Source organism: Topomyia yanbarensis, chromosome 3 (genome assembly GCF_030247195.1).
Source record: "Topomyia yanbarensis strain Yona2022 chromosome 3, ASM3024719v1, whole genome shotgun sequence".
NCBI lineage: Eukaryota > Metazoa > Arthropoda > Insecta > Diptera > Culicidae > Topomyia > Topomyia yanbarensis.
The window spans coordinates 165,875,747-166,006,962 of record NC_080672.1 but is presented as its reverse complement, the minus strand read 5'-3'; the positions used below and the strand labels follow the sequence as shown (position 1 = coordinate 166,006,962).

At 35.8% G+C, this 131,216-nt stretch overlaps 1 protein-coding gene across 3 annotated transcripts; it reads left to right on the top strand.

Annotated features, from left to right (window-relative positions):
* Positions 1-30,624: 30,624 nt before the first annotated feature.
* LOC131689056 (synaptic vesicle glycoprotein 2C-like) lies at positions 30,625-130,252 on the top strand. Of its 3 annotated transcripts, none has more exons than XM_058973821.1 (6): positions 30,625-31,345; positions 125,058-125,195; positions 127,995-128,535; positions 128,602-128,750; positions 128,817-129,636; positions 129,692-130,252. In XM_058973821.1, the coding sequence occupies exons 2-6, from the start codon at positions 125,159-125,161 to the stop codon at positions 129,873-129,875; spliced, it is 1,731 nt and encodes a 576-aa protein (XP_058829804.1). In that variant the 5' UTR covers positions 30,625-31,345; positions 125,058-125,158; the 3' UTR covers positions 129,876-130,252. The 3 variants fall into 3 exon arrangements, with proteins under 3 accessions (XP_058829804.1, XP_058829802.1, XP_058829803.1); XM_058973819.1 differs by lacking the exon at positions 30,625-31,345 and adding an exon at positions 62,098-62,244; XM_058973820.1 differs by lacking the exon at positions 30,625-31,345 and adding an exon at positions 89,454-90,207.
* Positions 130,253-131,216: the final 964 nt, after the last annotated feature.

The window sequence follows — 131,216 nt, the reverse complement described above, 5'->3', positions numbered from 1 at the left end:
CCATTTTTGGCTGAGATCTCAGTAAAAGTGACGTTTCATAGCTGATACTCGGAAAATATTTCACCGAAAATCAGCTAACAAATCTCACTTTACTGAGATATCAGTTTTTAATTTTGCTGATAACACAGCTGTTGGGAAATTACCGAGCCGAATTGAGTGTGCAGTCTAGAAATCTTTATGCTTAGAGATTTGTATAGCGATCTCCATGATTCTGGCAGTCCCTAGAATCTAGTAGCCCAACGGCGCGTGCTTCAGGTAGCCGATAGAAGCTAAGAGATACCCTGACGTCTGGCAGATTGAATTATTTTGTTTTCGATATTCAACTAGACCCAGACCGATGCAGTATCCTATGGATATTAAAGTGGGACATGGTTATATGAAAAAATAAAATTTGGCTCCGAGTAACTTTTTGGGTCCCATTTAGCTCCCAGAACATCTCTGCAAATTTTTAGCTTGATCGGTGAAACTGTTTTTGCGCCCACGGTTTAAAGTTTACATGGGATTTCGTATGGAAAAATCGTCTTTTGCAAAATAATTCTTCCAAGAGTCGCCCGTTACCTCCTAAAAAATAAATAGAAGTCTGATGTTTATAGCAAATTTGTCAAGGAAACAAAGCCTAGAAGACTGCGAAACGATCTGATGCTTGTGGAAAAAGTTATTAGGCAAAAACCGATTGATGAAATTTTTCACTTTTCATAGCATCACTGCTGCTGACGGTCGAATTATATGAATTTTTTTTTTCAATTTTTTCTTATGTACAAAAGAAGCCTCAATTTATCCCTCAGAACTCTTGTGAAGTGACCAAACAGTATAGATAAATAATTTAGACACATTAAGAGAAGATTAAAACAGAATTGCGTATAATTGGACAACCAACAGCAGTGGTGTTAGAAAAAATGAATATTTTATCAATCGTCAGAGCATCTATTGGTTTCTGCTTAATAACATTTGTCTCAAGCGTCAGATCGTTTCGTGGTTTTCGAGAGATTGTTTCTTTGTTAAATTTCCTATAAAAGCCACATAACGATTTATTTTTAGGAAGCAATGGGCGACTCCTGGAGGAATTATATTGTGAAAGCTAATTTTCCCATGCAAAATCCTATGTAAACTTTAAGGTTGCACAGAGAAAGCGCAAAATTCGCAAACGAAAAAAGCAGTTTTTTTCCACACCGTATGTCAGATCTTCATAAAAATCAATCAGCAGTACTGTAACAACATTCTACATACGCTGATTGATTTTTATGAAGATCTGACATACGGTGTGGAAAAAACTGCTTTTTTCGTTTGCGAATTTTGCGCTTTCTCTGTGCACCCTTAAACAGTGGGCGCAAAAATATAGTTTCAGGGATCGAGCTAAGAATTTGCACAGTTGTTCTAGGGCCCAAATGGTACCCAAAAAGTTGCTCGGAGATGGAATCTAATTTTTGTCCCACCCTAATGGATATAGGTTCATTGTATTTAATCTAAAGCTGTCATCTATTTTGCACAACATATTCAAGTAGATTTTTCAAATTATTGAGACCATAGCAATGCAGATATTCAAAATTTGCCGTTTTGTTGTTTTGAAGAACCATCATCCACGCGGACCAGACCGGGCCAAGTGCCCAAAAATAAGCAACTGCGTACTCTCAATTGGTGAATGAAAGTTGCCGAGTCGAGTAAGTGCTGAGTTTTTTGATCTTCGAACTTCATGATCACCAGACTTTGGGTGTTAAGTTTTTGAAGAAATCCAACCCACGTGAACTACAGCACCATACACCAAGTAGTTTAGATGCATGCAATATCTATCTCTTTATGGCGCTAATATATTTTCATTTACTCAATAGTATAGAAAATCTCTATATTCTGCCACTTTATAGATCAATTTACTCTGCTTTAACATTATGCATGCATACTAAAACAATCTATATTTATGTTCTACTCCTACTATTTTTGCTTGTCTCTACTACTCTTCCTTACCATAAATGAAAATTAAATCAACACTCAATAACAAAATAAACTCTCCATAACTTTCTAATTTTACTTTTGGCTGTGAGAAGAGGTTATATTCCGTGGCCTTGGCGGTTAGCTTCAACTACAATTTTAAGCTTAGAGATTGATAGTGCGATGCTCCGTGGGCTAGTCTACAGATTTTTATGCTTAGGAACTGATAGATTGATGATCTAGGATAACGGTAGATCCCGCTTTCTAGTAGCCCAACGGCGCGTGCATCTAGTAGCGGATTGATGCTAAGGGATATCCTGACATCTGTCCTAAACTCTTATTTACATATTCAAATAGTGCCAGATGCAGTATCCTGTGGATAAAGGTATTTACAATAAAATTAGACTAGTTGGAAGTCACTCGGTACTTCACCTGAGTTTCGCGTGATCAGGAATATGTCAATAAATAAATTTCAATAATTTTTTTACGTTCCTAGTTTTTTTGGAAGAACCTTCACCCACTTTGACCAAACCGACAATTAATGTGAATAATTTCCCAATATAAGCAAAGATAAATCCGGGTACTCAAAAACGGTAACAAAACAACATTTAAAAGAGCTAACATAGCATAACGTCTAGTCAAAATATTACTATTTTTGTATTTAACACTCATTATATCAAAATATGAGCAATCTTTTTTTTTCATCTAATGTAGGTAGGTTAGTTACGTCCTGAAGACCATGAAGCTCATTTAAAGCTGAGCAGGAATACACAATGGGGCACAGGTAAACATCAAAATACCAGCACAAATCTCGAGATAAGAAAATGGTATCCTAAAGTGAATAGTGAACTCGGGTGATTCGTAGTTATTCTGCCTTAGCTCGACCCTCATTATCAGAAGGCAAAAATTAAGCCCGCACGATATTAAGCCTGTTCTAATGACCCTGCCACTTCTAGCTTTCCGATCTGTTTACTTCACATTAGGGCATTGCAAAAAAATTTTTTTTTTGAATTCTCAAAGGCCCCCCCTCTCATATTGTGACAAATGTTAAAGTAAGCTCAGATGCCAAATTTCACATCATTTGGACAATTTTAGACCCCCGCCCACTTCGCTTGAAATTTTTTTAAATTGGTACTATGGGAAAATATGGAGGAAAAATACATTAAATGCTATAACTTTTGAAGTAGCAATCAGAAAATAACAATTTATACCTCTTTTGAAAGGAAATAATCTTAGAATTTGAATAGAGTTATTTTTGTTTCTATAAAAATAGGGGAAAGTGGGGTACTGGGTCATTTTGGCCTCAAAATCCCATATTTTTAATGATTTTTCTGCTCCGTGGTGCAAATCATACATATTTTGTATTTTTTCTAATGTGAAAAAATCTCAGAAATCGAACGGAATCCTTTTGATCCTAGTCCGAATACGAGAAGTTGGGGTTATAGGGCTTTTTGTCATTCATATTACATTTAATCATTTTCTCATGCTTATATCTCTATTATTCTTCAATCAATTTTCATAAAATGGAACTTGTTGAACGTGTAAAATTCTGAGGAAAAAAACAAAAATAAAAACGTTAGAGGTAAAATTAAGAAACATCAACTTTTCGATATTTACTCTACAAATCTCATTTTTTTCATTATTGGCCCTAATACCTCAACTTCCCCTATTATTCTAGGAATGAAACTTTTCTCATGTGATCCCTAATCATATTTTACACTGAAAGTAGTAATTTAAATAAGAATTTTGTTGTTAAATGGAGTTAATATGTGCGATTTTATGATAAAAATGTGAAATCGACGTTATATGTCAGATAATTTGATATTCCTCAATTTTACCGGTAACGAATCTATTTTTGTTATAATCCTTAGGATTTTCCACGTTCAACAAGGTATAGTGTATGAAAATTGAGTGAAGAATTATAGAGATATATGCACGAGAAAATGATGTAGTTTAATATGAATGACAAAACGCCATTTAACCCCAACTTCTCGTATTCGGACAAAAATCAAAAAGGTTCCGATCGATTTTTGAGATTTTTTCACATTAGAAAAACTACAAAATATGTAGAATTTGCATCACGGAGCAGAAAAATCATTGAATATATGGGATTTTGGGGCCAAAATGACCCAATACCCCACATTCCTCTATTTTCATAGAAACAAAAATATCTCCATTCAAATACTAAGATTATTTCCTTTCAAAAGAGGTATAAATTGTAATTTTCTGATTGCTACTTCAAAAGTTATAGCATTTAATGTATTTTTCTTCCATAATTTCCCATAGTACCAATTTAAAAAAAAATCAAGCGAAGTGGGCGGGGGTCTAAAATTGTCCAAATGATGTGAAATTTGGCATCTGAGCTTACTTTGACATTTGTCACAATATGAGAGGGGGGGCCTTCGAGAATTCAATAAAAAAAATTTTTTGCAATGCCCTACTTCACATCCTTGCTCTCACTTGAGTACTATGGCTCTAAGTTTCATAACTTTCCCTACCCAGTAATCTCTAGCTAATTGAATGTCGTTAAAACGTAAAAAAGAAAATTTGACTAACATAGTCGAAATAAAAAAAAAGGAAAAAAGGTATCCTAAAGCTTTTATTGCTCTAGATAGATCAAGAAAAGTCGGGTATAATACTGACAATGTACTGACTTATGGACGGACATACCTAATGATTTAACATTACGCTCAACAAACATTTCATACCCTTCCCCTCCCATCATTCCTTCTTCTCCTATGGAGTGCATGTCGTCCGCATGGACCAGCTCAGCCATTACCCAAACTATCCCCTGACCCGTACCAGGACTGACTTAACTATAACTATTCCACCTGCTTTCGAAGAAAAAAAAATAACATGCTGTAATTTTTCTATGCAAAAATATCGACTAACGAAGCTGTTTGTAGAACGTCTCTGAAAAAAACATGATTTGCGGTGTTACCTGCTATTCCAAAACTACTTAACCGATTTCTTTCTAACTTTGCATACACATTCAATGTTAAAAATACCTAACCCCTACGTTATTTCAATGTAATCAATGATGTCTCAAGGTTGCAAATGTTTTTTTCTGATTTTCAAAATTTAAATTTAAGAGTCAAAACATGTAGCTTCGAAATAAAAAATTAAAATTCAAAGCTTATTCAGTAGATATTTTGCAATCTATTCACCAAAACCAGCTCAATTTCGGGCCTCGAGCGTAGAGGACATTATACATTACATTTACACCCTTAAATAAATATGGGTGCGTGATTTTGTTGCCATTACACGACTAACAATAATAAATGTTTTTTACTGAACAATTCATAATTACCTGTTGCGAGATCGAAATTATTTTGCAATTTACACTGATTTTCTCAAATACAGCAATCAAAAAGGCATCACAAGTAACTATAGTGGTCTGGCTTCCTGTTATGATACTGTAATTATTGGAAGGTATACGTTTTTCTATTCAGGTATTTTGAACAACAAATCATCAGCCAACCATCACCCTATTATTGGATTGCTATTTAGAGAATTATAACATCGTATTTTTATCGATAGATGTCTGAGTTAACAAGCCAGAATGATCGTTATGAGATGTTTTTTAAACCGATGCAGACAATGCAGTACATTAAATTCGTAGTCAATCCATAAAAGATTAATATATTTGAGCTTAAACATGTCTACTGTTAAGACAATTCCATAACAATCCACATTGTCTGAAAGGAACGATCGAGTTTTTAACATCCCACTGAAACGGTCTGCAAAATGATTTATTTTAATCATTTTTGTTTCGCGAATAAATAAGTTGTCAAAAAACCGATTTAATCTGCCTATCAGTGAGATGAAACGTTTCTTACACATATCACTGTTACATCATTCATTAGTTTGCCGAACTCACGCGAAGTTGGTAAGCAACTAGATGTGAGATAAGCTAAGTTTCGAGTCCTGCACAAAAACACTTCGAATAAACTGAATAAATTATAGAAAATAAAAAAAAACAAATAAAAATAAAATGATTAAGGAGCAAAAAAGTTATTCATAAAATGGGTAGAATGATTAATAGAAATCAAATTAATAAAATAAATATCTCAAATTAGCTCAAATGAAAATTAGACAATATTAAAAGTTAAGAGAGTGAAAATTGTTTCAAGCTGTCATTCAATAATAAAAAGAACTGACTTAACCGAATTAATAAAATGAAGAAGTTGAATAAAATATATGAACTAGGAAAAATTAACCATTTAATAAAATTTTTAAAATAAATAAAATACATAATATGAATAAAGCAAAAAAAGAATTAATAAGACAAACAATATGAATAATATGGAAAATTAACCCTTTCATAACTTATATTTTTCTAGTACATATAGGGCTCCAAAACCGTTAGAGTAACCTGTTTTGATCACGATAGATGCTCCTCTGGCAATGTTTGAAGCTGCTTAATTTTTACATATCGATCCTTTACACACATCTCCTGCAAAGTCTAAATTGATAAGATTTATTAAAATGAGTTTTTAGCATTTCGTAACTGGCACCAACTTGGATGATAAGTTTAAACTAGCACCAAAATTAGTATTCGTTTATTAGACACTCAATCCTAAACCCAAAACGTCATATGTCTTGCATGAACTAAGCAACTAGCATTTTCCGAGTGATGTCTCCGGAGACAAGCACAGAAGCTCTGGTTTGCTGATGAGAATGCGGATTTTTTTTGCAAAAGATTTGTCAGTTTTCAAAAATATTTGAAGGCAACGAAGACATACCAAATACAATTTGTCACCAATAAATGAAAATGTCTCTGGCAGCACTGCTCCAGTGGAATCCAATCAGAACAATTGCAATAGCTTCAGTTCTACATATATTTCTTGACTCTATTAGCGCTCAAATAGCCACAGTTATTAGTTTTACTTGGAGGAAATCTTGTCTAACCCCAAAGTTATAGCTGTTTGAAAACGTTGTTGTTCATAAATACCTGGGGAAGTAGGGGGTTAATAAAATCAACATAACGAATAAAATAAATAAAATAAACAAAATGAAAAAATGAAAAAAAAACGAATAAAAAAGTTTTCTTTATACTCATTTTATCATTTTTTTCATTTTGTTTATTTTTAAACAATAAAATGATTAAAATGAAAAAAAAAATCAAAGATAATAAAAAGTGATACATTCAATAGAATAAGTTAAATCGTGTCTAATTAATGTTCAGGATGAAATGAATAAAATGAATGACTGAACAAAATTAGTCAGATTATTAAAATGAATTAAATGTTCACACACCACAAAAAAAGGATTAAATTGCATAAATCATGAATGATGAATAAATAAATTAAATGAATGATACGAATAAGTTGCATGAGATAATACATTGATCAGAATGCATACAAAGAATGAAATGTACACAATAGATAAAATGAGCTCAAATGAACAAAAAGAATAACATCATGATGATTTTTTTTTCCGTACGTTTATTTGACACGGCATTTGCAAAAGCTTTTTACGCCAGTTTCTTTTTTTTACATAGCACGTTACAAAAATCCTTAAGACTAATTTTAACTATACTAGTAATTTGTCTAAAACTAATACTGAAATCACTTTATTGTTTGCTTTTTACCTTTCATTGTTGTATTTCATAATGATCTAGTATTTTCGGGTGTATTTATTTACTTTTTTTTCTGTTATTGTCTAAATTTAAAAACTGAATATTCTAGGACACTTTAATTGGTGAATGATTAGCCTTGGATGAGAGTATGAGGAGATTAATTTAATTAAATTTTGACAGACGCTGTTTTTAGAAAATGATAGATAAGTTCCATGTATAGAGGATCGCGATACGCCAGGATGTCTCTAACAGGAACATGGATTGGTCTTCCTCGGACTTGTAAAGAATCTACTAATTGTGATCTGGCTTCACGATATTCAGTGCTGGACCAAACAACATGCTCAATGTCGTGGTAACCCTCTCCACAAGCACAATGATTACCTTCAGCGAGCCCAATACGACGGAGATGCGCATCTAAAGTATAATGATTGGTCATGAGCCTAGACATCACACGGATGAAGTCCCGACTTACATCCAATCCTTTGAACCATGCCTTCGTTGATACTTTAGGGATAATTGAGTGTAGCCATCGTCCCATATCTCCATTGTCCCAAAATGTTTGCCAACTAGCAAGTGTCCTCTGTCGAGAAGCGCTATAAAATTCATTGTAAGCGATGGGTCTTTCATATATTTCACCATCTAGTGCACCAATCTTGGCTAAATCATCAGCTTTCTCATTGCCCGCAATAGAGCAATGGGCGGGGAGCCACACTAGGGTAACTTTATAACATTTTCTTGTTAGGTTACTCAGAGATTCTCGTATCTTCCCCAAAAAGAATGGATCGTGATTATCAATCCTCTTTGAGCGTAGAGCTGCAATTGTGCTGAGATTATCAGTGAGGATAAAGTAATGGTTCGGGGGTAAAGTATTAATTATTTGCAAACTATAGTGACCTGCTGCTAGCTCCGCTATATAAACAGAAGCGGGTTCTGCAAGTTTGAGAGAAATTGAAAAATTATTGTTGAAAATACCGAAACCAGTGGCCTCACTGATTCGTGACCCATCAGTGTAAAACATTTTAAGGCAGTCTATGTGTTGATATTTACTTGTGAATAGTTTAGGGATCTCCCGCGAGCGTAGATGATCCGGAATTCCACGAATCTCTGCTTGCATGGACGTGTCGAAGAATAAAGTGGATTCAGGAGTATCTAGTATATTGACGTATGTGGGAACATACCTAGCAGGCGTTATTTCTTGTGACATGTGATTGAAATACACCGTCATGAATCTGGTTTGGGGTTGAAGCTCGACAAGTCTTTCAAAATTTTCAATTACCAGTGGGTTCATAACCTCACATCGAATAAGTAAACGAGAGGAGAGATCCCAGAATCGGTCTTTTAAAGGAAGAACTAGTACTTCAAGACTCATCGTATGGGTCGACTGCATGCAACCTAAGGCAATTCGTAAACAACGATACTGTATCCGTTTCAGTTTAATAATGTGAGTGTTCGCAGCTGAACGGAAACAGATGCACCCATATTCCATTACTGAAAGTATTGTTGTTTGATACAATCTTATCATGTCACTTGGATGAGAACACCACCATGATCCAGTTATTGTTCGCAGAAAATTTATCCTTTGTTGGCATTTCGTTATTAGATACCTAATGTGGCCTCCCCATGTGCCTTTAGAATCGAACCAAATTCCAAGGTATTTAAAAGTCAGGACTTGGGCTATCGTTCTACCAACCAACTGAAGCTGAAGCTGAGCTGGATCACGCTTCCTTGAGAAAACGACCAACTCTGTTTTCTCCGTAGAGAAATCGATGCCCAGCTTTAAAGCCCAAATTGATAAATTATCCAAGCTATCTTGCAATGGTTGTTGTAAATTTTTTAGCTTTAGGTCCTGTGGCAGAAACCACCCCATCATCTGCAAGTTGTCTTAGAGTGCATGGGCTGACAATACAATTATCAATGTCATTCACGTAAAAATTATAGAGAAGGGGGCTTAGACAAGAGCCTTGTGGGAGGCCCATGTAACTTATTCTGAGTGTCGCCAAATCGCCATATGAAAAATGCATGTGCTTTTCTGACAATAAATTGTATAAATAATTATTTAATATCGGTGAAACACCACATTGATGTAGCTTCTCCGAGAGAATACCAATGGAGACTGAGTCGAATGCTCCTTTTATGTCTAAGAACACAGACGCCATTTGTTCTTTTTTTGCGTAAGCGAGTTGTATTTCTGACGAAAGTAGCGCCAGGCAATCATTTGTTCCCTTTCCTCTCCGAAAACCAAACTGGGTATCTGAGAGCAAACCGTTCGCCTCAACCCAATTGTCGAGACGTTGTAGGATAATTTTTTCCAACAATTTCCTGATGCAGGATAGCATTGCAATCGGTCGATACGAGTTATGGTCGGAGGCTGGTTTTCCCGGTTTTGGAATGGCGATAACTCTCACTTGTGTCCAGTCACGCGGGACAATATTCTGCTCAAGAAACTTATTGAATAAATTCAACAAGCGTCTTTTTGCTAGGTCAGGCAGATTCTTCACCAAGTTGAATTTAATTCTGCATTATTGTTGCATGAGAGGAGTGCAATTGAAAATTCCATAATTGTCAAAGGGGAATCTATGAAATCGTTACTTGTGGGAGCATCACGAATGATTTTCTGCACAGGAGCAGAATCTGCACAAATTTTCTTGGCAAAATTAAATATCCAACGATTCGAAAAATCTTCGCTTTCATTAGTCACGTTTCGATTCCTCATTCTTCTGGCTGTGTTCCAAAGAGTACTCATTGATGTTTCTCTTGACAAGCCATCAACGAAGCGTCTCCAATAACTAGACTTTTTGGCACGACGTATACTGTCAAATTTGTTTTGCAAAATGAAATAATTTTCAAAGTTCTCACGTATACCCCCTTTCTGTTTCATAATTTCTTTGTAGGTAACTTTTTTAGCTTCATATGCATCAGAGCACTCTTTGTCCCACCAAGGATTAGGGGGCCGTCTATTTATTGTCATTCCAGGATTGCATTTCGTTTGGGCTTGTTCTGCTGCTTCAATAATTAAACCCGCTAGGAATTCATATTCTTCGATAGGGGGTAGCTCTTCTGTCGAAGCAAGAGAAGTGGAAATTAATGTATCGTATGTTTTCCAATCAATATTTCGTGTTAAGTCATAAGGAACATTGATTGAATTCGTAAGGCCTAATTCACTGTTAATTGAAACAACGATTGGCAAATGATCGCTACCGTGAGGATCAGGTACAACCTTCCACGTGCAATCTAACCGAAGTGATGTCGAGCACAGAGATAGATCTAATGCACTTGGACATGCAGGAGGTCTGGGGATGCGTGTTGTTTCGCCAGTATTTAAAACTGTCATATTAAATTCGTCACAAACATTGTATATCAAAGAGGATCGATTATCATTGTAGAGGGAACCCCACAATACTCCGTGCGAGTTGAAGTCTCCCAGTATCAGACGCGGAGCAGCCATGGATTCCACTACCTCAAAAATTTGACGTTGTCCAATTTGAACTTTGGGAGGTATATATATAGAAGCGATTGACATGTCTTTGCCTTTAATATTCGTTTGGACTGCTACAGCCTCAATGCCAGCAATCATGGGGATGGTAATTCTATAGAAAGAATAGCACTTTTTAATTCCTAGAAGCACTCCTCCATACGGGGTGCTTCGGTCTAGGCAAATAATGTTGAAATCATTTAAGTTGAAATTAATGTTTGAGGTAAACCATGTTTCACATAGAGCAAAAGCATCGCATTTTAAATTATACAGTAAAATTTTTAAGGAATCAATTTTTGGTATGATACTTCTGCAATTCCACTGTAAAACAGTGATGGAGTCTTTCACCTTAGGAGTTGAATTAACCATTGAAAGATATAATTGCTGCAAGGATAGGCCATTGAGCAATCAGCTGCTCTAAAAATGTTCTAATTGTTGGGAGGAAAGCTAAAAGTATACTCTTTAGTGGTTCAGAAATATTGAATGCTTTAAAAATCCAATCAACAATTTCAGAAAATTTCAATAATCCTACCCCCGGCTTAGGCTCAGAGGAAGTCGAAATTTTATTATTTCCAGTAATGGTGTTCTGTTTGGATTGTACGTTCCCAAAACCAGACGGAATTGATTTCGGTTTTGAATCGGAATTTTTCGGTTTTGGGCGCAGTTTATCTATTGGTGGAGAAATTTTAAGGCCCTTTCTTGGCAGCTTGGGAAAAGAAGACTGTTTTCTTTTTCTGGAATTTCCGGGTAAAACAAATGATGTACCTTCGCACGCTCCGTCAGAGTCAGACTGTTCCGACAATAGAGATGTGTAAGTGTTTTCTAAGAAGATGGGTTTAGGGGTAGCATTTTTCAACATTTTTGCATAGGAGCGCTTAGACCTCTCCTTCAAGGATCGTTTAATTTTATCCTCGTGCAATTTATAAATGGGGCATGCAGGGAGCTCATGCGAGTTTTCTCCGCACATTAAACATTTTTCTGAATTTTCATTGCATGTATCCTCTTGATGAGAACCCCACATTTGCCACACCGTGCCTTATTGGAACAGTAAGTGGCTGTGTGGCCAAGCTGTTTACAATTAAGGCAATTCATTACACGAGAGATAAAAAGGCGAACAGGGAGACGAATCTTATCGATAATGACATAGTTGGGCAGAGCAGACCCAGCGAAAGTCACTCGAAACGAGTCAGACAGTCGATAAACTTTTTTATCTCCTTCGTGTGATACTGAATGCAATTGCTTGCATTCAAGTATCTTTACGTCTTTAAGTATGGTGTCTTTGAAACGACTAACCCCATGCTTAATTAAGTCATCAACAGTCAAACTCGATTCTGTGATGATCCCATTAATTTCAATTTCCTTTGAAGGAATATACGCTCTATATTCACGCGTAAAAAGCTCGCAAGAAGCAATTGCATTGGCTTGTTTGAGACTACCAACGACAATGCGTATTTTATCTTTATTAACTTTGACGATCTCTTTTACATCCGAGAATCGCGAAGTCAAATCTTTCGAAATTTGAATGATATTTAGCGCCTTTACTTTACGCCTAATAAAAACAATCCATGGTCCCGTTGACGACTCTGGGTAAATTTTAATTCTAATCGAGTTTACGTTTTCAGCAGAAGGCTTAGGGGGAGGGTATGTTACTCGTTCTCCCATCTCGTCATCCATTTTACCTAGCAAGAAAAACTATCACAAAAAGGAATGAAAAATATACCTGTTATCTGCTATCTCTTAGGTGACGATGACACCGGTAGAACACACCTCATGTGTTACGTTGTAAACTCGGTGCCCGTTGTTTGACAATGTGACATTTGCTGTCCTTCTTCGTCGCGTTGCTTCTTCAGTAGAGAAATAGGCCTACCTGCAACACTTCAAAACTCTCTCCGGTTAAGCTGCTCGTCGGTATCACCACCACAAGCGCGCTCTCTCCGTTTCCACCACTGCGGTAGACAAATGTGGCTACCTGTGGCTTGCTGCGAAAATCCCACTGTCGATGCGGCACTTTTCGGTGCCACTTGTTTTCCTTATTCGTCGTACCACTTCTGCGGTAGACAAATAAAGCGAATGGGTCTACCTGTGACGCTCCCCCTCTCGTCGTGTACAGGCACGATCACTGTCGATCTCTGCCACCGCGGTAGGCAAATTCGTCTACCCGCGGTTTGCTGTCAAAACACCACCTGTCGAGGATGCCGTTGACCACGCCTCCGACGTATAAACTGTCGACTCACACTTAACAAACTGGTCTCGCACTCCGTCACTCTCTCGAGAACAAAACCTTCCACCTGGAGGCACAACCGTCTCGGCCGGTTGCAAAAACTGTTATATGGTCATGATGATGATGATCATGATATTAAAATATATTCAAAATTAAAATTTTAAATATATTTAAAATTAAATTAAATTTCAAAGATGAATTTAAAAACTTGATTTTCGATGACTTAACAAAATTTGTAGCTCATTTGGTTTGAACAAATTCTCGAGAAACAGTTGAAGGCTTTTTTCAACCATCAAAAACAATGGTCACGACATTAAGTGTGCTTTATGCTTTTGCTCGAGCCAGTGCGAAGCAAACGACAAAAATAATTACTTTCAGATTGTGTGCTTTGCCTGAAGAGCAAATGAATCTGTTACTATAATTCTTGCTTTAGTAATCTGTAGAGATGAGTGAGTAGCAGAAGCAAGAAGTGGTGCTCCGGCCAAATATAGTGATTATAAAATTATTGATGACTCGCATAGGACCGAGCAATCATAATAAAGAACGTTTCCTGGAGGTGTAAATAGAGGTTAAACTTTTGGAAGCCACCTTTATCGAATTCTATCATGTCAGGTATTCAGTGCTCATAGCGCTCAACAAATTAGCCCAGACGAAACCATTCATTTCGAAAACGCATGTTGGTGTGACAATCCTATTTAAGATCCTCCTATATAAGGACGATGAGAAAGTTCCGCTACAAGATCGGACATGTCACATTTGGGGGAAACGAATCCATTCCGAAGTAGTTCCGTGTAGGAACTACTTCCCGGTATTTAAAATAGTGTTTATGTGGTGAGAATGTCGGTGGGCTGATCCATTTGCTCCTACCAAAAAAAACATAATGCGTTAATATCGTTACACAGAGAATTCTTTGCACGTATCGACGTCAAATTAATACGTGCCAGTTCTGTGAATAAAACGTCACATAACGGTCTACCCTGCTGAAAAACTGCCGAAAGGCAATTGCAAAATTTGTGGCAGCTGCTCAGGTAATAATGCACACTTGAAATGGCAAGAAGCAAGAAAGAAATCAGATATTCGCGAACATAAAGGCAGCAATTGTGATGATGACACGGACATGAACAATAGAGAGAGAGAGAGAGAGAGAGAGAGAGAGAGAGCAATGTAAACCCCCTCGCGCAGTTGGGAGGTATAAATATTCCCTCGCCTTGAACAGGTTTCCACGTGCAATAACTAAGCGCTTGCACGAGATGTACCGGACAAGTATTCAAACTCGTTCTATTATTTTTATTGTTTATATAATGGAAATATATAAAAGACCCACGGTTTTATGAATTGCACACAATTTGTAATCTCTGTATAAAGTCAGTTCACACTGTGCACTCTGTTCTCTTGTTATCAATATCATTTTTATTGAAACATTTCATTTTACAAGGAATTCGTTCGTATTAATAAACTCTTAATCCGCAAAACCGTGATATCTTCAACAAACGTGTAAAAGCAAAATTCGTTTAAAAGTGGAGGGGACAAAATGTGGTAAAACATAAAACACAATACACTCGCGTATGATTATTTTTGCTAATATGAAGAAAACTACACAGTAGCAATAGAACTAAAGGCCATGATTGCGGTTTTCTCTTTCAATCGGATACCGATTGCTGCTATATCACATATTAGTCAATCAATCAGAGAATTGATAGATACCTAATGTTTACTTTCAATTTTTGCTTTTAGGATAAGTTCACACGATTCACTTAATGTTGCAATCAGCAGCAGAATTTTAGTCGTTTTCTATGGTTTCTAATTAATGTCCATGTAAGTTTGAAAATGACGTGACAATACAGCGAACAGACACCATAGGCAATCACGAAAAGCGACTAAAATGTTGTGACTGAAAAGCGAGAAAAAAAGAATCGACCAATCGAAATCGACTCAAGAGCACCTCTTCTATCTTTTCTATATACTTAACACGAATACTTTCAGAATTGTGCTCTAATCTTCTTATTTCATTTGGAATACAGCGACGTTTTCGTCTTCGTAATCCGTGCAACTTTGATACGTTAGGTACGGAAACTTTAATTGAAACTATTTCTAGAATAGTGATAAAGCAAACCCGTAATCAGACAAACATTACAACTTTCTTCAAGAAGTCATACATATCTCTTCCAATCTTGATTGTAAAAAAATCAAGATCTAATTATTTTTTTATCATATTTGTTTACCGAATTAACAAAAGTTTTATCAAAGTTTCACAGGAAACGGATAATTTGCTGTAATTTAAAAACAAACAAAAGCAAAAGAAATCCTCTTCTGCAAAGGCGAAGTAAGTGCGATGTGTTCTCTTCCATATGTCGTAAGCAAGAGATGCTGAAATTATTAAGCTTATATCTATAGTTTCTAGTTATTTTGGTGGAGTCATTAATGTTACATTTAACAAATTTTACGTAAATTAGAAGTGTTCAGTAATCAGTGCTAAGTAATTTTCCTTCAGTAGATTAAATTCTGGATAGTTTCCTTTAGTAGATTAAATCATTGAAATATTAAATTCCGCAATAAAAACCCATGAATTCCGAAATAAAACCTTCAAATACAGTCGTGATTCGCTGGCCACACCATCTGTCCAACGAACGAATTTGATTCGCTAGTTGGACCGAAAATGCTTCTGCTACATCTCTAATTATTGTCAGTTCGATTGTCAAAGTGAATTTGACATGAGATTTTGACATTCAGATGCTTTTTAGTTGGACAATGGTCGCTTATGGTTTTTTAAACCATACACTCCATAGTCTTCAGAAAAATAGTTTTTCAATTTACAATTTAAATAGATGGGGCTATTAAGACTGTGGGGGTAATTCAGACTCCATCGATTTCTCAGAAAATTGTAAGACCTTCTGACTATCGTACACATTTGTGAAACCGCTATTCTAAAACATTAATTGTGATAGTTGAATCTCATTTTTAAGTTTTCTTAGAAAGGAGATACAACGTGTTTCAGCTTATTGCCATCCTCGAAACGTAAAACCGTGATTAAAGTAACAAGTAAATATGAAAAAGTACCTGGTTAGTGTTTTGGATATAATGAAAACAGCACGGTTTTCCGGATAAGCTAATACGATTAGTCAAAGCGACGGTGGATCGAGTGATGTGCGTTGTTCGAGTATCAGGGACACTTTCGAGTCCCTTTGAATCTCGAAGAGGGTTACGGCAAGATGATGGTCTATCGTGCCTGCTGTTCAACGTTGCGTTAGAAGGTGTAATAAGGAGAACGGGGATAGAAACTTCAGGAAGTCCGTCCAGCTTCTTGGCTTCGCCGACGACATTGACATAAGGGCAAGGAACTTTGAGGCGATGTCGGAAACGTACATCAGGCTGAAAGCTGAAAGCCAGCAGGATTGGACTTTCCATCAACGTTTCGAAGATATAATACATGAGGAAGAAGTTATAGAGACGACAATGTGAACCTTTCATCCCGAGTTCGGATTGACGGTGACGAAATCGAGATGGTCGACGAATTCGTGTATTTGGGCTCACTGGTAACCGCCAACAATGATACCAGCAGATAAATTCAAAGACGAATCTTGGCGGGAAATCGTGCCTACTTTGGACTCCGGAGGACGCTCCGGTCGAACAAAATTTGCCGCCGCACGAAGTTGATTATTTACAAGACGCTGATAAGACCGGTGGTTCCCTACGAGCACGAGATCTGGACTATGCTCGTGGAGGACCAACGCGCTCTTGGAGTTTTCGAACGAAGGTGTTGCGTACCATCTATGGCGGCGTGCAGATGGAAGACGGAACGTGGCGCAGGCGAATGAACAATGAGTTGCATCAGCTACTGGAAGAACCATCCATCGTGCATACCGCAAAAATAGGACGTTTTCGGTGGGCTGGACACGTCGTAGAATGCCGGACGACGACCCGGTGAAGATGGTTATTGAGGGCGACCCTACAGGAACAAGAAGACGGGACACACAGCAAGCACGGTGGATCGACCAGACAGAGGACGACCTGCGGACCCTTCGAAGACTGCGAGGCTGGCGATAAGCAGCAATGGACCGAGTGGAGCGGAGACGGTTTTTGCATACAGCAAGAGACAACAAGGCTCTAGCCTGAACGGTAAGGTAAGTAAGTCTTTGGGGAAGCTTGACGCTCCTAATTTCGGACTCTCTATACTATCAATAACCGTCCAGCGACTTGCGTCTGCGCAGACGACTGCACACACCACAGCAAAGAAAATGCATGATGTGACGCCAATCGACGGATGTGTACCTAAACTGATTTTTCTCACTATTTTTGTTGCTTCTGAAGGAGTTTCTTCAATAAAGATTTCAAAGGTAAACATAATTCCATTGTAAAAAAATTACCGTCTGAATTGCTCCGTAGGGAAGTCCGAACTACCCCTACATTTAAAAGGATGGAAAAACGTAGAGTTTTGCAAAGCGTCGCCTAGCGCTGCCATGGAGTGGTGCAAATGAATGTTTATGGCTCCAAAATGCAGCTGAGGCTTCAAACTAACACTTAGGACCTTTGAGCTTGATCTTGTGCGACCACCACTGGCTACCACTCCGTTATCGATATGGACAAGCTGAAGTTGCACAGGGAATCAGTAGATAATTATGCTTAGGAGTAGTGAAACATCGTGGAAGGAAAGGGAAGGAATGTTAGTCCGACACTTGCTTTTGCTATAGGCCGTATATACTACTGCGTACTCCACAAGTATCACGGGAGGAGGATTTTTGTTCCTTTGTTGGGTTGTTGTGGATTTGTGTTAGTAAGTATAGAAGTGGAATTCCACTTCTTCATGATCGATGCCAGAGAGGTGACTCCACTATCTGGACTAGATATCGATCGATCACCTCATGGAGCGGGCACCAACGGTTTTACTTCCCTTCCGAAGGAAGACGTGACCACAGATTTTTTCACCTCAGAAAAATCTCAACGACTTCGGCAGGCATTGAACCCAGACCAACTGGAATGAGTGACGGTCACGCTTACTATTCAACCACCAGCGCCATCGCAAACTAACAATTAGGGCCTTTGACCGAAAAATTCTTTCACATCTATCTACGTAAAAAGCGATTTGTTTAGGTAGGTTCGAATTGCCCCGGGGTTCCCTTATGTAAGTATTTGAAAATGGTGTGTTTTAAATAGATTTTTAACTTTTAAGTACATTACTCCTTGATTAGCCTCCTTGATATTGCCCAAAAACGAAGATACAAAGTCAATATCTGGTACAAAATCGTTATTGATTTGAGTCCAAAATGTGTCGATTTTATTCTTATTAAAAATTCGGTAGTGGAAATATCATGTCCGACATTGTCGGGCAGTTCCGTTCCGTTTTTTCTAGTGCATGTAGGGTTTCAAAACTATTTTTCCTTTAAAACGGTGGGGTCAAGAAACTCGATAAACCTTTTTTTCATAAAGATAGGTGCTTTCCTTGCAGTGCCAGAAGCTGCTAAATTTTTACCTTCCAATGCTCACTACAATTCTCCTAGAATATTTACAATAGTCCAACTGCGTGGAAAACGTAGCCAAAATAGTCTAAATTGATAAGTTTTATCAGTTTTCACTAATATTACAACATAATGAAGTTATATGAAAAATTCATTTTCCGTTGTCAACGTAAACGGTCCCTGGCAGCACTGCTCCATCGGAGTTCAATCAGACTAACTGCAATAACTTCAGTTCTAGAGCTGATCCTTGTAAACGTTAATACTCAAATGAAAGCCAATAGTCACATTTATTAGCCTTACTTGTTTTTGTGAGCAAATCTTGCCTTAATCAAAAGTTGTAGCTGTTTAAAAACGTTGTTGTCCACAAACAACATGGGCATGAATGGGTTAAAGGATACGTTCATTTGGGCTCTCTTCTCCCAGTTCCACGAACAAAATATTCTCAATTAATCCCATTACCGCTTTTACAGCAGTTTGAAAATGGTATGTTTTTATTGGAATATTGGCTAAATAAGTAACAAAGCCTTTGTTGAGGCTATACAAAACATTTCAAGTAACTGGAAGAATTTGATTGGGTCGTGTTTGAAGGTATGCAATTATTTATTTATTGCCTCCGTTAAGTATGTGATGTGCACAGAAACCCCGCAATCACAAAATTACAATATTGCAATTGTTGTTTTTGTCTTAGCTGTTTCAACTTTTGTTATTGAAAAGAAAAGTAAAAATTGCATTGCAAATTTAACAATTTCTTTAGTTGAAAGGGTTACGTCGGTTTGTTGGCAATGTTTATTTTCAAAAAATGTTGAAGCTAATATAATATTAATAAAGCAGTTTTACAACCTTAAAGTGCATTTTCAAACACTACTTTGAACCAGTTAATTTGGTGAGGTGTGTATATATAAAAATTTGTTTAAGCATATGTGATTAATTAATTCGTCATATAATACATTAACATTTGTGAAGAACTATGCATTAAACGATAGTATATTTTGAATCCAATAGTAACTAATTATGGTTGTTTTTCTACATATTGGATGTTTGCTACACATATTTCTAACTCGGAAAAAGTAATCGCACTTATATCCAATATAGTCCAATGTATCCGAATTTGTTTTTTAACCCTTGTGGATACTTTTTATAATCAAGTTATTTAAAAATTAAGTCCTTTTGTCCATTATCCATCATGACAATTATAGTTATAATTGCATGCATGTTCTACTTATTGAAGCATATGAAATATAACTAACACAAATTTTACTATATACATAGTCACACACACAACTTGCCTTCTAAACGTAGGTGACTTGTCATTCGTTTAGGTTGTATCTGTTGTGAAGTTGAATAGGGGAGACTGAGGAGACTTGATCCCCTTTTTTATTTTTCAGTCCAACTCCGTGGAATGATAAAAAACTATGTATTTTTTGTAGTTTTTTTTGTTTCTAGGGATGACTAATAATCATAAAAAAATTACATGGAAATATTATACTGGATATGAGCTATGAGCATTTCTGGAAAACAACAAAAAAATAGAAAATTCTTAGATTAGTGGAGACTCGATCCCTAATTTGGGGACACTTGATTCCTTTATGAAAACGTGTTTAAAAGAGCATGTAGGGTAATAAGCCTATTTTTGCCCTGTTTCTACTATCATCCTACCCATCTGAAGCCTTTGGTTAGAGCAGCGTCTGCCATCTTTGCTCAACGCATTGACTCAAATGGTATTGCGATAATGGGGGTACTCAATTAGAGATTTTGCTGCGCTCAAACAGAAGATTTTCACCATTCTCAAGACAATTTTGTTATTATATTGGCTCTTAATAAGAGGCGAATGACCTTAACGTTAAAACCTCTATAATCGAAACAAAAAAATGCACCTTAATAACAAATCAAAGAAGCTGAAATATTAAAATTATCGTAGTAATAATGTGGTACCCTTCTTAATAGGGCAAAAACGGGTACATTACCCCATTCAATTTTATAAATGGATTGTAGTATTGATTAAATTGTTATGATTAGATATTGTTATTTTTGTTACTACATATTACGCATCTCTCACCTGATTTTTTTACGAATTCCCCAAATTTCCGTGCAATTATTTGAAAGCTGTCTTTATTATGGTTGAGGAACGTCAAATGTAGGATGAATGGTTGCTACGTATACTGTAGTAAACAATTACAGTTATGTTTCTTTACGATGAAGCGTTCATTTTTGACATTTTTTTATGACAACAATGACTTTAATTGTTCTGGTGTGAATTTGGTTATTTTCAGTGGTGTGTATGAAGTATGGCGAAGGGGATCAAATCTCCACGAATTTGAAGGGATCAAGTGAACCCATAGCATCTATTTCAGCAAACTTTAGTAAAAATATAGTTGAACAAAAGAATCAGCTCAATCATAACGTATTCATATAATTGACTTTCTCCTGTAATTCTGTATGCAAAAGTAGAGTATGTAGTGGGTGATTTTATCAATTTTATAAAAGTTTGAAAATTTGAAAAATAAATCTTCTTCAGTTCTTCTGAGATTTTTTTTAAATCGGTAAAAATTCGGTTACACAAAAGTCCAATTTCTTTTTTCTGTGTTAATGAAATTTATGTTTAGATAAAACTACGCAACTTTATAATATATTCGATTAATGTATTCTGATCCGCCTTTGAGTTACAATGATGGGATCAAGTCTCCCTGGGGATCAAGTCTCCCCTACTGTTCAATATTTTTTTGGTTTTTGGTAATTAGAAAGTTTATTTAGATTTTTATGAAGATCACTCACAAACATCTGGCTAACGATATTAGGAAATTTTGTTCACAATGTGAATCTTTTTTTTAATTGTTCATTATTGTTATATCATAATTATTATTTTTTTTCATTCAAATAGGTATGCTATTTTTTAATCATTCACAACGTTGGTATTTTCTAGATACTGATAGAAGCATAAAGAGGCTAACAAGAAGATATCGTTTTTAAATGCTGGAACAATTTCGTGCTGTGTTTATCTAAGATAAGTTTTGCAACTTAGAAAATGAGCTAGCGGAAGAACTTAATTGCACTACATTGAAGTGTATGGAGAGGAGTGTCAGGTGTCTAGGTTGTGTTGGTAGTTGTATTATTGTCGCAGGTACAAAAGCTGTACATTCAGTCGATTGCAGTGCGGTCTCTTTCCACCCGTTCTTGTCACTTGAGAGTTGATTCGTTCGAGGTTTTCGTTCTGGAGATAAGGGTTTGTGAGTCCTACACAAGACAATACCATGACAAAGGAATGGTTCAAATTACCGGAATAAGTATTGGAGTTTATCGAAGGACCGGTGGCCGTTGGGGGTGTCCCTGGGCTGCTTTTGAGACGCGAGCATTCTTGAAATTATAAGTCGTAGGGGAGACCGGGGCTAGTTTGCGATGTTTTCATTTTTTCAATTTTTATCGCTTTGATGTAGGTAGATCTTGCAAAATAGATCACGCGACATGAAAGAGCAGAATGTTAACACATCTCTGATTTTTTTTAAAGTGTTTGATGCATTGTCTCCATTTTTAGAGACAAAAATATGTGACGCGGAAAACCCGCCAACTTACCCCGACCCCGGGGTAAGTTGGTGGTATGTGAGTATACGCCAAAAACTAAGCAATCAAATGGAGATTCTATTACTTTAAGGGTTCTTTTGGAACGTGCTGAATGTCATTTCGAGAAAACTGTATATTAACCGACATTTGCTGTTATATTTCAGTTTCAATACCCCGGCATTTTGACATTGAGAAAAAGATTTTCTTACTTTAGAGTGAATCCCAGAAATAAAAGTTTTTGATGTCTTTTTTGCACTGTAAATAGTACCGTCAACTTGCCCCGCGTGCAGCACCGCCAACTTACCCCAACCGGCTATTTTATTAAAAACTATTTAAAAAAAAACTTTTATTTGTGGACAGATGAAATATCTATACGGATAAGAGTGGCAACACTGCCAAACCGCTCGGACGTGTCTTTCTGTTCGTGCAAAAATTTCCAAAGTTTTCCAATAGTATATAATGTGTTTGACGGAAAATCGAAGTCAATCTTTCACATAGTCATTTCTTCTATAGAGTTACGTGTTAATCGGTGTCAATAGCGTGAAAATAGAGAGACTTTAAGTAGTGGTTTTATCGTCACATTCACATTTTATCGTCACACACACGTTGCCTAAACGTAGGTGACTCACCATTCGTTTATAAGAAGAATAAGCATAAAAAGGCTAACAAGAAGATATCCTTTTCAAAATTCTGGAACAATTTTCTGCTGTGTTTATCTAAGATAAGTTATGCAATTTAGAAAATGAGCTTTCCTGATGTGTTTATCTAAGATAAGTTTTGCAATTTAGAAAATGAGCTTGCGGAAGAACTTAATTGCACTAAAAATAAACTAGCCTTATTCGTTCGCAAAAATTAAGCAATTTTAAGACCAAACAAATGCTTTAATTTGTGGTGTTACGTTCATAAAATCGAAACCTCCAAGTGCCTTCTATCTGACACGCATCAACCCCAATAACATCCTTAGATTTGAAGAAATCTAAATTATAGCGGAATTTATTTTTTTTATTTTGGCTCCGCATTTCACTGCTAAAGGATTAATACGATAATCATTTATTCGTATATTGTCGAAAAGTCCAAACAACACAAACGCACCCATTCTAATTTCTTCCACTGTTCAAATTGAAATGGCTAACCAAAGAAACTTAACCCTCAGATCAAATTAGCTATTGTGTTCTAAATAGGAAATTCTATCACGAAACTATTTGGAATTATGCAATATTTCCCCCTAAGGAGGAAAATTGAATAAACACCAAAATTTCTCACTAGGGCTAAAATCTTTGGTGAAACCAGTCTTTGTACGTAAAGGGCACAAATCATAACTTAATACAGTCATGGGTTCGACTTCGTCTCATCAAAAACCGACACTAACTTTTCGCCGGCTTGACGCTAAGTCCCTAAAACGAAAACACACTTTTAGCTGTAAGCTCAAACGCGTACTAACTATTTTTAAACCGGACTAACTTTTAAACCGGCCTAAACTATGTGGTAAGCTTTAACCAAACGATGCTGTCATTTATATGGCTGCGTTCTGATCAGCGATACACGATAATGTTAAAAAACAACAAATTTATGTTAAAGAAAATGAGTGAATTAGACAACATGGAGAATTGTTTTTCATTCCGATATTTTCTTGCAGTAAATAGCTTTTCTTCGTCATATGTCTTCTTCCATAGCGTGTGAGAACAATTTTGTCAACATGTAACCGATATGTTTCTGAACTTGGAACTTTAACTTGGTGGATAGTTAATAGTTGGCCGATGATGTACAGCATTTTGTAGTGACATAATATTCAATGCACAACAGAAAATAAGTTTAAGGTGGTTGAACCATCGTTTGTAACTCATGGCACCGATAGTTATTTTAAACTTTGATTAAAAAATTGGTTGAAATATTTCAATTTGAATTCACAATGAACTGTGAGTGTCATTCTAATTGAACACGATACCTGTCGACACGGGGGGGAGAATATTTACATTCGTTTCAAGCGAATTTTCACAAGTTTGGAATAAATATCAATTATAAATAAAAGTTAGATCACACTCTATGAATTAAAATTGTACACACTTTTTTCAGCGAAGTTTAAATAATAAGTAAACAAAGGTCAAACAAAAAATTAAACTTTAACAAAATGATCATTTTAAATTCACAAGTGTTATATTTCATATTTTTGTTTGCACTGTGGCAGACAGAGAATATAGGTATATTTCTGTAATGCATCAATGCAGATTGGAACGATTTTATTTGCTAACAAAATTTCCAATTTCCAATTATAAATAAAATAATAAGTACACTAAAACAGAAATGAAAGTTTAGAGCATCCTAGTAATATATTTTAACGAACAAATATATTGATCACCGCAATTAATTTTAAAATATTTTTGTTTGGATTTTTTATGTGAGTTTATTCAAATAGGAAAAAAGCGTATGATAACATGTTATTGATTTATATTAAGGAATTAAATGATCCCACTTATTCTCATGGCGATATGTAAAAGAAAAGAATCAAAAGAATTCTTATTGCAGTTTTGATTCTAATTCGCAAAAACAACTTTGATCTGAATATGCGATAATCGATTCGATTTATCCAAATGTGCTCTCCTGTATCTCTTCGATGAGCAATTGGAATCAAGCGTGTAGAGAGAAGGAAAGAACAGAGAAATAAAAAATACAGGTAAATATAGTTCGACGTTGCTTGTCTTTCCTACCTGATAAAACTGGCTTTTTTATTGCCATCTTTATTGCGTGCAAAGATATTTATCCAGAAGAAAGCCGAAGAGACGATTGAAAATAACGAAGTATGCGCAAGAGGAGCATGACATATTTTTGTCTTTTTTCGGCAACATGATGCTGCCATTTGCATTACTGCGTTTTGATCGGCAATACACGGCAATATTAAAAATCGTACAATGAGGTTAATTGAAAATTCACTGTTTATGCCATTTAATAGCCTGATGTATTTATATTTTTAAAACAATTTTGGAATCCTCAATTTATCTTAAACAAAGTAACATTAGAATTGTTTAAGATTTAAGTGGTTAATACTACGTTCACACAACGAGTTAAAATGTGTTTTAACGCTATCTTGATGACATTTTTCTTGTTGCTAATTATTATAACATGTCTTAACTCTGTAGTGTGAACATGGTATAAATCGTTATCTCGCTATTTTGCTAATAATGGTGCATACTATCATGAACGTTATAGAGTTGTATTGTTAGTCGCTAGCCACTCCAAGGATTGAAAGAGCTTCTCTAACATTATATTTAGTAGTCAGACAGTTCCGCCAAATCTGACTATTTCAAATTAAATCAAATGCTTACAGAACAATAATGGAAGCTTACCTTTTTTGGAAACGTTTGTATTAGTTGCTGTTTTGCAGCACATGAAAAAGACAAAAACAATAATTTATTTTCTTCAGATAATTATGTGGTCCTTAGAAAAGAAATCTGACATTTTAGCCTGGTGGGGCTTACCATCCTACCCAACTACTCCACTAACCATGCATATAGAATTCGGCAGACCTACTTTTCTGAAAATGAAGTAATTCAAATTATCAGCACGCTTACCCAATCAATCCTGAAACACCAAAAGTTCAGTAATTGAGCTGAGAATTTGACAATTTCAAAAGCTGATTTTCAGCGAAGTAAATCTGTCAAATAGGTTAAATCCAAATTTCTGTGCTTTCAACATCTTGGACTGCTAAAACGTTCAGTTTAATGAAATTTTGCTGATATTTTGCTGAAATTTTGCGACGTCATGCGAAAATTGAGAAAGCTTCAAATCCCGGTTACAAAATAATAAATAAAGGTTCGATATTATTTAAATAACGATCAAAATGAGAATATTTATAGCAGATTGTTTGCCGTCATATTTAAAAGTGTTACTTAGGTTGGCTTTATTAACAATCTTTTATTTAATCATAGTTTGGACTCTTTCGAAAGCAGTAAAAATGTAAGTAAACTTCCACTTGCTTATTGTGTTTTTTGTGAGAAAATATAACTAGAAAAGGGTACAAATTGTGATTATATATTCTTTTCTTTCATTCTTGTTAAACTAAATAAAATATTGTGGTCAAATTAAACAGCTTCACTCGTTTTGATAGCCATTAGTAAACTAACAAACGAAATTAATTTTTATTTAATGCATCTCTGCAGCCAATTATAAAATTTCGTTCTACAGTTTGTTTTAAAATGATTCGACTTCTGCTAACCTGCAATATAACTCTTCGACGTGGCGTTTTGAAATGAGCGTGTAGCACCTTATAGATAGAACAATAAAGAATATCAAAAAAGTAGCATTTAAAACTCGATTATACCTGTTTTTCATACGGGATAAAACTTGCTTACTTGCCCTCATATGGTTTGTGTGCAACGTGGGCCATAATATTGCACAAAAAGGTCGAAAAGTTGATTCAAATTATTGAGATGTATGCAAGAGGAACATGGCGACCTTTTACACTGTTTTCATTTGGCTTCAGGATGCAGCCGTTTGCAATGACAGGTACTAAGGGCATGTTCAGGAGCGTTTTATTTTGTATAGGTGTTTCAAAGTAGAACTGGAACTGAAACATTCATATCCCCAGCAGAGCGTTTTGTTTTGTAATTTCGAACAGTATTGTTTCAAAATTTAAAACTGTTATACGACGCCGTTCTACTTGTTGCTGATTTTAAAACACGTTTAGAACTGTGTTTTAAATACTTGCAAAGTTTTCAGCACAGACACTAAGACCCGATAGACTGAGGAAAAATAAATTTGAATGCAGTAACGCTGAAGGCATGGCGAGACATGAATTTTAAACTGAATAGAACATCCGCTAAAACTGCTGCTGGGGACAGTAAGTTCTAGTTTTAAAATTTTCAGTTTTATATAATAGAACTTTCAAAGTTATGAATCTAAAACTGAAACACTGCTGAACATGCTCTAAGACGTTAGAGCATTTTAAAAGCAGTTTAAAATTCATGTCACGCTATGCCTTCAGCGTCGCTGCATTCAAATTTATTTTCCCCCAGTCTATCGGGTCTAAGTGTCTGTGCTGAAAACTTTGCATGTATTTAAAACACAGTTCTAAACGTGTTTTAAAATCAGAAACACATAGAACGGCGTCGTATAACAGTTTTAAATTTTAAAACAAAACTGTTCGAAATTATAAAACAAAACGCTCTGCTGGGGGTGTGAATGTTTCAGTTCCAGTTCTACTTTGAAACTCCTATACAAGATAAAACGCTCCTGAACATGCCCTTAGACCGGACTAAACTCAGGCCTAAAATCAAAGATAGTACCGTGTGGCGGTACCAACTAGCTTCAAGCTTACCGCTATTTGTGTTTCAATTGAACGACTGGTCAAACGTGATATATATGAAATTGTTTGGAATATATCCACAACTCGCTTATAGAAAAAATATAGATTCTGAAAAAAAAAATAAGGTTTGAAGCTAAAATTTGCCCAATGCATTTCACATACGCATACACAGGCGCTGATAGTTTCATCAAAATCGGAGCACATCAATACGAGCAGTGACACACTTTTCAAAAACGAGCTCTTAGCATTATACAAATTTCAAGGTTTCGACTTCACGATTCGCAATAGCGAAATACAAAGTGAAAGACTAGCCTGAATCAAAACGAAACATAAACTCCAGTTCCAAACTGAGTCCATTCAGAAATTGGGTTTAACTGGGCATTAGATAATTACCTATTAAAGTTTAGCCGAAAAGACTAACTACTAGAGGTCGCATGTCGCTGCTAACACTGAAAATTTAACACCTCGCTCTCACATATGTTTGACACCTATTTCCCCGGGTACACACATGTCAAAGTAATGGGATACAACATGCTAGAACGAGACCCCATGTTTCAGTCCGTGAATACATGGAGACAGTAGCGCTTTGCTCTCTCTAGTAGTTATAATCTCTTTTTTCTAGATAGTATTCCTGCTCCAGTGACACAACCGATTCTAATTAGAATTTTTGCACAACAAACTTGACAACAAAACAACAATCATCGAGTCCTTTAAAAGGTTCTAAACGGACCGAAACATCAGTTAAAGGCGAATTAGTTTATGTTAATAAATATGTGCTGTAACTCCTGCTCGAATGGATTCAGATTTTTTTTTAATCCAAATTTTGCCGCGTTGAAAATTGCAAATTTTTTCATAGGAGTAAGAGTCTAATCACTTCTGAGAAAATTTGTAATTTTCAACTTTTCACGCTTCCTAAAACAAGTGTCTGGTTGCACAGTATATTGCATGGTAGTAAAAAAAGTTTTCTAAATCCAGCCTAAAAAGATCACGATCTCAACTTATCCGTTATATACAACAATCTCTTTCTGATTGATTCATTTCCCACAACTAACTGAAATTCGGATATATACTTTTACGGCATGTGTATGTACATTCATGGAATCGAATGAACGTAGAACTATTCGAATGCATTGCTACCAGTGTGAGAAGAAAGGAAATGAAACAAGTGTAGGTACATATTATAAAAAGCACAACAATAGCATAACGACCGCGAAATAGAATGCTGACTTTTTGAAGGATGCCCATTATCATTGTGTCCAAACTACCCATATAAGGTATTAAGCCAATTTTCATCATGTTCCTCAAGTCACTTGTCAAACTTGTGAAAACAGGGGCACTCGATAATAAAGCTCGCTTCGCCCAAGTAGGTTAATATTTCACGTCGTAACCCGACCGAAAGGAAAAGCATATCAACGCTTTTTTTGTGAAAAGGGCGATACTTACAAATGTAAACATAAGGCTTTTTTCATACATGCGAATGAGGGCTTTAAAACGCAACAAATTAACCTAAAAATTTGGATTCTACGATATTGCTTTCTTAAACTACAGCAAAAAATACATCGGGCGAAACTGTATTTTTGTTTGTTTATTTAAAGTTTCGCCCTCCACGCTCCATGCAAACAAACAGGGCGATACTTATTTTGCTAGCAGTTTAGAGGCGAAACTGTATTTTTCGTATTTTTTTAGGATTATCAAGCTGATACCAGCTGTAAATAGTAACAATGATCGCTATTGAAAAAACTCGGACGAAATCGGTGGTGTAAAACGGTAGTAATAGTAAAAAAACATAAGGGCGATACTTCAATGCTGATAGGTGGGACCGAAAAAGTAAACAATCGCCAAAGGGGCGATACTATCATTTTGTCGATTTAAATAGCAAAAAAAAATTTTAATTTAATGATTTCAAATACTTTATGAAGTTTTGGGTTTCGATCACTGAATCATGCAATCTAGAATGTGAAAAACACAATAGTTCTTCAATAGGAAATAAAACTAAGTCTGGAAATATTCACTGTTGATTTTCTTTGAATGGTGTCACTGCTAGTATCGCCCTTTTCAAGAAAAGAGCGTTGATATTATTACAGAATGCAATTATAGTAACATATGTAACTAGTTAAAATGAAAAAAGAATTGATATCAAATAATTTTTTTATATATTGTTTCGATTAGAGCCATTGGCCTCTTTTTTCGGGTTAGAAAAATCACTATTTAGAATGATCTCTAACTCTATCCGCGGGATTGGGAATCGAGCCCAGCCCGCCTGTACCAACCATTATATAAAGCGTTTAAAAACTATTTCTAATACGGTTCATTCAACAATAGAATAACCATTCCTAACATAATGCCGAACCTAACCATTGTCGTTTTTTCATACTCGACCACTCAAGAATCATATCGCGACATACATGTTTTAAAACTAGCGATGCCTAAAATATTATGGTGGAGAGAAACTACTATCCCATGCCCAAAACTTTACTCCATGCACATTATTACACGTTTTCTGAAAGAAAATTTGTTAATAATAAAGGTCTGACGCTTTATTCAATTTAGCTATCACCGTAATACTGTAAGATGACTTTTTGCTTCATGTTATTTTTTCATCATGTTGATCTACAGGGTTTTGGGAAAAGGTAAACAGGTTTTGGAACAGGTAACTTAAGCAAGTGTGGTAGTTTAATAGTTTATTTGAATATATCACTAGTATTTCCAATATGCATGAATGGTTTGTAAATTTTTACAAAGGTTTCTTAGAACGCTATTTATTTATACGGGAGGTAAGCCTCGTACAATACAATCAATTTGCCAACTACAGTATAATGCATGATGCCACTGAATTTAGTTGATTGTTGAGCGAAATAGTGCTTGAAATACTGAGGCACCTTTCCTAATAAGTTAAGAATAGGCTAACCACCGTAGCATTACACACTCGTACGTAGTCGCCGTCGTCGTCACTGTCCACCCAAATAAAGCTGATCTGTCCGGAAGAGGAAGGCGAGAGCAAGATACGATTCGAAGGTAGTGGCAGACAGGGTAATCATTCTCGATAGCTATGTGTGGATTAAAACGTTTTATGTGTATCACTCTGTGGGTCAGTTGATAGACCGATACTGCGCGATTAAGTCGATGGCTACTCCGATCTTCGTCAACACTACCAGGGTATTAAAATACATCTCGTCGGCTGCTGCAAGTTTCGATACAAAACCTGATCAGAATCAGCTAAACATTTCCCGCGCAAACCGATAACGGCCGGATTTTCAACAGTCATCTGGCTCTGTCACTTTCTGTGTCTCTTTCGCCAGGGTCAATCAATCGTGATGCCCGAATGACCATGTTAAATGCGTCACATCATATGTAAAATACAAGCTATAGTGTACCGTTGATTGGTGGAATCACATTACGTGTGTTTTCGGCAAAATAGCTGCGCTTCTTCCGCACGCGCATCCCCAATAACAAGTTTATCGTAAACACGTTTCATGCACCTCCCACCATCTGTCCCAAACAAGTCAGTAGCGCTCCGGCAGGGTGAATTGGAACGACCATCTATTACAGCTATTTGACTTGTAGGGTCCTATTAAACAACGGCAAAGTTTTGGTGAATAGTTTTATAGTTTATCACACAACGCGCTTACTGAGGTGTGTGATATGAACTATAGCGAATTACGCGTTTGATAAGAAATAGTGCTAACCGGTGAATAACAGTGTATTGTTGCTAAACGTGCCAAAGTGTAAATCAAGCCAAGTGGTGAAAAGTGCTTTCTACCGTAACGTCCCAGCAAAGGGACACACGTGCACCTTCGTGTATGCGGACTCCTAGCGAAATATCCGTCACGTTTTGTAACAGGTTAGTGTTGTGTTTGTATGTTAGATATGGGGTACTGTTGTGTTGAATAGGCAAGAACAACGTGCATATTAAGGAGACTTTAATTCCTTAGTGCTTCAAAAATGATTCACGCATATATGGCAAGGCAGCTTGTTCGGATAACTGTACCTGGGTCGGAGCTGCGAAATATTGCGAACCGGTGCGATATCTGGATGATCTAACATGCGCCAGAAAGAAACTGACTGTACTTGAGTATATGCATCAAACAACGGTGTTAACATGATGATGATTTGGTCATTAGGTACCGGTTACGTGTAGTCTCCGTTTATAATTACTAACAAATTTGAAGCTAATAATATTCTTGTTATAGAAAGATTTTGGAGTCTTGCAGTCTGCTATCCGTCAGTAACGACGGCTAATTGCACGTTGCTTATCGTAGGTGTTACTTCAAAATTATCTCAACAGTTTTACCATTTTCACTCCGCCACCTTCGGGCTGCCATTATTTGTCGCACAAGAAGGAGCGAACCCAGTTGTTTGTTCACCTTCGGTGACATTTTTAGGTTGTTAGAGAAAGCATAACTTTTTGGCGAATGATTATTTATGATCAATTAGTGCTGTTTTCACGCTTTTAGTAGATTGCTATACTAGCCCGAGCAGTTGTGAAGTGCTACCAACCCGACTTAACTGATACACGTTTGCTTTCTTGGGACAATCTATACCAGAACAAGCTTACTTGGGCAAAGGGAGATTTGGCAAAGGGAGATATTATGAACAAAATCGAGAACTTCAAGAAACAACCGACCCTAAGCGTCTTGGTCGCATTAATCCGGTGAGATAAGTAAATTATGAAAACTAATCGGTTCAGACCTTAAATCGTCTTTGTATCGTGCAAGCATCGCAAAACGGAGTATCTTCGATGATCATCTATCGACAAAGATTAGGTTAAACAGGTCTAATACACTCCCCTTAATCAAAAATAGCTATATTTCAACGTTAGACACCATGATCTCCGCATCAACTACTTTAATTTAATGCTATATTAGGTAGAAAGTGGCGCATGCTTAATTTTTTATTTAAAAAAGTCTAATACAATTATTATTACACAGTTTTCAAAGACGCCCGAGTTCTTCTTTCACCCAGGGCAAAATGCCCCAGTGAAAACCGGAGGTCAATCTGATAACAGCAGGCAAAGTTATAAGCGCGCTAAGTTGAGGGTGTCATGTGCTGCAGTTGGGGTGGCTCTGTCGAAAGTGCAAAAAATCCCTTGCTTATGAACGCACGAATTACATGAGGTAGAAACACTCGATTACATGGATTACAACTTCTAATAACTCAAAATGCGGGCTATTTGGAAGAGTGGTATCTTCGGCAAACTGGACAAGTATGTCAAGGGCTTTCCGGTAAAAACATGAATAATTCAGAATTCTCTCACTAGGTGGCGCTAGGGCGACGGAAAATGCCCTATAGTTTTTTTTTTAAATAATGCTATAGCTCGTGATCGGGAACAGTGCTACTTCAAAAGTTATTGCATTTAATGTATTTTTCCTCCATATTTTCCCATAGCACCAATTTCAAAAAATTTCAAGCGAAGTGGGCGGGGGTCTAAAATTGTCCAAATGATGTGAGATTTGGCATCTGAGCTTACTTTGACATTTGTCACAATATGAGAGGGGGGGCCTTCGAGAATTCAAAAAAAATTTTTTTTTGCGATGCCCTAACCCCGACACTATGTTAACCGTGTTTGCAAATCGAGCTAAAATATACAAGCGATTTTGTGAACGTATATACAAGCGATTTTATGTTCGAGATTGTACATAAAAGTGTGCTGGAAACAAGCACAATACGAAAGAAAGCATAGTGTTTGAACGGACAAGCTCAGTCACGTGTTGGACGCAACTGGGTAGCGTATCTTAACAACCAGTGTAACAGACTTCTCACTCAGCTACACTGGCTGTGAAAACGCACAGCGCAGTGATCTGCTCCGCCTGCCGTTTCACAGGCAACTGAGCTTGTCCAACCAAATCCGTACTTTAAATAGTCGATGATGATGTCATTCATAGAAGCGTAGCGCGCTAGGTACACAAATCTGTCGTGCCGGACTCGGGAGCGCTATCTTCTGTGTGTAAATGCGCGATATTTTGGCCAGGTGGTACATTATTTAAATTTCTTAATGCCATTATATAAAAAAATCATTGGGTTTACCTATTGGAATCTGTTCTTAGAAGTATTTCGAGGCGATATGTGAAACAAAATTGAAAATTCATCGTGAGATGACTGAATTATATGCGTTTAAAATTGAACAACTTTTCGTTACATACCATTTTCGTAGAATTCGCAAAGCGCACCCCCATTATCAAAAATAAAGACGTAGTCCTACGTCAAAAGTTGGACATGAAAGGGTTAAAAGGTACATGAGAGATATATATAGGTAGATCGCAACTTACACCATTGGTTTCCGAACCGAATCGTTAGGCGACTGACCTCAGAATGAGCAGGAATACAATAACTAAAACCTGTCACTACATTATTCTACGCACACCCAGATAACATGTTCGATATCGTAATGACCGACGTCCCAAGAGTATCAATAATCCTAATATACTGAATAGCAGCCAATGGGCTTGGGTGGAACACTAATAGTTTCACTATCCTACCATCCCGTCGAGATTCTTTTTCTTAATTCGTTTATTTGGCACAGCTCAATGCGTTAACTTCACGATGCCGTGGGTCTTTTAAAGTTCCTCCACGTGTCCTCCGTTATGTATTCCTCTTGTCCGAAATACGACATTCAACTTTTAGTAGCAAGTGGTGCCAAATCATGTAATTTGACTTCGTTGTTTCCATTAACTATTTATATAGGTATATGTATAGATTTTAGCGGTGTCACAAACAAGCACATGTTTTAAGTTGCTTTGCAAAATAAATCTTCTCGCCTTGGCGAATTTGTTGAACGTTATCAGCACCGCGTGCCTGACATGCTCGAGATGAATGAAGGTGACTTCCGAGAACCGGAGCTGCATTTTCATCTTCAGCAAATGTTGCACTTCACGAATGCTCGGTCTTATGCGAAAAGACCGAAAGTCATTGGCCACCGTATTAGGCCGAAGAACCACGTTTTGTTGATGAGATTCGGTCATCTTGATAAATCATCACGCAAGAATAAATATAACGGTTTCCTTTGTTCTTCAGACAATGCACACAAAATAAAACCAACCGTTTGCACGGCTTGGGTACCAATAGAGAGCACGCTGGTATCGTCACTTCAATGATAGAAAATAGATTACCCCATCGAGATTTGATCCGTCCGTTCATTGTAGACGACTTCTTGGATTCCAAGTGTTCCACTTTGTTTCATTAAGTCCAATCTGCAAATGAGAGCCCTCTTTTTTCACTTTCTCTTTCTATTATTACTGCGAAGCCATAATTTTTTTAAACATTTATCAGTATGTTTCGAAAGACCAAGCTTTTTCCTAGCTTATTATGCATACAATTGAAGGGAAATCAGAAAGGTGACCGAGTAATTCGTGGAAGAGAAAAGCGGCCCTTACACGTTCAATATTTTTGTCAATACGAGTATTGACGATATTGTTACAATATTTCAATCCCATTTGAAATCCACATCGTCAATACAACCTTCTTCCATTACATGTACAATATTCTTGTCAATACTCTCTAGTATTATCAAAAATATTGAACGTGTAAGGGCCACTAAAGTAAACAAAGGGAGGCTCTCTTTTGCAGATTGGACGTATTGAAAAAAAAGTCTTCAAATCATTTTCATTCAGCAGCTATTATGCGTTCAATATTTTTGTCAATACCAGTATTGACGATATTGTTACAATATTTCAATCCCATTTGAAATCCACATCGTCACTACAACTTTTTTCCACTACACGTACAATACTTTTGTCAATACTCTCTAGTATTTACAAAAATATTGAACGTGTAAGGCCCTTCGAGTTGTAATTTCCGTGAAACCCAACCGAAATATCAAATTAAATTCTAGATTAATTTGGCTGGAGCTTTTCTTATTAATTTTTATTTCTCTAAAAACACTAATAAAGGAACTGCAATAAGAGCTTTGAGATGAATTTAGAAGCACGATAGTGACAAGTTTAAAACAGTTTAGTACCGAAATTTTAGTGATTGAACTTTGCACGTTGAATATCTATGTTGTAGTATGCTAAGTTTGTTTGCAACATTTATTAGCCGTTTAGTATATATGAGAAAAATCAGGCTGTCTTCCGAAAACGTGCTACTAGTGAGATGGATAAGTGAGCGTCTACCCTAGTGATTTCACCGGACTGCTCGTCACGAATGCCCACATTGAGATTACGTATGTTGAGGTAGGATTCAGCGCAAAATACTATAACGCATTCCTTAGCGATAGCAACACAGTTGTTGACCTTATCCAATGAGGCGCAGATCGGTCTGTATAGTTTGCATCTGTTTACGGATGAAACTTGGTTAGTGAAATGCAAATATATGGCCCCGAAACGTTCAGACAGGAAATCATGGTGCTCAACAGCTAGAGTCGAGAATACAAGTTCCATGACAATCAGCTCGACATCCCAATCAAACCCAGCAGGAATTTGATTCAGAATTCTGGCTGATTTCTACCGAAATTCATGCTCAAACGATGGTGTTGTATTTGATTGAAATAGTTCATGAATCAATACAGAATTTGAAATAGGATGATGTGTCTATTTTGTTCCTATTAGGAAGAACGCAGTACTAATTTATGAAGTAAGCGTCCCACAATCGCTTCAATGCATCTAAATTGGTATGTATACAGCAAGACAACAGTCAGAAAACACCAAAATTAATACTGATTTATGGAAAAAATCGAATCATCGGCAATTGTTAAAATAATCTGATAGAAATTTATGAGATAATGGCGTTAAAGCATTCATGAATCACAGTAATATTTAGCTAACTGATTAACAGAATATTGTATACTGTTTCTAAAAAAGGCAAATGGCGCTTGAGATTAAAATCTTAATATATAAACTGTAACCTCTATTTACGAACCAAACCGGGGGTTCGTAAATTGAATTAGTTCGTAAAAAAGTGTTCGTTATTTGGGATTTAGTTCGTAAAAAAAGTTTGCTTCACATTCTTATTAAAATTCTTTGGTTGAGCAATATTCTCGATAACGCTAACAACATGAGTATTTTTGCAAAGGGTTTGACAAGTAGATGATGAAAATGGACAACTTGAACCTTTATGAAAACCAAGATGGCGACTTCCGGTTGACCAATATTCACGATAACTCTAACAATATAGGTATTTTTGGGACGCGCTTGACTTGTAGACGAATTGACAACTGAAACCTTTTTGAAATCCAACAAGGAGACTTTCGGTTGAGCAATATTCATGTTAACCCTAACAATATGAGTATTTTTTTGAGCGGGCTTGACGCGTAGATGATAAAAATTGACAATTGGAACTTGGAAATTTAAACCGGAATTTGCCATCTTGGGTTTCAATATAGCCACAGATAACGATTTACGTCATGTACTCCCTGCCGAAAATGCCCATATTGTTGAGGTTCTAGAAAATTTATCTAAACCGGAAGTCGTCATCTTGGATTACAAAATGGCTCAAGACATCGATTTCCATTATGAACTCGTCAACCCCATTCCAAAAATACACACATTGTTGTGGTAATTGAGAATTTATCTAAACCGGAAGTAAATATGTCAATAAGTCAATGGATTACAAAATGGCTCAATAAATCGATTTACGCCATGCACTCGTCAACCCTATTTTACAAACACCCATATTGTTGAGGTTATAAATATAGATTGATTAATTGCGAGTGAGTTGCTTAAAAAATTATCGGTATTTTACAGTGCTAAGTTATCTTTTCGGTAATAGCGGAATAAATACGGTGCAGTACAGGAAAAAATTAAAACAAAAACAACACAAATTAACGTGCAATATGAAGAAAACTGGAATTCACAATTAAATTTCTTGCAATTTAGATTCCGACATTTTCTAAGCGTCGTTACGGAGGTTTCATGCTAGATCAATAGTAAGTAAAATACTTACAATTAAATTGAATTAAAACTAAAAGGCTTAAAATTAGGTGTTTAGTACGGTCACGGTATCACGGTTCTGATTGAATTAAGGACAGAATCACAGCAGGAAGGAGTAAAAAACTGAATGTAAGATTTGGATTTCTATAACTTGAGATTATTTGTAACACTTTGAAAATATATTTCCAGGTTGATTTGTTAAAGTAAAAAGCAGAATTACAAAAGAGTTTTTAACGGCGATTCCGAACAATCTTTAACAATCATTTTTCAAAGTACGAGTCACTGAATCAATCAGTAGATTCATTTTAGTGAGTGAATCGGATACGGTATGATCTTGATTATGATGGTTGGTGCGATTTGGGGTTAGTATGGATGCTATAGAAATAAATTTTATACGATTTATTGATTTCAAAAACCGATCAAGATTAATGGTTATTTATGTCATGCAGCTTTCGCACAAGACGCTGGTGATCTCTCCTATATATTGATGCTGGCAAAATGCATAATTTTTTGAATATAAATTCAAAGTTCTTTATTGGTTCTTTTCAACTCCCTGTACAAATCAGGTTAAATATACGTACATTGGACGCCAATCAATACAGATTTCGTTCAAATCCAAAACGCTGAAATCCATATTAGATATGACCTCTCTTCGCAGCAAGGATATAGTCACTCTGTTCTTCATCAATAAAACCAACTTCCGAGTTATCTCTAACGGATTTTTAACATGCTTTCATGATGACTATTTTTAATTGTTTCTTCCTATAGTAATTGTATGCTCCCGAATTTTTCGCTTGAAATAGTCCCACAAATGCTCGACATAGTCCCAGGTATACTCAAATGGGTTCACAAAAAATATAATTATTAAAAATAAAAAAATCGTGAATCGTTTGTCCTATTTTCTGAGACGCAAGTGGATATAACAGCAGCTTAAGGATAAACTGAAGCGAAATTGGATCTGTTAAATTTTAAAGTAAGGTTGTCTCTGCAGCTATCATGTGCCTATTATCCCAATATAACTTGAAAGTTTGTTACGGAACCAGAACAAAGTACCATCTGGTAGCATACCGAATCAAGACTTAAGCATTTACTGTTCTCATCAAAGAATCATACATCTAATAAGTCTTAAATATGACAGAAGGCGTATAACTTTGGATAAATTAGCCCAGGTGTTTGCATTTTGACCTCGTCTCTTCAGAACCACGGCACTTGACCAATGCACCGGGCTTACGCTAAGTCCAAAATTGTAAACACTACTTGTGAACACACTAAACGACTTCTAACTTACGATGTCCCGTAATCGAAGAGGTTCTGTTTGCTGATGAGACATACTGAAATCGAACCTTGTTTTCAGCTACGCAGGCGAATGCAAGCAAAATGCTATATTACTCCCTAAGGAGAAAATCTGTTTAAAATCGTCTTTATGGTGCCCTTCATTTAGCTATAATTAGTCTTGGCGTTTGCGTTTTGACTACGTCTCTTCAGAACTACGGCCCTCGACCAATGCACCGATCAATTGAAATATCGCGCATCGCTATATCCAACAGGATCCGTGTCATACGAGGGCCAGTAAAAAACGACTATGTTTTCATCATCTCAAGTTTTCAGAAAAAAAGTCAGCAAATGTACGACAAAATTACGAGTTAAATGAATTTGTGCTTAATCAACTGTTTTTCACAAAAATAAACATGATGTGAAATTCTTGGTGGATTTTGAGATATGCATTCATCTGTTTTGGTACCGGTTTTACCCCGTCCTTCCCTATACTGAGTTCGGATTTCAGTAATACCACCAGAAAGCCAACAACATATAGGTTCACTTTTCGATAGCTCTTGCCATGATACCTATTCAACAGAATCAGTACATTGCCATCAGCACTGGACATGAAACCTGCGTCCAACACACGTTTCTAGGTCAAATAAATTATTGCACAAAATTTTTTGTCCTTCATCTGATAACAATTGCCGTTTGCTTTTTCGTTACAAGTTGATGACAAACACATAAAAACGGCTATGAAACATGTGAGTGTTTGTTTTTTATTCTGCAATTTCAGCAATTGTCGAATACTTATTGAAATGGTCCTATGTGCAAATGAGAGCTATTCTTTGTTTACTTGATTATTAGTGCACAACCATAAAGCTTTCTAATAATTCTCCAATGGATATTGGTAGACTATAATCTCCACTAGCTTATTATGCGTAGAGTTAAGCAGCAAACATAAATTCGACCGAGTTATTAGCGGAACAGAAAGTGAACAAAGATAGGCTCTCATTTACACATACGGACCGTTTACAAACCACGTAGACCGAAATTTGAGAATTTTTAAATCCCCCCTCCCCCCTAGTAGACCTTAGTAGACTTTTACCAACCCCCTCCCCCTCCCGGCAAAAGTCTACGTAGACCTTTAATTTTTTTTTATTCCAGGAAATGTGAATTTAGCAAGAAGCACATTATAATGTTCAATTAAAAATTAGCGTTCAGATTTATTTCAAGCTTTTTAAATATTAAAGAAAGATTTTTCACATTGGTTTTTTGTCTATGATTGATCAAATCAATTAATACCGATTCAAGGTGCTTTCCAACGTTTGTGTAGCGGAATACTTCTTTTCAAGGTTAGTAGCTCAAATATATGTAAAAAGATACATTGCTATAACTAGCGTAAATTTTTGCCGAAGTGCGACCTACACCAACAATGCAGAATTGCTAAAAACTTTTTGAGCCTTACTGGTGCATTCAAAATTGTTAAATTATAAGAAACAATTACAAATTAATACTGTCGATGCGTACTATCATCTAGACTAAAATAATAAACCAAACATGCACACAAATTTCACTTTTCGTGAACAAATTTCAATATTTCTAAGATAATAAGATAATCTAAATTGCCTTATTTGATTAATGGAACGAAGCTATTTAAATATTCCCAAAAATATTTATATTTCTTATGTAATTAATAGCCGTAGCACCTTAGAGTATTATCGCAAAGTACCAAAGTTTAACTCCGAATATTTTCGAATATAAATATAGTAGAGCCGGTTTGCACGGAGTTGCATAGGGTCAAGACGTAAAATTTACCGGGTGTTTAAAGATTTTGAAATCAGTGTAAATGATTGCAAGAGAAACTGATTAACTCGAGTAAACACTTTGTTGTTGAAGTTTAACTAGACTACTGCTTTAACCACCGAAATTATTAAATAAAAATAAAAAAATTAATCTACTTATTGTTAAAAAATCGGGTGTTTCGTTGTTACAATGCTTAACTTTGAACATTTTTTAACTTTTTATGGTTCATGCATTTAATGGTCCATGCATGTTTGCTAACAGTGGTACTTCAGATGATTTCACAGTCAAAATCTTCCGACGAGAGGAAATTTTGGCGATCGTCTTTGGAACTGTCATTTTGTATTATTCCCAGATCAAAACTATATCAAAATATACGCAAGAAACAAAAACGTGTGAGGTTGTCCAAAAAAAAAATCGTGGGTTCTGGGTTGAGTGGTCGCTTAACGAGTAGTTACCTCAATAGTGTACTAGCTCTGAAGTTTCTGGATAAATGAATAGACCGATATTTTGAATACAACTCTCTTTAAATCCCATTCATAATTAGTAATACGAGAATAACAAAAAATAAAAGTCTACGTAGACTTTTTCAAAGACCCCCCCTCCCCCCTCGTAGACAAACGTAGACTTTTGCCAGACCCCCCCCCCCCCCCCCGTCCCCCTATGAGTCTACGTGGTTTATGAACGGACCTTTCAAAATAAGTTTGCAAGAATTGAGAGTTCATATTTTTTTAAGAATTCGCTTTTCGTTGCGACGCAATCTTCCAATATCCTACATGGAGTACCGAACCTATTTTCGCCATGTTGCTATTAGCACCCTACTCATTTGAAGCCGTTGGTTAGAGTAGCGTTCCATCTTTGTTCAACGCCTTGTGTCAAATTACAATTAAGGCACTCGATTCCAATTTTCGTTTGGCTTAAACACGAGCCTTTCACCGTATTCAGAGCATTTTTGTTATTATATTTCTTCTTAGCAACGAAGCAATGCTGCTGATGGCAATTTATGCGCATTCCACCGATTATAGGGCGAGTAATTAATGGAATAATGAGGCACCCTTTCTAGTATGGTGAAAATAGGCACTTTACCCTACATACGAGTGTCAGAGAAGAGCGGTTATTTCCAAATCAGTAACTCGTGCGTAGGAGCTGACTCACGTCAATGATCACGAGACAACCATCTTCATTTTAGCCAGAAACGCATGTGAATCGTTTGAGTAAACAACTTTTGTGTGTGCAACTTGGACAAATCCAGCGTGATCTAGAATGTTCTAAGCTACCCTACCCTGGGCGTGAAACTCGGTGATATGTCGTCAGCAGATGCGTCTACCGTGTTATTTAAATAGCCATAACACGCGCGTTTACCGCAACGAGCCGTGTCAAATTAACGAATAGCAAATAACTCGAGAGTGAGCTAATTTTTAAGTTTTTGGTATCAAATAGATCATCAGCTACTAAACATTATTAATAACGAAAAAAACTATGCGCGTAATAATATCACGATGTAAAAGCACATACGCATGCACACAATGTGCTGCCTTGGGGAGAGCAGATTCAAATAAACTGCGATCCTTACAGTAATTGAAACAAATTGAATCAGAAATCACATGACAAATTTAGATGGCGCATACAAGCTTGATTGGATTAGGTGGATTTATGGAGATGATGAAATGTCCACACGTTTCCACAGAACATTGCGGAGTATAGATAAGCTTATTAAGGGATGTTGGGAATAAATGGACACCCGAAGAAAAGTTGCAGTGTTGTGTTATATTGTCTGTGATTCAAGAATGTTATTTATGTCGTTTAATACGTCGAGATAAAAATATTAAATAAATATATTTCAATAGTTTCGAAATACATACTTTTAGGTATATGTATTTAAACATTAATTTCGAATTATAGTACCGTGAAACGGGGCAAATAAATTAAGTTGTTGGAAAGTTTTAAATTTTTAAAACAATGACACCATTCCATTCAAATCCCCAAAATTTTACCGCTTTATTTAAAAAAACATCAAATTCTTAAAATATTTTTATTTTATTTAGCTATAATTTAGGAAATGTTTTGGGTCGAAAGCCAATAGCATGGTTTGACGCTTGAAAAACATAATAAACGCTGAAAAACAACTCCGAAGCTTCAGCTGTCCAACATTTAGAAACAGCAGAAGTTTTTGGAAAGAAGGAAACATTTGTAATCTGTACACCCCTGGTGGATGAAGCAGTCTGTATCATTACCTGTTGTTCAATTAGTTTCATTTCTGGTAGTTAGAAAATAGCATACACAACAAAAGTTGGATTTTAAAACATCCGACCGACCCTAGTTCATGATTGGTTACCTCTAATTTCATGTACTGAGCCGCAAATCTTGAACAGGAAGAATTTTTATTTTATTTCTTTTTCTATTAGTCAACTGACAAACTGTACTGACTGAAATGATTAGTTTGTACAGCTCTGTGCTAGTAACGAGGACCAATGGAACAAGAATCTCCCACCCAGAGAACATTTTCTTTGGAAAACACTGTCAGCACTGTCAACCCATTCACCCAAGAATTAAATTTGAAAATCTTTTCCTTCACTATTATTTTTATTTCCGACGGGTGGAAATTAGCATATACACACGAAAAAAACCCGATTTTAAATCATCTGACTGAAGTTCATTCCAAATTCCGCTAATTACATGCACCGAACTGCAAATATTGAACAGTTTTGGTTCGAAGCTCTTCCTTTTTGACGATGTAAGTAAACTGATTTCATTCAATGGCCAGCCCATTTGGCGTCGAACGCAAACTGAACCAAGTACGGGTAGTATGCGAGTGCGTCATAATTCGTGTGTTACACTCGTGGTGGCTACGCCAGCGTGTCCCACAGTGGCACCTCTCCATACAAAGTTGTGAAAAAATTATAAATATTAGTTTTTATTGCTAAAACTGGGTTTTTAACAAATTTTGGGTAGCTGAATCCATTTCACCCAGTTTTGAAATTCCATAATTCTTTATTTCGATTACATTTATGTAAACTCAATAAAAGGCGGTGGTAAAGTGTTAATATACACGTCAATAATAGTAAACAATCCCATCTGTTAACAGATATGGTTTCCAAAACTAGTAAAAACCATTTTTTTTTTCAACTATGTGAAGTTGTTTAGATAACAAATTTATAAGTAGATTTATAAGCTACAGTGCGTCTCCATAATGGTATTTTCAAAAGCTTACATATGAGTTCTTTGATGCACAAATGCCCAAGATGTGCTCCATATATTTTGAAACAACACTAAATTCTGAGTCCGATCCATGATAAGTGACCCATGCGATGCCATCCCAAAAATTATTAGGTATATAAAGACAAATTACTGAAATAAAGTTCAACTTGTCAATCGCATGTTCTTGATGCAGAACAAACGTAGATCATTTCTACACAAAACGCTTAACGCTATGGTTTAACCCTCTGGAAGTCGCTCATATGGCCCACTGAACTAGCAACCGCTGGTGTCTTAAAACGATTTTGCTAGATTTCCAGAGCAGCGCTCAGTGCGCTAGCGCATCTGTCGGAAGGTTGACACAATCAGTCTTCTTCCCAAAGAACTCAAAACTACTACAATCGGCCGTGTGGTTCTTGAGATATCGTTATTTGAAGTTCGAAAACAGGGAAAAATTCGTATAAATTTTTAAGTCATAACCCCCTGCCTTTAGCATACTTGAAGGAGGCTCTAGTTTTGGAAGGAAAATGTTTTCATTTGAACTACCGCTTCTATTTTTCCTATTATTAATTTCTATTAAAAATAAGTGAGGCAGTAATGGGTTAATATTATTTTCTGCTGCTAGCGTCTGGTAATTCGCTGGATGGCTTTCGTCAACAATTTTAGCACTATTGACATCATCTGTTCGGCACGGTCGCAGCGTTACAGATTTTTCGATAACCTGTTTTGAGTACTGTTTACTGTTTAAAACCATAACCGGAGCTTGTCAAAGCAAGATTTGCGCTGATATCTCTCACGTGATGCGAAATAGGGTACATTCCTATTACTGTACTTCTGCTTTGGTTTGACTTAATGCCATGGCTGATTCATTCAAATGAGTATAACTATATAAAAACTTTTAATTCACCTAGTGATGCGTTTGTACCTTTCTCAATAATCAATCTCTTATTCAATAGCTGGTTAGGTTAAATATAATTGGATATGTATACAGGCCAGATTCGATTATTCGTAGACTCGATCAGCTGTAACTCGATTATCGATAGCTCGATATTCTAGAATATTATTCGATTATCCGTTATCCGACTATTAAGGGGACGTCTTGTGTAGGAATGAACTCGATTTTTTATTCGCTTAAGGTGATCGGGGGTCAGGGTTTCAGCGTAATAACACTTTTTGGCGAATTTATTTTAGAAATTTGAATGAAGCGATTTGACCAAAACTTTTGTACATTATAACGTATCATCTCAATAACATTCTGTAATTTTTCCATGCAAAAATTTCGACAAGCGACTCGGTGACGAAACTTTTTGTAGAACGTCTAAGGAAAACACGAATTGCGGTGTTATTTGCCATTCAAAAGCTACTTAACCGATTTATTTCAAACTTTGCATACAAATTCTATGTAAAAAATACCTAACTCCTACGTTGAGTTTTCGAGTTTTAATTAAGGGGGGTTTTCACGCCGAAATTTCGTTTTATTTATTTTTTGAAACTATAAGCGGATGCCGTCATTTTGGTGAGAAGAGCATGGCGAGATTTTTTCAAAAATTGCTTTTTAAACCTTTTTGACCCAACCACATTTCATTAACCGAGGCCCGGAAGTCTGGGTCTCATATACCATATACCGACTCAGTTCGACCAGATCGGAAAAAGCCTGTGTGTGCGTGTGTGAGGGTATGTTTGTATGTGGCAAATAATGTCGCTTCTGATTCTCAGAGATGGCTAAACCGATTTGCCCAAACTTAGTGAAAGATACAATCTTCCCGTCGGCTGCCATTGATTTTTTCATCGATCGGATTTTCAGTTCCGGAGTTACGGGTTGAAGAGTGCAGTCACTCAGCAATTAACTGGTACCACCATGATGGCCAAATAATGTATTACATATTAACACATTACTTGGATTTACGGGTCTAAATCAGTAATGACCAATCGAAGTATCTTTGACAGCATTGGGCACCTATGAAGTCCCTAATGCTCCCGAGGAACTTGCCAAATTCCTAATTTAAAGTCACATCAATTTCACAGCGAATTCTTGACCGATTTTTGCAAACTTGATTTCAAATAAAAGATATGACACTTGTTACCATTTGGACCCTTGACCCCATACACCATTGATTTGTTTTATTTACGTGACTTTAAATAAAATTATTCATTCGTCACGTCCCATACACCAGCACAATCGATGAGAGCAAAACGCTAGCAAGAGAGTTTGTTATACTGCAGTTCTATACGAACATGCGAGGCTTATAATGGTGCCATAATTTATATATTGGTGTGTAACAGTTAGGAGGAACTATGCGTCTTGGATATTTTTTTTTTATAATTAATAAATTTATTTAGGCCCAAATGCGGTAGCTCAACGAGGCCGATTGTTTGTTTTTTTTACAATAAATAAAAAAACAGCTACGTTAAATTTTTGGTCTCGTTCAGGCGCAGCTTTCTGCTGCGTGTTGAGATCCTTTTTCTAGGGGGCGAAATATTGCCAGTGTTGTCCACTGCAAGTTGAGGTTCATTTCGTTTGTCTTCTTTCGCGTTATCGTTCACGTCCATGTCCTCATCCGTACTACTTTCCTGCTGCTCGCAGTCGGATGTTCCACTTTGTGTTTTACTCTTAAAGGTCGTTTTAGTATGTTCGTTATCGGCATTTGTTTTCGTTGTTGCTGGTTGTTGGTGCTTGATCCATAGATGTTGGTTTTGCAGCTGTTAGTGGTTTAGCGTAAGATGGTTGGGTGCTGATTTCAGTTGGATTTGAGTTTTCCTTAACAGTTTCTACGCAAGGTTTTTCGAGGTGCAGCTTCTTCGTGCAGAACTGGCACGTAGGAATTTGCCCTGGGTACGTGACTAGTGATGTCTGTTGAATGAGAGCATCGTCCCTTCCTAACACTGTGAAGCTTAAGTAAGAGGGAATTGGCTTGGTCACACGCATTCTCACCACACGAACACCGTTAGGGATGCCCGGGAAAAAATTCCTCCATGTATCATGTGTAACGGAGTCTACTTCTCCGTATTTTTGCAAGCATTTTTTAATCGCGCCGTCGGGGGTACGCGTAGCCAAATCATGGACCCGAACTTCTACAGCGCCTTCTCGATGTATACGGGAATGCTATATTTAACATTGCCGCATTCGGCGGTGTGCTGCATGTTGTTTCGCGAGGCGAATGACTCAGCTTGGTTAATGTTGTTGAACGAAATCAGCACGCAATGTTTGATATGATGCATTTGTAGGGTTTTCACTTCAGCCAGATTGAGTTCCATCTGCACTTTTAATAACTGTTCCACTTCCCGAATGGCTGGTCTTACGGGGCATTTTGAAAAATCAACAGCAACACAGTTCGGCCGCATCTGGGTTGCTTTTTGCTGGGCACCGTCACTCATCACTATATCGCACAGTAGGTATAGGTTATTGTTATATGGACTGCTTGTGTGATAGGCACCGATTGATTTTAAGGTAGAATTGACTGTTTCACTTGCGCGGGACAATTTTTTGCTTCTGCTCAGGGCGAGATGTGAAGACAAACTGATCTTGGATAATATGTATATATCACGATGTTTTTAATGTATAAATATTCTATGGAATAGTGAATATATTTAGGAAGAAAATTTAAAGCGAGCACAAGTAAATTATATCTAAACGGTCTCAATAAATAATTAAGCGGTCATATAGAACACACGAACTCAAAACACAATTTACACACACGTTAGGAAAATAGGAAACGCTCGGGACTAGGAAAGTAAGAAATAAAGACTAATGGAAGAGGAAAATTGCGAGTGAGAGGGAAGCTACTGGGTTAGGATAGACAGACTACGAATCACTTTTGCTTAACACGTCAAGAAAGGCAGACATCACAGTTTACAGTTAAAAGAAGATAAACCATTGGAAATATTGAAATAAAAGTGAATAGTAAAGTCAATAGAGGTGTGATACAAAATTAATTAAATAAACACCGAGATGGAATCAGGTATGAAATGAAAATAAGAGCTTTCCCAGTAGCAAGCCTATAAGATTCCCCTCCCTCGTCAATATTATCCGATTGTAGGACCCATTATATTAACTCCTAAAGCTATCGGAGTGGCTTATAGTCCGAGGCATGGTGTCCCTTGAACGATCCGTCGTCGATAGTGGCACCATCATCGCTAAAAGCACGTCAAAAGTGCCCATGAGCACACTGAACCAGTCACGAGGTTCCATCGAGAACTCCGAGTCATCAGCAGATAGCTGAGCCCAGCCACGAGATTCCAGAGTGCCCTTGAATCGCCGGCCTGTCGCCGAAGATCAACCATTAGAAACAGCAGTGATCGCCTATCGACCCAGCCACCCAACAGCCCACGTGTAGCATCGCCACACCAACAGCAGACCTTCGCAGCAGCATCCCGTCGTAGTAGCCATCGCACCAGTAGCCGACCGTTTCCCGCTTCGTCCCAGCGTTCACCGGCCGTGCTTGTATACACCCACACTCACACACAAAATTGTAAAATACAATAAATCATTGGAAATAGTGAAAAGACCGTGTTTGTTCTTCTAATTGGGACAGAGTGACATTGAGCCCTGAAGCCTCCGTGCTTCAAAATCCAGTTATCCAAAAAAAACAGGCGCCCATCCCAAACGGTCCCCGTGGCTAGACTAGGGACTAGGAACAATAGAAACCGCGACCCTCCGGTCCGGCAAGTAACACACTCCCATTGACTGCAGATTCAATTTTATTTAGATATGATTTTTGATTTCGGAGCGACGACTGGGTGCTATAGTTGATCAGAGATGTGAAAATTCGCCTCGTATGCAGTTATGAATGTACTTCCGTCATTGCTAACAAGCCCTTGCATCCGGTAATCAACAACTTTTAGTTCCCTTCAATAATTGCTATTATTGCTCGTATACGCGTATTTTACAAACAATCCGATGTGAACAAAAAAATCTTGATTTATAATATTTCATGCTATCATAACTATTAGTCTATATCTAGAATTATCACTTTATGATTTTCAACCCAATAAAAATATGGAAGAGCAGAAATAACGAAATCGGTTTGAATACTGTTGCCATAAATATAGTGACCCTATCAATTACGCAGAGAAGATTAACTTTTCTAGGCAATATTTCCACAGACGGCTGTTTGGAACCCATTTTTTTCGAGTGATCTTATACCAGAAGTCTAACTGAAAAACTACATCATAAATTGTGCCCTACAGGTCGCATCGTTTTTGCTTAGAGCGAATCCTAGACCTTATACTCTTTGAAACAACCAACTCCGTGACACCTATAGAAGAGTCTGATGAATCGTCATCTTTCCATTAAGTAGGTGAAGCATCAAAACTTCCCGTCTACCTTATCCTTTAACCTTCCCTGTGAACGATGGAGATGGGGGCGGCCAGCATTGGTGGCTATCATGCTATTGAGATTTTAGTATGGCTCGGTTTGGTATGAATTCCTACTCACCGTTTCCTAAGTAACTCTTATTAAATAATCAGAAATCAAACATGATAAAGTCAGTGTGCAATCCGCCAAAATCATCGTCACAACGCAACACAACGCAATATGAGGATACTTATAATAATAAATTGGTATTATTTTTGTAATATTTCATTCATTATTAAACAGAAAAAGTAATATTTTTAAATTTATTTTTGTGATTCGATTGTACGTATGTTTCGATCTTACGTAAGCTAAACGAAGCGAAGGTGTACGTACTATCGAGGTATGCTTGTACCCCTTAAGAAAAGTCACTGATGCAACATTGCTTTGACGACATTGGCCGCCTACGACGATTCTCAATTCCATATAAACAGGAACTGCAAAATGTTAGAAGGGGGAGTAGAGGAAAATTCAAAAATCGAATATGTAGTTTTGATGCCAAGTGTCTTAAAAGTTCATGTAGCATTGAGATTTCATGCAACTCCAAAAAAAAATTGATGAAAATTGATATTTAGGACTTGATTGATTGGCACAATTTTGCCTTCCATATAAAAAGGTAAGGTTACGCCATCACTCTGAAAATTACCAACCTAATTCAGGCTATATTTTTGACTATGCATTCTGGATTTTTACATATCGCACCACCATCTCCTCACCACCCCATCAAGACCCCCTCGGATCCCTTTCCATCACACCCTTCTCATGCCACAACCCCATCGCACCTCGTCACTGTTGTGTTATCTTATGACAAACGCCATTTAGCACATTTCGAGAAAATGATTTTTAAAGTTTGAGATTAAATATCTTGAAACTTATAAATGTTGGAAACAAATCAAAGAAGTAAATTGATGTTTCTATCTATTCTGTATTAGCCTCTCAAATATTATGAAGATCGGTTGACTATCTTGAGTGTTTTTACTAAAATATAAACAAAAACCGCACTAACACGTTTCATATCCCTAGTAACAATTGAGGTTTTATGGTAGTTTTTAACCCCTCATAAAACATAGATTGCACTTGTAGCATGCGATAAACCTTCAATTGTTACTTGGGAGGTGTGTATCGACCACAAAATTTGTATGACGTATCATATGGGTCTGAAAAATTTTCGACCCAAATAAAGCATCAATTATTAACTTTTATTGATATATTCTGCTTAATTGGGTCTAGAAACAATCGATGAGATGCATTTTAAAGGACATCATAGTATAGTATTTTTTGAATACAGTGTTGCCAAATATGTAATATTTCCAGTTTAAAACTAAATATGCGTTTCGTAATACATATATTATCATTTTGAAAATTATTATGACATTGTGTTCCCCAGATACTTTTACACATTATAAATCTAAAACTCCAATATAACTCTAGCCAGTTCCAAGATATAGTGATTTGAAGCAAAACACTGACAATTTCTTATCACTTTTCTTGCTATACCTCAGTCACCAAGCAAAAATTTCAAAATTTTGAGAGCACCCTTTTGTAGAGATTTAATAATGTGGTATACCTAACTCAGTTTACCCCAAAATGGCGTTTTTCATAAGATAGCGCACAGTGGCACGACGAGTGACAAAAACCCAATAATTAATGTCTTGTAAATCTTTTGCAAATATTTATATTTTCTCTCAGATTGAATAAAATTATCTCAAAATTATACGATAATCGGATGAAAATTGTATTTTTAACATATCGTTGAAGCAATTCATGAAAATTGTTCCTTCCTTCAAACTTCAAATGGCGATATCTCAAGAACTTGTGCTTTGGAAAGAAAAATGATTGAGTTAGACTATAGATTTGATTTTTTTTTGTGTAGAAATCATCTGCGTTTACTCTGTAAGCAATTGAGAAATTGAATGTCATTTCAGTAATGTATCTTTATACGTCTTACAATTTTTGAGATGGTCTCTCATGGATCACATATCATGAATCTGACTCAAAAAATAGTGTAGTTTCAAGATAAACAGGCCTCATCTTGCGCATTTTACGCCTAATATTTTATATCTATGTTTTTGAAAATACCCACATGGAGACGCCCTGTAACTCACAAATCTTCTTACAAATTGGTTGCCGAAACAACATCATATTACTGAATAAATAGTGATTTTTACTAGTTTTATCTACTTTTTCTACTATCCGATGCGATTGGTTACTATTATTAATGTGTATATTAGCTCTTTAACGACCGACGCCATCAAATGGGGTTACACAAAAACAGTCGAAAAAGAAAATATTGAATTTCAAAATTTTGGATTCAGCGATCCAAAATTAGTCAAAAACCCAATTTTTAATCACATGAACCAACTTTTATAATTTTGTCATAACTTTGTATGATGAGGTGCCACTGTGCAACGTTCAAGATATCGAAAAAACTGTAGTACATTTTGGTCCAAATCTTGGAAACAGCTTAAGATATCTCCCAGTAAAATTACTCAATATATCGTGCACGGTTTCCATGATTTTTAAAACAAAATATCCCCTGTTTTCAGTCAAGCCCTTTAAATGAAAATATTAACTCATCTTATCTCATTATTTTTGCCATGATTCTTGTTTATTGTTACATATTTAAAATAAACCAAACCAAACCTTTTATAATTTTGTCATAACTTTGTATGGAGAGGTGTCACTGTGCAACGTTCAAGATATCGAAAAAAACTGCAGTTTCTATGGTTTTTAAAACAAAATATCCCCTGTTTTCAGTCAAGCCCTTTAAATGAAAAGATTAATTCATCTCACCAACTCGAAATGTTATTTTTAATGGCAGAGAAATGAATTCGACGATACGCCAACGCAATTCTGAAAAAACGGGTATAATCGGGAACTCACAAATCTCTAGCAACACATGGTCATTGCTTCAAGTTTACAGTTTCAGACAGAGATGGTTTCATTACAAACAAGTTGCTATTCAATCCGTCCACCAAAAACTGTGGAAAGTTAGCTCATATGACCCTAATCACGCTATTCTAAACTTTCTCCCCTCATGTCATTGCTCGTCCTTTAGTACTATGACTCTTAATATTAAAATATTTCACACTTTCCAGTCCCTTGCTAATTGAGTGTAATTACAACACAAAAACTATTATCAACCACAAATGACACAATCTTTCATGACGTTACAACGATTTGACGAAACTTCATTCCACAAATATGTTACAACTTTATCAATTGAACGCCTACATCAAAACTTATTTCAGATTCAGAAAGTAGACAAAATTTCACGAAAGATTCAATCAACATTAACTGAACATACCGGAAGAGGATTGTTTTATGACCGATAATGTAACGTGACGTTACAACGCGTGACAAATTAAAACTTTCAACGTATTTCAATAAAAGTCGCATCATCAAATTCTAGTATATTCAGTTTATGTTGATTGAATCTTTCATGAAATTTTGTGTACTTTTCGAATCTGTAATAAGTTTTGATTTAGGCGTTCATTTGATAAAGTTATAACATATTTGTCGAATGAAGATTCGTCAAATCGTTGTAAACGTCACGAAAGAATGTCAAATTTGGTGTTATGTTCCTATTGGAGTTTCCCGTGCCCTGCTTTAGATATCTAACTGAACAGTCGTCCACTGGGACTGATTCCGATATATCAGAAGTGCGACTGTAATCCCATCCTTCGAGCACAGGTAAAAATGCTGGTTGCTTGCATGCTACGGATATCGTTTTTTTCTTGGACGGCGCACAGTGGAGTAACTTATTTATTGCTGATATTGCTGTTATTGTGCATTAATATGTACAAAAAATAGACAATAACTAGTTTTTGGAACAATTTGGCATCTACCCACCTATCAGTGCAGAGGTCAATTTTCTATATCCTTTCGAATACTAGTAATTTCGAGGATATATTTGTGAATACATTTGTTTTTCTAGTTGCATAAACAAATGATCAGTGGAAAAGAAAGAAGGAAAGGGACGCCTGTCGCGTATTCATAGAGATACATTTTTCCAAACATAGTATTTTCCCTTACAGCATTTCGGTGTACCTCAAATTAGCAAAAATTTCAAAATTTTCAAATCGCTTGGAATTTGTGGATCGGACAAGTCCGGAAGAGTTCTTATGTTTTTGGATAGCTGGAATCTTGTTTTATAATACTGCATCAGCAACTTTGCCTAGCCGTTTAATATAACTTTTTTTTCATTCAAGTTTGGAATAAAATGTTTCAAAAACGTGTTTTTTAAAGTTGGTCAAGTGCACAGCAACACTACTCTTTTCAGTTAGTTTTAGGCTGAAGTTATACGAATGTAATAATATTGTCTTATTTAATACAGTTATCATCACTAGAAAGCGATATTCCTGGATACACAATGAAAATGGTTAAAAAAAACTTTAAAGTATCACCATTTTGCATCAATGCCAAAACTCTTTAACAATTTTCGACATATTCATAATTTTGCCACGTTATACAGTACGCTTCTAGGTATGTAAAAAAATATAACGAAACAAAAAATCAAAAAAAATATTTTGGTTATTGGCCAGGAATTTGTTTTAGTTACTCCTCTGTGGCGGCGCGTGAATATTTCCTCAACTAGAAAGAAATTGGTGCGCAGTTTGTGGTTGTGGTGATCACTTACATGAACGATTTATATTATCCAGGCTCGACGGAAATGTTGTTTCAAAGATAACATTAGGCCAAGAATTCTACAGTTGCTGTTGTAAACACAATTCTCGGGCACGATTTAACGACCATATGATATACTGGTTCGTGCGACGCGGATGTGAGCCAGGTCGTTGGGTATAAGATTAACCCCCTTCGGCGCAGCGTCTCGATGCGGAAGAGCGTATTCATCATTCAGTCAGCTGAAATCAGAGGTTTTGAGGTACATGTGCGAACTAACTTACTTGGACAGACTAATTTGTAAATCAATGTTTCACTAGTAGTTTCTTTATCCTGACAAAAAGCTTATCAACTAGATTATATTGCTTTGATTAATAATTCCCAAATTATAAACAGATATTTTGTGACAAGCACAAACAAACAAAATGGACAGTGAATTAAATACGCGGCAAACATACTTGAATCATGTGGTCGGTGTTAAGTCAGACCGGACTAAGTGACAATTTATTGATTTCGAGAAAAATGAGTTTATCGCAGCATCCTTTACATACTCATTTCACCCTAGTGAGAAATTTTGGTTTTTACCAAATTTTCCTCCTTAGGGTGAAATATAGCATAATCCTTTACATTATAATTGAAAATAATTTTTTCCAATATTCTTGTTTATTGTTACATATTTCAAATCTAGTCGAATGTAGCTGATGACATTCTTTATCCAGTGCTATCATTGATGTTTTGCGACTTAGTCCGGTCAGACTTAACACCGACCAATGTAGTGATGCTGGTTAATTTTGTTTCAGAAACTTTAAGCTGATATGACAAAGCAGATGAATTTGGTAGCATATTGGATTGCGCGGTAAGCCAAAAAAAACAGGTATAGATAGGTATGTGACATTGGAGTATTTAATTTGTATTTGGTATAACTATACTGCCCATTAGAGTGGCTCGAAAATGATATTTTTCAGCACAGCACTTTTTGAGTTCCCTTTGTGGTCCCAAATGCTTGTGCAAAGTTTGGGAGCGATCGGTTGCTTCCCGGGTTTACGCATTGTGTTCAAAGTTTGTATGGGATTTTATATGGAGAAATCAATTATTTTGCATTTACGCTGATAAAGATAGCTATTTCACTCAATATGAAAAACCAGCTATATAAAACGATAATTCAGACCTTGGTTAACAACTTTGTCGAAGACGGTAACTAGCTACGAGTTTCCAAAAAAATGTTATAAAGATTTTAAAACTTATGGTTCAATCCAAATGCAGAAATTGATTATTTTTTCCAACACTGCCGGTGCACCACCGCCATCGACATTAAAAACTTAAATAAATGAGAATATATTCATCGCAGAGACTTGGTACCTTTGAATGAAATGTTCAGAATGAATTTCTGAATATCATAGACGTAGTCAGAAAATGAAAAGAAGAGGGGAGGGGCATGTGTACTACCCAGTCCCTTTTTAGATTGTTTTGTATAAGTGCCCGCTAGTTTAAATCATTTTGAAGTTTTCCCATACAACCACGAGCCACTCTACTGCCCATACAAGCATGTCCCATGTTGAAAAAAAGCAAGTCGAGAAAAACGCTGTTCATGATTTACATTTTCATTGACCTTATGGATGGGACAACCATGTTTTGGTATTTTTTCGATATTCTCTAAACAAACCTGGTAATCTTACTTGTGCATTGATTCGATGGTGATACAAAATGCAATCCAACAGATAACTCGTTTTCGACAAAAATCCATATGGGACTCTTAGGTTTTTATGGGCAGTATAGTAACTACAGGTAATAGTGTCAGAGAGACGAGATACAAAGTGTGTAAAAACAGTCAAACGGCAATACTACCTTTATTCCTATTCAACATTAAAACTTTGGCAACGATTTCTGCGGATAGCAGTTAGAATACTTCCAATTTTATTTTTTAATCGTATCGTATTGTGTTCGTTAGATTTGTTAATGAATTGATGTGAATTTCAAATTAAATAGACGGTGAAATTCCTAAACTTCTACCTAACCCTCAAAAAGGCAATCTAAAATTGTGACTTCAAGAAGTATCGCTTCTAAGACCCAAAGAAATCAAAAGCCTCTTTTTTGTCGTTTTATCAGTGAGAGAAACGCTAACCCGAAATCGCTCGATCATTTGTATTGCAAATTACAATGAAACTAGAGAACTGTAACTAGCTGGGCCTCTGAGACCCCTTTCCTTTTTAGAGGGTTAATAATAAATAGGTTGTATAATGTACCAAAATACCACGATTTGACAAAATACTAACGAAAATTTAAGTTTTTGCATGGATGATACTTCCCCTTCATCAACTGAGGCTTGAGCAATGTTTATTTACTTTCCTCGGTTGGTCTGTTTGAATATAGTTTTGGTTTCACACTATTTGTCGTTTTTCCTATTCTCTCTGGTAAGTGGATATAATCAGCTGTGGCAATGAAGTTGAATACTGTTCCAGCTGCATGGTGCGTTGGTTGGTATTAAAATTTGAGCGATGGAAATCTAGATAATTTGCTCTATGTGTTATGTTTGGTTTTGTATTGTAGGTAAGGAAGTTGTGCAAATTATCTGAATATGGTTTTCCAACCGATTTGATTTTCAAAAATCGTACAAATTTGCAAATTACAAATTTCAGTTTACAAGATAATCGCTGTTGATTAACTATCGCCAACCGATGATATATTGCAGATTCCTAGAATTCCATTTCCATAGCCTGATATTGAAGTAGAATACTTCTAACATTTCAATATAGGGGCCCGTTTCAAAGTATAACCCAGTTTTCAAACGCGAATAACTTCCGTTGTACTGATCGAAATCGCTATATTTTTGCTCTACCTGATCGTAAATATGTGCACGTATATTGTATTTGATTCTGTAAAATGTATGATTACTATAAATAACGGGAATAATGTATTTTGTGAAAGTCGTAAATATCTGCGATGATTGGTCCGTACAATTCAACCAAGCAGAGAGCGTCGCTAGGACTGCCCCTTTACCATCCAATGATCCGAGACGCACTATAAAAGCGGCACGTAAGAAAAAATCGTCAGTTTGCTTTCTGACCTCGTAGCAATTGCTACGTTTCGTCAGCTCGAAGCAATATATTCCATGACTGCCACCAGGCATCATTTCAATGATGTACAATGATCACAGACCACAGAAAAAACAGAACACTCTTTCGGAGCTAAATAAGCGAATTTCAAGTGTTTCCCGGCAGTGGGGTGGCTGGAAGAGAAAGATTCCGCTCTCTTGCTCTTTCAATTATGTGTGGCGCTCTCAAATAAATTCACCACGGCGCGCTCCAGAGTGCACTTCGGCGGGTGTATGTACTGGACTCCAGTGTATACAATACACTCACCGCACTGCACTCTGGAGCGTGCCGTGGTGAATTTATTTGAGAACGCCACACATAATTGAAAGACCAGTAACTGGAGTGTACATTGAAGTGTGCTTTTGGTTAGTTTTTTTCTGGCAAGCGGTAATGCGGGTGCGATTGACGATTTGATTAGTACTGGCTGTGTGAAGGAGATTATGTTGGTTTATTGAAGCTTAAGTTTCTGCTGATGATTCGATACTCGGGGCAAACGGGTTAAAGGTTTCACATATTATCGTATATGCTGCTATAAACACAGTTTTATAACGATCTGTAGAACTAGATTCATTGTACAACATGTGCATAACGGGGTTTCAATCTAACTTATTTTGTTTGCGAATTTCACTGCTCAACAAGTGAAATGCCCCGTTAAAAGTAATGTCATGGTACTGCATTCGTTGTCGGTTATTATCATACGTGACAATTGCAGGGTTATTGTGTAGAAACCTGGTTGGTTAAAGTTTGAACATATTATAATTTATTTTATTTTTGCATACCATGCTTTAAAGTGGCCTATTAATAATATGTAATTATAAATACCAGATACACCTGATAGCTGATTTTAATGTAACCATGCCGAAGATGGTAAAAATTTCGAATTATCAGCCTAAGTGTATTCTACTTCACTTCGGTTATGTCTCTGACATTACCTACCCATCTTTTTTATTAATTTTGAAGATGTTTTAGCCTGAAATTCGTTCGCTTCCTTTTCGGGTTGGAAAAATCTCTTTAGAAATATCTCTAACCCTATGTGCGGGATTGGGAATCGAACCCAGGTGAACTACGTACAAGACAATCGATTTACCAACTACGCTATGCCAGGCTCTAAATTGAAATAAAAATCAATAGGGAAATCTAGAAAGATATCGTCTACAGAATCCTGCGAGATATGACGATCGTTGTAAGGTTGTAGAACTTCTTACGTCTTATTCAGTTCAGATTTGATGCTACACTACGCAAATCGAGGGTTCCGATCTTTTCCTATTCGATGTGAGATATTTTTTCTTCGTTTACGGGCGCCTAGAACTAATTATGGTAGTAACCCAAGTAGCAATTAAAATGGCACAACACGCTACAAGTGCAATCAACATTTACAGTGTGACTTCAAAAAAGCCATAAAATAGGTGCCATAATTATCAATACATTTATTATTAGCATGTGTCGTGTCTCTAACAAATGTTTAACTGATAAAAATTTTAATTTGTTTTGAGGCGCGCTCATGAAACTATGTTCCCGTTCTATTTATCCACCTAATTTTGTTGATTTCTCTAATGTTTCACTATTGAAATAGCGTTACCGGGCTTTATATACCTTAGAATGGGATGAATCCACTTTAGATGAAGCCTTACTAAAATAAATGAAAAATGTTGTTTTCGAAATCGTAGTTTTTGCTCTCTGGTATAACTCCTTGTAAATATAAGAAAAAACAATGCAGTCTGATTTGAGGAATTCCACGAAGATCCGTTCGAAAATCTTCAAAATCGTGACCGACTATCCTATATTCCTATGAAACTTTACAGGTTTCGCCGGTATGGAAAACTAAACATTTTCCAAAGTCAATAAGAAGATTTTGACTCAAGCGCAATTTTTTAAAAGAGCGTAGACGTTTCTACGTGCATTAATTTCAAAATTTTGTTGTTCAGTTACTCCATAGGCCTATTTACACCCTCGGTGAAAATGAACGTGAACTCGATGCGCTCCAAATTGTCTTTTTTTCACTCACTTATTGGTGCATATAAATTGATGAAAATTGAACTAAACGATAGTACATTAATATACTTAGCGAATCCATGCATAATTATTCGATAGAATTGAATCAATGAAATAATATTCATATTCCCCGATCATTTTAAGTATTCCACGGTGAAATATGTTCGCAGTGGATATTCCCCTTTTGCACCTGGAGTGTGAACGCGACGATGGACAGAATTGATGCGGAGTGGTGAATATAAGTACCATCGCTGTTCACGGTGAACGTTTGCCTTCGAATACCAGATTGCATTATGACAAACTGTAAACTGTCAGTTGAGCGTGAAATCGCTATTCGCTGATGAAACTGTTTATTTTAAGGTATTGTGTTCGATTACTTTGGATTAATATTCTTATGTTCAATAATCAAGCCGGATAAAACTAAATTCTCTGCGTGAAAGTTCAGTCAACCTAATACTGGTTTCGGTAAATTCAGACAGTAATAATTTGAGATTACGCACCACTGATTTGTATACGACAATAAAACAAACCTCTAAGAGAAGCAACGCGCTAGATTCCACTGAGAATCCCAAAAAAATGTTTCGAAATCATCCAACACAGGTCCAATTACGGAAGCCTGCTGAACGGTCTGCTGGGCGTCGCCCAAAACGTTGGTCCAACAAAGAACCACCATGGGACGATTTTAAAGCATGGATTTCTAAGGGGGGTGAATTTTGCACACGTTGCAAGTAGCAAAAATGCACAACTTTTTATGCGCACGACACCAACCCAGTCAAACCATTCGGAATTTGATTCGGAATCCTGAATGGAGTCAGTATGGATTCCAGCTCAAATGTAACAACCGATTCCGAAACCGATTGAGTCGGAATCGGTTGTTGCATTTGAGTTGGAATCCATTCTGACTCCATTCAGAAATCCGAACCGGTTCCGGAATGGGTTTAACTGGGAAGGAGCGTGCATTGTTCAATCAGCAGCAGTATTATGATTGTCATCATGCGCTCTAGGTATATTGTTTAGCAAGCCAATCAGAAACTAGCTGAACCTTGTTTCATGCATATTGTTAAACTATAAATATGCTTATTCAAACGCATTAAGTGATTCAGTTTGTTATACATCACCGCACAGTAAACATTTTTCTCTTGTTTGCTTGGTGGAAACATCATTCAGGATCTTCATTGGGCTTCCTTGTTCGGAGTTCTTCTTAGCCGATTCGCTTAAAGGCTGTTCAGTGCAACTACTTTGTAAAGAATTATTAGCGCTGTTCTTTTCAGAGCGATGCAAAGTGCTGACTACAGTGAAGATCCTATTTTATTAGTCACCGTGTTTGTCTGCTTCCGAATTTTTCTACAACAGATTTTGTCGGGTCAAAACCGATTTTGTTGGCCACATTTAAGACAAAGTCTTTTGATTTAATTCCCCTATGTTACACGATGGACTTAAAGCGAAAGCCTTTGCATAAGTTTGTTAAGAATTCAAAATGTCAATGCTCTCAAAGTATTTAAAAAGTTTCGATTTTTTTAAACTTATGTGACAATAGACTGATTGCGAAGAGTAGTTTAGGGTTTTATATCATACCTTAGATAGTCCAAAACAATATGAAACAAATATGTTTAGATTTCGTCAGTCTTAAATAAATAATTGGATTGACAAAATCGGTCATTGTATTCATTCTAAAAATTACAGAGAGAATCACAGGCATCTACAGGAAAATGTAGTTTGTAGCTAATCGATTAGGTGCATCAAATTTTATAGCACCCCGCATTGAACTGAAATATTTGTTGATTAAATGAAATTTCTTCATTTTCCCAAATTATTGTAATTTTCAAGAGTTTAAAATTTTGCGCTTCCAGGAATTGTAGCTGATATCAATTTCTAACGATTTTTGTATTTAAATATTGGGATAGAACAAAAAGTTTTTTTTTGCAAAACATGCGAAATTTCTGTATTTCCACGTATTTTTGTGAATATGGTGTACGAAAATATGTAAGTCATCGCATCGAATTGAAAATTATATGGTAAATAAGCAAAGAAGTAAAAACAATATAGTTGTTTTCGCTGTCTAATTCACGACTGATAAGCCAAAAGATACCCTTTACAAAAAAAACTAAATAAGCAAAATTACTGCATTTCAATGAAATTTTCATTATTTTTTAGAAAATATTTATTCTTTCGGAAACTGTAGATGTGTAATGTAGCTTGAGAAAAAATAATGTGCGGATAATTAAAACAATTTCACCATGATGATTTACACCAAATCCTTTCTGTGGCGTATTCTCAGCTACATATAGATTGAAATATAAACAAAGAAAAAAAATCGATTTTTTGTGACCGTGCGATAATTTTTGAGATATTTGGAGTTTGACTCCAACATAAACAAATAATTCGTGTAATTATGCCCTTTTTAAAAGTTATTCGCGTTACCCCATCATAAAATGTCAACAACCTAATGTTTATCGTTTTAAAGATGTAAAAGAAACTTTTTCAGTGTATATGGATCATAGGGAAGCTTTCAATGAAAAAGTTTTCCTAACAGCATCTTTAGACATATTTTCTAATTCATACTATTTGCAGTCAAAAATACAATTTTATATTTGAATACGAAAATTCGTGCAAAATTCCGTTCGAAATTTCGTGCTAAATTCCGTGCGCATCTCCGTGCGAAATTCCGTGGAAAATACCGTGCGAAATTCCGTGCAAATTTCTGTGCGAAATAGCAATTTAGCACGGAATTTAACACGAAATTTCAAACGGAATTTCGCACGCAATTGCGATATTCCGTGCGAAATTCCGTGCGATATTTCCAAATTCCGTGCGAAATTAGATGCGAAATTCCATGCGAAACTCCGCGCTAAAGATCGTTCGAAATTTCGTGCGAAGTTTCGTGCGAATTTCCGTGCGAAAATCCGTGCGAGTTTCCTGTAACCCGCCAAAAGGCGGGGTTGGGCAGCAGTGGGTTAACTCTGGAAGGTCTTTCGCGAGATGAATACGGGCGACGGATTGGAAACAAGAGAAAAAATTAGGCAGGCCCATTATCATGGCAATTTTTGCTATGCTAGACACGTGCCAGTTATGCACCAAAGAAATGAGTTAAAGTTCCCTTCACAGAATTTCAAAAGATTTCATATCATGTCCACCCAATCCTTGACTCTAAAAATAGATTATCTCGTGCTGGTATCGTTGCGAGGGATTTTTTCTTCATCGAAAACATCTTGTTATTTCCAACTCGAACAATTAATCCAAATAAAGCTGCACGTTACGCTAAGTTGCTCATCCTCGCAGCCGGGCAGCATCCTACTGTCTACAGCGAATCTTTCAAAGATTTGAGAAGTTTACACGATGATAAGATGTTATCTATTTTTCGTTCACGATGATGGGAACGGCTCGTGAGAAGAACCATATAAAAGCAATTGACCATCATAGCTACCGTCTTACTTTTGCGGTTTGCTTGCAAACCTCGAACCCAGGTGGACCCAAGTTGCGAAACTATTTCTTTAGTGAATCTCTATCGGGAGTAGTGACAATCTGCCATAACCAGTGGACGGTGCCAAAGCGACAAATAAGTGAGGTAAGTCATTTCACAATTTACCGTAACGTGTATTTCATGGTGATGAATCAGCTGCGTTTATTGTACTCAATCATTTTATTAATGATTGAATAAATTTGTTGTCAATCCTGCTCAGTTAAACTAACCGGAAAGTGAGCCGGAATTTTGGTTGGTGGTGTTCAAATGGATCTGATGAGTAGCTGAATTGAGGCCCATGATTGTTGGTGTTTGATATGGATACTCTAGATAACTTTCACAGTACTAGATTAGATCGGAGACATGGTAGTATTTGGTGCATAGTTTTTCCCAGTTTGAATACATATTATCGAAAGATATACACTTGGATTTGTATTTGTTGGAATTGAAGGATCCATAGTGCCAAATTTTGGGGATGTCCAATGAAAATGATGATTGACAAAACTTCAATTCTCATAATATTTAATGTGTTCTTATCAAACGATTCAAGTCTAATATATTTCTGGAATTTGAATACTATGCGATCTGGAATATGAACAATATAAAATCTTATACCACCTAATAGTGTTATGATATAAAGCAACATGGCATACTTTTGTTTCTATGACTAGCGGTATCATAGGTTTTGACTCTCTCATGTAGACAGCTTATACAATCGCTCCGAAACACAACTATCTAATACAATGAATAAGTCTAGGGGAAAGTGAGGCAATGTCGCCACGTGGGGCGAGTTGAGCACCCTTGTTTTCCAAGAATCTATGAACAATTTTTGATTTTTTTTTTGCATTGCGCGAATGCTCCGTCAGTCATCATTAGATGATGTAATAATTCAATTGCGAAATAAATGAAATCTTTATCACGAAAAAATTCAAAATCTGACCTGATGTAAAATGACTGAAAACGTTATATGAATCAACCTGTATGAAAAAAGCATTCGCATGACGTATGTGTGCGGTAATTGTAAAATGCATAGATCTTCAGATTATTTAACCTCTTTCCAACTATTTCAAACATAAAAATCATTTAACAATGTCAATGTCAATGTCAACACTATCTACCTTGTCTGGGTGCCCGGACATTCCGGTATTACTGGAAATGAATGGGATGACGAATTGGCCAGGGCAGGTTCAGCGATTGACTTCGTTGGTCCTGAGGCCGCCCTGCCAATTTCGACAAGTTGGATAAGAGGAAAAATACGGTCATGGGTTTCGTCCGAGCACCGCAATTATTGAAGAAATCTACAAGCGTGTCGCCAAACAAAAGCGTTTCTAAAACAACCTTGCCCAGTGATTTCGAAAAATCTCCTACATTTTTCGAAGCTCCACTGTGGCATGCTGACCGGGGCTTTAACCGGCCACTGCAAACTTAATTATCACATGGCAACTATTCAGCGCGTTGAGTCTTTTTCATGTGATCTTTGTGAATCCGAGGTACATTTATTTGACCTATCACCACACAGGTAACTCTTTTTATGCCTAGCCATACCAGGAGATGCAAATGGTCTTTCGTCCTGGCTTTGGCATGTGCATTCTTCTATCTAGAATTTTTGATCAATTGATATTTTAATGATATATCATTGATCCTTGCTATATTATAGCCTAAAGAAATCGACGTGTAGCAATACAACAGAGGTAGTTCTACGTCAAAAAGAAAAAAAGTAAGACCTTATTAAATATTAGTCTAGATTGGTTTTGGAAAGACAAAATATGCTATGCTGCTTAATTACAGAGTGTCTCACAATAAGGGTCACCATTTTTTATATTCAATCGTTTCAGAAAGGTAGGTTTCACGGGAAAAAAAAAACAATTTTTAAGTGTGTCTTTTTCAAAATTGATCATTAAAATAATTAGCCATTGCATTTGTATTTACCAGTAGTCATTGACAACATACGGAAATGCATTTCAAAATTGCATTTGCGAAAGGTGATATCTTGTCAGAATTGTAAACGAATTCGAATGCTAGGGATGAGTTAGCGCATTGTCTACAGACTCGGAAACGGTTCTAAGATACTGCAAGAGTTTAAATTTTAGCACCATAGGTGCTAAACGGACAGTAAAGATAAAGATAGTGGTTAAAAGAGCGCTGCAGAAAATCGAAGGTTTTAAAAATCGATATTCTAAAAACAATGCAAATGGCTCGAACTAAATTATAATGATTTGATTTTTATTTTTCGAATGGCAAATTAATGGTTGAATACGGTTCCGGTTTTAAAGTACCCAACAACTGCGACCAGTGTTTTAATCTATTGTGGCAATTTCGGTTGTTTGGTTTTGCTACTATTCGTTTTTTGTTTTAGTCACATCTATTCTGAGACATCCTGTAGACAAACTTTTTACAACCACAAAATGGTACAGTAATCGTTGGGAATAAACTTTATGAGTCAAAAGCCCAAATAAAGACTGTCATTTATTTATATTGTCACGCGTTCTTAAGCCTAAAAATAAAAGGCAAATTAAATAAATTGAGATGATTCATATGTTTGAAATTTACAAACAGCGTTGGAAAGTTAAAAAACCAAATACTGGAGTCGATTCTTCAAAAAAAATTATTCTTATGTTGCTGTAATGTAAATCTGAGCATTTTCATGGACTGATTACATTCACATGTTCAATTATATAGCTTAAAATGTACAGGCTGTTGCCACTTCTGATGAGACCTTCACCCGGAGATTTTTAATAATTTTTAGTAAGGTTTTAAAAATATATACGCAGGAACTAAACAGAAATTTGAATCAAATTGCTTTTAGAACACTTTAAACGGTTTTTTTACCCACTGAGTTGAAGAAAGTACCGGAAAATTCGCGTGAAATGAATTCAGTACCATAGAAATTGTAATTATCTGTCGTCTTACCAGACCCGAAGAAGTTGAAGTTAAACCTGGATGCCTTGAGACCGCTTCCGAAAACCGGAATCTTCGGGTCAAACCCGGAGGAGTGGCAACACTAGGCAACACTGTTTGACGACTGGTTGACTAATTGTGACACGCACCAAAGATTCAGTGAACAAAATGGTTGATAACGGTTGCCAAATCAGTCATTTTTGTAATATCATCATTATTGACGTTTAAAATTGCAAACTGGTTTAGTGAAATTTTATTTAAAATTTTTATCGGTTATAAACTTTTCTTGAAAAATATGGCGTAGTCACGAAGTGACACCAATTTACCTCTATCAGTGCACAATGGGACCATTCATAAATTACGTAACGTTCCCAGAGCTCAAGTTTGAAGTTAATTCCAACTACATATTTAAGAAAAAGGCTGAGTGCGGCATATCAAAAGTAATATTTCTTATTTATAAAAACCCGAGAAATTTATTATAGATAGTTGAAATGACTGTACGAAACGCTTGAACCCGTTTTACCCCACTTCTTCTCGTATCTCGTGTCTTCAGTGAAACCTGACTACATTTTGGAAACAGGCTAAGCGCGATTTTTTATATATAAGAATTACTACTTTTCATCAACTGCATTCAGCCTTTTCCCGAGAAGCATAGCCAGGTTTATCTTCCTACTTGAGTTATGGTAAGAATTGGGTACACATGTTTCGTGCGGATATTCTTTGTAGTAAGTTTTATTGAACATTTGTATATAAGAAATATAGGGTTTAGATAGTCTCGCTGCAAAAGTGTTTGCTGACTATGCTGTACCATAGCAATGACAGCTACGCGGCGGTGCGTTTTTTTGTGGTTGTTTCGGTCGAGTGAAGAGGAGGCGGCCATAGATTAGAAAGTGACGAACCACGGCGTATTACAGACGTCCGTAAACAGTGCTGTTTCTTCGGGACAATTTTTACGCCACTATGGTCGGTGAATTGAAGTGCGCGTGTGACGGCCAGTTCAATCCGTCGAAGAGTGCCGGAACCTAGTTCGGGCACACATAAAAGTGGTGTTGGTTCGCCGAAGTGGGACAACTAACCGTAAAGGAGCATTCTCGCGTCCCCGGCTAAAAACCAAGGACCCAAACACCGACCTTTCTCGCTATAGAGGATAAGTCGAACGAGCCTAGCTCTCCTCTATAGCTAATAGCTAAGGAGAACGAAGCAGGGTGGACAAAGGTTCCCCCTGGGAAGTGCACTGCGGTGACTTCCGGGATCGCTTGCGGTGAGCAAGTCGATCCGGCGATAGTTCGCCATCGTCGCTAGGGAGGTTCCAACAAAGGAGCCAAGCTCGCCTCCCTAGCTAAACGCAAAGGACCGCTGCCGGAGCAGCCAACAACATTCCAGGAGAACGCGGTCGGTGTTGTCCCAGCCGGTCGGAAGAAACCGCCCGCCTTTCTGTCCGTAGCAGTAACTCACCAGCAGTAGCAGCAGTTTACAGTATAGAGGAGGAGAATAAAAGTCGGTAAATTTATTATAAATTAATTGTTTTGTTTATCTTTTTTTGTTTATATACGAAAATCCGAAATTTTGTAGAGGCACCTAGGCCGCCCTAATAAGATAAGGCCCGCCGAGCAATCAGAATCCGAGTAGTGGGCAACCGCTACTTACAATTGAATTGGGATAAAACGGATACAAACGTTTCGTGTGGTCATTTTTACTATCTTTTATCGATTACTCAGAAGTACAACCAGGTTTAACTTCATAGTTATGGGAGGGATTTGGGATAAAACTGGTACACATGTTTTGTCCGGTCTAACTACCTTCAATCGATTCCTTAGACTATTAACATAAAAAATAGTAGTGATGAACCGTATTCAGCCTCTTTCTGAAATGTTTGGTAAATATATATCCATACTTGTATTATGTAAAGAATTGGAGTAAAATGGATACAAACGTTTCATGTGGTCAACCTAACTATCTTGAAACGATTCACCATATTTTTTGCATAAGAAATACTACTTTTGATCAGCCGCATTCAGTTTCTTTCTGAAATGTAGAGCCAGGTTTAACTTTGTACTAGAGTTATGGGAGGGATTGGGGTAAAACGGCTACACACGTTTCGGGTAATCAGTCTAACTATATTCAAACGATAACCTGGACTTTTATGCATAAGAATTAGCATCAGCCACATATAGCCTTTTACCGAAATATAAAACAAGTATTAACCTCAAATTTTAATTTTGCGAAGAATTGGGGTAAAATAGGTTTCCCTTTCCCAAACCTGATAGTGTTAGCCAATTTTTTATGTTAATGTTAATACTTTACCTATGTAAGATAGAGTGTAAGAAGTGTTTATTTTAAGCAGTGTTTAGTGTTAGTCATTATATCATTTGGTTTGTTTGTTAACTGTTGATACCTAAAAGATAGAGGTTTTGTGCCTATGGGAGAAGGAGTTTTTGAAAATCCACTCCCGCGGGTTTTCCCTCTCAATAATAAACAATAAACAATAAAGATGTGAGATTATTCTTATTATCTTCAGCTGATTCTCTGAACTTTTTTACATAAGAAATACTAATTTAGGCCAGCCGATTTCAACTTTCTTCCGAGTTATATGTTGAGTCTGGAACATAAACATGAATTGTTCGTTAGGCAGCACTTCTTGACAGTTCGATTGGCGACATAGAACAATTTTTCACATATCTGTGAGTAAAGTGTCTGTAGTCAAGTTAAACTGCCGGACAATCTTGTTTGAAACCTGCAGAGATCACTTCTATAGATCGCCGTGCCTCGTGTCTACTCTGGCAACGGCTAGCTGAGCAACGAGGGATGTATTGAATACGCATTTAAGACGTGCGCAACGTAAGATTATGATTATTATAAGCGCAACAATATGGGATTTTTCCACAATATACAGGTCTGCTCAACTAAAATCCGACACTATACATAGGTACATAGTTCAGATATTGGATTCCGTTTGAATACGAGTTACTCCAGCGAAATGGGCGGGGCTAGCACAAAACCATGTCAAATAATAACATTTTAATCTTAATTACATGTTAACATTATTCGGTACTTCCCACACCAATAGAAACAATAAACTTTCCACTCCCTGTAAAATCGATCATGATCAACAACAATATGCATTAATGAAATAGAATTAATTTTAAACTATCACAACACGTACTTCTTTGATATGAAATCCACTTTCGTGGCGGTCAAATCTGGATCAGTCTTGAAAGGACCTGTTCGATGCTGTAGGATAAAATTGCGCCAAGCCCCTGTCCGTCGGTACCACAAACCGCTAGGGTAGATGCACCTGCGATCGGATTGTTTCTGCGTATAAGCATATACTACTATTCTGTGTCCAAAATCGTCTGAGATAAACATAGGGCCAATTATCAAAACCAGCAACTGTCATAAAAAATTTAAACCACAAAAGCTCAACAGCATACATATATGTATGTACACTCCAGCCTAATTTTGTTTGCATAAATATAGCAGAGCATGAGACAGCCAAATAAAATCATCTCCGCAGCATACACAAGTTCAACGTGTGGCTAAAGTATAAATGGGACTAATCCAAATACTTGCATTACTGCCGAACAAAAGATTGGGGGTGGCATTGTGCGAATAGATGCGAAGCAAGTCGTAGTGACGCAAACGTGTACATATCATATCAAGTAATGATTTAGTGTTAGCAATTATCAACAGCGCCAGTAATTTGAATACATACAACACGGTTCAGAATAGATTAAAAATTATAATCACTGATAGGAATGTTGCTGGGCTACTCTGCTGTAGGGTAATTTTGAAAGCTTACTGAGTACACCATAAGTTATAAAGTAATCTATGGAAATTTGTTAGGTGTTGTTTACACCAATTATAAGCAATCGAATAATTGATATGAATTCTGGTTTTTTTCTACCCAGTTCGATGAATATATTAAACGTTGTTTATTAAGGATGATTTGACCCTAAGGGTGAATCTCTTCCACAGCGATAAATAATGAGCATTCAATAGCAAAACTTATTTTAATAGTTAATAAAATTTATGATGATATAGGAATCAACCATCAGGGCTTGAAATACTTTGGTGGCTGCAGATGCTTTTAATGATAAAGATAAAATTAATCAACCGGCGTTCGCTATATCGCTGTATGAAAGGCCAAAATGGATCGGACCCATAAACAGAGCCGTTTATGTGCAATCCTAAGGAACAGAGAATCTTCTTCCAACGATGATATCCAGCCGGTTACATGACACACTTTCTAGAAGCTGGTGACCCACGACATCTAGTCCAAGCTGCAACTCGTACGATACCCTGATGCCCCTCCCAACCCAGTAGCGTTTAATTTTTATATAAAGAAATTCTGCATATTATTGTAATGGATATAAACCATATAATGAATATGCTATTGATACAGATAGTAAATTTAAAAATGTTAATTTAATGCAACACAATGAATACAATAAAAATAGAAAAACTGTAATTAATGCAACGCATATAGTGTAATTCCGCTATCAGACAGTAATTAATGAATATAATTTACCATTCCAACCACTCCTGTACCATATTACAGATTATTTGCAGCATATTTTCGATTAATCTTTTATAAGGTTTGAACTGCTTCAAGCCCCATCCGTTCAAAATACATATCACCAGTTGTTTCAGGCAGACCTAATCATTTAATCTTTATGATAAAAGTTGATTACGTTTTTGTGTGTTTCGCAAGTACAATGACTACTCCAAATGGATCAAGCTGCCATTCCACTTCGCATATATACTCCCTTATACATATATGCATACAAGTACATACACACTCGTACATACATACACACTTACATTACTGAAAACTGACATCCAAGTTTTCAATTTGTGTACGAAATAAAAAAATGCCATTAACAAGTAGCAACTTGCCACAAACCGACGTTACGATCGGCCAGCAATCGCTATGCGAGCCTTGCATACAAACTTGGATACAATAGAAAATCACACGTGCAAACCTGTGTACTATGATGATTTTTGTACTTTCAATTAAATAGATACTTACGCAGGTTTTTCGGAAACGTTTCTCCCCGCCTATATGTCTGTTCTCTGTGCTCATACAGTAATGCAATGACTAGATAACGCCCACAGATCCACGAATCTATGGACGTACATACAAAAATATGTACATAGGGCAATCCGGGGCAGTCGGAACTCGGTAACTTCTACGAAAATAAATATTTTCGGTTAGTTTCTATGAAAAAAGATAGCTTATTTGATTCCCTTCACCATTGGATGTTTAAACATGCTCAAAGAAGTTTCCCACTTACTCCTATAATATAATAAGATATGATAATATGATTTGATTATACAGCGCAGATTTATTAGTTGGATGGGCAGGCCAAAAAGGGGTACCACTAGTGTACAATACTATGACTTTTCAGTTTTGTGCCTCAATTCACGATTACGTCCCCATTAACGAGCTCATCTCGAATCTACACTGTATTGATGAATGTAGTAAAAGCAAAATCCCAGTGTGCATCATGTGGCAAAGATTTGCTCCACGTGCAAAGATGTGTTCCTGAGCATCAGACGCTAGCTTAATCCTTTCACTAAGTTAGTGTCGAATTCTGATGAGACGAAGTCGAAACTCAAATTCCATAACTGATTTAGTTTTGTGTTTTGTGGTCTTCGCGCGCAAAGATGGTTTTTAACAATATTCTTCTTTTTAGTTTTTATCTAAATTGTTCTCCGCTAAAGAGAAATATAGTATAGTACATATGTAAACATTATTTCATTCAATCAATAAACCGTAATATGCGTTTTGCACATCTCGGTTTTTATCTTAATAATTTTCATATCCTCCTCTATAGATCTATGGGCAATACTTATTTAAATAATGTATTACCAAACCTTCATATTCTTTAGATAGAGAGTAAACAAAATCTTCTATGCTCGATACTACGCGTCCATCAGTCTGAAGGCTCAATATACATAACATTACCTTCCAATCTTGTGCTGAATTTCGATGAATCACAAACTACCATCGAAGTTTACAAAAGAGTATATGTACAAACAGTTGAAAATAACCATGACCGACGGCAACAGGTCGACCTTCGAAGGTGCTAACACTTGTCGAGTATAGCTTTACCGCAAATAACAGAGCTTTCACGTAAAAAATTCTCACCTTTTTATGAAAGCCGACAGATCGGATTTATTTATTTATTACTTCCTTTTTTGATTTGACCAAAAATACGCCTGCATGAATCATAATATAATTTTAATTTGTTACTCGTTACTTTTCTTTTTGCTATGTCATGAGCATTCTTACAGAACGATTTTTGGAAAATTTCGCTGGCTAAAATGTCTACTCTCACTTGAATAATCTTAATGAATTGGATTTATTCTAGGCAACTGACATACCTATCCCTACATACAGAGTTAAACAATAGGCATCCTCGTTTTCACACCCAATCGAATGGGGTAGTTTTAACAGTTTGGCATTGTCAAAATAACTAACGACGCTGAATCCCTCTGGATAGAGGCTTGCCATCTCTACCGTTTGTTTGCCATTTATCTGTCAGTGTCATTACGATACCTTATTGAAAAGACAATTCAAGCATTTGAAGTAGGGAAATGGAACAGAGAACAGACATGTTAGCTAGAACGAAATTTTTTGAAAAACCTGTGTAAACATTTGAATGAAAATACGTTGAAAATCACCATTGCATACAGGTTCGCATGCGTGAACCACCATTGTATCCAAGTTTGCACGCAAGGTCCGTATATCGTTAAAGTTACATGATGAGTTCATGACATGATGACACATCATCAATACTATCACGCAGACATTCTTGCTTACTTCAAAGCGATATATTTATCTTATAAAAAAGATAATAAATTTTCCGAATTATGTGTACATGACAAAACATGGTTTTGTTGGGTACATTTGTACCCAAGACTTTAAGCGATGACTGTTGAGTTGGTCATGTGAAACAAATAGGCTACACATTAGAGTGACAAGAAAAAAATGACCCCTATCGACCTACCTCTGAGTGGACTCCTATACCCACCAGGAATACTTGCTCCAAACTTGAAGCAAATCGGACAAATCTAGCTACCGGACCAACGAGCCTAAAGTTTATATGGAATTTTTCAGCAATTTACATGGATAACACCCACTTGCTCACATTTTCACCGCTAAGTGGCACTGTATGCATCGTATTATCACTGTAAGTGAAAATAAGAAAGATAATTTAATTGTCTACAACTTTGTCGAAGACAGCTAGTCAATCCGGTTTTGTTAAAAGAAGATATTAAACTTTTAACGAAGTGATGTCTGAGTCAGTTTTGCAAGGGGCCTAGCAGAGCATGATTGTGTATCAGTACTAGATTCCAACAAACTAAACATTTTTGTGAAATAATTGGCGCCCTCTATGTAATCACAGTGGGAACTAAAATTTTCTAATCAAACCATAACTCATATTATTTACTACAATTATTTTTAACATACTATTCAGCTAAATGTAACCATTTATTCACAAAATCGTATAGTTCGTGAGCATCGAGTACTGAAACATAACCATTAGACCGGCAAAAATTTTGACTTTTTTTCGGAACACCATTAAATCCAACGGTAATTGGCTTCACATACCATTTATTAAATATGAGCTTTTTCCGAAAACACTACTTCACTCACAAGAGTTTTCAAGTTTATATGTAAAAATATATGAAAAATAGACATGTAGAAACTATAAATTCAGTAAAAAAAAAGCTAGTATCATCCTGTACATCCCAAAATCTGCAGATATATTGCTTAAGGTACAAGGATCAACATTGCCAAAGTCTGCAAATTGATCCGATTTTGCAGTTAGAAGTTATTCTCATATAATGTTATATGTTGCCTCTGTTTCTCGCACAGGCTTAGAATAGGAAATTTAAAAAAAAATCGGTTAGTCTTCAAAGTTAAATAACTTTGTCGGGGAATCTCCAATCAATATGCAACCTTCAACAAAGCTGTTCGTTATAAAATGAGCTGTGCGATTATAAGTTTTGAGATATATAGAATTAATGTTGAATTTTTTATTGGATTTTAAGTTTTTATTTTCTAGTTTCCATATATATTCCTATAGAAACTTGAAACCTCTTGTGAGTGAACTAAAGCTATCGGAAAAAGCTCATATTTTGCATATGATTTGTGCATTCAATTACCATTTGAATTGTCAGTGTTCCAAAAATAAGTTAAAATTGTTACCCGTCTAATAACCATACACTGCTAGGTCCCATGCAAATCTGACTCAGACATCACTTCGCTAAAAGTTTAATAACTTCTTTTAACAAAGTCGGATTGACCAGCAGTTTTCGGCAAAGTTGTAGACAATTAAATTATCTTTCACCTAGCGGTGAAAATGCGATTAAGTGGGTTTTCTCCATGTAAATTGTCGAAAAATTCAATATAAACTTCAGATTCGTTGGTCCGATAGCTAGACTTGTCCGATTTGCTTCAAATTTAGTGCAAGCACTTCTGGTCGGACTAGGAATCGACTCAGGGGTGGTTCGATTGTGTTTTCAAAAATTCATCATTTTTCTGGGCAGTCTACTAACTACTAGTCTACTAGTCTATGGGAATTTATTAGAAGAATGTTAAGTGCGCAGTGCGGCTGGAAACCATTTTTTATTGCCACTAGCAATATTACGTACATTCAGGTACGAAGAGACATGTTACTTTTGCTGTCAGTGGGCTATTTGACAGCTTTGTATGTTCCTCAGACCCGATTCAGTTGGCTCAATCAATCAAAAAATTATCACATTGCATGAAATTCACAAATTAATACAAGCTGCATTCTGCAGCAGTGGTATACAATTGATCACTGCGGCAATAAACAATGCAAGGACTGGATACTGGATGTTTCTGTTAAACCCGCCATGCGTTAATAGCCATCGAGTTCTGTAGTTTTTAATGTTTAATGTTTATGCTGCAATGCTACATGTAGGACTATTCCGTATGGCAAACTATCGATTAACACTCCCACCACCATGCCTCAAAAAAAGTCGGTACGGTATTTTCAAATCGCTATATCTCAGCAGTCGCTTGACCAATTTGGACAATTTTGGTATCAATGGATTTTTTGGACTACTTTGAATTAGTTTAAATTTAGGTTTGACCACAATTGTTCTTTTTGCAACAAAAAAAGTCGGAGCAAGTACTACAAAAAATTGGAAATTTTCAATATTTGTGAAGAACATAAAATCTAGCGCGATGACCTACGCATATTATTATGTTAAATTCTTTGGATTGATGTAGGCAACCAATTTCTAGCAGATTGTTCATAATTTCTAATGAAAGGAACTACAATATCTTCACAAAATTGCACACAATACAGAAAATGACAATTTTCGGAAATAATTCAAATTCCATAGCGATGACATGCATATATTATATTGTCAAAATGTTCGTATATATGCGAGTCACAATTTTCAAGAGCATTGTTCATAGTTTTTAATTCAATGAACTACAAAATCTTCACAAAATCACGTATTTTACAGAACATTTCTTTATTTTCCATTGTAACTTGAAATTTTGACAATAAATATCGCATTTTATAATGCTAAAATATTCTCATGTATTCAGTAGACAAGTTTCGAGAACATTGTTTATAGTTTTTAATTCAATGAACTACAATTTCTTCACAAAATCACGTATTCCATAGAACATTTCTTTATTTTCCATTGTAACTTGAAATTTTCACAATGAATATCGCATTTCATTATATCAAAATGTTCGCATTTATGTGTTAGACGTGTTTTCAGAACACTATTCATTGTTTGAAAATCACTGAACTACAATAGCTTCACAAAATCACGTATTCCATAGAACATTTCTTTATTTTCCATTGTAGCTTGAAATTTTCACAATGAATATCGCATTTTATGATGCTAAAATATTTGCATTTACGAAATAGACAAGTTTCGAGAAGATTGTTCATACGTTTTAATTCAATGAACTACAATATCTTCACAAAATCACGTATTTTACGGAACATTTCTATATTTTCTATTGTAACTTGCAATTTTCACAATAAATATCGCATTTTATTATGCCAAAATATTTGCATTTACGAAATAGACAAGTTTTTGGAACATTGTTTATAGTTTTAAATTCAATGAACAACAATATCTTCACAAAATCACGTATTTTACAGAACATTTCTGTATTTTCCATTGTAACTTGAAATTTTTACAATAATTATCTCATTTTATGATGCTTAAATATTCGCGTTTATGAAATAGACAAGTTTCTAGAACATTGTTTATAGTTTTTAATTCAATGAACTACAAAATCTTCAGAAAATCACGTATTTAAAGGGACCTTTTATATTTTCCTTTGTAACTTGAAATTTTCACAATGAATATCGTATATTATAACGCTTAAATATTCCCATTTACGAAATAGACAAATTTTAAGAGTATTGTTTATAGTTTTTAATTCAATGAACTACAATATCTTCACAAAATCACATATTTTACGGAACATTTCTTTATTTTTCATTGTAACTTGAAATTTTCACAATGAATATCGCATTTTATGATGCTAAAATATTTTCATTTACGAAATAGACAAATTTTTGAAACATTGTTTATAGTTTTAAATTCAATGAACAACAACATCTTCACAAAATCACGTATTTTACAGAACATTTCTTTATTTTTCATTGTAACTTGAAATTTTTACGATGAATATCGCATTTTATTATGCTAAAATATTTGCATTTACGAAATAGACTAGTTTTAAGAAGATTTTTCATAGTTTTTAATTCAATGAACTACAAAATCTTCACAAAATCACATATTTTACAGAACATTTCTTTATTTTTCATTGTAACTTGAAATTTTCACAATGAATATCGCATTTTATGATGCTAAAATAATCTCCTTTACGAAATAGACAAGTTTCCATAACATTGTTTTTAGTTTTAAATTCAATGAACTACAATATCTTCACAAAATCACGTATTTTACGGAACAATTCTTTATTTTCCATTGGAGCTTGAAATTTTCACAATAATTATCTCATTTTATGATGCTAAAATAATCTTATTTACGAAACAGATAAGTTTCCAAAACATTGTTCTTAGTTTTAAAATCAATGAACTACAATATCTTCACAAAATCACGTATTTTGCGGACCATTTCTTTATTTTCCATTGCAACTTGTTATTTTCATAATAATTATCTCATTTTATGATGCTAAAATATTCGCATTTACGAAATAGACAAGTTACGAGAAGATTGTTCATAGGTTTTAATTCAATGAACTACAATATCTTCACAAAATCAGGTATTTTACAGAACATTTCATTATTTTCCTTTGTAACTTGAAACTTTCACAATGAATATCGCATTGTATAATGCTAAAATATTCTCATGTATTAAGTAGACAAGTTTCGAGAACATTATTCATAGTTTTTAATTCAATAAACCACACAATCTTCACAAAATCACGTATTTTACAGAACATTTCCTTATTTTCCATTGTAACATGAAATTTTTACAATTTTATGATGCTAAAATATTCGCATTTTATTTATGAAGTAGACAAGTTTCTAGAACATTGATATTAGTTTTTATTTCAATGAACTACATTATCTTCAGAAAATCGTGTATTTCACAGAACATTTCTTTATTTTTCATTGCAACTTGAAATTTACGCCATGTATATGTTATCAAAATGTTCGAATTTATGTGATGGACAAGTTCCTAGAATATTATTCAGTTCTTTATTCAATTAACTACAATATCTTCACAAATTTGCGTATTATACAGAATTTTCCTTTATTTTTCAGTGTAACTTTTAATTTTCACAGGGAATATTGCAAACTCTAATACAAAACGTTCACATTTATCTAATAGATTAATTCGTGGAACATTTTTCCTAGGGTTTGATTCAATGAACTTAAATATCTTTACAAAATCACGTGTCCTAGAGAACATTTCTTTATTTTCTATTGCAACTTAAAATTTTCACAATGAATATCGCATTTTTTATGCTAAAATTTTCTTATTTACGAAACAGACAAGTTTCCAAAACATTGTTTTTAGTTTTAAATTCAATGAACTACAAAATCTTCACAAAATCACGTATTTTACAGAACATATCTTTATTTTCCATTGTAACTTGAAACTTTCACAATGAATATCGCATTTTATAATGCTAAAATATTCTCATGTATTCAGCAGACAAGTTTCGAGAACATTGTTTATAGTTTTTAATTCAATGAACCACACAATCTTCACAAAATCACGTATTTTACAGAACATTTCCTTATTTTCCATTGTAACTTGAAATTTTTACAATTTTATGATGCTTAAATATTCGCATTTATGAAGTAGAAAAGTTCAATGAACTACATTATCTTCAAAAAATCGAGTATTTCACAGAACATTTCTTTATTTTTCATTGCAGCTTGAAATTTACGCCATGTATATGATATCAAAATGTTCGAATTTATGTGATGGACAAGTTCCCGGAATATTATTCAGTTCTTTATTCAATTAACTACAATATCTTCACAAATTTGCGTATTATACAGAATTTTCCTTTATTTTTCATTGTAACTTTAAATTTTCACAGGGAATATTGCAAACTCTAATACAAAATGTTCACATTCACGTGTCCTAGAGAACATTTCTTTATTTTCTATTGTAACTTAAAATTTTCACAATGAATATTGCATTTTTTGTGCTAAAATTTTCTTATTTACGAAACAGGCAAGTTTCCAAAACATTGTTTTTAGTTTTAAATTCAATGAACCACACAATCTTCACAAAATCACGTATTTTACAGAATTTTTTTTTCTCCATTGTAACTTGAAATTTATTTAATGAATATCGCAGCATTTTTATATCTAAATGTTCGAATTTATGTGATACTCAAGCTTGTGGAACATTGTCCGTATATTTGAATTCAATGAAAAACACAATCTGCACAACATCACGTATTTTACAGAACATTTTTTTCATGGGTAGCTTGAAATTTTCACAATGAATGCTACGACACCAAAATGTTTGTATATATATGGTAGCCAAGTTTGTAGAACATTGTTGATTGAATTTCATTTAATTTGAACTACAATGTTTTCAAAATAATGAAATGTTCTGTAAAATACGTGATTTTGTGAAGATATTGTAGTTCATTGAATTAAAACCTATGAACAATCTTCTCGTAACTTGTCTATTTCCTAAATGCGAATATTTTAGCATCATAAAAAGAGATAATTATTGTGAAAATTTAAAGTTACAATGGAAAATAAAGAAATGTTCCGTAAAATACGTGATTTTGTGAAGATATTGTAGTTCATTGAATTAAAACTATAAACAGTGTTATGGAAACTTGTCTATTTCGTAAAGGAGATTATTTTAGTATCATAAAATGCGATATTCATTGTGAAAATTTCAAGCTACAATGGAAAATAAAGAAATGTTCTATGGAATACGTGATTTTGTCAAGATATTGTAGTTCAGTGATTTTAAAACTATGATTAATGTTCTTAAAACACGTCTAACACATAAAGGCGAACATTTTGATATAATCAAATGCGATATTCATTGTGAAAATTTCAAGTTACAATGAAAAATAAAGAAATTCTCCGTAAAATACGTGATTTTGTGAAGATATTGTAGTTCATTGAATTAAAAACTATAAACAATGTTCTCGAAACATATCTACTGAATACATGAGAATATTTTAGCATTATAAAATGCGATATTCATTGTCAAAATTTCAAGTTACAATGGGAAATAAAGAAATGTTCTGTAAAATATGTGATTTTGTGAAGATATTGTAGTTCATTGAATTAAAACCTATGAACAATGTTCTCGAAACTTGTCTATTTCGTAAATGCGAATATTTAAGCGTTATAATATGCGATATTCATTGTGAAAATTTCAAGTTACAAAGGAAAATATAAAAGGTCCCTTTAAATACGTGATTTTCTGAAGATTTTGTAGTTCATTGAATTAAAAACTATAAACAATGTTCTAGAAACTTGTCTATTTCGTAAACGCAAATATTTAAGCATCATAAAATGAGATAATTATTGTGAAAATTTCAAGTTACAATGGAAAATAAAGAAATGTTCTGTAAAATACGTGATTTTGTGAAGATATTGTTGTTCATTGAATTTAAAACTATAAACAATGTTCCAAAAACCTGTCTATTTCGTAATTGCAAATATTTTAGCATAAAAAAATGCGATATTCATTGTGAAAATTTCAAATTACAATGGAAAATAAAGAAATGTTCTATGGAATACGTGATTTTGTGAAGATATTGTAGTTCAGTGATTTTCAAACTATGAATAATGTTCTGAAAACACGTCTAACATATAAATGCGAACATTTTGATATAATGAAATGCGATATTCATTGTGAAAATTTAAAGTTACAATGGAAAATAAAGAAATGTTCTGTAAAATACGTGATTTTGTGAAGATTTTGTAGTTCATTGAATTAAAATCTATGAACAATGCTCATGAAAATTGTCACTCGCATATATACGAACATTTTGACAATATAATATATGCGTGTCATCGCTATGAAATTTGAATTATTTCCAAAAATTGTCATTTTCTGTATTGTATGCAATTTTGTGAAGTAAGTGTAGTTCCTTTCATAAGAAATTATGAACAATCTGCTAGAAATTGGTTGCCTACATCAATCCAAAGAATTTAACATAATAATATGCGTAGGTCATCGCGCTAGATTTTAAGTTCTTCACAAATATTGGAAATTTTGTAGTACTTGCTCCGACTTTTTTTGTCGTAAAAAGATCAATAGTAGTCAAATTTAAATTTAAACCAATTCAAAGTAATCTAAAGAGTCCAAAAAATCCATTGAAGCCAAAATTGTCCAAATTGGTCAAGCGACTGCTGAGATACAGTGATTTGAAAATACCGTACCGACTTTTTTTGAGGCATGGTTGTTCGTGTAAATAAAACTGGCACGGTTGGAGGAGTGTTAACATGCCAAAAATGTTCTAGAATCTTTTCGAATTTATTTCCCATATTTTCTCTCCTGGACAACTGTGCGCTGCAAAATTCCTTGGAAATCATCACCTGCGTGAATCCAACAGAGTGACTAAGCGATCGCGTTGTTGATACCGCATATTAGTTGTAATTTACCCAATTTACACAATTCAATCGCTCAAATTAAATTGACAAACAGTGCCATTTTCAAAGATGATAAATACGAACTGTAGTAGCACATCAGGGTAAAACCAAACTTGTATCGAGAGTCAAACAGATATATAGGGTGAATGTGCCCATTTTAATTCGAGTTGTCATGATACTACACCATTGTATTAATTATGTAGAAGCACTATAACAATGAATTGTGCCTCAATCGACATCAATATCTTGGCTTTGTTGTTAAAAAGTAGTTAAACAAATTAAAAAGAAAACTTTTCGATAATAGAAGTTTGATCATAAGTTTCATTATAGCTAATTTGTTCAACAGAAATATCCGTGATACAGAGATCCTACTTAAATAATTATTTTCAAATGGACGAGGTGAATAGAGAAGCTTGGATGAATTAGAGAGCAGATACCCATATATGCAAAAATTGTTTACGTTATATCAAGGTTTCAGGGAGGGGAAGTACACAAACTCAGGTTTTGCGCAAGCTTATCGTCAATATTCAATCACTATCAAACGACTCATCTTCGGCGATAGGAAAGAAGCGAACCTGTCAAGCTACAGATGCAATTTAAATGACGACAAATAAAACAAAATGTCAAATGAAACTAGTTAAAAAAATTATGCTACGTTCATGCAATGCACAGTGGGGCAGTTTTATTCGAGATTTTGTTTAAATATCTGATCTTATTTTCAAAATAGTTGCTGACCGTTGCACTTTTAATGCTACAAATAGTAGTAATATTCTCAATATTCAAACTAAAATAAAATGAGTTAAACAAAAATGACCTCTGAGATTTTTTCATAAAACATACTATCAATTGTGATCTTTCGAATGCAAAAAGAATAAATCAATTTCACTTGCTCCATTTTAAGATATCAACATTTGAAAAAGTTGTGTTTTTTTGCTAAAAATGCTCATAACTTTTGAACTAAATGAGCTATCTTAAGTATGTCTATATAAATAATATTCGTCTTAATATGCTCTAAAAGTTTTGTGAAGACGCTATTGACGGAAAAAAAATATTTAAAAAGTTATAACGAAAAAACTGATTTTGTTAGGGATACCCTATCACACAACATTTTAATAGCTGTAAAATTAAAACCATTAAAGTTACAAATATGACGTCCTCAGCAAAGTTACTTGAAAAAGGTTGTACTACAATTTTGCGGAACACTTCATTGTTCTATCTCTTCTTATTTCGAAAATAATTTTCAGATCGTACAAACAATAAGGACCACCATAATGTCACCCACCTCAAAAGATGCCTCAATTGACATAGATTATTTGTTTTGAAGACATGAAATCTCTAGAGCCGGTAGTTTAGTCACAAATGTTTTTGTCATCCTAAATTCTGGATTCGGACCACTGTGCAATGGTTGATTTCAATGTCAATCCAGGAAGCGATATAAGAAAAAGAAAATGTTTGTCTTTAAACCGTACAACTAGGCGACTTAGTTTCTCCTGACAAATAATGATTTATTTAAGTTTTTATGATGCTAAAATATTTGCATTTACGAAATAGACAAGTTTCGAGAAGATTGTTCATACGTTTTAATTCAATGAACTACAATATCTTCACAAAATCACGTATTTTACGGAACATTTCTATATTTTCTATTGTAACTTGCAATTTTCACAATAAATATCGCATTTTATTATGCCAAAATATTTGCATTTACGAAATAGACAAGTTTTTGGAACATTGTTTATAGTTTTAAATTCAATGAACAACAATATCTTCACAAAATCACGTATTTTACAGAACATTTCTGTATTTTCCATTGTAACTTGAAATTTTTACAATAATTATCTCATTTTATGATGCTTAAATATTCGCGTTTATGAAATAGACAAGTTTCTAGAACATTGTTTATAGTTTTTAATTCAATGAACTACAAAATCTTCAGAAAATCACGTATTTAAAGGGACCTTTTATATTTTCCTTTGTAACTTGAAATTTTCACAATGAATATCGTATATTATAACGCTTAAATATTCCCATTTACGAAATAGACAAATTTTAAGAGTATTGTTTATAGTTTTTAATTCAATGAACTACAATATCTTCACAAAATCACATATTTTACGGAACATTTCTTTATTTTTCATTGTAACTTGAAATTTTCACAATGAATATCGCATTTTATGATGCTAAAATATTTTCATTTACGAAATAGACAAATTTTTGAAACATTGTTTATAGTTTTAAATTCAATGAACAACAACATCTTCACAAAATCACGTATTTTACAGAACATTTCTTTATTTTTCATTGTAACTTGAAATTTTTACGATGAATATCGCATTTTATTATGCTAAAATATTTGCATTTACGAAATAGACTAGTTTTAAGAAGATTTTTCATAGTTTTTAATTCAATGAACTACAAAATCTTCACAAAATCACATATTTTACAGAACATTTCTTTATTTTTCATTGTAACTTGAAATTTTCACAATGAATATCGCATTTTATGATGCTAAAATAATCTCCTTTACGAAATAGACAAGTTTCCATAACATTGTTTTTAGTTTTAAATTCAATGAACTACAATATCTTCACAAAATCACGTATTTTACGGAACAATTCTTTATTTTCCATTGGAGCTTGAAATTTTCACAATAATTATCTCATTTTATGATGCTAAAATAATCTTATTTACGAAACAGATAAGTTTCCAAAACATTGTTCTTAGTTTTAAAATCAATGAACTACAATATCTTCACAAAATCACGTATTTTGCGGACCATTTCTTTATTTTCCATTGCAACTTGTTATTTTCATAATAATTATCTCATTTTATGATGCTAAAATATTCGCATTTACGAAATAGACAAGTTACGAGAAGATTGTTCATAGGTTTTAATTCAATGAACTACAATATCTTCACAAAATCAGGTATTTTACAGAACATTTCATTATTTTCCTTTGTAACTTGAAACTTTCACAATGAATATCGCATTGTATAATGCTAAAATATTCTCATGTATTAAGTAGACAAGTTTCGAGAACATTATTCATAGTTTTTAATTCAATAAACCACACAATCTTCACAAAATCACGTATTTTACAGAACATTTCCTTATTTTCCATTGTAACATGAAATTTTTACAATTTTATGATGCTAAAATATTCGCATTTTATTTATGAAGTAGACAAGTTTCTAGAACATTGATATTAGTTTTTATTTCAATGAACTACATTATCTTCAGAAAATCGTGTATTTCACAGAACATTTCTTTATTTTTCATTGCAACTTGAAATTTACGCCATGTATATGTTATCAAAATGTTCGAATTTATGTGATGGACAAGTTCCTAGAATATTATTCAGTTCTTTATTCAATTAACTACAATATCTTCACAAATTTGCGTATTATACAGAATTTTCCTTTATTTTTCAGTGTAACTTTTAATTTTCACAGGGAATATTGCAAACTCTAATACAAAACGTTCACATTTATCTAATAGATTAATTCGTGGAACATTTTTCCTAGGGTTTGATTCAATGAACTTAAATATCTTTACAAAATCACGTGTCCTAGAGAACATTTCTTTATTTTCTATTGCAACTTAAAATTTTCACAATGAATATCGCATTTTTTATGCTAAAATTTTCTTATTTACGAAACAGACAAGTTTCCAAAACATTGTTTTTAGTTTTAAATTCAATGAACTACAAAATCTTCACAAAATCACGTATTTTACAGAACATATCTTTATTTTCCATTGTAACTTGAAACTTTCACAATGAATATCGCATTTTATAATGCTAAAATATTCTCATGTATTCAGCAGACAAGTTTCGAGAACATTGTTTATAGTTTTTAATTCAATGAACCACACAATCTTCACAAAATCACGTATTTTACAGAACATTTCCTTATTTTCCATTGTAACTTGAAATTTTTACAATTTTATGATGCTTAAATATTCGCATTTATGAAGTAGAAAAGTTCAATGAACTACATTATCTTCAAAAAATCGAGTATTTCACAGAACATTTCTTTATTTTTCATTGCAGCTTGAAATTTACGCCATGTATATGATATCAAAATGTTCGAATTTATGTGATGGACAAGTTCCCGGAATATTATTCAGTTCTTTATTCAATTAACTACAATATCTTCACAAATTTGCGTATTATACAGAATTTTCCTTTATTTTTCATTGTAACTTTAAATTTTCACAGGGAATATTGCAAACTCTAATACAAAATGTTCACATTCACGTGTCCTAGAGAACATTTCTTTATTTTCTATTGTAACTTAAAATTTTCACAATGAATATTGCATTTTTTGTGCTAAAATTTTCTTATTTACGAAACAGGCAAGTTTCCAAAACATTGTTTTTAGTTTTAAATTCAATGAACCACACAATCTTCACAAAATCACGTATTTTACAGAATTTTTTTTTCTCCATTGTAACTTGAAATTTATTTAATGAATATCGCAGCATTTTTATATCTAAATGTTCGAATTTATGTGATACTCAAGCTTGTGGAACATTGTCCGTATATTTGAATTCAATGAAAAACACAATCTGCACAACATCACGTATTTTACAGAACATTTTTTTCATGGGTAGCTTGAAATTTTCACAATGAATGCTACGACACCAAAATGTTTGTATATATATGGTAGCCAAGTTTGTAGAACATTGTTGATTGAATTTCATTTAATTTGAACTACAATGTTTTCAAAATAATGAAATGTTCTGTAAAATACGTGATTTTGTGAAGATATTGTAGTTCATTGAATTAAAACCTATGAACAATCTTCTCGTAACTTGTCTATTTCCTAAATGCGAATATTTTAGCATCATAAAAAGAGATAATTATTGTGAAAATTTAAAGTTACAATGGAAAATAAAGAAATGTTCCGTAAAATACGTGATTTTGTGAAGATATTGTAGTTCATTGAATTAAAACTATAAACAGTGTTATGGAAACTTGTCTATTTCGTAAAGGAGATTATTTTAGTATCATAAAATGCGATATTCATTGTGAAAATTTCAAGCTACAATGGAAAATAAAGAAATGTTCTATGGAATACGTGATTTTGTCAAGATATTGTAGTTCAGTGATTTTAAAACTATGATTAATGTTCTTAAAACACGTCTAACACATAAAGGCGAACATTTTGATATAATCAAATGCGATATTCATTGTGAAAATTTCAAGTTACAATGAAAAATAAAGAAATTCTCCGTAAAATACGTGATTTTGTGAAGATATTGTAGTTCATTGAATTAAAAACTATAAACAATGTTCTCGAAACATATCTACTGAATACATGAGAATATTTTAGCATTATAAAATGCGATATTCATTGTCAAAATTTCAAGTTACAATGGGAAATAAAGAAATGTTCTGTAAAATATGTGATTTTGTGAAGATATTGTAGTTCATTGAATTAAAACCTATGAACAATGTTCTCGAAACTTGTCTATTTCGTAAATGCGAATATTTAAGCGTTATAATATGCGATATTCATTGTGAAAATTTCAAGTTACAAAGGAAAATATAAAAGGTCCCTTTAAATACGTGATTTTCTGAAGATTTTGTAGTTCATTGAATTAAAAACTATAAACAATGTTCTAGAAACTTGTCTATTTCGTAAACGCAAATATTTAAGCATCATAAAATGAGATAATTATTGTGAAAATTTCAAGTTACAATGGAAAATAAAGAAATGTTCTGTAAAATACGTGATTTTGTGAAGATATTGTTGTTCATTGAATTTAAAACTATAAACAATGTTCCAAAAACCTGTCTATTTCGTAATTGCAAATATTTTAGCATAAAAAAATGCGATATTCATTGTGAAAATTTCAAATTACAATGGAAAATAAAGAAATGTTCTATGGAATACGTGATTTTGTGAAGATATTGTAGTACAGTGATTTTCAAACTATGAATAATGTTCTGAAAACACGTCTAACATATAAATGCGAACATTTTGATATAATGAAATGCGATATTCATTGTGAAAATTTAAAGTTACAATGGAAAATAAAGAAATGTTCTGTAAAATACGTGATTTTGTGAAGATTTTGTAGTTCATTGAATTAAAATCTATGAACAATGCTCATGAAAATTGTCACTCGCATATATACGAACATTTTGACAATATAATATATGCGTGTCATCGCTATGAAATTTGAATTATTTCCAAAAATTGTCATTTTCTGTATTGTATGCAATTTTGTGAAGTAAGTGTAGTTCCTTTCATAAGAAATTATGAACAATCTGCTAGAAATTGGTTGCCTACATCAATCCAAAGAATTTAACATAATAATATGCGTAGGTCATCGCGCTAGATTTTAAGTTCTTCACAAATATTGGAAATTTTGTAGTACTTGCTCCGACTTTTTTTGTCGTAAAAAGATCAATAGTAGTCAAATTTAAATTTAAACCAATTCAAAGTAATCTAAAGAGTCCAAAAAATCCATTGAAGCCAAAATTGTCCAAATTGGTCAAGCGACTGCTGAGATACAGTGATTTGAAAATACCGTACCGACTTTTTTTGAGGCATGGTTGTTCGTGTAAATAAAACTGGCACGGTTGGAGGAGTGTTAACATGCCAAAAATGTTCTAGAATCTTTTCGAATTTATTTCCCATATTTTCTCTCCTGGACAACTGTGCGCTGCAAAATTCCTTGGAAATCATCACCTGCGTGAATCCAACAGAGTGACTAAGCGATCGCGTTGTTGATACCGCATATTAGTTGTAATTTACCCAATTTACACAATTCAATCGCTCAAATTAAATTGACAAACAGTGCCATTTTCAAAGATGATAAATACGAACTGTAGTAGCACATCAGGGTAAAACCAAACTTGTATCGAGAGTCAAACAGATATATAGGGTGAATGTGCCCATTTTAATTCGAGTTGTCATGATACTACACCATTGTATTAATTATGTAGAAGCACTATAACAATGAATTGTGCCTCAATCGACATCAATATCTTGGCTTTGTTGTTAAAAAGTAGTTAAACAAATTAAAAAGAAAACTTTTCGATAATAGAAGTTTGATCATAAGTTTCATTATAGCTAATTTGTTCAACAGAAATATCCGTGATACAGAGATCCTACTTAAATAATTATTTTCAAATGGACGAGGTGAATAGAGAAGCTTGGATGAATTAGAGAGCAGATACCCATATATGCAAAAATTGTTTACGTTATATCAAGGTTTCAGGGAGGGGAAGTACACAAACTCAGGTTTTGCGCAAGCTTATCGTCAATATTCAATCACTATCAAACGACTCATCTTCGGCGATAGGAAAGAAGCGAACCTGTCAAGCTACAGATGCAATTTAAATGACGACAAATAAAACAAAATGTCAAATGAAACTAGTTAAAAAAATTATGCTACGTTCATGCAATGCACAGTGGGGCAGTTTTATTCGAGATTTTGTTTAAATATCTGATCTTATTTTCAAAATAGTTGCTGACCGTTGCACTTTTAATGCTACAAATAGTAGTAATATTCTCAATATTCAAACTAAAATAAAATGAGTTAAACAAAAATGACCTCTGAGATTTTTTCATAAAACATACTATCAATTGTGATCTTTCGAATGCAAAAAGAATAAATCAATTTCACTTGCTCCATTTTAAGATATCAACATTTGAAAAAGTTGTGTTTTTTTGCTAAAAATGCTCATAACTTTTGAACTAAATGAGCTATCTTAAGTATGTCTATATAAATAATATTCGTCTTAATATGCTCTAAAAGTTTTGTGAAGACGCTATTGACGGAAAAAAAATATTTAAAAAGTTATAACGAAAAAACTGATTTTGTTAGGGATACCCTATCACACAACATTTTAATAGCTGTAAAATTAAAACCATTAAAGTTACAAATATGACGTCCTCAGCAAAGTTACTTGAAAAAGGTTGTACTACAATTTTGCGGAACACTTCATTGTTCTATCTCTTCTTATTTCGAAAATAATTTTCAGATCGTACAAACAATAAGGACCACCATAATGTCACCCACCTCAAAAGATGCCTCAATTGACATAGATTATTTGTTTTGAAGACATGAAATCTCTAGAGCCGGTAGTTTAGTCACAAATGTTTTTGTCATCCTAAATTCTGGATTCGGACCACTGTGCAATGGTTGATTTCAATGTCAATCCAGGAAGCGATATAAGAAAAAGAAAATGTTTGTCTTTAAACCGTACAACTAGGCGACTTAGTTTCTCCTGACAAATAATGATTTATTTAAGTTTTTATCATTTTCGTAGTTATATAATTTCGAAGCAGCAGGAGCGAGGAGTCAAAGTAACTAGTATACCTTCATCTCGAATCAAGTAGATATTTATTACTTTCAGTTTTAATAGGGTTCTTTTTTTCAACTCTACTCAATGATGGGTTGAAACAAGTACCAAAGTGAGTTGTAACGATTAATAGTTTAAATTATTTATTATTGTTGTTTCCATACACCAAATCTCATAACATTGTAGTAGTGGTTACACTAAAATGTTGCCCACTCAAACAATTGTGTCATATATTTCTTTTTCTGAGAGACATTCTCTCATTGTACTTGTTTATTGTTCAATGCCCTTCATTCAGTGTAAGACACTTGTTTAGATTAGGATAAAGTACTGCAGAACTCGTGTTTTCTATAAATAAAATTCTTTAAGCACTATTTGTTTGGGAACTTACCTCATCTACATTTGATATATGCGCTGCCTATATACGATTAGTCATTGTCAAAATTCATAATCGATACAAATTGTTGAACCAAATTGTACCAAATTGTTGAACCAAAGCAAAACCTCAAATATTGATATTAATACTATCTGTTTATCGTCTACTGCTCGGGTCACGAGCTGTGAAAAACCAGCCCCTAAACGTAGTATCGCGTGTTGCTTCCAACACCTTCCGTACAAGAGGGAAAACATTTCATCTGCAGCATCTCTTGCTAAACTGTTTACGCATCTCTCACCCATCATCATCTGGAACATCATCTCTCACTCAGCGCAATCATCATCTCTCACCCAGCGCAATCGGTACCTAATATTTTCGCTCACAACTTACTGTTCACTTTGCTGGGTAGTGGCTATTCGTAGGTATTGGAATTGCTGGCTATCGAGTCTGGACAGACCAGGGTACATGCTTTCGGCGCTAACGTTTATGATAATGTGATAATAAATAGCTAAGAAAATAAGCGGTCAGCAGAGAATGCCGATTCATATGTTTGTTGTTATTATTGATTCAGTTCAGTTCAGTATATTCATTCATCGAGCCAACATCTCTCTCCCTGACCAACTGAGCAGCTGTGGTTGTCTGTGATCTTGAGGATTAGAATTGGCAGGCAAGAGGAATACACAGTGATTATTTGATCTTATCAATCACTAGGTAGATCATTTTTGGTTTTAAGCTTTTGACTTTAAGAAAATTCGTCAGATGCAGCCGCGGCGGGGTAGTGACCAAGAGTATTGATTAATCGTGTGAAAATGCATTTTTAAGTACTAGTACAAACACATTGTACTCGAACCTTCACCCTGAAGTACAACACGTTTAAAGCGATAGCTGTGAACAGATCAGATTTACGGTGAAGAACTAGCAATATTGTATCATCAAGATCGTCAAACGATTAGAAAAGCAGATCGGTGGCATGTTTAGTATACTGTCGGAAAATATTTATCGACGATCCAATAACTGAGCGGTCACTCAAATTGATCACCAAACCAATTGATCAGTGTTAATGTTATCGTCTACACCTAATCTCGAAAGATTAGTTAAATCTAGTACAACACGGACTTCGGACAGACATTTTATCGTAGTTTTCACATTAGAAAGGACAGAAGGTCGTAGCGAACGCTAAATAGTGAAAGTTGTGTGCAAACGAAATATGCACAACGAATAAAACACGAGAAAAAAAACAGCTCAATTAAAAGTGTTAAAATCTACTGATCGTGTGACAACGGGCCATTCAGCAGCCGCTTCTACCTGAAAACCTCTTTCGCGCAATTCGCAACACCACGCCACAGTAAGTGATAAATATTTGTGCAAGTTTATTTTGTATTTCTACACAAAGGGCGCAGAAGAAGAAACACAGGCACATTTCTAATTGATTTGAAGCCATCGTTAGCTAACTTTTACAATAAAAATATGAATAAGGCTGTCTTCGGCTATTATTGTCTATCTCGAGATAATCTAACATTTCGTCGAGTTCTTGTTATATGGGATACACACGAGTGCGAACGAAACAAAAACAAACCTCAAAACGTTTTCTCACTCGCACTGATGCAAACTAGATGGGCGCGTAACTCAACGCACGGCCCGGTGGCGCATGGCTGAAAAGTCGCAATGTGGATTTAAGAAAAGATTCGCAATATATAAAATTTATTTCTGCCAAAATATTTAGGAATGGCATTTTTTGTAAATTCGGCGTACCCCGCAACCCAGGTAATCACGAAAAGCTACATGCACTTGGCAAAATCAATAATGAAGCCCTATATACTCAGTCGTGATTTAATCAAATCAATTAACATCTAGATTGTATCTTTTTGGAAAACTTGCAGTACCTCGAAATTCTGGCCGAGAAATATAGATCACCACTAACCAACGTTCGAAAGCATTACATTAAATTATTAAACTAATTGATAATCAACAGTGAGACCCTTGAATTCTTCTAAATATCTTATCAACGTACATGAAACACTATTTATCCATTTAAGCAAAAAATGAAATCAAAATTGATTGAACTTTCAACAGCTATTTGAAAGTCTGGGTTGAAATCTTAACACTTGTTGCCATAATGGGATCGACTATAGAAAAAATGAGATCGGCAATGATCGTTTTAATTCTACTATATGGTCAAAAAACTACGATGTACTTCAAAAATGTATTGTTTTTTTTAATTAAATTGCACTGCATTGCACAGACGCATTTAAAAATGTACTTGTACTTCGCTATAACAGATTCGCTAATTTCGATTACGACTTGACGTATTCTTCAGTGTTCGAAGAATTCAAAAGCTGGTAATGTAATCTATCTATAAACATTTTTTAAATAAATATCTCAAAGATACAAAATATACCTTCCTCTATCATTCAGCCGCAATATGCTATGAAACTGGTAAAGATAGTAGGGATAAAATATGTAATTTAATAACTTAATTGGTTTCTCTTGGCAGAAACCACCGTTATTAAAAAAATATAATCAACTTAACGGGAGCTTCTCGTGCAATCCGGTTTCCTTACGTATTATCTTTGCGGGGAAAAATATTTTATTAAATATTGCGCATTTCGTCAGTAGACAGAAATAAAAAATACCCTAACGTCAATCTGCACAGTGTATAGTGAACAAATAAACCGAATAACTTATGCACATTCCAAGAATATCCAATCTACGATAAATACGGTGTGACATTTTTTACTGAGTATTAACGGGCAAATTCGCAATACTGCGACAAATCAAATTTTGCAATATGTATTTGAAAAAAAACAGCTTTGAATGCATTTTTTTAAATTGACATGAAATTTTAATCCACAATTAACTTGTGATAACACAATCTTTCACCGGCCAAACCATGCCTGTGGCACTGGGGGATGAAACCATAATGGATCATTGGTTTCCTGCTCGCATAACATATCGATGTAATGATTTGGCTATAGAAATATATGTTTATCATTATTTCGATTCTGTAGTATGTTAATCATACAAACCAATTCTTTCTGGATATTTTTTTAGTTTTTTTTTAAACCTTTCGAAATGTTTGCGCCATGAATTTAATTCTTTTTTCGTTGTACCTTTATTACAGCGGAACGATGGTGATTTTTAAATAATTTTTTCACAACTTTATTGGTCTTATATTAGGTACTCTACGGTACTATTTACATCTAGTTCCCAAATTTCGAAGCTGATGTGATATTACCGAACTGTATTAAATTGCAAAAATTCACTTGTAGTTCGTAATACACATGCACCAACACTGATGATGATCATACGTAGTAGTCGAAATATATAAATTTCTCTTATAGTAAAGAGCATGTGTATTTTAATGCGCAAGTGAACCTCTGTTATACTGCACAAGTGTAGATTTTAAAGATCATTACAGTTTTTAACACAGTGGAATTAAATTGGACGGAAAAAGTGAATGAAAATCATTCAAATTTTATCCCCAGAACTCCAAGAATTTTCTTAGAATTTGGGGAATGATTTAATTCTTCATCAAAACAATGTACTTTTAAAGTGTGTTTGTCTAAAATATCTCTTTTGCATTCATCATAATAACACCAAATTGAAGTAAGCTATGATTTCTTGAATTGACTCATGTAATGTCAACAACATGCTCCCAAATCCAAAATTAGTGAGATTTGGTAACGATACAAAAGACTGAATCGAAAATTTTGCTCCCTGCTTGTTTCGCATTACTGCCACTGATTTTTGAATGACAGCTGCCTACGATGTAATAGATTGAATATTTTATTCTTTTGGCTAATATAAACACCCTTCCCTGTCACATGGATGACTTATACACACAGAAAAAAAAAGTTTGTAAGAATGAACAATTTTCGTTTAAATTAATAATTTTCCTATTTGATATGGTGATATGCAAAATTCAGGCTTGATTTAATCAAGACAGTTGCTTGAAATTACTAACAATATTATTTGTTTGTTTTTCAATAGTTTCAACAAATATTTCGTTTGAAACAATAAAATTGTTCGTCGTTCGTTTCTGTCATTCTCGAAGCAAAGCAAAATTGTGGCAAGTTTAATCAAACAAACAAGTTTGAGGTAACAAAAAAAAGTCTTTAGTATTAACCAAGGGACAATTATTATTTAGTTGAAATCAAACAAAAACTCTGTTGGTTTTTATCAAAGGGATCAGTTCGTTCATTTTATTTTGTTTCAACAATGTTCCTATTTAGAATGCAAACAGAAGTATTTGTTGAATTAAATCAAATACATGCTTATTTCAGTTTGAAACAGTCATTCGTCAAGTTTAAAATTCAACTAATCGTTTTGTTGTTTAAAAAAGGCCTGATTCTTCTGCGTGTAGCTAGGCGCAATTGTAAACCAGATTTGTAATGACGTTTGCATCAAGAACAAGTATGATGGTCTTAACGGAAATGCGCCGAAACCGGACACCTCAAGTAAGATAGACACTCTCAGAGCTTTGGTATAAAGCATGTATTGAAAATAATTAGTCTAATACAGTTTAGTTTTACACACAAGTTCTTCTGAACCACACATCACATGCACAAAATGCAAAAGTGGAAAACATGCTCGTAGATCTAATTATTTATCCATATTAATTAAGGCTTTGGTGGTTCCAGTATTTCTATATTTCGTTGATCTTAATGCAAATATAAACTATTTGTTTTTGTTTAAAGTTTTCTTCACTACCTGGCTGAAAAACGGTCTGCAACCTCTAACTGTCTCAGTCAATCGAATTAAAAACTACTCATTGCGAGTAAGATGGATAGCCCATTCTTGGAAACCGTGTTTAAATATCACCTTTTGTTTGGAATTTGTAAACAAACTACCGTAACCCGCTGCAAACGATACCAATCAAATTTTCGTGTTTTTTTTTCCTAAAATTTCGTGTAAATCCGACTAAAAGTTTAAAAATAAACAATATGGTCCATTAAAGCGGCAATGTCAAACTGTGTTATGAATTCATTGAAATTAATACTAAATATCATTCTTAAAAGCTATGGCGTATTTGTGTCGGATGCGTCGAGTTTCGCTTTAGCTTCTGAGTGTGCAGATCGCGTCGGTTATGTATTAGCTTATAGAACGTCAAGTAGAATAATTTGTAAGTTTTATGTCACTGGTTTCAATGATACTATAAATTGGCATACGCGAGTGCATAAGTGGATTGTTGGTGTACCATATGATGCAACACAATCGTATCGTAAAAACATCTTCGCCCGTCTCTCCTTTATTTCAAAGCCCAGTATGTGTTCTGCTGTTCCTTCCTAGTACAGTGAAGACCCATTTTTATCAGCCCCTTGGTGAATTTTAGGTTGATAAAACGGGAATATTGACAATATCGGGACATATATATCTTTTTTATAAACAGAGGCTCTCGTAACATTTTTCCTTAGTCCCTAGATATAGCCTCATAACCCTTTCTAATTATTTAGTTAAAAATTTCCCTTAAAGTGCAAAATTTAAAGAAAAACAATTTTTTTTTCATCTTTCGAATCCCTAAGATTAGAAAAATATGCGCAAGAAAAGATTTACTCGAATTCAAGTTGATTTGTCTGCTAGAGTCCATCAAACTACTAACTATCAATTTTCATATGATGCTGACAAAATCGGGTCTAAAAGCAAACAAAATCGGAGGCAGACAAAATCGGGGACTAATAAATCGAGTCTTCTCTGTAGTATAAAATAAATATTTCTTGCACAACTGCTGTATGAATCAATAATGAGGAGTTTGTTTACAATTAAACATAATTGAATGTTACACCTCCCTATATTCAAGTCGTGTGTGTTTATTAAAATTTAAATGATTCTGCTACATTTATGCGAATATTCTAAAAATTTTGCGGAATATCTACGCCGACTATCAATTTTTTCTAGTTTGTTTTGACTGGCGTCTGATTTCACAGATCAGCGACGCATCTGCATTCAACTGCAGTATGCGCACCAAAGTGGTTGAAAAAAGATCATGTAATAATGACTCGATGGGATTTTGATCATAGAGTGATTGTACCCTAATTCATCTTAGCACCTATATTCATCCCACCCATTTAAATACATCAGCTTGAGCGTTGTCTGCAATCTCAATTCAACGCATTAACTTAACTGGTAGGATGAATAAAGATGCGTTGTGCTCGACTTTTCACTTCGTTCGAAGGCGAGTATTTTACATTTTCCAGACCAGATTTTAAATTGTATTACTTCTTGGGAACGAAGCAAAGATGTTGAAATCTATTTAAGCGCAATCCAGTAACAGTTAGCCAAGTTATCAACGAAATAGTGTGACATTCTGACTAATGAGATGCGGTTTACCCTATATATCAGTAAAAAACATGTTTAAATCTTTTCTCTCATTAAAGTTCCACCAGGAACCACTAGTACAAAATTTTTCGATGTTCACAGTTGCAATTAATTAACAAAGTACCATTTCGATAATATAAATAGAGAAACGATGTACTTCTTTCTTATTGTATTGAATATTACATGTTTAAACTTTTTCCATGTAAACTTAGTTTATAGAAGCTTACATGAATAAATGTTCATTTTGGAGGACAGGCTTCATAATGATATATTTAATACTTCTTTCTAAATACTTCCAAAAAATATTCTATGTTCAGCGATTTTATTTGTTTTCATTTGTATTTCGGTAAAAAGGCGTTCCGATACAGAAAGTATTAGTATTTACACATAATGAAGCAACAATTGATCAATATCTTCCTACAGTTTCGTAGAAAAATGCTGAAATAGTACGAGTTACAGAGAATCTCCGTTGTTTTCCATGCATCGGAATCATTATCTTTTTTAATGAGTAATTCTTTCTTTTCTTCGTGGTCACTTTTTCCCGGTGCTCAATTCGTGCATTTGATTCAATTCATACGGCATGATCGGATTAGATAAATAAAGGTACGATTAGTTTACTGACGCACGTGAATCAACCATTCCCGGTTGGCATAGCATGATAAATTTTTAACAGAATGAAATTTACCGTAATGGCAAATCTATATCATTTCCTGGCATTTAGATGAGTTTAAGTAGTTTATAGGCTTTTACATACTCTATTTGTATTCTTTTTTCTTTATTCGGAATGTTGTTACGTTCATACTAACACTCACTAGCACAATCAATTGCATTCTCTCAAATACACTCACAATCTCTCTCAAAACGTACAAATGCTCGTGGCCTTCGTGATATCCCAAACATGGTCACGAACGCGAACATGCAAATGCAATACAAATACAGTCAGATGCAGATATACAAATACAGTCTCAAGCATTAATCCACCACTCGCGTGATCATATATCGGTCACGTCCAGAAGTCTCTAACCTCAGTTATAGGAGCCTAGCCTCATGCCAATCGAAACAAGACGCATTCATATCAGGAACTTTAGTTATATGGGAGAACTCTCTTCTAGTACCTGAAATGTACACCGAAAATTAAGCATCAAACTCACGGTCCGCGCAATCATTCAAGAACACACGCGAATATGCGAGTGGCCACACGATTATAAAATCGAATTTTTATGCGCAAAGCTACATATATACTAGCACATGCGGCATACAAACGCCCACGCGATCGAACACGTTAATGTACAAACGCTGGAGTCCTTCGCCTTTCGGCATGATACACGCGATCGAGAAGTCCCTACACCCGCACATATCTACACGTTTACTGAATATCACATTCAGATTCACGGCACGCTGCAATTCACTATAAGCAGTGTTTTAATGGGTAGCATTTCCCGTCTCGTCTGTAATTGTAGTGAGTGATTCTTACAGGGACCCCTTCCGATACCCTTGCTCTACAACGCTTGTAGCACAACTCTCGAAAAATAATAATTACAATAATAAACACAACGGGGCAGGCATAGTGTAGTTGGTAAATTGGTTGTGGTTAATAGCAGCCACGTCTTGTATCTAATGTCATTTTCGTTTTTTGACAATGCACTACACCGGTGTAGTCGGTGCTAAACCCATTCAAATTTATGTCATTTTTGTTTTTGACAATGCACTACACTGGTGTAGTCGATGCTACACTCACTTAAACTTTGGTGTAATCAGTCTGTCTCTTTTTTGCACTACACTGGTGTAGCACCAGGTAAAAATTAAAACGTGAACACTGGCATCTTCACTTTCACATGCTTATCTCAAACTTAGAAGCGTTTCGAACTGACCCAATTGCGTGCTAAATGCTTTGTGTTCTCCTAAATCAATAAAAACACTGGCTCTATGGGTTCGCGCCGAGAAGAAGAGGGTTAGTTCGATTATGTTTTTGAGTCCTAAAAATTGGGTGATCTCTAAATAGAAAGCAGGGAAGCAGATGACTGACCTTCAAACAATCCGATTAAATTCGAATTGATTAAATATAATTTGTACTATTTCAATTCAGGCAATCAAATTTTCTCTGAATCAACAGTATACTATGCCCACTGTTTCGAGCTCTAGCGATCAACTTACGAGAGCAATCATCAGTTGTAGTTGATTCCCTTCTAGCGTAGTTATTCTAGGGGAGTCTACTACGTACAGTCATATTTTTAAATATGTTGAATGCGCTCCATAGCTTCCTTAAAGTTGTTTATCAATTTATTCATATAGGGCGAATGGATTATTTTGACCGTATAATAAAATATGCAATACCATTTCGTTAATTACTCAGGCCTTTGAATGCGTTTAAAATTAGTATCAATATCATTGCTTCATTCCTAAGAAACAGTAAAATAACAAATATTAATTTACCCTGTCGTTCGATCTAATGCGTTGAACAAAGATGGCTGCCGCTGTTGTAAAAATTGGATTCAACTTGTTTGACAATATGAATATGGCGATAAAGGGCTAATACCTTGCTTTGCCAAAGAAATCAATATATCGTAGCAAAAACAGTTACAGTATAACAACAAATAGATTTTGAGATGAAGGATAAAAAACAAAAAGAGCCCTTTTGTGTCGCCGAACTTGTTATTCTTTTTGGAAAAGACTAATTACAGAACTAGTGCAGCACTTCTATTAACACTAATTCAATGATCCATAGAAAAATGTGAGTTGAATTCTGAAACAGTGTTTAACGTTTCGAAAACATAACAAAAATCATGTAGACGGCGGAAGTGGTTGAGTGGTAAGCGTGGCCACCACCCATCCCAGTTGGTCTGGGTTCAATCCCAGCTGAAGTCATTGAGATTTTTCTGAGGTGAAAGTCTGTGGCCACGTCTTCCTTAGGAAGGTAAATAAAACCGATGGTCCCCGGTCCATGTTGATGTTAATGGATCGACATCGAGTTCAGATAGTGGAGTCCCCTTTCTGGCGTCGATCATGAAGAAGTAGAATCATACTTCTATACTTATTTGTTCCTCCTCCCGTGATACTTGTGGAGTGCGCAGTAGTATATAACGACCTCTAGCAAAAGCAAGTATCGGACTAACATTCCTTCCGCGATCTACATTTCGGCCTGGCCGGCGCCGGTATTGATCAATAAACTCTTTAGGATTACCAGGAGTTGCACATTGAAAGATGTTTCGCTACTCCTAAGCATAATTATCTACTGATTCCCTGTGCAACTTCAGCCAATCCAGATCGATAACGGAGTAGCAGCCAGGGGTAGTCGCACAAGCTCAAGCTCAGCGAAAACAGAACCAAAATCATGTGTTTTATAATTATGTTTGTTAATTTTCCCTTCAGTATCGCTTTCATAACGCTTTATTTGTGGAAATATTTATTTTTGTTTTGTGAACTTCAGTCACGGTGTTGCCATGTCTTTGCCTAGTCATCTTTCTGCACATGAACCTGTTCACAACTTTACGAACATTATTCATAAAACCAAATATTGACTAAATACGTGCTGGGAACGGTGCTTTGCCAGCACATGTCCTGAATTTGATCCGACAGTCAAAAGGCTTGATTTGTCCTGGTTTTGCTCTTCGATGCCCAAAATATTTTTTTCATTGAGTCTTCGCTTGATTCACTCTGATACAGCTCGCAGTTATGGTTGCAACCATAACTGTAACGTAAACTGACACTCAAGCAAAGTTCAAGAAATAATTGTACTATCCGATGTTATATTTTATATCTCAATATTGCCTCCTCATTTCTCTTTTCTACTACCTACCTGGTGGCCCCTGATTACCTAGCTATTTGCCCTTCTTGGCATGGGTAACTATCGTTGAATAATTTCAGTGAACGGTGTGTCGAGCTGGTGATTTTGGAATCACTCCAGACTCAATGACTAGTACCCAATAGACGATAAACGTAGTTTCACGCCTGGATATTGAAAGAGTGACTAAATTTCCGTGTATACCATGCTACATAACAAGCAGTATATAAGGTCGCGTTCAAATTGATATTATTTACACCATCCTATGCTGCTTATGATAGAGAGAACCTCGATATAACAATCACCAAAACGGAAGAATTTGGAAGTTAGTTTACGGTTACAGTAGGTTTTGCAGTAGTTTCGATCGTAGCTCACAAATGGTTGTCATTGAAGATTGCCAGGCACCCACTTTTACTCCAACGTCAGGAAACGCCCAGGGAAGCTACTTGGGACAGTTGATTGTCTGCTCTACTTCAATGAAGTGTATTTAGTGTTTAAGACTTCGCAGACGACAGAGCTCTGCCTGCTAGAACCACAGGAATTATTAATGACTACCAAAAATCTGAAGAGAAGTACGCCAGACGTTTTACTCGCCTGATATGGTCACCCTATTTCATTCATAGATTCAGGAACATTATTCAGAGTCCGATTATATGACGTGAACTGATTCATGATTTATTACATCTTGATCATGATCTTCTTTTCGTAGGTATGAAATAGTTCACAAAATAAAACATTCTGAATATTTTCTAGTAAACTATTTCACGAAACTCGAAATTTTATTCATGAATCCTTTCAATCCTCGTGAATTAATTTATGATTCCTAATATATTGGTCACGTTTAAATATCAGTACTCGTGAAATAATTCACAAAACCATAAAATACTCATATATTCGTGAACTGGTTCATGATTTTTAATATTTTCGTAACAACTAACCAACAAATATACCATTCGTGCTTATGAAATAGTTCACAGAATTATTCATAGACACTTTAAATGGTTCATGATTCCTAGTATAATAGTAACCATGCGTTCCCGTGAAATAGTTCACAAATTCATGTATTCCTAATATATTAGTCATTTTATGATCCAGTTCATATTGTCGCGTTACTCCTAGTAAAAAATCCGTTAGTAACCAAAGAATAACATATCACGATCAGACGAATGGACCACACTGCTGATATCATGCACATAAGTTACATTACTTCACGTATCCAATTCGAACGTAAGCTCAAGAATAAAATGTCACAATATCGTGCATATAAATTACGAAAATCGTGACTAAGACCCAAAAATCATGAACATAAAGCGCACAACTCTGCCAGAAATATCCGATAGTAAACTCAAGAATAAAATATCAAGGTAGCGTAAAGAGAAAATCGCGACTAAGCTCCTGTAATCATGAACATCGTTATACAAACCATCCCCAAATTATGAACAACAATCATGACAAAAACTATACATCTTAACCCATTATTGCCCAACTTATTTTTCACGCGCATCACAAATTGTGTTTTCCGATCGAAGAAAAATGATGTGGTCATACCAGTAAAATTATTTTTGTACTCAAAGTAGCTGATATTATAAGGAACAACCAGTGAAAATTTAAGATTGATCGGTTAATCGGTTCCTGAGATATCGTGAACGCCGCGGATGAACTTTTCAACAAAATACAACTCCGAGATAATCGAGTTTTACTGTCGGTGCAGCGAGTCAACGGTCTAGCGTATCAAACACTACGTACCGCCTACAAGTGGTGAATGGGTAGCGGTCTATGAATAGCTGTAACTTAAGTTGTAATATTCCGATCTTAATGAAACTTTGAGAAAGTTTTCCTCAGTGTACGTAGTTTCAGAATATCTAATTTACAAAAAATCGATTTTTTTCATCCTAACAAAAGTGTGTAACCCCTTAGTGAAAATTGATTAAAAACAAAACATAAACACCGGTTTAACCACTCTAACTTCTCTAAACATATTCTTCAAGAGTATATGAACAATATTAACTCATTGATGATGCCTGTTCTGCGTTATTAATTGAGTAATAGGAGTTATTCTAAGCACCTACTATATATAGTAGGTTGGGCAATAATGGGTTAATGAAACAACCACAGTAACCCAACCAAACATTCGAATGTAACGCCATGTATGATTTAGATGCGAACTAGGTTTTTAGAAACGTATATAGTACCGTGAATACGAGGTTTATTATTCATGATTTTAGGAACTTGATCACAGTTTTCCTAAATCGTTGAATTCACGAAATCGTGTTTTTCTTGGTTTTACGAACGGATTTTTTCCGTGTACTATGCTACGTAGCTTTTTTAAGCAGTACAGGGTGGCTGATATGAAGTTCTACCAGCTTCAATCCGGCACATCTGAACTGCTCATGCGAGCTACGTCAAACTTGCACTGATGATAGTACAAAAGTGTTGACAACCCAGAAAAGTCGAAGAAATAAGACAAGACAAGAGTTCGTCTTCACTTACTCGCCAGCAAACCAGAGCAATATTTGCTTGCCGGGACATCACTCAGGACATGTGGCTTTAGGCGTTCACATATCGTCGCTGTTGTGCTATCTTATGACAAGCGCCATTTTGCACATTTCGAGAAAAACGATTTTTAAAGTTTGAGATTGAATATCTTGACACTTAAAAATGGTATAAACTATTCAACGAAAACAAATTATGCTTCTATCTATTGTGCATTAATCGCTCAAATATTACGAAAATCGGATAACTACATTGTGAGTTTTCTTTAAAAATGTAAACAAAAGTCGGTCTAAAAGCAAACAAAATCGGAGGCAGACAAAATCGGGGACTAATAAGTCGAGTCTTCTCTGTAGTATAAAATAAATATTTCTTGCACAACTACTGTATGAATCAATAATGAGGAGTTTGTTTACAATTAAACATAATTGAATGTTACACCTCCCTATATTCAAGTCGTGTGTGTTTATTAAAATTTAAATGATTCTGCTACATTTATGCGAATATTCTAAAAAATTTGCGGAATATCTACGCCGACTATCAGATTTTAAATTGTATTACTTCTTGGGAACGAAGCAAAGATGTTGAAATCTATTTAAGCGCAATCCAGTAACAGTTAGCCAAGTTATCAACGAAATAGTGTGATATTCTGACTAATGAGATGCGGTTTACCCTATATATCAGTAAAAACATGTTTAAATCTTTTCTCTCATTAAAGTTCCACCAGGAACCACTAGTACAAAATTTTTCGATGTTCACAGTTGCAATTAATTAAGAAAGTACCATTTCGATAATATAAATAGAGAAACGATGTACTTCTTTCTTATTGTATTGAATATTACATGTTTAAACTTTTTCCATGTAAACTTAGTTTATAGAAGCTTACATGAATAAATGTCCATTTTGGAGGACAGGCTTCATAATGATATATTTAATACTTCTTTCTAAATACTTCCAAAAAATATTCTATGTTCAGCGATTTTATTTGTTTTCATTTGTATTTCGGTAAAAAGGCGTTCCGATACAGAAAGTATTAGTATTTACACATAATGAAGCAACAATTGATCAATATCTTCCTACATTTTCGTAGAAAAATGCTGAAATAGTACGAGTTACAGAGAATCTCCGTTGTTTTCCATGCATCGGAATCATTATCTTTTTTAATGAGTAATTCTTCCTAGACTTCGTGGTCACTTTTTCCCGGTGCTCAATTCGTGCATTTGATTCGATTCATACGGCATTATCGGATTAGATAAATAAAGGTACGATTAGTTTACTGACGCACGTGAATCAACCATTCCCGGTTGGCATAGCATGATAAATTTTTAACAGAATGAAATTTACCGTAATGGCAAATCTATATCATTTCCTGGCATTTAGATGAGTTTAAGTAGTTTATAGGCTTTTACATACTCTATTTGTATTCTTTTTTCTTTATTCGGAATGTTGTTACGTTCATACTAACACTCACTAGCACAATCAATTGCATTCTCTCAAATACACTCACAATCTCTCTCAAAACGTACAAATGCTCGTGGCCTTCGTGATATCCCAAACATGGTCACGAACGCGAACATGCAAATGCAATACAAATACAGTCAGATGCAGATATACAAATACAGTCTCAAGCATTAATCCACCACTCGCGTGATCATATATCGGTCACGTCCAGAAGTCTCTAACCTCAGTTATAGGAGCCTAGCCTCATGCCAATCGAAACAAGACGCATTCATATCAGGAACTTTAGTTATATGGGAGAACTCTCTTCTAGTACCTGAAATGTACACCGTAAATTAAGCATCAAACTCACGGTCCGCGCAATCATTCAAGAACACACGCGAATATGCGAGTGGCCACACGATTATAAAATCGAATTTTTATGCGCAAAGCTACATATATACTAGCACATGCGGCATACAAACGCTCACGCGATCGAACACGTTAATGTACAAACGCTGGAGTCCTTCGCCTTTCGGCATGATACACGCGATCGAGAAGTCCCTACACCCGCACATATCTACACGTTTACTGAATATCACATTCAGATTCACGGCACGCTGCAATTCACTATAAGCAGTGTTTTAATGGGTAGCATTTCCCGTCTCGTCTGTAATTGTAGTGAGTGATTCTTACAGGGACCCCTTCCGATACCCTTGCTCTACAACTCTTGTAGCACAACTCTCGAAAAATAATAATTACAATAATAAACACAACGGGGCAGGCATAGTGTAGTTGGTAAATTGGTTGTGGTTAATAGCAGCCACGTCTTGTATCTAATGTCATTTTCGTTTTTTGACAATGCACTACACCGGTGTAGTCGGTGCTAAACCCATTCAAATTTATGTCATTTTTGTTTTTGACAATGCACTACACTGGTGTAGTCGAAGCTACACTCACTTAAACTTTGGTGTAATCAGTCTGTCTCTTTTTTGCACTACACTGGTGTAGCACCAGGTAAAAATTAAAACGTGAACACTGGCATCTTCACTTTCACATGCTTATCTCAAACTTAGAAGCGTTTCGAACTGACCCAATTGCGTGCTAAATGCTTTGTGTTCTCCTAAATCAATAATCAATAAAAACACTGGCTCTATGGGTTCGCGCCGAGAAGAAGAGGGTTAGTTCGATTATGTTTTTGAGTCCTAAAAATTGGGTGATCTCTAAATAGAAAGCAGGGAAGCAGATGACTGACCTTCAAACAATCCGATTAAATTCGAATTGATTAAATATAATTTGTACTATTTCAATTCAGGCAATCAAATTTTCTCTGAATCAACAGTATACTATGCCCACTGTTTCGAGCTCTAGCGATCAACTTACGAGAGCAATCATCAGTTGTAGTTGATTCCCTTCTAGCGTAGTTATTCTAGGGGAGTCTACTACGTACAATCATATTTTTAAATATGTTAAATGCGCTCCATAGCTTCCTTAAAGTTGTTTATCAATTTATTCATATAGGGCGAATGGATTATTTTGACCGTATAATAAAATATGCAATACCATTTCGTTAATTACTCAGGCCTTTGAATGCGTTTAAAATTAGTATCAATATCATTGCTTCATTCCTAAGAAACAGTAAAATAACAAATATTAATTTACCCTGTCGTTCGATCTAATGCGTTGAACAAAGATGGCTGCTGCTGTTGTAAAAATTGGATTCAACTTGTTTGACAATATGAATATGGCGATAAAGTGCTAATACCTTGCTTTGCCAAAGAAATCAATATATCGTAGCAAAAACAGTTACAGTATAACAACAAATAGATTTTGAGATGAAGGATAAAAAACAAAAAGAGCCCTTTTGTGTCGCCGAACTTGTTATTCTTTTTGGAAAAGACTAATTACAGAACTAGTGCAGCACTTCTATTAACACTAATTCAATGATCCATAGAAAAATGTGAGTTGAATTCTGAAACAGTGTTTAACGTTTCGAAAACATAACAAAAATCATGTAGACGGCGGAAGTGGTTGAGTGGTAAGCGTGGCCACCACCCATCCCAGTTGGTCTGGGTTCAATCCCAGCTGAAGTCATTGAGATTTTTCTGAGGTGAAAGTCTGTGGCCACGTCTTCCTTAGGAAGGTAAATAAAACCGATGGTCCCCGGTCCATGTTGATGTTAATGGATCGACATCGAGTTCAGATAGTGGAGTCCCCTTTCTGGCGTCGATCATGAAGAAGTAGAATCATACTTCTATACTTATTTGTTCCTCCTCCCGTGATACTTGTGGAGTGCGCAGTAGTATATAACGACCTCTAGCAAAAGCAAGTATCGGACTAACATTCCTTCCGCGATCTACATTTCGGCCTGGCCGGCGCCGGTATTGATCAATAAACTCTTTAGGATTACCAGGAGTTGCACATTGAAAGATGTTTCGCTACTCCTAAGCATAATTATCTACTGATTCCCTGTGCAACTTCAGCTAATCCAGATCGATAACGGAGTAGCAGCCAGGGGTAGTCGCACAAGCTCAAGCTCAGCGAAAACAGAACCAAAATCATGTGTTTTATAATTATGTTTGTTAATTTTCCCTTCAGTATCGCTTTCATAACGCTTTATTTGTGGAAATATTTATTTTTGTTTTGTGAACTTCAGTCACGGTGTCGCCATGTCTTTGCCTAGTCATCTTTCTGCACATGAACCTGTTCACAACTTTACGAACATTATTCATAAAACCAAATATTGACTAAATACGTGCTGGGAACGGTGCTTTGCCAGCACATGTCCTGAATTTGATCCGACAGTCAAAAGGCTTGATTTGTCCTGGTTTTGCTCTTCGATGCCCAAAATATTTTTTTCATTGAGTCTTCGCTTGATTCACTCTGATACAGCTCGCAGTTATGGTTGCAACCATAACTGTAACGTAAACTGACACTCAAGCAAAGTTCAAGAAATAATTGTACTATCCGATGTTATATTTTATATCTCAATATTGCCTCCTCATTTCTCTTTTCTACTACCTACCTGGTGGCCCCTGATTACCTAGCTATTTGCCCTTCTTGGCATGGGTAACTATCGTTGAATAATTTCAGTGAACGGTGTGTCGAGCTGGTGATTTTGGAATCACTCCAGACTCAATGACTAGTACCCAATAGACGATAAACGTAGTTTCACGCCTGGATATTGAAAGAGTGACTAAATTTCCGTGTATACCATGCTACATAACAAGCAGTATATAAGGTCGCGTTCAAATTGATATTATTTACACCATCCTATGCTGCTTATGATAGAGAGAACCACGATATAACAATCACCAAAACGGAAGAATTTGGAAGTTAGTTTACGGTTACAGTAGGTTTTACAGTAGTTTCGATCGTAGCTCACAAATGGTTGTCATTGAAGATTGCCAGGCACCCACTTTTACTCCAACGTCAGGAAACGCCCAGGGAAGCTACTTGGGACAGTTGATTGTCTGCTCTACTTCAATGAAGTGTATTTAGTGTTTAAGACTTCGCAGACGACAGAGCTCTGCCTGCTAGAACCACAGGAATTATTAATGACTACCAAAAATCTGAAGAGAAGTACGCCAGACGTTTTACTCGCCTGATATGGTCACCCTATTTCATTCATAGATTTAGGAACATTATTCAGAGTCCGATTATATTCATGATTTATTACATCTTGATCATGATCTTCTTTTCGTAGGTATGAAATAGTTCACAAAATAAAACATTCTGAATATTTTCTAGTAAACTATTTCACGAAACTCGAAATTTTATTCATGAATCCTTTCAATCCTCGTGAATTAATTTATGATTCCTAATATATTGGTCACGTTTAAATATCAGTACTCGTGAAATAATTCACAAAACCATAAAATACTCATATATTCGTGAACTGGTTCATGATTTTTAATATTTTCGTAACAACTAACCAACAAATATACCATTCGTGCTTATGAAATAGTTCACAGAATTATTCATAGACACTTTAAATGGTTCATGATTCCTAGTATAATAGTAACCATGCGTTCCCGTGAAATAGTTCACAAATTCATGTATTCCTAATATATTAGTCATTTTATGATCCAGTTCATATTGTCGCGTTACTCCTAGTAAAAAATCCGTTAGTAACCAAAGAATAACATATCACGATCAGACGAATGGACCACACTGCTGATATCATGCACATAAGTTACATTACTTCACGTATCCAATTCGAACGTAAGCTCAAGAATAAAATGTCACAATATCGTGCATATAAATTACGAAAATCGTGACTAAGACCCAAAAATCATGAACATAAAGCGCGCAACTCTGCCAGAAATATCCGATAGTAAACTCAAGAATAAAATATCAAGGTAGCGTGAAGAGAAAATCGCGACTAAGCTCCTGTAATCATGAACATCGTTATACAAACCATCCCCAAATTATGAACAACAATCATGACAAAAACTATACATCTTAATGAAACAACCACAGTAACCCAACCAAACATTCGAATGTAACGCCATGTATGATTTAGATGCGAACTAGGTTTTTAGAAACGTATATAGTACCGTGAATACGAGGTTTATTATTCATGATTTTAGGAACTTGATCACAGTTTTCCTAAATCGTTGAATTCACGAAATCGTGTTTTTCTTGGTTTTACGAACGGATTTTTTCCGTGTACTATGCTACGTAGCTTTTTTAAGCAGTACAGGGTGGCTGATATGAAGTTCTACCAGCTTCAATCCGGCACATCTGAACTGCTCATGCGAGCTACGTCAAACTTGCACTGATGATAGTACAAAAGTGTTGACAACCCAGAAAAGTCGAAGAAATAAGACAAGACAAGAGTTCGTCTTCACTTACTCGCCAGCAAACCAGAGCAATATTTGCTTGCCGGGACATCACTCAGGACATGTGGCTTTAGGCGTTCACATATCGTCGCTGTTGTGCTATCTTATGACAAGCGCCATTTTGCACATTTCGAGAAAAACGATTTTTAAAGTTTGAGATTGAATATCTTGACACTTAAAAATGGTATAAACTATTCAAAGAAAACAAATTATGCTTCTATCTATTCTGCATTAATCGCTCAAATATTACGAAAATCGGTTAACTACATTGTGAGTTTTCTTTAAAAATGTAAACAAAAGTCGGTCTCACACGTGTCATAGGTGTGTATTGATGACAAAATTTGTATGGCGTGTCATAATCGTGCATGGAAAATTTTTCATACAAAAAATCATCAATTATTAGCTTTTTTCATATCTTTGGCTTTATTTGGTCTATAAACAATAGGTGAGATGCATTTTGAAGGAAATGAGTCAGGGATTCTAGAAAAAATAGTTATTTTTGGTTACAGTGTTGCCAAATATGCTATATTTCCAGTTTAAAACTAAAATTGCATTTTTCTCACATTTCGTGCATTTTTGTTTCGAAAATTATTATGCCATTGTGTTTATCAAATAGTTTTACATATAAAAACATCTCATACATAAAGATAACTTGAGCCAATCCCCAGACACAGTCATTTGAAGCAAAAAATTAAAAATTTCTCAGCACGTTTCTCGCTATATCTCAGTAACCAATCAGAATGTCAAAATTCTGTAAACGCCACTTTGTAGAGATTTTTTAGACAAGTAATGTGGCATATCTAACTCAGTTTACCCCAAAATGGCGTTTGTCATAAGATAGCACAACAGCGACGATATGTCGTGTGAACTGTTTGGAATTTTTTGTGTCTAACTAGTGTTAATTTGGGTACTAGTTTAGATACATCGTCTAACTAGACACTTAAATGGTGCTAGTTGCTGACGAGATGAATTCGAAACCAAAAAAAAGGAAAACCTAATCGAAGAAATAAGTTATTCGTAATGGATAGAGCGAAGATTTTGCTGCATATGACCGAACGTGGTCAACCTTCCAACGTCTTTTCTAGTGAGCAAGAAAATCTAAAATAAACAGTTTGTAAACTCTAGAAATGAACGTGTTAACCTAACTGAACTCACTAACGATAACTCGAACCTTCGGTTGGCAACCAGAAAGCAATATCCAGCACAAAGAAAGGCGTGAACAGCAGTTTCCGCCGAAGGACGCTCTTCAATCGTCTGGCGTGAAAATAATGCCTCATTATCGGAAAAATGTTTTAGATGCGACTTTAGAGAGAGGGGCATACAAACAGCCAGGAACTTTTCTAACCAGTTTCATACTTTATTTCGTCGACAGAATGGCTTCGAAACTATCCACACGCAAGCTCTATGGGCTTTTCTGTTAGTTTCATTTTAAAGATCAAGATTCACAATAGGAAATATGCTAGTATTGAAATACTAAAAAAAAGTCTGAGCATGAGTCAAAATCCGTTAGTAAATCCGTTAGTGTGATCCCGGCAGATCACATTCGGCTTTTTGCGAATCGTTTTTTGACCGTGTTAGAGCTATAATTAAGCTAAAAGGGCTAAATCGAGCCAAAGTGAATTGATTTTGAATTTTGTAATGAATGGATTCTGCAGAGCCGTAGCAACCTAAGGGGCAAGGGGGACGTTTTCCGCAGCACCACGCATGGTTCTCATATATGAAATAGATATAAGAAAGAAAGGAACGAAATTAAAGATTAATCAAATGAAAAGTTAGTATCTACCAGATTGTGATCCAGTGGAACGACGACGTCGAGCCTTGTGGTAGACTAGTATATCTGGGCGGTTGTGGTGTAGGAATTGGTCCGATACAACAGTGTGATCCCAGTACAGTTTGAAACGGCATTTGCCAGCACAATTTCATCCAAAAGACCATGTTGCAGGTGCAAAATCTTAGCAACGCTGTTGTGACGCTCGGTATAGGCTGCGTTGACTAGTACGCAGCAACCTGCCGTAATGTGGTCACAGGTCTCGGTCTGCATCCGGCTTATATCCTCGACGTCTTGGTGACAAATATACCTCCTTCAATTCCTCGGCGGTATTATCCTGTCGTGGATGGCAGTCATGTCGGACTCGATCACTAAAGACAGCTTTTACCTTGCTTGAACCACAGGTTAGATGCAGCCTTGTGGACGTACGGCTGCTCTAGCTGGTGTGGATAGGCACCGTGCACAGCTTTCTGCTTCCACTCTGCAATATTCTTCTCCGCAAACTGCAGTTAAGATTGCTCGGTATACTCCATGTCGGTTGGCATTTTCCACAAAGTATTCTCGCAGTCGTAGCATCTGCGCTACATATAGTGTGCCTGGATGTCGTATTTCTTGTCCTCCTTCACCCCGTGGCAATGAGAATCTTAGAGGTTTTAACCTTAAGGTCATTCGCCTCTTCGGGTTAGAAAAATCTCTTATGGAAAATTTCTAACCCTATGTGCGGGGTCGGGACTCGAACCCAGGTGCGCCGCGTACAAGGTAATCGATTTACCAACTACGCTACGCACACCCCTTTCTCGCTAGTTCTAAGCACTTTCTTCTATTTCATGACGCCGAAACTATAGCTCAACACTGGGACAGCAAACGTATTGATTGTTCTTACTTTATTCCCCGCGTTCAGGGAATATTTCAAAATACAGTTCACTTGACTCAAGAACGTTATTTCGTTATCGACTGTGTATAAAGTTTCTTACTAAAGCATGCATCAACCGATTTCACTTATCACTTGCTCAATATATCGAGTGCTCGAATTCTTCACTAGAAATGGAGCAGTTACATATTTCCAAGAATTTCCAATAGTTTTATCCTTGAAGTTTGGTAGATATTTAGGAAAAAATAGATAAAAGGTTAACGGGGTACAGCAAACTAAAACGACTTTTTATGTTGATCGATTGAAAGGTTGTTGTTATTGAATACTATTTTTTCCCGGCGGAGAACAGGAAAACATGACATAAACGTCTTTTCATGTGACATTAAGTTGTTGACAAACACAATGTAAAGTATTTTAGTAGACACGTAATAGCAGATCAGTTTTTTTGAAGTTCTACTTAACGAATAAATGTTGATAATGGATTGAAACTGGCTCTTTATACATTTTTTTTATTTCCGTTAGGCTGGGATGGACCTGATCTCACCATCTTATATACGAATGAATACTCGCGGAAGTGCAATGAAGGCATATCCTACTTGTCGATAAGAACTCCAATAAAATTTATTATTCTTTATTGTTCTTCCTACTGTTCTGTTAACGTATTTTCTCACATCCATATTCATACGTATACTGCATCAAGGCAGGGCGTATCCGGTTTTTTTTCTGACTAATTCATCGGTCACGCTTCGTTTTCCCAAAAACTAGTTTACTATAACAACTATTCGCACTTGCTAATGAAACTTTTTAGCCGTATGACGGTATGTACTGGTTCTGAGCTCACACCTCCACACAATATTAATAAAGTGCAAACCTTCATCCAGCACCGTCACGCATCAGACGCTTTCTCAATTTATTTCACAAACTTGACCTTGTCGCTATTGTCGAACTATACTGCCATATAATCACGGACTGCGATTCTGGCTTATTACCGGTTTGTGCTTCCAAGCCATTCCACTATTGCTACGCATTATTCCAGCGAGCATTTGTTGATGAACCGTCGTAAACTAATTACAATTGCTAAATCACCGTCTAATTAAACCATCATCCAATTTTGCGAGTTACCTAACTGGAAGTGGAAGCATCGGTGCTGGTTTGCACTGAGAGAGTGCATCTTGGAACGCGAGCGGACATCATACACGAACTCCGTTACTTTTCTACAAACAAACAAATAAACAAAAGATTGCCGGAAACGATTATTTCGAAAAAATATAAACATTGTTAAATCCTGGCGAAACTGGTCGTATATACACGAACACAAACAGGTTCCATCGCGGATTCGATGCATGCACTGTTTGCAAGCGTCGCGGTATTCAAGCTACTCTGATTGGGACATCGCATTTATCATCTTTAGGAAGAACGTGATTTGTTCATAAAATTTGTTAGTTTGTTGAACTCACAGCACAAGACTAGAACTCGCATGACGCGACCTTCCATTCCTTTGGAGATCCTAGTTGTTGACATTGTGGGGCCATTCACCGGTAAGCACGTGACTAACCGTGTTAATTGATTTTACGTCACCCGCGCAAACCTTATTTACTAACTCCGTTACTCATCATAGGCTGTCAAAAGGCATTTTACACTCTAGAAGCACATTCCATGGATATTTTGTTGCCTCTGAAACAAACAAAAACTAAACAAAGTTTTGTTTTTAATGTATTTCATTAACCTGGATAGCCTACAACGAGTAGGTTGAGTCTTTTAAATATTTTGTTCGATAATTATGTATATCAGAATAGTTGAACATGTTATTTGGCACTCGTATGTGCGAAAAACTCACTGAAAGGTCTTGGTACTTCATTCATTTTATCCTTCGGCCGTAATACGATAGACTTTGTTTCCTATTGTAATCGTAAAGCACAATTGGAAAGCCAGTATTGCGATCGTCCTAACACCAAAAATCCTCCCTGGAAGGGACAGGATCTTAACATCATCACGCAGAAAATGTTGTGTAAGTTTAATTAAAAAATGAATTACATTCAACAAAAAAAAATTATTGGACGGGAGACAAATTTATTCACTGAATTCAGTAAAATCCATTTATTATTTGGAAAAAAAATATTGTTCTTCTTTTATTTTTTTTACTTTCTACTATAGAGGTTTAACCTTCGACTCTTTTTCGGATTAGAAAAATCTCCTATGAAAAACTTCCGACCCTATGTGCGAGGTTGGGAATCGAACCCAGGGGAGCTGCGTACAAGACTATCGATTTACTAACTACACTATGTCCGTCTCCATTTTAAACAATTACTTTGTTGCAACTAAATTAAAATTATTGGAAATAAATATGGTTTTATTGAATTACCTTCTACTTCATGAATGGATGATCCCAGAAACTGTTGCGGGTAAACCAGAATTCGTACTGCTACATCGTTTGAAAGACATGTGGTTGGCGTTAACCCTTCCCGCTTATGGTGTCCATAACTTTAAACAGCTGTAACTTTTGGTTTCCAGGAGATTTGTCTACAAAACATGTAAGCTTGATAACTGAAGCTATCGCCTTTCATTTGAGCACTCACAGTTGTTAGAATTTTCCGTAGAACTGAAATTATTGCTATACAATTTATTGGATTCCGTTGAAGCAGTGTTGCCAAGGACAGTTTCAGTTACAGATGAAAAATTAAATTTTGATATAATTCCGTTGTCTTGCAATATTATTGAAAACTAAAGCCTATCAATTAAAACTGTCTTCGACTATCTTTTCGATGCAATTAGAATGTTGTTAATATTCTAGGAAAATTGTTTTGAGCATTGAAATGTAAAAAGTGAGTAGCTTTTAGCACTGCGAAAGAAGCACATATCTTGATCAAAACAGGTTGTTCGTGTTTCATAACCCCAAAACTTCTAAGGAAAAATAGGATATAGAAAAAGTTGGCCAAGAAAGGGGTAAGTCAGACCGGACTAAGTAGAAAATCTCCAAATATGAGATGATAGATAAGCTTGTGCTACATTTGGAATATGCTATAATCAAGAATGATGGTAAAAATTCTTTTCGAAATATAACGTGCAGTATGCTGCACTTCAAACTTTAAACACGTTATTCTCGAAATCGATACAATGTCACTTACTCCGGTTCTGGTCTGACTTACCACCGACTATGGCGCGTTGATGGGGTACACATCAAACTCTCTAACTGACCAAAGTGGAATATTTTTTGGCATAGTTCATCTGTGTGGTTAGCACATTAGTAACGTGCTGCTGTTGAGCTGAGAACTATGTTTAAACCTTCGGCAGCAGCGGCACTACATTGGAAGTTACCATGAACTTATCGAACTCGAAATTCACTTTTTTATGTAATGCGGAACGTTTGGTTGCTTTATGATGTTCTATTCTAAAGCATTAAACTAAATTGGTCCGATTGGCACGTTCCCCTCATTTTTCGGAAACTTGTACCTTTATTTTGATAAGTTGCTCACGTGTGATCATTACACTTTTACTTATAACTTTAATTTAAATTAGGTATGACATTTGCGTTTCGACTTTGTCTCATCAGAATCCGACACTAACTTTGTGCCAGAACTTAGATAGCGCCGGATTGATGCTAGCGAAATGACGACACTATTTGTGCTCCTGATTAAACCACTAGTCAAGCTTGACGTGCCACAAGGGAAGGAATTCATTTTAAGCAGATGAGAACTAATGAAATCGAAACAGTGATTCGGCTTAGCAAACCAATACAAAATGCCGTGTGCTAAAAAAAAGAAAAGGTTGAAAACGTAGGTGGTGTCACAAACCACAGCGTGACCAGTTAAAATTATTACACACCGAAATTCACATAGGATGTATTGATTCCCGAATATGTTGTTGTCATGCCTCTACACTATTTTCGTCCGGAAGTATGAAGACAAATTAATTGAGCTAAACTGCGTCGGTAAACAAATGTTATAAAAATATCTCCAGGTTTGTCAACAGAAATGGTTTATCTTGTTGATGAATGCAATGTTTATCGTCGGATTTCGAGCGAATCAATTCGCTTTGTTCCGCTCGTGGAAGCACTTTTATGTTTTTTGTTGACTCTGATATTTTATATGATGCGCGAAATCTATTATCGGTATGAACAGTATAGTAAAGTAAGTAGAACTGGTAATATGAGATGGTGTTTCGTCACGGATGTAAACCATACACCAACTCTAAATACTGAAAACAAATTGATTGTGCTACCACATATTAATAGAACAAGTAGTATTGGTCACGTACAGTTTTATCCAAATGAAGGAAAGTATTTCAAATTTCTAGTTTTGGCGAACCATGTTACCATATCTCACGCTTTTTACTTGGCGTCTATAAATTCCGTATTCCTCTCTCTCTCTCTGATTTTACTAGTTTTACGATATTGGGATCAACCGTGTTCAACCAACTCCATATAATGTCTAACTGAACAGATACATATGTGTGGAACAATAGCAATCGTACTGCATGTACCGCTAAATCTGCACATATAGACTTACATGGAAGCACATTGAATAGTAGTTCGAAATAACAAATCTATCAGCTTTTCAACGCTAACAACGCTTCTCTAGCTAAACGAAAACTTGGTACTACATCTCGTCACGGAGCTTGACCTTCTATTTGAACAGACTCCACACCAATTCCTAGCATAGATACACGGTATATGCTGAATTGGTACAAGCTTTCTACTATCCCGTAGAATCCATTATGACTGAAGCACCCAGCCTAAGGCGCACTAAAGTGTTACTGCACCCTAATTAATACTTAATCAATATTACTAGTCAGGGTTCCAAACAACTTCCTTGATTACGCGGCGAAATATGTCCCAGTATTTTAGCGTTGTCAAAAATGAAATCGAGTGCTTCAATTTCCACCTTGAACCTTTTTACCTTCAAATAGAGAGCAGACGCTACTCTAAGGCCATTACAAATATTTTTTAAAAATTATGTCACCCCCCCCTTCAAAATCGCTGAAAAAAATCAGGGGGCAAATAATTTTTTTAAATTAACCAGAATTCAAAAAACTATCACGTTTTATAGAACAACAATAGCTTCCATAGAGTTTTGCTTTTCGTAACTGAAAACTATTATGGTAGTTTTAGAAATTACCATCCCATGATAATTTTTATTTTGACCATTCTCGGGTAAATGTGAAGTTTAAATGAGATTATCGATCCAGTCCAACACCAAATGAAACGTTTGCTGGTCGCGGAAGGAAGGACCCATCTGTGTATTATCAAACAAACATCCCGAGCAGAGTCTGATAACAAATTGAGAACTAAACTTGATGTTGTGATGTAGTAGGGAATGATTGCTCAGGTTGTTATCATTTTGGTCGTTTTAACGGTTAAAAGATCAAAATCGAAAGCAGAAAAATTACACTTTGACATCAAACAGAAAACTATTCATGCTATCAATGAAAGCAAATTGAAAACTCATTGAGATGGTGAAATATTTCATTGATAACAAAATAAGTAATCAATTTGATGAAATAGAAACAAACATTTTTTTCTAAAAATGTAAGCACATCAAAATGAGATCAAAATATGATGTTATATCTGAAAAAGTTTAAACTGATATCAAAATAAGATTTCGATTTGATGCTTGATATCAAAATATGTTGTCTATTTGCTGTAATTTTGATGTTGGACTTTGCTCGGGATCTCATGGAAAGGCTAATACAGACCGACTTCTGAATTGATTCCATTTTAAACGCAACAGTCGATAGAGACATAATCGATCGTTGCATTCGAAAATAATTTCGATAAGGAAACAATCTGAATTCAAATCAAACTCCTGGAGATTTATATGTGGATCAATATTCAATATACATGAGCTTTACCGAAAGGTTTTTGACATTTAAAAATTTCATATGGGATCGTAGTATTCATACCGTATATCCGCAGCCATATGTGCAATTCTTATGAACTAGATCAGATCAAAATCTGCTACTAAACCTTCCATTTGAGGCTAAGCTTGTGAAAATCGAATAAGCCGTTTTCCAAGAACTCGAAGAGACATTAATTCTGAAATATTCCAAGAACCAGAAACATGCGAAATTTTCGAGATAGACGCTGGAATCAAAAGAACTTTATCTGGCCATCAGCGATCAAGAATGCTCAAGCAAAACTAAATATAGATCTTATAAATAATGGTATCATCGGCACTTACCGCAAGAAGAACCGGGAATCCATTATCGATGTCAATTTTTGTAGCCTTGGAGTAACCGGAAAGATGGACTGAAAAGTGTGCGAGGATATATCCACAGCGACCACCAAGCGATTTGGTACAGCATTGATAACAGGACTATGAACTACACATGAATATGAATATGTAGGAGATATATAAACGAGTGAAGATGGAAAACAGCGATTTTTCACAGGAACGTGTCCGTCGAAGAACTTGAATTTAAGGGTATCCTCTTCAACCTAAATGCGAACGAGTTCACGGCACTACTAACAAAGGCGTGTAATGCGACCATACCAAGGGATGGGAAACTGAGAAACGGTCGCCGGGTGCAATACGACGATTATCGATCTACGTATAAGTTGCCTCCGAGCTTGGAGAAGAAGTCGGAGATCACTTCGGTTTCTCATCTCGCTCAGTTCAGAAGCTAGAAATCGCTCCGCTGCAATAGCAGGGCAAGTAATCAAATTTATCCGCGCGACGCTTGGCAAAAATTGTTTCCTTCTGCCTAGTGTGTGATACGTGAACAAACAATGAGTGATAATGCCAAGCAAAAGTATATCACGATGCGGGCAAACTGTGTTGCTGTTGTCTACACGAAATATCCGGTAATACCATCAATTCATGAAGGGGAGCAAATGTTGAAGGTGAACTTGAAGTTCAACGTAGCTTGCGGTACTTTATGCGGTGCAATTCCACCATTTACGTCATGCGGTACTGAATATGTTAAAAAATATTAGTTAGAATCATTCGCCTCCCAGAACAACATGAAACACATCATCGAATGTAATAACATTTTATACAGTATCCCAACGTATATAGATGTTGACAGCATTGAAATAAAGATACATGACCTGGCACCACGTACTAGTTCCTTCGCTATCAAACAAATCCTGTCAAAATACGGAGAGGTGAATAGTGTTAAGGAAGATACTTGGAGGAACTTCTTCCCAAGACTCCGCAACGGCGTTCGTGTGGTGAGAATGCGTCCGACAAAACCTATTCCCTCTTACTTGACTTTCACATGCAAATCACCTCATGGTGTTGAATATTCTCAACGAACACTAGTCACGCACCCAGGACAGATTCCTACCTGTCAATATTGTGATCATCCGCTACACCACGGGAAACCTTGCGCAGAGACTGCTAAAGAAATTCCACCTGATACGACCAAAGCCGGTATACAATCATCGTATGTTAAACCACAACCAGTTGGTAAACCAACGACTGCAGACCGGACATTCACAAACACCAACTCAACAACGATCGGCCCCAGTACCACTAAACCAACTGCCATTACCAACATCGAAGTAACAACGATTACAGCAAATGTTTCCAAACCAACAACCAACACCACCAATAAGGAATCTAATACCGATGAAGAAGGATTTACAATAGCGACCCGTAAGCACAAACAACAAATAAGAACATCCGACGATGAGCAAGATGAATGCAGTACCGATGATGACATGGACGTAAACGAAAACGCGAGAGAAGACGGACCAAATGACCCCCAAGGTGCGCTCCACGGCTCAGTTGTGCTCACGCATTGTGCCGTGTCAAATATATTTAAAATTAAAAAAGAAGTCAGAAAGCTCGAGGGAAGCGAGCTGCAAGAACCGCTCTCAACAAAGCAGTCAAGCTGTACAAGAAAGCCTTGCCACAAAGCCAACGCGAATTTCCTTAGGAGAGACCTACAAAGTTGGCATAACAAAGATAAAAGGCTCAGTTGCACCACCTGAAAGGTGCCCGGAAAAGATGGAGGTCACCATCGAAAGGTTTTCCCCCACAACATGAAGCTATTTACGCTGTACAGTGAGGAGGATGATCACAAAAATGAAGATCGATTTACCAACAAACAGCTTATCGAGATGGCGAAAGCCATAAAAGTGAAGCGATACATAAGAGCCCGGATATGTTCAAAACGATCCGATAATTGGAAGCGACAAAAGCTGATGTTGCTTCCGATGCCGGGACAACATGGAAATCTTTCAGCGTAGTCAATATATCCCTTGGTAATGTTAGAGAGAAGGAGTAATCCTGAACAAGCTAACGAAGTACGCGGACCGTGAGAACGGCATCTCATGTAATTCGGCTTCCTTATAGGCAGGTCTACAGTGAAATCCATCCAAACGGTTGTGGGAGCTGTGGAGACAGCAGAGATAAGGATATCTTTTTTGCGTGGTGGTTCCCTTAGGTGTGAAGAATGCTTCAATAGTACTAGGTGGGAAGCAATCGCCCATTCGCTGTACAGCATGAGTAACTCTGCAGGATATTATAGAGCTACTTTCAGTACCGAACACTGTTCTACGAGACAGACAAGGGGGAATCACAACTACAACTGACGTTCCTCAACTCGACGCTGTGGAACGCAGTGTACGATGGAGTATTGAAGCTGAACCTTCCCAGAGATATAACGATTTTCGGCTTCACGGATGATGTGGTGTTCCAAGTAATCGAACAATCGCTAGAAGAGGAGACACTCGACACGGAGACGATTGCCCATCATAAAACAGAGTTGGTGATGACTAGCAGCCGAAAGACAGCGCGGTCGGAAAATATATCATCGACTTGAACTTTTAAAGTTACGATGATTATGTTAAGGGGAAGGCTGTGAGAGCAACCACAGCTTTGCTTGAGGCGCCAGTGTACTGGGCACTACGAACCAGCGGAAATCGCTGGACCGAAGCATGTGAGCAGACTAGTTTCACCGTCAGGGACAAGATCGAGTAGGTCGAGTGAAGCACCAGCGGTGGGTCGTCGAGTTTTCAACGAACCGGAAGCAGCGAACCAGAAGCTACGCTCCATCCGGTATCGCCGAACCGTCCTCGCCAAGTACTGGTTGGCCCTTTGAGTAGGATTTATGGACTATGCGAGTAGATTGCGACAAAACTGGGAGCTAAATGACTCGCGCAACAGGCATCGGTATCGGGAGAACCTCCGACGAGGAATTGAGATGGCTCGCGAAAACAGGAACTAAATGGTTCACAGAAACGGGAGCCAAATGGCTAACGGAAGTTCACCACTGCGATTAGCCGGATATGTGTTCGGAGCTAAACCGCTCTAATGTATCATTTTGTCTTAAGACTGAATCAGCCTCCCCACGATATAACACTTCGATGCAGTCTCGTGGAACAAAAGGAAGGAAGAGAAGTAAGGACTATTAGTAGCGGTTACGCACAAAAGTGAATCCCACCTAGAGCCAATGCACTTTTGAAGCTATTTAACCATACTATAAAACATACAGACATTTTCAGATATCGACGAACTGAATCTAGTGGTATATGACACTCGACAGTCCGGGTGTAGCTTAAAAAGTCGAATTTCAGAGTGATTGCACAGTCTTCCTTATATGAAAAACCTTTGACCGATTTTCATGCCTTGTGTGTACAGTCGGACCGACTGTACACACAAGGCATGAAGGACCTTGTGCCGCCACAACGGAACGAAAACTATTCAAGCAACCAAAAGTTAATACCTTAATGTACTCTTAAATGTTTACATTAAGTTCATAGAGAACTTTCAAGCTTTTATTGGGAATTTAGAAATTGCACTGTTCGGAAAATTATTTAAAACGAAAACTTTAGCATCCCTTTCCTATGTGAACTTTTGATTGATTCAGTAATGTTTGCTTGAATTTTTCTAGTAAAACAAATAGCTCAACCCCGCTATACCAAATCACCCTGCGGAAACGTCCACGAGAACAATCGAAAGAAAATGTAAAAAGAAAAAAAAAATTTGTGTTTATTAAAATAAATATTTATTTTTTGTTTGCCCCCCCCCCCTTCAGAAAAAAAATTGTACTTGGACATAATTTTTAAAAAAGATTTGTAATGGCCTAACTTGCGAACTGTAATGAAAAGGTGATCATATATAATACTACAACAGCAGTAATAAAAGTAGTATACATATCTGGACCAATAAAAAAACAAACATGAGTGTATTTTTCAATGCAGCTTCTGATACATATCACTCTATTGTAGTTCCACAAATGCAAACAATGTGGAATTGATAAACAGATATTCCACCGACATAATGCCAGCTGCTAAGTGGTTAGTCATCGTGGTAAACAAGTGTGAAAGGCGCTACTCTTAGCATCTAAAGGGTGCACTTAATCAAATTGCATAGTTTTCAAATTACTTTTCCATTAGCTATATTCTATTGAAATTTCAGGTGAAATTATTTCAACAATACGTTTGCAATGCATAGATTTCGCTAGCAATTATGCAAATATTGTGAAAATGGAGTCAACGCGGCGTAAACAAATTTTGCGTTCGTACCTAAAACATCCGGATCTTTCTCTCCGCTCCTTTAGTCAGACCTACACACGCACAAAGTCGGGGCCGAATCACGATGAATGCTAGAATACAGTGGGATAATCAGTTGAAGTGTGAAAGCTTTACACTCATCTATTGACGAAACCGCATTGCACTGATGACGAGACTTGTGTGAAAGCTGATTTCCGGCAGCTTCCTGAGCACCTTTTCCTCACTTCTTGTCGTATGTTCAACGTCTCTAAGAAATTTAGGCAGCAGAAGTCTGTGTTTGTCAAAAAATACATGATTTGACAGGGAATTTTCTCGTGTGGAAAGTGTAGCACCTTATTAATGTCAATCGGAACGGTCAATGTGCAGCTGTACTGCATGCTTCCAACACTTTGGACGTGATACGTGCCATCAGACAAACTGCAGGAAATCTTCACTGGTAGCTTTATCCCAATATCTGGGCATTGAAATAGCATTCTTAGCAATTTATCCAGTGGAATTCTTGGGAGTTTGTATTTATCGCGGACCACTGTTGCGCATTCTTACAATAGTGGTAACTCGCCAAGCCTGACCAAAACTTGAAGGAGTACCGGTGAGACCTAATAAACGGCATTACTTCATTCTTCAAACGTTCGTCGATGTATATTGATGGTTGTTGCTTTCTATTCAACCACCTCAAACTTACGAATTCCATGATGTTCATTCATTGCTCCTTATAAGATGGAACTAAGCACATGTAGCCTCCAACTTCGCTGTCGACAACCACTTCGCTATCAGGTGGTCGAATAGTACAACCCATGAAATCAACCCCTGCTTTGCTCTTCAGTGGTTTTCAACTGGGGGTGGATTCACCCCTAGGAGTAAATTAGACTATTACAGGGAGTAAATTATGCGAAACAAATTTTTACTTGTTATCCTAACATTCCCGTGGGACATCTGTCATTATATATTGTTTCAGTGTGTCAAGAATTGAGATGCTTACTGGAGTACTCAGAAACAGGTTTCTGATTGTACATTAATGGTTTTTATCCAACAGTTTCACTTAAAATATTTTTTTTTCTGACAAGGTAATGATATTAAACAATTTTTAGAAAGGGGTACATCATGGGGATCAATATTCGGAAAAAGGCACATTGAACGAAAAAAAGTTTGAAACTCACTCACAAGGATGCAAAATGCCTACCTTTTCTACGGCTATAATATTTTTGCCTACATTCTCCTTTCTCCCACGACGCTGCTGTCGTTCGCTACTGCGGGACGCCCAGCGCTGTACGGCAGCCTGTGTGCAAACCAGTAACATGACAAAAAATACTACCCTTAGTATAGCCACAAGACGCGAGCGGTACAGCTTATCTTTCCTTAGTTTAATAGTTTTAATCTATTCAATATTTTTAATAACAAACAACGACAATGAATGCGGTTTATTTACGCCACGGCGGGCATAAATGCTTTCGTGTGCAGCTCTCTCTTTGAATGTACAGAGAACAGTGTACAAAGCGAGAGGGCAAACTTTACTGCGCCACAGTCGGAGTACAGCAGCAATACAAAAATGTATTTTACTGCTACCTTTCTGGCAGGAGCAGTAGTGATGCGTCGCTGTAGTGGGCTGTACGGCTTGTGAAAATGTAAATGTACCGGAAAATATGTAGTTTACCGGTACCGTTCACATCCCTGGTCACTCATTTGAAATTCACACGTTCCTGGTTGCTGAAATAGAAAGAACGTTTATTTGTCACCTAATCCTAATCATGAAGAATTTTCATTTAACCTTTTAATTCAAATATCACCTCACATGTATCGTCAGATACCCGTATTTTCATTCACTACTTATGTCTGAAAAATTATATTAACTTTTTATACCTAGCATAGACAAAATAATTGTCAGGTCCCTAATATAAAATAAATGCCTATCAATCATGTTTTCCTTTCTGGTATTGAAAGTTGGTAGAGGAGACCATTACTCTGAAAATCGACAAGCTGATTCCGCCTCGAAGGGCCGAGTGTCATATACTATTCGACTCAGTTCGCCGACATAAATATCACTTCCGTTTCTCAGAGATAACTGAACCGCTTTGCACAAACTTAGTCGCAATGGATAGGTTCAACACTCTCATCGGCTGCCATTGAATTCATTTGTCGATCGAAGTTCCAGGTACGGATTGAAGAGTGCGGCTATAAACTGATACGACCATGATACCAAATTATGCAAAACTTATTAAAATGGGTGCAAAATTACTTGTATTTGGCAGTCCAGATCAATAATGGCTAACAAAAGTCGTTTTGACCACATTGACCACCTGAGACGGTTCTTGATTACATATATGCAGGAACTGAAAAATGTTCAAAGGGAGGAATAAAGAAAAATTGACGAAAGTTGAATTGGCACATTTGTGCTTTTCTCATATATTCCTGGCCGCCAATTTTTTTGATTAAGATAGATTTTCTGTATTTTAACCAGAGTATAGCTAGAAGTGTGCTGTGCGGCGAGGTGTTACTCCCACCTTCACATATTCCTTGGGGGTAAAGAGGAAACCAATCTGGTCTCATCCGCCAACTGAGCAATTTATCTCAATTGCTCCACTAGATTTTGTTCCATCTGAGGCAAGAGGATTTAACAAAGAGAGAACCTCTCACAATCACGTTTTACATTTCTTACAAAAGAAATTTTTCAATATTAAGAGCCATAGCACTCAAGGGAGAGCAAGGAGTTAAAGAAAGAAAGTTTAGAAAAGTGTCTTATGAGCAAGCTTAGAGTTTACCGGCGACTTTCAGTCCGATCTTGCTCATATGACCCTTTTCCACGCATTCCTAAACTTTTTCCCTTCAACTCCTTGCTCTCCCTTGAGTACTATGGCTCTTAATATTGAAAAATATTCTTCACTTTTCAGTCCCTTACTAATTAAATGTCGTTAAAAACATATATAAACCTCATCATTCAAAAGTAGCATCAAAATAAAAGATCATAATTTTTAAATTGAAGTCTACGTTCAGCTCAACATGTGAAATAATCGTGTTCCAGGTATGGTTTAGCATTTTTCACTACGCAATGCAAGGAACACAGATAACAGACATTCAGGCACAAACTAATTTTATTTAAAAACCAGTGTAAACTTTCAAAATGATAAACGTTGGAAATCAGTATTTCTCTAATGCCATTTCCGCAACTAATTGCCACACATGTTTAACAGGTGCACTTCGACTGAATTACATCGATCACTGCGCTAAAATCGTGCGTTAACGTCTGCTATCTGTGGTGTTAGTACTCGCTACACCTGCACAACCAGCTCATTCGTCGTACAGACTCGATCTTGAGAATACAATTTTGCGACACCATAAAACCAACAGATAGCACGCTCAAACTACATAATTGAATTTAATACATTATCTTTGTATATCTTCCAATGATACCTTTTCATAGTGCAAATAAAACATTGTAGCTATTATTCGAGTTCATTAGTAAGGTCAAGAAAACACCTCTGTTTTTCCAACCGGCTACAATGCAACAACCTAATACTTCTGTATTCGCTGTTGTTAGCACCGCTTCTGTTTGCGGGAAAAAGCCGAAGCGATGATCGTATCGTACTATCTATCACGACAACACTAGACAGACAGCTTGGCCAGTCGCGTGAGCTCATCGCTACTGCTAATACGTACCTATCAAGTTGAAAACATGATGGAGGAAAGCATGATCAGTTTTTTATGCAAATGGAGCCGCATGGTACACCATGTTTGCATGCAGGCGTAGAATTGCGGAAGGTTTTCTTTGATTTGTCTTTTTTCTATACTATCAGTCATCGTGCGTATAGAATCGCTGGAATAACAGTATTTAGATAGGTAACCCATAGACAATTCGTTCGCCAACTCAGAACGAGTCGAAACACTAGTGTATTGCGTCAGACTTTGGGGTATTTAGAATTCCGTTAACTGGCGTCAATTAGCTTTCAACTTTACCCGTATTAGCAAACCAGTTTAACCAGAACAGTTACAAGCGGTGGAATGTAACCAATTTGTCTGTTGTTATTGAAATTCAGATCAAATCAATCCGATCAATTACCTTAATAACAGCCTTTACAATTATCTGCTTGAAATATGTTGTTGTCATTAAACAGCCTTTCACGAACGAATAGCTTTAATGATTGCCAATTTGGGGTTTTTGATATTATTCTAAAATGCAAGAAGCTAGTATTGCGCAATAAACTTATTATCACAGTTTTTTTTCTATGCTTTTCCCAGGTTCTTAGCAGCTGTTCATTAAATCAAAACCTAACTAGTCCAATTGACGTTTACTCTTACCGGAAGGCAAGGAAAAACACACACCCGCACGCCTACATAGGATGGTAGAAGGAGAAACCGATTCCAGTAATTCAACTTGTAAGTATCGTTGCATTGATAGATATTTAAGGCCCTTTTTCTTAAACGGTAATTAAGAAGTGGAGGAATAATATAGTACCGAAGTACGAAAAGCTTGATGTTTATCTAAAGATTTCTATATTTTCGAATAGTTGCTATTTATTAAACTAACAAAAGCTGAAAAATACATTTGAGTTGACAGAACTGTAATAAATTATTGTCACAGTAAGTACATAGTTGAAATGTTTTATAGTAACTGTTATTTTTCAAAAGGAAGAAGCACAAAAAATGCCTAATTGTTTAAAACATAAGCAAAAGTATTACAAGCAGCACTATTGAAAAAATCATGATGCGCTTTGAATATATATTTCTGAGCAGACCAGCTTATTTTCGCTAGATGGATAAGCTAAATAATGCCAACCATTAATTGAAATAGTAGATTAATTAGAAGTATAACAGTCAGCATGGTGTTCACTTGGTTTTAGAATTTTGTTACTGTTGATCCATTCATGCCCATGTTGTCTATAAACAACAGCCTTTTCAAATAGCTATAACTTCAAATTCAGCCAAGATTACTTCACAAAAACAAATAAGACCAATAGCTTGAGCTATTGCCTAGTTCCGGTACCAACAGAAACTGGAAGTACTCCGGAGAAAATCATTCCTGTACTTTCTTCTTCTCTTTTTTCTTCTTCTCGTAGCAAACCGGAGGAAAAAGGAGCAAGCATTTTTGCTCCTGTTTACTCCGGAGTGAATTCCGTGTACTGGAACAAACCTATTGTAATTAGTCTGATTGATTTCCGCTGGAGACAGTTTCAGTGAACAGACAAAAATGAAATTAATCGTCGTTGTCTTGGAATGCTGTTGAATAATACTGATTAAACCTATCAAGTCAGACTGTTTTCGAAATTGTGTTGAGCATCGGAAGTTGAGCAGCTTCTGGCACTGTAGGAAGAACACCTATTTATACCAAAACAGGTTTTTCGTGAACCCATCGGTTTTAACCCTCCGGCACTCGCGCGAATGTCTCCCCGAATGAGCAGCCGCTGGTGCTGAAAGAAGGTTTCGCTAGAGTTTCTGAAGGTGTTGCATTAAATACAACGGCGCGAGTGCCTGATTGTTAAGGACAAATAGTTATTGAATCCCATACGCGCTTCAAAAAAGTTGGGCATCAAAGGGTTAAATGCCCAGATTTTATCACGAACAAGCCTAATATCCGGTTTAATCTCATGTTTCGACCCCCAACAAAAATTATCATAGAACGAAAGAAGCGAATTTGATGTTCAAAATGCTTCGGAAACCAGATATCATATCGCGCCAAATAAACGTTGTTCATTGTTTATTGTTTATTTTAGGTAGAAGAAGTAATGCAACTGCTGCAGAAATATTTTCCAACTAATGAAACGACTGCACGTTTTCTTGAATGGACGAGGCTTCTAACTAGGGTAGTCGCTCCCTAATTCATCTCTTACCATTTATTTATCCTATCAATTTGAATCCACAATTTGATGTGTCTGCTAAATAGCTTAAACGCGTTTGCTTAAATGATACAATAACTATTAAAAAACCGGTTCGCATTATTTCGAATTTTAGCTGATGTTTTGCATCGTTTTACTATTTCGAAGCAAAAATTGATCATTGAAGGAGTAATTATTGAAATTGTGTAAGGTGAATAGCGGATCATCTACCCTACATCATTCTGAGAACGGATATTTCAAAAATTGATAAACATATTTGTTTAGAACGGAAGCAGTTTGTTTGATCTGATACTGCTAAAGCTAACACTCACTTCATTAGTTTCTTTTCTCAGAATAGGATGTCTCTGAAAGTAATATCTCATTTCAAATGAATAAACACAATATTAAATATTATTAAATTACTATTGAACATTTTTTCCTGACAAATGTTCAAATGATACGCAAAAAATAGGAACATTTATTTCCAACGTTAGTTTGCCAATTGAGCTTTAAGTCTAATTTCTTGAAACAATAGTTGTCTTGTTCAAGATTTTAATGGAGGAACTCTGAACAACACATGTGAATAAATTCAGTCTCGTTGATTTGCTATTACTGTTCAGCGGTACGAGTTACAGCAACTTTGAATGAACCGTTCATAATCTATTGCAAAATTTGAAAATAGAGGGCGATGCCGGCTTGTCGGTGGATCATGATGCCGGCTTGTCGGTGGATCATGATAATTCCATATCAACATTTGAATAGGGCTAATAAGATTTGTAAACAAACTTTTGTTTTGCTGATTTCTCCTAATTTGTTATCATTTCAACACAGAAAACATTTGAAATTGATTCTACCAAGGATAAAGATGTTGATTCATGTGTATTTTTCATGAAATTCAACTCGGTAGCGGAATAATGAGCGAAATAAGTTTGTTTACAAAAGTCTCATTAGCCCTTTTGAAGAATTACTATTGAATTAGTGGAATTAATTGCTGAAATGCAATTACAAATGAGTATAAGTGTACCGTCATGTCGAATGAAACTACCTATAATTTCCAAAAACCCATATATGTAATTCTAATTGAAAAACAGAACAAACATTGGTACAATATTCCACAGCCGATTCTTCATGCACAGGTCAAACAGAGGTAATATTACGCTCCTACTGACGAAGTGTCCCCACAAGGGACCCCTCCTTATTAAAATTCTTCATATTCGAGCTCAAGTTTCGGGAAACAGAGGTTTTTTATTTGCAGTGTGGTGACATTTTCAAAATTCATGTGTGAATAACCAAGCGTTCACATCGAACCGGACACAAACATTTCGACATGTTACCTAACCGGAATTTTCCTTGTTCTCCACAGATATCAATGTAAGAGACGACAGAGTAGCAAACGGCGTCGGTTCCAAAGAGCACCCGCAAACCGTCGTGGTTCCGTTGGAAAAATTAAGCAAGGCGGATCATATCCACCAGACTGGCCTGCAAATCGTTGCCTCGAAGCAACCGGAAAAGTCGTCGCTCGACCCCGAGCGAGGCTACTCCAGCAAAGCTGACTTCGAGCAAGCGATAGAGCTCACTGGTTATGGCAGATTTCACTACATCCTATTAGCAATATGTGGTCTCGTGAGCACCAGCGAGGAGATGGACGTCATATCGATGTCCTTCATCCTGCCGTCAGCTCAGTGCGATCTCGATTTGAATACTCAGTCCAAAGGATGGCTCAATTCGATTATCTTCATTGGTATGATGGTTGGAGCCTATGTTTGGGGAAGCGTTGCCGACTCGCTGGGTAGAAAGAAGGTGCTCATTGTTATCTCAATCATGAACGCACTCTGCATTGTTGCCTCCTCCTTCTCACAGTCATACGAGGTGTTTATGGTTTTCCGTTTCCTAAATGGAGCCGCGTAAGTATTTCGAAAATTTTATTCATTATCAACCTAAACAGTAATCAAATTATTTTAACATTGCAGACTGGGAGGTAGTGGGCCAGTCATTTGGTCATACTTTGCCGAGTTTCAGCCGAAAGCAAAACGAGGTTCGATGCTTAGCTTTATGGCAGCTTTCTGGACTATCGGGAATCTGCTAGTAGCCGGCCTTGCTTGGCTAATTATTCCGAGTTGTAAGTTACCATATATCTCGAGTTGGCTTACAGAGAACACATATTATGAATACTCTTCTATTGCAGCTATCGGAATTTACACTCCAAGCTTTACCTATAACTCGTGGCGTATCTTTTTGATGGTGTGCTCGATTCCATCGTTTATTGTTGCTGCACTTCTTCTCTATCTACCAGAATCACCCAAATTTCTGATTTCACAGGGAAAAACCGAAAAAGCTTTAGCCATTTTCCGTGGTATATATTCGACCAACACTGGAAAATCGCCTGATCTGTATCCCGTAAAAGAACTTCTAATAGACGAAAAACTGAAAAATGAACTGGAGGAAGTTAAAAAGCCAATTAAGAACAAGTACAAACGAATGTTGTTCAACATCATGGATAACAGCAAGCAGCTGTTTGTATCACCAATTCTCAAGTTCACCACAATTTCAATCACGATCAACTTTACCTTCCATATTGGCTACTACGGCCTGATGATGTGGTTCCCTGAGTTATTCAATCGCTTCGATGAGTTTACCCGTGCGCACCCGGATGTGGAAAAAGCATCGGTGTGCGTAGTCACAGATTACGTCGTTCAACACGGTTCGCACTCCGAAATCGGTGTTTGCTCAGCCAACATTCCCAGTACAGTATTTCTGGAATCGCTCATTACCGTAGCTGCAGCACTGCCTGCCAACATATTGGCAGTACTTGGCATGGACAAGCTCGGTAGAAAGTTTTTCCTTGTATTCAGCACAATGGCTGCCGGTTTATGTTCGGCGTCGATGTATTTAGTTACCAATAAGCACCAGAATCTCGCAGTTTCGGCTGTTTTCAGTGGTGTTATATCGATGGGTAATGCGTCGCTTGATTGTTTAATTACGGAAGTATTTCCGACCAATTTAAGGTAAATTCCAGTAGTAGTTTGATTAAGCTCGACCATTACAAGAACTTTTTTGCAGAGCTACGGGTGTAGCTATCTCCATGGTAGCAGCACGTCTTGGAGGTATCATCGGAAACGTCGTGATTGCAACACTGCTGGATATGTACTGTCCAGCTCCAACCTTCATCGTGGCGGCACTTCTTGCTGGTGGTGGTCTTATGTGTCTGTTCTTACCAAACACTACGAGGACAGCACTCTCCTGACCGTCTCAGCACTCGTACAAAACATATTCTAGGTCTTCTAAAACAAAAAAGTCCCTATCCTTATCTGAAAACATTTCTAAGAAACTCATGGATTAAGCATTGCAGCCAATTATTACTATTATTCTACAGTTACTTTTGCACTTTTCCATTTATTCTTTCACTAACAGAAAATCTCAGATCACCACAATAGATCTTGCAATTGATGAATTTACACTAGAGTTAAGCCATGTGCAGATTGTTTGTACAAGATAAATTTGCTGATTGAAGCAAATGATAACTATTAGAAACTACGTGCATAAATGTTATAATTTGTACCACTATTTAGATTATAAAATAGAGCAAAATAAAACTAAACTTAAAAACGTTAAGAAAGATGATTAGGGTTCTATAAAAATATAAATAAAACACAAAAAAAAGAAACTCGAACATTAATTCGTTACTCCTATTCCCGCAGCGTTGATTATGGGGATCAAATTCGTGGTAGACGAAAGAACCGGATAATTTTGAATCAAGACGTTTCAGAAAAGTCGTCACTCTCTTTGAAAAGTGGAGTATTTATTCGCAGATTTTGAAAAACGTCGATAAATGTTAAGCCATCAAAGCCTTGAATCCCTTGGGAAACGTCTATTGTTGCTTTTACAAAACTTATGTCGCTGTACCGAGAAATACATTACGTTTGACAATCAAATAAACTTTTTCCCGAACATCCTCAATGGTGTTAGTATGATAGGAACATGGTGGCTAAATTTTGTAAATATTTTGCAATTTGTCGAACTAGACGACTTGAATGGCATAATGGCTTTTTATTAAGAATTTCATCAACTTCGTACGGTGGAAACTACAATGGAAATCGCTTGGTGGAAAACTGAGTTTGGATGACTGAAGAAGGATATGAGACAATCTTAGAATCTACATCGACGACATCTACGGTATTTAGGGCAGCTCGTAGTGTTTATAAGAAATAATTTGTAGCGTTTTTGTTTTTACTTAGTGTTATACTGGTGTTGCGTTGCGTATTCCAGCCAGACTACTTAAGGAGCATTGTTTGGGAATAACAATTGATCCAGTCCAAGCGAGAGTTTCGCCTGAGAGCCACCATTGCGGGCCACGACCATCTTTACCGTAACTTGAGATGAGAAAGGAAGTGTTGATGTGGTACTTACTTAACGGAAGGCCCCGACTCAGTGACACTCCCATAAGTACCACGGATTGGGTAGTGGGTGTGTTGTTAGTCAGGATTCGCTTCAAGCAAGCGATGCGACTGAGACTATATTTTCGTGCATGTTTGAATAGTTTATTGACTGTAGCATACGTAAATCTTCTAGGCGTTTAAACTCTGGC

Excerpts from the sequence above, each read along its gene's own strand:
- LOC131689056 (XM_058973821.1), top strand. The coding sequence starts at position 125,159 with ATGGTAGAAGGAGAAACCGATTCCAGTAATTCAACTT. Across the intron at positions 125,196-127,994 it reads CGATTCCAGTAATTCAACTT|ATATCAATGTAAGAGACGAC; the intron begins GTAAGTATCGTT and ends TGTTCTCCACAG. Across the intron at positions 128,751-128,816 it reads TTGGCTAATTATTCCGAGTT|CTATCGGAATTTACACTCCA; the intron begins GTAAGTTACCAT and ends CTTCTATTGCAG.